A 144179-nucleotide genomic window follows, 5' to 3' on the forward strand; every position below is an offset into this window, starting at 1 on the left:
TCAGGTATGGAGAGGCAGAGCCCTAGGTCTTGAAAGGAAGAGACAAGAAAATCAGCCATCTTCCAGAACTAACTGAATGACAGGTTCAAGGCTGAACCTCAGCCTTGACCATGAATGAGACAAGCATGACATGGGCATCACCTGGCCTGGAGGGTCCGCAGGGTGCAGGTTAAGAGCAGGAGCTCCAAGGCCAGCCCATGAGGGTCAAACCCCGTAACTAGCTGGGGGATGCTGGGCAAACTTCCTTCCTTGTTAAGTTTCAGTTCCCTCTTCTGTAAGATAAGGTTTCATCATGCTTCTTCACAAGACTGTCTGGAAGATTAAATGAAACAATCCATGTAAACACAATGCCTGCCACAGGGTGGGACCCTTGATATTGGCTTTAAATAAATGCCTGTGACGGAAGAAAATAGGATTGTAAATTGAGATAACCAGAGAGGAAAGGCATAGGCTGACTGATCCTTCAGTGTTCAAGTGCCCCGTCTGGATCCTTTCGCTGCTGAAAACACCCTTGTTTCACAGCCCTTCACCACTCAGCCACACTAGACTGCGGGTTTGAGGGCGCGAGAGCAACGCCATCAGGGCCGCGGGCAGTCAAACATGTCCTGAACAGGCCACGCGGAGGCGGCATGGCTGTTTCACACGGGCTCGGGTGGAAGGTGAGGGTTACGGTGGCCCGGGCTGGAGCACTACGATGCCAACAAAGACCCCGACAAAGACCTTGACCCGCAGTCTCTGAACAGCTCAAAGACAAATGGATACGTCGCTACTCCTGTTAGTTCATTCTACACAAACACCCTGGGGCATGGCCGCGCTCGCCCACGGTTTTCCTCCTGTGGTTTGCCCTTCCCCCACCAAACACAGGCCCTCAGAAATGGCCACCCGGGGCAGCACGAACAGCCAGCCATTCCCCCGGCGCCTGAGGAGGCAGGATTTGCCTGAAGGATGCTGACAGGACCACACTTCACTGGGGTCTTCCAGGGCCCACACCGGCATAATGTCAGGCCTGGGGCCGCGTTCTGCCAGACGCTTGTTCTCAGAGACTCTGTACCTGAAAAGCTTTCCTCTCATCTGCAAACTCATGGCCACACAGGGGCACCAGACGAAGGGCAACAGAGAACAAAAGTTCCAGGAAGACGGGGCATTTGACCACTCACCATTGTGGCTCCCTGCTCACCATTGTATCCCCAGGGAAGAACAACGTTCGGCAAATGATATAGGTGCTTAACAAATGTTTGTTGAGTGAATAAAGAAAAGGACACGCACCTCTTGGGCCGTGCAACGTACGGCTCAGCGTCCCCCGAGGAGGTGTCCCTGCCTCGTCCTCCCCATCCTGGCTGCAGGCTCCTCCTGGCCAGCACGGGAGCTCATCTGAGCACCACGGCCCACACCTGAGGCACGAGGAAAGGGTGTCAAAGCCAGAGGAGTCCGCCCTGACCGGCTGCTCTGACAGTGCTGTCAGCTGTGGCTTGTCAAGCCCCCGTTTCAATCTCACAATGTCTGCCCTTGTTCCGCAGACAGACCTGCCATTAGGAGCGTTCCAGACCAAACCTCTGCTGCTCCAAAGAGCAATAATTAAATCAACAGACCGTGATGTCTGCTTTCGGTTCCCTTCACACCTGTCTGCCAGCAGGATTACTGGGTAAAAGAAGATCTTGGCTGGGCCCAGACTGGTAAGCACCCTGCAAAAATATCCTGGGGCTGGCGGGGAGGGAGGTGGTGGTCAGCCACGTGCTTCTCAGACCCACGCTGCAGCTCACTGACATTTCTGGGGGGGCTGCCCTGTGGCCCGGGGGAGCTGCAGGTGGGGCTGGAATGAAAGAAGCTCACATAGAGAGTTGGCAATAGGCTATGGATACGGGCCGGGAATAATCGCTCCCTTCGCGAGCATCTACTGGGTGCCTCTGGCCTTCAGAGCTGTACCGGTTTCTCTGTCTCTTGGTTCCCTCCTTCAGTGGCCCTGAGTTGAGCAGTTTCCCCAGGCTGAGGAAAGCACTGCGTGCCCACAAGAGATGTTCTGGAAATACTTGCCGACTGGGCAGGGGCAGAGGTGGGTGACACCCCAGATTAGAGGCTCTGCGGCCAAGTTCCCCTCCCTTCCTTGCACATCTCAGTGACGCCCCTACCCCCGGATGGTGTCCTGGGTTTGGGGCCCCAGGCTCTGGGGAGCGGAAAGGAGAAGGCTCTAGGCTCCCAGGGGCTCATGGGAAGGGAGGTCAGCATGTCACTTTCCTCTCTCAGGACCCCATGGCCTTCCGTAAATACACACAGCCTGGAATTCCTGACAATCCCAGCTGATTGTCCAGGAAAAAGAAAAAAACCACAGAGCGCCCACTGAGCCCTGCCCCATTCTAGGTCCCATAAACACGGATGATTAAAAATACTTGGAGCCCTTGAAAGAATGCCTTCCGCACCAGGGCCCGAGGGTGAGGCCACAGGCTCTGGGACAGGCAAGAGCAGCCCCTGGAAGCGAAAGCAGTCACCTCCAGTGGGGCCTGGGGGCCTCTGCTCTGAGGGGCTGCGGCAAAGAAACTTGGGAGCAGAAGTGTCTCTGGAGCCTGGAAGGGCCTAGAAGAAAATGATAGAGGAGGCCGGCTGATTCTTACTTAGAAAGAAACCCAAGTAAGGTCTGTCAAAATTGTAATGAAATAAAAAGTAGAAAAACCTGTTGCTTTCATCCAATGGGTTTTCTAAAGGGTAACTTCTACCTGGGATCACAGAAGGGCCATTGAATGATAAGCTACAGCTGGTGTGTGTGTGTGTGTGTGTGTGTGTGTGTGTGTGTGTGTGTGTGTGTGTGTGTGTGTGTGTGTGTGTGTGTGTGTGTGTGTGTGTGTGTGTGTGTGTGTGTGTGTGTGTGTGTGTGTGTGTGTGTGTGTGTGTGTGTGAGAGAGAGAGAGAGAGAGAGAGAGAGAGAGAGAGAGAGAGAGAGAGAGAGAGAGAGAGAGAGAGAGAGAGAGAGAGTGAGTGATGGGGCTGGAAAGTAAGAAGCAGACTCACCGTCCTGGCAGGGGTGATTGACATGGTCGCAGGAGGAGGTCAGGCTGCTGTTACCCAGTGGCAGCAGGGAGAAGTGGGGGCACCAGGCCATTCCTTTGGGTGCCCTTGCTACTCTTTGCCCCAATCTTGACAGTATATGGAAAATGAAGCAGTCATGGGCTTAGAAAAGCATTGAAGAGACTCAAATGCCTCAGGGATGAGGGTCTATCTGGGTCACAATACCAGGGAAGCTGTTGAGACCAGTAGAAGGGCTGGCTGAGGGTGTGGGCAACAAGGATGAAGATATGAGCATGGATGTGGCCCTGAGACCAGCTGGGGTTTGTCTCATTTCCTCTTGTAAGTGTCTCCCAGGAAAAGAGACCACCAGAATTCTGGACGAGCTGCTTCCAGAACTTCTAAGAAGAAGTGGGTCTGAGTGGCACAAAAGATAGACCATTGAAGATGCTGTGCTGAGCAGCCCAGATGCCGCTTCAGGACTAAAGAACTTACTCCCGCAGCTGCTGGAAGTGCTGCCAGCTGAGAACCCCCTTCAGAGTTGCCTTGGTGGTAGAGTTGCCTCGCCCCAAATGACACCCTCTTCCCAGGGCAACCTGCATCCAATGACTGGTGGATGCGGAGGTGGAAAGCCCTGTACCATCACCACCACTCAATCCGACTCTGAAGGTCCACCCCAGCTTCCGAGCTCCCCACGGTGTTGGCGGAGGCCTTTGTTGCCGCTGCACCAGCCCGCAGCTCTCCCCTCACTTCAGTCCTGCTTCCTCCTTCCCTTCCTTCCACAGATGTCCATCCCAAGGGCACTCTCTAATCACGCTTCCACACCGCACGCGGATCCTGCCTCTGTCTGGCATACTGGCACAGGGCCAAGCACCCACACGTGTGTTTGGCCAAATAAATACATATTCTGAAGTCTGTTCACTATGCATTATCTACTAAAAACTTAATATTATTAGAGCAGACGCAAATGATCCCCTCCCCCGCCCCCATACACACAAACCTCAGGGGGAAGCCCTGGAGTCACCTCCAGGAAGCCCTCAAGCGTTCTGAAAACCAATAGGTTAGGGCATGGCTCCAGGCAGAAGGGAGCCCTGGGCGGGGCGCTGGTTCGGCACCAGAATGTCTGATTCTGACCTGCGCTTCTGCCCCTGCAGCTGGGTGAGCTGAGGCATCAGCGCACTCCTCTCACAGCCGCACCCTCGTCGGTCTGAACTGCCCCGGCTCCTTCCTGGGTTGTGTGGGAGAGCCAATGAGAGCTTCAAATATTATGTTTGGAAGGACATTTTAAACTGCAAAGGGCTGTGCAAAAATAAGAGAGAATCGTTTAGCGAATGGCCCATGAATTGTGTTCATTCACTGTGTTCGTGGCTAATTCTGGACACTCATCCCCCTAGTGTTGGATTAAACAAGATATCAGCAGGACCTGCCCTAAACACATCCACTGTCTTCTTTGTCTGGTTCATTTTAAGACTCAAATAAGATAACAAATGTGAGAGTGCTTCAGATGTCACACTAGTGTGTGCAGGTTTGCTACACAGTGGCGGGTTTGGAGCGGGGGTGGTGGGTGCTGGAGAGAGGTAGGCTGGAACCAAAAGAGAAGACCCAGGTCCCATGCTTTCTCCACCACTTACTAACTTGGTGGCCTTGGGCAAATCACCTAACTCTGCCTCTGTGAAATGGGACTGGTAGTTCAAGCTTTACTTTCCTTACAGAGTTTTACTTTTTTTTTCTTTTTCTTTTCTGAAAGTCAATGAAAATATGTATTTGGAAGCATTTTGGGTAAATTGAGGCCAAGAGACTTACAAAGTCCTTACCTCCTATAAGTGGAAAAGTTACATGGAACCCAGGGCCTTGACTCCCAAGCTCAGCCTCTTTCCATGCTGGGTCAAGTATTAGGACTAAAAATAACAACAGCAATGCCGATTACAACAGTGATCACCACCGCCTTTAAAATACCTCAGGCAGCTTGGCACGTCTGTGTTCGTTAGATGCCCCTCTGGGCTGAGGGAGTGCAGCCCGGTGAAGATACCAAGGTTTCTATTTCAGACCCCACTCACCACTCACCCCCGGTGCCAGGCACCCTTGGGCAGTGTCCAACCTGCCCGACTCCATGTTGGCAACCCCTGTGGTTATCACCTTAAGTTTTGAGTTGTTTTTCTGCAGCAGGGTGGCTGTGTGCTCAACATTTCACTATTTCGAAGGCTGTCCCCTCATAGAGCAGTGAAATCGGTGGGCCAGAGCGTAGACTGGTCAAGAAAGAAGGCACCAACCTGACAGACAGACGGTGGGGGGGGCACCCTTCATCTCCTCCCTTCCTAGGAGAGAACAGGGAAAGGAGTGTGGCCTGGAATCAGAGGAAAGAAAGAGGAGAGGGGGAGCCCAGCATGTGGTCAGGATTTCAATCGGGGAAGTTCTCAGTGTACAGAGGAGAAGAGGGCATTGTCAAACTTCCCGTTAGGGAGGGGACCTAGGGAGAAGGGAGTTCTGAATGCTCCCAGTGTTTCCAAAGGGCCTCTCCATTCCTACCGCGAGCTTTCCCCTGCAGCCAGGAGGTCTGGCCACCCACGAGGCGGCCCGTTATGTCAGTGGGAAGAAGAGCCGAGGCCTCTGGGGTGAGGCGGGAGGTGCTGGTCCTGCATCTCAATTTCCCAGCACACAAGCCCAGTCACCTCCCTTGTCCCTTCTCTCTCCATGTAACACACACCCCTTTATTCTGGGTGTGGACCAATGGCATCTTGCCTTGGTGGAGAATGACCCAAGTCCTGTGATACACGGGGATCCCTCCACCGCTAGCAGCTCATGGAATAACTCAACACCTTGCGAATGTCACGTAGTAGCTGGGAGGTGAAGGCAATCAGTGCGGACACCACTCTGCGTGTTTCTAGGTCAGATGAGTTTCTGGATCAGGGGGATCAAGGTGTTATCTGAGAGTACAGAGTTGCAAGTCAGCTGACCTAAATTCAAGTTCTGACTCAGCTGCTCACCCACCCAACTCGTAAGTTAAGTTAGCTAACCTCTTGAAGCCTATTTCCTTACCTAGAAAATAGGATTAACGCCCACATCATACAGTCACCGTGAATTACAAACAAAAGTATCTGTGAAGTATAATATGAAAGGTTACACTGAGGTGGGATCGCGTGATGGTGAAGATCAGGGTATTTGGAGTTAAAGAGCTCTGCACTGGGTCCCAGTTCCACTCTCCACTCAGGCTGGACCTTGGACAGGCACTGAAATGTTTTAATGTAGATTATTTTTTAGAGCAGTCTTAGGTTCACAGCAAAGCTGAGCAGAAATTACAGAGACTTCCATCTCCCCATCTCCCCAGTCCAGAGCTTCCCCACCATCAACATCCTGCCCCGATGTTACAACTGATGAACCTACATCGTCACCCAAAGGCATTATCACTCGAAGTCTTCAGTTGACATTAAGGTTCACTCTTGGTGGTGTACAATTCTGTGGGTTTTGACAAATGTACAGTGACGTGTATCCACCATTATAGTATCACACAGAATATTTTCACTGACCTCAAAATCCTCTGTGCTCCGTGCGCAGAGCGGCTGGGCCCGTGAGCCATGGCCCCTGAGCCTGCGCGGCCCTGACAACCATTGGTCTTTCTACCGTCTCCATAGTTTTGCCTTTTTCAGAATGTCATATAGTTGGATTCATATCCTACGGAGCCTTCTCAGATAGGCTTCTTCACCGAGTAATGTGCATTTAAGGTTCCTCCATGTCTTTTCATGGCTCGATAGCTCCTTTGTTTTTAGCACTGAATGATTATCCATTGTCCCAAGGTACCATGATTTACTTCTCGGCCCACCTACTGAAGGACATCGTGGTTGCTTCCAAGTTTGGGCCATTATGAATAAGCTGCTATAAACGTCCACGTGCAGGTTTGTGTATGGAGTAAAGTTTCCATCTGAGTAAATACCAAAGAATACAAGTGCTGGATCGTATGGTTCCCGTAACTTCTCTGAGCCTCACTTTCTTCATGATGTTTGATTGAGCTACTGCACATGAAGCACTGTGCACAGCACCCAGCACGTAGATGGGGCTCAACTAACGGGAGCACTGCTCATTAGCCTACTCAAAGGTTAGTGAAAACACTAACGTAAGGGATGTGAATCCAAGCATCGTCTGAGGGGGATGACATACGGGTACGTCATAGTCATGAATCATCTCTCTGCAGCCCAGGAAGGCTCAGGGCAACAAGAAACGCTGGAAGGCTGTCAGGGCACCACTGCCTCCACTGAGGAGGGTCTCCTGAGCAGCCTGTGCTGTGGGAGGGGAGGTGGAGATGAACCCTCTGTCCCATAGTAAAGTCTGTCCCAGGTTGAGCAAATCAGGGTGTTGGGGGGGGTATCGTGAACCCTTAGACGTCTGCTGTCCTCCACCGTCTCCTTCCCAAGTCCGCTCCTCACACAGCTTCCCCCACCCCTTCCTCCACTTGACTCATCCGAAGCTAAGCCCGTAACCAGAAGCTCAGAGGTGATGAAAACAGGCTCTCTTTTCGCTTCACCTACTTCCTGTGAACTCACTTAATTCTTCCCAAAATTACCAGGTCACCAGGAAGCTTCGCTAGTTCAGTTTTTTCCTTTCTTTTTTCTTTTCTTGTTCCTTCTCTGATGACAAGATCTACTTGGGATCTAGACTTCAGTGTAAAGTGTGAGCGGGTAGTGTTTCTTTGGAACCCACTTCTTTGGTATCTTTGGAGAGGCTGAGTGAGGGGATGGGACTGAATGACAAAATGAGGCTCCCCATGTGGTATGTGGTTTCCAGAGGCAATGCATCCTTTCCTGCTGAAAGGACTAAAGACACGTCCTCTGGGCCTCCAGCCCTGGGCCATGTTAGCTGGAAACAATAATGGTGCTTATGGTTTTTTTTGTTTGTTTGTTTTGTTTTGTTTTACATCTTTATTGGAGTATAATTGCTTTACAATGGTGTGTTAGTTTCTGCTTTATAACAAAGTGAATCAGTTATACATATACATATGTTCCCATATCTCTTCCGTCTTGTAGCTCCCTCCCGCCCACCCTCCCTATCCCACCCCTCTATGTTTTGTTTATATCTCGCCCTTCCTTCTCCTTCCAGGCTGCTATGCAATGATTAAGTGATCTGAGTCAGGATCAGGCCTGAGCCTCCCAGGAGCCGGAAAGCTGGAGTTTCTGCCAGTGATGCTTACAAAGCCAGCGAGTGTAGGAGGCTGCCACAGGAGAGCCTGTGTGGGTGCCCCTCTAGTGACATCACCTGGGCATCCTCCAACAGGTCACCTCTAAAATGAGGGTGTTGGACTTAATGACCTCTTTGATTTCTTAGACCCATTTTTAAATACTTTTCCAAATGATCTTAGCACTCGCCAGTAGAAGTTACTGCCATGATGGACATGTTCACTAAAGCTACACCGTCCAGTAACGGCAGCCGGTAGCCAGGTGTGGCCATTGAACACTTGAAATGTGCCTTGTGTGGGCAAGCAACATTTTTTATTTCATTTAATTTTAATTAATTAATTAATTTAAATTAATTAATTTATTTGGCTGCACCGGGTCTTTGTTGCGGCATGTGGGATCTTCGCTGCCGTGTGTGGGATCTTTTAGTTGTGGCATGTGGGCTTTTAGCTGCAGCATGCGGGCTCTAGTTCCCTGACCAGGGATCGAACCTGGGTCCCCTGCATTAGGAGCATGGAGTCTTAACCTCTGGACCACCAGGGAAGTCCCTAATTTTCATTACTTTAAATGTAAGTAGCCTCAAGGGGCTGGTGACTACCATATTAGTCAACACAGGTCTGGGGAGCTGGATTCTGTCTCTTTTAAACTGCATGTTCTGTCGATTCCACCTGAAAATGGTAGCACAAAACTGTCCTCTTCTCTTCATTTCCAGTTTCCGCCCTAGGCTGAACCATCACCATCCCCTCCTCCGTGGTTTCTTTTCTCCTACTTTCACCCTCTATGATCCTTTTGGCATAGCACAGAGTGAGCTTCTTCAAAAGTAAAATTGACCAAGATATTCCTCTTCTGAAAACGCTTCATCAACTTCCCCATCGCAGTAAAACTGAAACCCCCCATGAGGCCTGGACACCTTGCTCCATCTCCCCCTTGCAGCCCAACACTAGGCTCCTGGAAGCCACCAAATCCTTTTCCACCTCAGGTCCTTTGCACAAACTTTCCCTTTGTTCTGGAGCTGGGCTGTCCAATACAATGGCCACTAGCCACACATGGCTTTTTTATATATACACTTAAATTAATTGAAATTAAATAAAATTTAAAATTCAGTTCCTCAGTCACATGAAACACATTTCAAGGGCTCAGGAGTCACACGTGGGGCTCCCCTGTGGCGCAGTGGTTAAGAGTCCACCTGCCGATGCAGGGGACACAGGTTCGTGCCCTGGTCCGAGAAGGTCCCATATGCCGTGGAGCGGCTGGGCCCGTGAGCCATGGCCGCTGAGCCTGCACGTCCGGAGCCTGTGCTCCGCAACGGGAGAGGTCACAACAGTGAGAGGCCCGTGTACCTCAAAAAAAAGTCACATGTGGCTCATTGGTACCATACTGGACAGTACAGATACGGAATATTCCCATCATCACAGAAGTTCTGGGACAGTCTTCCCTACACTCGAGCTTGGCTAACTCCAACCTATCCTTCAAGTCTCAGCTTAAATGTCACATTCCCACAGAGGCCTTTTCTGATCCTCCAGCCTAAAATAAGAGCCCCTGCTTTCTTTTGTACAGAGCCTGCAATTTTCTTTTTTAGTTCTTACAACTGTTTGCAAAGTTATAGTTAACCTGTGTGGTTGTCTAATGTATGCGTCTATTAAAATCTAGGATAATGTCTTTTTTGTTTACCACTCAATCCCTGGACCCTATCTCAGTGCCTTGAGACTTAGTAGCAGCTCATTCATGTTGGGTGGATAAATGAAATAACGAATAAATGGAGAGAGTGGTTGCACGTAATCTACTCATCTTTCAAAGCTCTAGGTAAAGAGCCAGAGCTCAGGAACCATACGGCCCTGGAATGGAATCCTGACTGCCAGCTATGTTTCAGCCCGTTGGTTAACCTTCCGAGCCACCCTCTCTGCACATGTAGGAGGGAATGCTATTGCCAGCTCGGAGCACTGTGGTGAGCTGTGAGTGAGATAGACAGGTAAAGCCCTTGGTCCACAGTCAGTGCTGTGTGGATGTACATTCCTTTTCCTTTATCACTTCCCCTGTGTCCTTCCAGCACTCTCTGTGAGGTCTTCTCCCTCTCACATTGCATCTCCAGCCTTGGCTTCTGAGACTCTCATTCCTTGGTCCCATTCCCTCTAAGAGGATTTTAGTTTTCTCTCAGCTGCCACAACTCAAGGATCAAACCAGAAGATTTCTCCAACATAGAGAGCTCACCTTGCTTGGGCCCTTCCTCACTGCCCTCCCTGTCTCTGGCTGTATAAACCAGCCTGACTCACCTGCCCACCTCCAACTCATAAAGGCAAACTCCAGCCCTGGAAATTCTCTCAGAATAGCAGGTACGCAGGCATCTGGCCTAGAGTGGGCCCACTCTTTTTCTAGGGTGTTTTTGATCAATTTGCGTCTGTGAACCACCTACATCAGTATTCCCTGCTTGTTTAAAATGCAGATTCCTGGGCTCCCACTCCGGACCCATTTAACCAGAATCTCTGTGGGGGGGCCCTGGAAGCTGCATTTTCAGTAACCAGCTCAGGTGATTCTGTTGCTCTAGATTAAGGCTTCTCAGTGTATAATATTTACCCCCTCAAGCACTGGGAAGATCCTTCTGGTAAGTCCCTCACTGATCCTCCCTTTAATTTGTATAAAATTTTATTTCTATATCAAAAGATTATTTACCAAATACCTACCAAGTGAGTTATCAAGTGAATTACTACTATTATTTGGGATCTATAAACTCACATTAAAAATTTAGTCGGGTTTACAGTGGACCCCAACTCACTGTTCTCCCCGGTTGGCATGGCAGCATGTGGCCATTCTGTGGACTTCCACGGGGCACATGTCCACAAAGACACTGAAGTGCCCAGAGATGCTTTTAGGAGGACTCACTGTAGTCAGAGGCCCATCACTGTCTTGAGTTGGTCATGATTTTGAACTGCTGCTCTTCTTGGTCTTTAATGATAACTTACTGTGGGTTTGTCATGGTTGATGTAGTTTATTATGGATTACATGGTGAGCCCTATAGTACGTAGGGGTGCAGAATGACACCAACACAAGTGGGGCCTGAACATTCCCAATAACTAGACTTTAAGACATGTAGCTTGCTGTTAAAACATGAGTAATCTTAAAGCTAAAGCAGACGTGTGTGTACATATATAAACAATCCCTCCAAAATTTGCTTTAGAATGATAGCTTATTGTAATCAGGGTGGTTTTCCATGTGGCAGTATAAAGGGCAGGGTCAGCCGGCTTCGGGTAGTCATTTAACCAGCCCTGCACTGCACACAGCTACCGTCACTCCTTTTTACTGCCTTTGCACCCTGAGCGCCCACTGTCTGCGGCAGCGCTCAACCGCTGCTCCGACACCCCCTCCTCACGCCGCAGCTCCAGGGTCCCAACTGGAGCCCTGGGTGCAGTTGGATCAAGTTAACTGCAAAACAAGACACACATGGGAACAGCCAAGAGGCCCCGCCGGGGACACGGGCAAGAAGGCATTCACCCCAGCAGCTGTGACTGCACCCAGGCTCCCCTCTGCATTCCTGCTGGGAGTCTGAGCACATCCTGTCCGCTGTGTCCATAAAAACAACCTTTGTTATGCTCATCTCAGCATTGTTTATGATGGTAAAACCACTTGGGAACAAGCCAAATGTCAACATCGGGGTTGGGGGGGATTCATTAAATAAACCACGGTGCCATCCATACAATAGGAAACTATGTGTCCATTAAAAATAACATGGAGGAAGAATATTAATAGACATGTCAGCTGGGAGCCTGTCTTTGCTCCTTAGGGGGACACCCGGAGAGGAAGGCTGGCTGTTCTCACTGCTCCTTGCAGCAGGTCTCCTGTCTCCAAAGTTCATTCTTTCCATTTCCTCTGCCTGAAGAGCCCTCTGGCCAGGCTCAGCCTATGTAAATTCTACCCATCAAAGGTAGGCAGGATAATGGCTCTCCAAAGAAGTCCATGCCTTAATCCCTGGATCCTGTAAATACCTTACCTTGCAAGGCAAAAGGAACTTTGCAGATGTAAATTAGGTTACAGACCTGAAAATAGGTTGATTACCCAGGTGGGGCCCAATCTAATCAATTTCCCCAGCTGGGGTCAGAAGAGACAAGAAGAAGAAATCACAGATATTCAAAGCATGAGAGGATTCGCCCTCACTGCTGGGGGCAGGGGTGGGGCATATGGAAAGCATGAGGAGGAACGTGAATGTCCCCTTAGGAGCAAAGACAGGCCCCAGCTGACAGCCAGTAAGGAATCAGGACCTCAGTCCTACCACCACAAGGAAGTGAATCTGGCCAACAACTTGAATGAGCTTGGAAGCAGATTCCTCTGCAGAACCTCCAGAAAGGAATGCAGCCCTGCCAACACCTTGATTTTGACCTTGTGAAACTCTAAGCAAAGGAGCCAGCAGAGCCGCATGGTACCCACATATCTGACCTACAGAACTGTGGGATAATAACTCTCCTGGCAACGTAGCACAGTATTATTAACTATAGTCACCATGCTGTACATTACAAGGTGTAGTTTTAATGCACTAAACTTGTGGTAATTTGTTGTGGCAGCAATAGAAAATTAACACACCATCCTACAGCACCATCATTCAGTACAAATGCCACTGCCATGAAGCCTTCTCCAGTTTATCCATCTATCCGTGTGTCCCCTCTGAAGTCTCAAAGCATTCTGCCCCTGAGCCTCTTCAGCCATTACCATGGTCCACCTGGGTTATATAAGTAGGGTTATTTATGTACCTGTCATATTTATCCTACTAGATGATGTGCTACTCGGGGCAGCAACTGAGGCTTATTCATCTTCATTTTCCTTCCAGGGCACAGCACCTCATGTGTAGTCAGTGCTAAATTTTTCTTGGAAGTATGTTTCACAACCTGTACGGATGGTTATTGTTTTAATAAGATGAATTACTGTGGCAATTAGGAATTGAAAGGTGGACCCTAGAAATATTTGTAAATATAGAAAGGAATAGCTGATTGATGATGGATACTGACAGCATACGGAAAATTAGAATGGGCAACAGAAGGATATATGAATATGGGGATGTTTGGAATTATGCTCCGGCAGTTGGCTCTGAGATGTAAATTCATATGCAAAATAAATAGGATTGAAAGTTTTCTAAAGTGTTTTAGAATATAACCTCTTAAAAGATTCAACTTCTTGGCAACATGAAGATTTAATTAAATGAATGTTCTTCTTCTGCTTCAAATGGATAGAAATGTAGAAGAAAATGTAACATAACACCCAGCTGAGCTCAAAAAAAAAAAGAAAGGGACACCCCCACGTTCCAAAAAGAAGAGGGAGCTTGAAGTCAGCAAGAGCTCCAAAGAGACCTCATAGTCCCAATGATGCAACTACCAGATGATGGAGCCTCTGTTACATTTGGTCCCTGAGGGACCAAGCAGAGTAGATCCCCACCAATATCCTTTGATGTTGACATGGGAATGAAGAAGCAGAGAGAATTCCAAGCATAATAAACAGTTAACACATACCTAGATAATGGAATATCTTAAAATACCTTAACAGAAGAAAAGCAGCCAGTGAGAGATGTATTACCTGCAAAAGAATGAAAATTTGACTGACATCAGAAAAATATATGGCAAGGACTGAGAGAAAAGAGCTGCTTCCTAGAATTCAATACCCAACTAAATCATGATTTGAGGATGAGGACAAAATAAAGACATTTTTACAAAAAAGACCGAGTTTACCATTCACAAACTCTGACTGAAAAACTACTAAAAGATGTGTCTCTTAATGAAGGAAATTGAATCCAGAAGGAAGAGTGGGATATAAAAGCAATGATGAGAAAATAAAGGTAAACATATGAATACAACTAACCTTTTCAAGGATAACACAACAATGACTAAAGAAAGTGTTAGAACAAGGTGAAACTACTCAGTTACAGAGATGGAGGAAGAGAGGGCATGATCAGAGTTCATGCATTTTAAGGTTCTTAACCTGTTTCGTGGCAGCATATATATTTAATTAAACATAGGCTTTTCTAAATACAGTGTGCATGTTAAAAATTGAAAGATTATCTCTAAAAGAGTAGAAATAGATTGTAGAACAAAAAAACTAGTAGAGAGAGCAGGGCAGGAAGGAAAGAAATAGCTTGATTAAGCCAGTGGAAGACAATGGGCAAAAGAGAGTAAACATGGTCAGTAGAGAAACGCCAAACGAAATGACAGAAATAAATCAAAATACATTATTAATCACAATTGCTGTAAATACCTTATTTTGCCAGTTAGAAAGATTCTCAAATTGCATTTAAACACACACACACACCCCCTCATCTTATATACTATTTATAAGAGACTCAACTAAAACATAACATGAACGAGTCAGAAATAAAAGAACAAAGTAGACATACCCAGAAATGACAATTGGGAGTATGGGCCGTGGAGGAAAATTCTCACCCGTTGCAGAAGGAGGTATGTTCGAGGATGTTTCCCACAGTGTTGTTTGTAGCAGTGAAAGATTGGAAACAGCATGAACATCCGCTAGTATGAGGAAGAAAAAATAAAAATTGGCATATACATATAATAAAACACTACATAACAGATAAATGGCTGAACTAGATCAAATGAATACATATTAAAAGCGTAAGGTTGAGTGGAAAAGCAAGTTGCAGAAGGATTTCACCATATGATATCATGGATGTGGGTTTTTTTTCAAAGAAATTTTATTGAAGAGCAATATACATACATAAAAATGTACACATCATAATGAACCATTCAATGAATTGTCACCAAGCGGCACACCCTTGTAACCAACACCCAGGTTAAGAAATAGAACGTTAACAAATATCCCAGAAGATGTCTCCTCCACCTTGCTCTACTCTAGTTACTACCCCTGTCCAAAGGTAACTACTCTTGTAACCTCTAATCCTATAGATTGGTTTTGCCTATTTTTGAAATTTATATACATGGGATCATATACATACAAAGTGTGTACTTGTTTCCTGTCTGGCTTCTTTAATTCCATATTATGTTTGGGGGACGCATCCTTGTTGAAGCATGTAGCTATAGTTTATTCGTCCTCTTTGCTATGCTAGGATTCCATTGTAGGAACGTGCCACGATAATTTATGCTTTTCATTGGTGATCTACATTTGGGATGCTTTTAGTTTGGAGGTATTACAAGCAGTGCTCCTATGATCAGTCTTGGACTTTTTTTTTGGTGCATATGTGCATGCATTTCTCTGAGGTATAAGCTCAGCAATTCCTGGGTCAGGGGGTATGCAGACTTTCAGCTTTAAGTAGAGACTCTCAGTAGTTCTCCCCAAGGGTTTTACCAATTTACTTTCCTAGCTGTGTGTGAGAGTTCCAGTTACGCTGCATCTTATTCACACTTGAATTTTTAGTCTTTTTAATTTTAGTCATTCTGGTGGTTGATGGGTATGACTTTTGAAACACATTCATGCACAACTACTGTACGTTGCCTGTGAATGAATATACATGTAATATAAAAACATGAAGGGGGAGGATATACACCAACCTTAGAATATTGACTACCTTAAGGCAGAGAGGCAAGTCTGAGGGCGGGGGTGGAATGAAATGGAAGGCTTCAGCTGTACTTATTCATTTTTAAGCATGAGAAACAAATATGGGCAAACAAACATTTTTAGAACTGGGTGGGAAGTATATATGTGTCTTTTATTTTTCTCCATATTACTTATATTTGGTATACATTGTAATTGAATTTATTTAAGAAAAAAGTTCTTAAAGGAAAAACAGACCCTCCACAGGGAAACAAACAAATTCAAAGTGTATCTGGTTATAAACACAACACTCAAAACATGAGTAATAGACAAGATGTTCCACTTCTGTGTATAATTGTTTCAGTACATAGAAATGCTTTAAGAAATGACAGTACAAAATAATTATGTGGGTCTGATAAAGGACTAGAAGCAAGTACCAAAGTCGAGTGTTTCCATTTATAATTTTTTTGCAGGAAGGACAACTCCCCATGCTGCGGGGGACACCTCATGCCTGTCCATTTAGAAACAAAATTTTCTTGCAGGGTTGGCATGATTATTCAAGCCGATTTTACAGAGGAAAACACTGAGGCTCAGAGTGACTAAGTGACTTGCCCAAGAGAGAGGAAGAAGAGGAGAAGCAGAGGGGCTTGGCCCGCCCACACTCAGTTCCTAAATAGCCAAGCACTGCCTGAGGCATGCTGGTGCCACTGCCCAGGGCAGGTGTTCACTCCAGCCTTGGTGGGAAGCAAGGAAAGGCAGCCTCCCTCCAGTACATCACATGGACAGGAGGACCCCAGGAAATACACATCTCACGGGAGGAAGAACACAGGGCACATGCATGGGTCAGTTCAACGCTGTTGATGGGTGAGGACAATTGGCTGCACGGAGGAAGGGCCCTGGTCTCCAGCCCCGCTAGGATGTGACGGAGATGGCCAGGCAGGAGGAAAAGGCGGCAAGCCACACGCTGCCCAGACTCTCAGAAACGCGCTCTGTGCTTCTAGGGCTGGTGTTCTGAGTGCATCAGAACAGTGGGAGCAGCCTGGGCTGCTTAAGCCCCCTCCCCCAACATTCAGGGCTCATTCTCGGGAAAGACTTCTGAGTGAGAAATCTCAGGTCTCAGGCTCGGGCCATCACAAAGGCACAGTAGAGCACTCGGAAGGGTGCTCCAGTGGGCCACCCTGGAGCAAGCTAACCGGAGGCTAGTTTGATCCCTAGGCACAAAATGGTCTCTCCCTCTGTTGGGATTACATCACCCCCTCCAGGCAGTCCTCCTGGGTGGCTTCCTCCAGTGTGGCCACACTGGTATCCTTGCCCTGACACTGGAGGATGGGTAACTCGCTCTCACCCACTTCCTCTTGCTGCTCTGCTGCCTCAGGCTGATCCAACCACAGCCGCTCAAGAAGCTCTCAGGATGTGGGTCTCTGAGTGGACCCTTGAAGTTCCCCTTCCCCTGACCTGGTGGGGGAAAACGCTGCCCCATACACAGTCTCTCTCTCTCTCTCTCTCTCTCTCTCTCCATCCCTTCCTCCCTCCCTCTTTTCTCTGTAACAAGGAGGATATACATCTTGCTGTCTTCAAAGACATACTCTCTCTCCAATATCTCAAACTCTGTATTTCATTTCTTTGTTCCCTGAGGTAGGTGATGAGCTAAAGGCAGCAAAGTCCGTTTCCAGCCAAGCCCCTCTGCAAGTCTCACATAGATGACTTAGCCCATCACTTTGGAACAAGGGGATGTTTTGCACTTACTGTTTTGTTCCCACCTGTGGAGCTTCAGAAGGATTCCAATTGCAGCACCCTGTCCTAGAGCACAGGCGACAGTAGGGCACAGTGTTTGTCTTGGGCTCCAAGCTGTCCATATCGTCTTCCCACCCCACGTGACTAGAATTCTATCATTTTCCCCACAATTTGACCCAAAGGTTGCCTAAGAGAAGGCTCGCTTGACTAGTGGATGTATGATTTAGTTTAAAGCATCTGGACCAGGAGTCAGGCAGCCTTGTCATAAGCCTGTCTCTCCCACTAAAGTGCTGTGGGACAGTAGACAAGTTAGTTACCCTCTCTGGGCTTACGATTCTTGGCTGTTAAACAAAAAGCTTGAGTTTGATGGTTCCCAAGTTCTTTCCAGTTCTAGGATGCTGAGTCGGTCTAGAAGATTGGACAAGGTCAGGGCCAGGCCAGTTCAAGGACAGAGGTGATGCCAAAAACCCTTTGGGCGGTTCCTGACATTTCCATTCCCATCGGTGGGTTGCTTTGTTTCAGGTGATGAGATTGTCACAGGATCTGTCTCCTGCCTTGGGGGCATGTACTCCCCCAGTCCAGGATAGAGACAAAACAAAAGGACAGGTCCCTGGGCCTGGGGGGCCCCAGGGCGACATCAAGCCTCAGCAGGTCAAGGAAGCTGCATGTTCCAAACAGCCTTGTCCCAGGATCTAAAATAGGCAGCAAAGGGAATGGTTTCCAGGCTCCCCCTCCGCTAAAGATAAAAATACCATGGGCCCGGGGATGTTCCCAGTCGTAAATCCATCAGCTAGGACTATTTCTGTCCTTATCCCTTGCCCACGGTTCCTCCTACGACCTCCATCCATCCTGTCCTCCCCGTCCTGGCTCCCCAGCCACCTTTTAGCTGCAGTAGGTTGAAGCTCATCACTGCCTTCTGACCACAGTCCACGGCTTGGCCGTGCCCCTGTGAGAGTCCTAACCTGCACACAGGCGAACAGATAGGCCATCAGGGGCCTCGTCCAACCTCTGGGAGCCTGAGTAGCACGGGTCCACTCTGACAGGCAGATGGACTCCCGGTATATGCCAGGTTTCCCTGCCTCCATGGCTCAGTCGCAGCTTGTTTTCCAGGAGTAAACGCCCGTTTACTGCACGGCTGTGGGTAGGGTTTCTTCTTCATGTCATTACAGACATTAAAGTACTACCTCTTAAGGCCACTGGGATGATTAAATGAGACCCCGTATGTAAAACATGAAAATTGGCACCTGGCAAGTTGTAGATGCTGAGAAAGTAAGACCTGCCTCCCCCTGCCAGCCATTCACCGGGAGTTCAGACTCCCACAGCTGACCCACGTCTTCTGAGAGCTCCTTTGAGGAGATTTCTTCAGTCTGAAACGCTAAATCAGCTTCAAATCCGGCTCTTGAAGAGACCTTTGAAGACACCTGGTCTATCCTGAGGCAGTAAAATCAGCTCCCCGGTAACTAACCTGCAGCAGACGCAATGCTGCTGGGCCAGCTGGAGACTATGGTCTCATGTCCAGTCTTCCACTGCCCTCTGCAGGTTGCAGTGAGATACTGCAGTCAGTGCTGGCATCCCCTGTGCAACACCAAGCCCAAGGACCCTCACTTTACAGAGTTGAAGCAGTTTACAGATAAGACAACAAGGCAAGGCCAGGTGTCTGAGGAAGGCAACACCTCGGAATAGCACGGTGACTTACAGCTCACAAAGCACTTGCCTGTTTGATTTTCACGACCACCCTGCCTTGCCTCTGTTCCTAAGCTCAGAGGGAATTCAGTCATTGTTCAGCCCTGATAGACTACTAACAGCTGACAGACACATCTGTTTCAGGCCATGTCCTAGAACATTCCAGAAAATCAATGAAACGGACCTGTGTGGATCTCAGTGCAAATACCGGTTTTATTTCTAAAGCTCTTCAGTTTTAATCATGCTGTAAAAGTCTAGAATGTTCTGAAGAAAGGAATTTTGTAAGAAAGTGTGTGTGTGTGTGTGTGTATACATGTGAGTGTTTGGTGTGTGCATTCTCTAGCAATGAAGGTTGGCTAATATATGGCAGATGTCAGCATCTGGTGTGATTATGATGATGAAGAAGCATTTCTCACATGCCAACCAGCTGACGGTTTCATTTATTGGTGACATCAAGCGCCGGGCTCAGCTGCGTGGTTTACACCATCCTTCTTCTGTGGCCAGAACCGTGGATCCCATCCCGCAGAATGTTGGATATTTTATACAGTGAAGGCACATGACAAGGTCACACTGTCCACCTAGCACCAGGTGGTGATGAAATCACCCGTCAGAACAAGCAGAGGGGATGCTTGCCTTTCTCCTATTCTCTTTTCCAACCTCAGACACTTGGGGGGATTTAAGTCAAGTTCATGAAGCCCAGATAGCACATCACAGTAAGGGAACCAAGTCTCTGAGCGCTGCAGTTCCCTTATGTAACTGGAGTTTTTAGGTCATATATTTATAGACGTTTAGATCCAGAGAAGACCTTAAGAGATTATTCCAGTCCAATCCTTTCATTCTGCAGTAAAATGAAGCACAGAAAAGGGAAGTGACAGCCTAAGGTCACAAAGATAATTAGAGACATGGCTGGGATGAGAACCCAGGCTCCTTGACTGTTTTTTCTCTGGCCTATCTTGATTTGAGCAGCCTCATTTGTAGATGGGAACTACTGGCTTCAGTTGAAGATTTTTAAACCTGATCTTTTTTTAATGCACAAAGAGGAAGAAGCTAATGCATTGTAGGTACTCAATAACCGGGTTTGTTGGCTTTTGGTGTTATAGAATAATCTTACTTTATGCAGCTTAAGAAGATTAAATCCAATTAACCTTGAATTTGTTTCATTCTTTATTCTCTCCCATGAAGTGCTTAGAGGTTTGAATCTCACCCCACTGTCCCATTGCAAATCTGAGTGTGGATATGAGGTTATAATATGACGCTCACTGGTTTGAAGGAAAAGCTTTCTGAGGAAGGCTCACAGATTTAGAGTTACTTTGGTTTACGCTTCTGGAGGTTTGTGGAAATCCTCTTTGAAGAACAGATGCTGTCAACACTTGAGGTTATACAGGCTGTCCAGTGAGTTGGGACATAGCACAAACACTTCCTAAATCTATTTCAAATACGTGATTACAACAGACATGAAATGATGCTAATTGCCTATTAGCCACTTGGGCCTAACATTTCTGAATTTGCTTATCATTGTGTTTATAAATCATATTTTTGATCAAAATCGTCCAATGCATTCAATGTTTTTCCAAACACCGTCCTGATGAATCACACTGTTGTCATCCTGCAAGTTTTATAAATTCATGTTCTGCAGAGCAAGTGTCATCTTCCGTGGAATCCCCAGTGTAGGATAAGAAGACTCCAATGGGGCTTTTCTTCAGACCTTCACAGACCAGGGTTTACAATTTTCTGGTACATCAGTGACACACTAGGAAGGAACAACAGAGAACTTACTGCAGGGTCTGCACATAGCTCAGGACACCAGTGCCAACCACCATTCCAAGACCAGACACCACTCTGCAGTCCCAGATGTTGGGAGTGCCCCCAGGGCAGGACCCCTTCATTTCCTAGTCATTCGTTTATTTTTATTAAGCACGTTCCATGTGGTAAGCACTGTGGCAGGCTCTGGAGACCCAGGGATGACCAACTAGAGAAGGGGCCCTTTGTCATGTGACACAGTCCTTCACAAGCACACTTGCTCCTGGATCAGCTGCTCATGCAAATCCACTGCAGGGATTTAAAATCACCTGGGTGTTGTGGCATCACAAAGGGGCTTAGGTTTGAAACTCTGCTTTAGGTCTAGGGCCTCAGAGGAGGGGCTCATCAAATCACTGAGTTCTGCATCAGATTATATACAAGGAGCTAACTTTGCAATCTGTGTGCGCTTCCTGGGAGCCATGCAGCACCTCTGCCCTCTGAGAATGGGGTTTGGGTAACTGTCACACTGGGGCCACGGTGGGGAGGTTCTGGGCTATGGGAAGGTTGCTGCACAGCTGTGGGCATCTCACTGCCTGGGAGCCCTGCGCGTGGGCTGTGTGGTCCTCACCCTGAAGCTAAATCTACTGGAAAACCTAAAGGGCAGCCTGACTGGGGACCCATCTTCCTTCCTCACCCTCAGTACTGATGGCGGATTTGCCTGCCCCCAGGGCTTCTCCTGTACCCTTCCCATCCCAGGAACTCTGGGTTCATGAGTACCCACTTCATCTTGAAACCCAAAAGGCCTGTCAAATTTCCTATCAAATATCCAAGAGGAAATCCAACTTGGGTATCAGGAAGAATCCAGTTCTGCTAACTCAATAGAGGCTGCAAAGGCAATTGGAGAGTCCTGTGTATGCAGGGCCCACTTCAGCCCAACTCAGAGACTGGGCTGCTTCTGAGGCTCCACCAGTGGATGAAACTGTCCTGGCACAGTCTGCTTTTGCCAGGCATTGTCTCCACAAGTATCACACAGGGGCTTCCCCAAAATGATTCCAGCGACCGTGGGGTTCACTGCTACACACGCCTCCAAGGTAGTGACCGATCACCACGTAGTGCAATCATCTGGTTTCCTAAAAGGCTGCAAATTCTTCAAGGGCACTTATGTGTCCCCAGTATCAGCACGGCACAGGGTAATCACAGAACATATGTGGTCCATCTTATTCATTCATTAATTCTTCTTTTTCTCTCCATTTCCTTAGTACCTCACACAGTGTGTTTAACAAAGAAGGGTCTCAAAAATGCCAGTGACGGACACAAAAGATTAGGCTCTTCTGGAGTTTTATCCATCACCCTCATCGTTATAGAAAATAATGAAATCTGTGGGTGATAAGTGTGCATCAAACAGCCCTCCTTCCTCTCAGGAGGCCTAGCTGCAAGCTGCAGCTTTAAGGGGTTTCTTGTTATTTTCCTGCAGGTTGAAGAAGGTACCTCAACTGCATAGCAGAGGGCGGGCGTGGACCCAAGGCTTCCCAGTTGAGAGAGAGCCTACTGTCTCACCCCTCTCTCTGCAACAGAACCTTCTCCAGCCTATGCCCCGCCTCCCCAGATGGAGGGGGCATCATACCAGGGTGGTGAACTTGTCCACGCAGGCATTACGGATCTTCTCCGCGGTGGCGGGGCTGTCTAGCCGGAAAAGCTCCTTCGTATTATTATCTGTGTGCTGAGCCCGAGCTGCGCGGACGGCATCCTTGATGGCGAAGAAGATGGAGGCGCCCAGAAAGAGGGGCGGCTCCCCAACAGCCTGAGTGGACAGAGCAGAGTGTAGGCGGGGAGTCAGGGGAGGGCCCAGCTTCCACATCTGCAGGGCTGGGGATGTCGGGGAGCCCAGCCAGCACTAGTGGCTACATTGAGCAAGACAGGAGGAACGGTCAAAATTAATCAGAGGCTGAGAACAATCAGTGCAGTATATGACTCAACCTTGTGGGCGTATTTCTTTTAACTCTTACTATGTGATTTTCTCTGGTGACACCGTGCAAATACGATGGACCGTTGAAAGTTATATTAAGTAACTATATTTTACAGACAAAAAGAAATCTGACCCTTTCCTCACAGTAATAAGCCTAGGGGAATGGTCCACCTGCAGCTCTGTCACCAGCTCTCACAGGCATCAAATTATTCTCACAATTTGCTGAAATAGAGGTATTGTGACAAATAGGAATGAAACTATTTTCTAGCAGAGGTTGTTTTATCCCCCAAAGCACAGGTCACAGACTACCTGTATCAGAATCACTAGGGACACTTGCTAAAAACGCAGGTTCCAGGGCTGTTTCAAATCAAAATTTCTAAGGGTGAGCCCAGTGGAGCTGTATTTTTATCATGAGCTCCAACGCCCGGTGATCTGATGTGCAGTGAAGTGTAAGAGCCAATGGCAAGATCACAAAGTATCCCAGGCCCTCCCACAGTAAAGTAAACCGTGAGATGAGCAAAGGGCTGTGTCTCATTGGTTACAAGTAGTTATCTGTCTTCCTTCCTAGACCAACAACTGTATCAATCAGCTTGATTGATTTTCAACCATTTTTTCATACTTATTCAGAGCATGGAGGAAATAAAGGATGGTTATAACCATCCAGGCGTGCTGATCAAGACTTAAGGTCTAGTGGTGGACACTGAAGGAGGTGAAAGTGTGTGCACAGAGGCGCTGCCCCGTGTGCAGTGAACAGGCTGATTCTCATGAGACAACATGGGTGCTGGACCTGTGAGATCATCTCTAAGATCAAGCACTGGGGATGCCCTGAGACGGGGGTGTAGGTCAGGATTCCACCTACAGGACTGAACTAAGGAATCCCTCTGTGTGTACCCACAAGAGCTGGCTTGGACCACACAGAGGTGGTGTCATCCTTGACCCAGTTCCCTGTGTTCCCAGGCAGGATTGCCCACCCCTCCATCGCCCTCACCAAGGCTCGTGTCAGGTTCTCCTCTCTCTTCCACACGAGCCCCCCCACATGGCGGGTGGCTGGAGCCCCTCATCACCACCCGTGGTTTCCCGCAGTGTAGACTGGAAGGTAGCACAGACCCAGGGCAACAGTACCTTGGATGCATAGATGGCCTTCTTGTTGGGACAGTCACGGAGCAGGGACACTTTGAACTCAATGGGGATACTGCCGAATGCAGGGATCTTGTAGGTGCTGGGGCCACGGGTGTGCAGGCTCCCCTCAGGGGAGTAGTGTAGCTCCTCCAGGGTGAAGAGGCCCAGGCCCTGGACAAATGCCCCTTCCACCTGCAGGGCAGACAGAGACCGTGGCTACCCTGCCTTCCCGCCCCCCTCACCCAAAGACAGGTGTTGCTTCCCACGGCGGGCACCAAGCCCCACCTGCAGTGGAGCCTGGAAAGAAGCTGAAAAGAGCCCCCCACTGCTTCCCTGGCTCCCGCCCCAGCCCAGGATAACTGATCTGGGCCTTTGCCAGGCATCTGTGTAGGCAGAGCAAAGGCACTGACGTTGAAATCAGTTTCAGAACTTGTCGGCCATTCCAGGAGGGACACGCAGCTGTAGGCGTAATTTCCCATTAGAACCTGCCGCAGGGCAGATGGAGATGTTCCTTCCATGTTGCCAGGGGAGAAATGGCGACCCCGAGCTGAGAAGCAAGCTCGTGGGCTGATGGTGGCTGAGTGTGCCGCAGGGGCCCACGCCCCTCCTCTGTGCTGAGTGGGACCATGCGCTTTGGGGCAGCCCCACAAGAGAGGAAGACTTTCCTGGACAGTAGGATTGAGGCTTTCTGAACTCCCAGCCCTGCCTGCCCTCTGGGAGAAGAGCGCCTCTGCTGTAGCTTACAGATCTCTTAAAGGGCACTGCCATGCTCTGCTGGCCCACACGTCTGCTCTCCCAGCCTCACTGCTCAGAATCGTGATATGTGGCACCATCGTAGCTAAACAAGTGTGTTTGGGGGAGACCAGGTGCTGAGCATCTGTGTCTGCCGTGCTGAGCCCTGTGCCTGCCTGTAGCAGGGGTTCCTCACCACAATTGTTCAGGGAGTTAATAAACAGATTTATGACTAAGTTTCTCTATACTCAGTAACTGTCCAGTTTTGAGAAACAATGCACATTTTCTGCCGGATGTTCAATACCTCAGTTCTCGATTCCTCCCTCTGTCTTTTTCTGTTCTGCTGCTCTGCTTAATACTCTCATGTTTTCCAAAAGTGATTTTCTTCCAGCCACCCCTTTATTCCTCTTGCTGGAACCCATGTCTTTTGCTCCCAGGACCCTCCACCACCCCGCGCTTGGTAGCATTTACTTCCTAGGGTACAAGAGCTGACCTCGATGGAAGAGGAATGAGGAGGGAGAAGATGCCTCTGACCTGAGACCCCACGACCTGCACACTGATCCCAGACTCAATCTCCATCCCCCCATGCTCCCGCTTAGACTATGCACGTGTGTGCGTGTGTGTGCATGTATGCATGCGCTTGAGTGTGTGCTCACCCAGTGTTCCCACCACCCATCATCTTGTTTTCTGACGTATGAGTTCCCTTTCCAAGTTTAACCACGTGGATTTGTCTTCCGCCCCGAGAGTTGGGTGGGCTCTCATCTACCTAAATCCCACTCAGGGAGACTCACTTGGTACCGTGCTCAGACCTGCTTAAAAATGACAGTGGACAAGATGCCGTGGCTGGGGACCCTAGGAGGTGGTGGGGCACATCAGTGGCCAAGTCTGTCACCACTCTGACGCCCCAGGAGTCTTACCTGTCCAATGTCGATGGCAGGGTTCAGACTGGAGCCAACATCCATGACGATGTCTGTGCGGAGGTTCTAGTGCAGAGAGCAAAATAAAAGCAGTTTGAAAAGAAAGGGATGTGTGGAATGATAGAGGGGTCTTGGTGACCCTTAGGTTATTAAGTGCCAACCTGAGTAGTACTTTCACAAGCAGAGCACTCCGGGCACACTCAGGCAGGAGTCTGAGTAGGAAGGGCAGGTCCCCAGGTTCCTGAGGCTTTGAACCTGTCTGTGTCTGGGTCGATCATGTAAGGAAGGGGTTCACAAATTACATTCCACAGGCTGAACCCAGCCTGTCCCCTGTTTTTCTACGGCCTGTGAGCTAAAAATGGTTTTCACATTTTTAAATGAGTGACAAAAATAAAAAGAATATGTTGTGACACATGAAAACTATACGAAATTCACATTCAGTGTGCATAAATTACATTTTATGGGAACACATCCATGAGCATCTGTTTACACACGTTCATGTCTGTTTCCACTCTACAAGACAGAGTGAAATAATTGAGGCAGAGTCTCTGTGGCCCAGAAAACGTAAAATGTTTACTCTCTGGTCCTTTATAGGAAGTTTGCCAAGGCATGATTTAACACATTATTTTCCCAACCAGAAAGTTCATTCCTATCGGCTCTTTGTATTGCAATTTCAGACGTTTCTCTTTTTCCCTTTAGTACTAAAGTTCTGCAAACTTCTTACCTTATGATCCCCTGTTAAGCAGTCAATTTCCACTTCAGAGCAAGCCACCCCATAGGTGAAGTAGTGGAAAGCATTCCCTGAGTTTGTCTCAAAGCTGTAGCCAAGGTTGGGTGTCCTGGGGGAGAAAAGAGAAAATACTGCACATGTATTAAGAGGAACATGTCCCCCACTCAAACACACACAGATAGCTTGTCCCCTAAAATCTTGAGACGCTAAAGGTTTTATTTTTTATTCAGCTGTTCTTCAAAAAAGTCCATGAGTTTTGAACATTTTGAACCTGTTCATGAAACCCAGGCACTCCGGAGCATTTTGTCCCTTGTCTCTGGCTCTACTTTGCCAATGGCCTTTATATGAATCATTCTGTAGAGCTGAGCAGTGGAGGCTCCCAGCATGCTGGCCTCTACATGGTAGAAATGGAGGTGACAGATCTGCCTGAGCTCATGAAGGACACATAAGCTACACTCCAAATGATCTACTGAATAGGGATTCAAGGTCTCAGAACCAAAGGTTCTTTCTGGGCCGGCTTGTGAGCTTTTCATACAAGTTCACCTGCTCACAGGGCTGCTCACCTTTCTCGAGGTGAAAGGTAATAAGATCAGTACCTCGTGCCAACTTGGGTGCCTCTTAACGCAGCCACCTTGCCTGGTATTACTCCTCATCTACTGATCCCTTCTAAATTTCAACAAATGATTTGAGCAAAGGGTTGCTAATAAAAGCAGATGCTCTTTTATAAATTTTTTTCTTTTTCAATCCTGACTATCTTATAAGATTCCAATTTTGCATGAGTCAACATATACGAGTGTGTGTGTGTGTGTGTGTGTGTGTGTGTGTGTGTGTGTGTTCTCTGCTTATAACACTCTGTATCTGTGCTATTGTATTCACTCCACAGAAATAATGGTGTGAGCTGATGTGATCAGAATCTGCATGAAAACAAAACCGATACAGGGCTGAGAGAAAAGGCTTCTCCCAGGAGATTATCACCTTCTTTGACCTCTGAACTCACCATCTTCATCTGGGTGTTCCCTGATATAACCCCAGTTTTATCAACTCTAAAAATGAAATAGGAACTTATGAGAAAATTTGCATTAGTTTGTGTTTGTGTAGGTCAAATATTACATAACCCAAGGAACACTGGCAAAACATTGCTTTGCCCTAAAAGTATATATGTATACATTTATGTTACATATATCTTATATATATTCATAAATTCACACAAGACCTTTTAAAGCAAACATTGAACTATTTTCCAAATCCACTGATCTGTGAAAGAAAAGGCACTAGTTAAATTTCCCAGAGAAAGCTAAAACATTATGGCTGACAGTAGATACGATCATATCTTTTTACAGCTTCTAAATCAGATGGACAGGGTCTCTGCTACTGAATTTTAAAGTTGCAGAAGATATGTGCTCTTTTCTAAAACTCACTTTAGGTCCACTGAATTCTGCATTTTGTAACAGGACTATGTGCTCTAAATCCTCCTCTCATTCTTTTGAAGGAAAGCCTCCTTAAAGAAATGTGACGCGTAGCACAAAGTAACACACACGGGTAACTCGGAACACCAGACGCCTCTGGTTCTTGCAGGAGAACGCTGAGGGGCGAATGGCTGGTAATTGACCCTCTATGTCAATAAATGAGGAGACAGGTTCAGAGAGAACCAGTGATTCCCCCAGGTGGAATAGTATACTCTAAGACCAGAACTAGAACAGAGGTCTTCCGATATAACAGCTCGTGCTTCCGGCGCATAGCTGGGTGAGCCCACGCAGTTTAGAGCATCTTTGAATTGAAGCTGGTGGGGGTCCATTGGAGAGACAAACATTTTGGTGCAACTGCTCTCTCCTGACCATAGGCTGACAGAGTTCAGGGCTGGAGGGCCCTGCAGAGGTTAAGATGACGACACACTGTAAGACGGGCGAGATCAGCGCCTTACTTACCTGTAAAACCCGGTAGCAGACAAGCTCACTGTACCCCGGTAGGCAGCCATGACCTGAGCAGAGGAAATGGCCGTCAGGAAGGGGGAACCATGGTTTCCAGAAACACTGGCCCAGCACTAAGCTTTCAGAAGCTCGTCTTCCTCATCTGGAAGCTGATCAACTCTTTTTCCTAGTGATTCTCACTTCCATACCTTACCTCCCCTTCTCACCGTACCCCCTGCACCAGGTCCTCGTCATCTGAAGCCTGGAGCGCTGCAGTAGCCTCTTAACTGGTCTTCCTGCCTCAAGTCGCCTCCTCGCCCTGCCGTGTAGCCCAGCCAAGTCAGAGGGGTCATCTTAACACACCACACTAGCCATGTTACTACCCTCCTCTAGAGCTTTCCACGCCTCCCCATTGCCTACAGAGCAATAGACCAAATGCCTGACATTCAGGACCCCAGTCTTCTCTCTGGCTTTATGTAACACACACATCATTGCTACTCCAGCCAAAATCAAGTGTCCACTCTCTCCCAATCCTTCATGTCCCCACACGTCTGCACCTTTGTTTACGTGGGTCCTCTGCTATATCTGTCCCAATCCTTTTCTTCCCTCAGCAACCAGCGCAAGCTTGCCTCTTCATCCACTTCTGTCATTACTCCCTAATCTGGGCAGTACAACAGCAGCTCTGTACACGGCTCATTTGATACTTAACATGTTAGCCTTGTGTTCCTACTTATACTTTCCTGTTAATAAAGCTACTCATCTCTCCATCCATTCTATCTCTTTAACTACATAATAAATTTTCCTTTCCTTCCTTCCTTCCTTCCTTCCCTCCTTCCTTTCCTTCCTTCCTTCCCTCCTTCCTTCGTTCCTTCCTTCTTTCCTTCCTTCCTCTCTCTCTCTCTCTTTCTTTCAATATCCACAGCTCTAAGATTTAACTTGTTACTGATATAGTTTGCATCATGATCATTGTCAATTACCAAGCACTTTACTATATATCAAATGCTATTGAGTCCTTTACAGATACTGTCTTACTTAATATTCAGTGCAATCCTATAAGGTCAGCACTTATGAAGATTATTATCTTCATTTTCCGATGAGAAAACTAAGGTTTAGAGAAAAAATTTCTCTAGGATCCTTACTATATGTGCATGATATCAAATATATACATAGATCATAGGGGTGGCAGTGATGGCTTATTTTTCAGTACAGTACAAACACTAAAGAGCTTTGATGCCTGTCATCTCCTGATCACACCCTTCTGATAATGGCCTTTTGGGGGTTATCTGCTTATAAGGAACACTGGACTACATGGCCGATAGCTGAGGACAAAGCCCAGGTCAACGGATTGGAAAGGCATTATTAAAAACAATTACGGTGCCTTACAAATCCATACTAAAATTCAAACTACCAGAATCAACCCACATGCATGTGGTATCTATGAATGTGGGCAGGGGAGTGCAGGTTGTGTGAGGCATAGTAAGGTGAGTGAGTCAGAGAGAAATAGCTTATTTTCTTTGACTCTGTTGAGGGAGATCTGTACTATCTGCGCTGGTTCACGTGTGGTCACATTTTATGTGTTACTGTTATATCCAGTCCTTTCATTCCAACATTAGGGGAAGGTGAGGCAGGGCCACCATGGCTATTTCTGCTCATGGGAGGAGCTGAGGTCTCTCACCTGAGAGACACTTCCTTGCAGCCTCCCTCTGAGGGTTTCTGACATGCAGGCTTCTGAACCAGAAATCAGAGAACTGGGCTCATTCTTATCATGAGTGCTTGTTGTGTCACTCTTAAAATCACAGAGACGATATAAACTCGCGGGCAGTATCTTTTCCCTGCCCCCTCACAGATAGCGTCTCCGGACCCCAGAGCTGGGCAAGGGGAGAGGCTCCTGGGGCAGCCCTCCAAGAGATGGAGGTTTGGAGAAAACGAGGTTCACCAAGACTGCAGACAAGTGGGGCAGGGAACCAGCCCCAAGGGACCAAGGCTTCTCAGTGAGGCGGAGGTAGCACTCACCCCGTCTTCTGAGGCTCAGGGTAGCCGAACCCCTAGTTCCCACGGGGCTGTCAAGATTCTGGATCAAAAATTCTCCTCAAGTGACTTCCCTCAACTGTGAACATTGTAGAGAGGGGCCCAGTATGGCTGGGCATTTACTTGTCCTGTGAAAGTACACAGAGCTCCTCAACTTCTCTTTGCCTGTGCGACTAGATCCCGACCTCCTATTCCTGCCCAGGGTCGGGGACAAAGCCCTGCTCTTAACTTCGCTTTCATTTGCAAAAGCGACTTGAATCAGCTCAGACTTACCCAGTCTTCCCAGGAGCCACTGGGATTCTTTCTCTTGAAGGGTTCCAGCCTTTGCAGGATGGTCTGGCAGGCTTCCTGAAGAACACATGCCCCACATGGCAGACACATCAGTCCTCTGCATTCCCAGACCCAAACAAAACCCCGAGGACCTGCAAGCGACGCTGTGCCCATAGTGCCTCTCAGACAGCCTTGCCACCCTCTTGGGAATGTCTGAGTCCCAGGGTAGAAGCCGTGGGCTCTTGCTTGGAGAGAACTTCCTGACCCAGTCCTGAGGCTGACAGAGGGGGAGATGTTGAGGGATCCCTAAGGAGGTGCCTTCTCCCGTCAAACGCCTTTGTTTGATGACATCAGACAAAGCACGTGGTCTGACCTGGCTGACCCCACAATCGAATTTCCATTTCGCTCCATTGTCTTGTGTCCTCCCAGAATCCCCTGCTTTCCCTCCAGCTGCCCTTGCCCTCCCACGTTCATCCTTCCTGGCCTTGATGGAAGTGGTTGTGGTTCTTGAGCCCCTCTTTTAGCTTGGTGTCCCCTGGAGAAGAGAGCCAGAGGCATGGCCACAGCCACGAGCCTGCAAGGAGCCATTCCAGCCCCCGGCCCGGGGACTCTCCACGCCCCCCGCCTTGGGCTGGCCCTCAGCACGGTGGCCCCTGAGGCTCCTTACGTAGACGGCCTGTCCGTAGATGTCGGTGCTGACAGAGGCAGCCGTGGGAGAGGTGTTAGGCACAGTGTTAGTACTTGTTTCGCTGATATAGATCTTAGAGGTGGGGATCTTCAGAGCTCTGCTGGCCACCTGCGAACAGAGAGGACGTCACCCCCTAGGGAAGGGCTTGTCTACCTTCTCCCCAAGATGGGATTCAGATTCACTGTTACAGAAAAGAAAATCATTTCGTAAACCATAATTCTACTGAGACTCGGATGTTCTCACATCTGTCTGAATCTGAAGCAGCACTTTATGGAGTGGTTTGGTTGGATTAAAAAAAGTCATAAATGTAATGGTGATGAACAATGCCTTTTTAAACTAACCCTGGCTTTTAAAAAAATCCAGTTTGGCCAGTACCCACAAGCCAGGCAGGCATGCCAACTCTAATTCAGAGCCCCTGGGAGGAGCCCCGTGTGCGCGAGGGCAGCCAGCTACCTTCATACACATAACACACACCTTACACACAGTCACAGAGCCCTAGAGTGCTGGTGATGGAAGTGGCCCAAATCATCACCTGGCCAACCCCTTTGCACAGATGGGGAAACTGAGGCCAAGAGGAGGAGCAGACTTGCCCAGGGTCACACGTAAATGAGCAGCAGGGCTAGGGCCAGAGCCTAGGCCTGGCTCTGCTTCTGGTATGTGGCACTGCTCTCTTTTTCACAGCATCTTCCCTCACGCAGACACCACAGTGCTGGGGCGGATGCCCATGGTCTCCAGACTGCTCACCTGGACCATCTTGGTGTGAAGGCCTTGGCCCATCTCTGTGCCCCCGTGGCTCACCAGCACAGAGCCATCTGTGTACACATGGATCAGGGCTCCTGCCTAAGGGAAGAGAACGATACCAAACAGAAAATCCAGCAAATCCTAACTCAGTTTAAGGCCTGGGACCAAAAGTACTGGAGCCCAGGAAAAAGAAAACCAGCAGTAGAAATTTGGATAGAAACCTCAGACAGAAAAATCAAAGCAGTATAAATCTCATGATCTAATTATATAGTCTTCCAGTAGTTTGCAAAACTACTTAATTTTTTTCATATCTCTCTGTCACCTATCCTAAGAGGGAGGTAGGTCTTTGTCCTGATTCTCCTGACGAAGAAATGGGATCAGAAAGGCAGAACAGACGTCCATAGTCCTATAGGCAGGAAGATAAGAACTAGACATTGACCCCAGATCGAGTAGGTATGTGCAAGTTCAACTTTCATTTAAACAGCAAAGAGTTCCTCTGTTCAGCTCTGTTCCCGTGACAATGGGCTTTCCCTTGCAACACTGCAAGCAGAGGGGGAAATGGGGCCCCAGTGCAGTGGAGATGGACAAAATTATATAAAGCAATTACCTGATTCAGAAAAGGAACTGTGAAGCTTATTCCAAATTTGGTAGGAATTATGCACAATCCTCTCTTTTTCCAACAATTCTCCCTGGAGGGAAGAAAAAAAAAAATTCTCATAGCAACTTCTCCACTATATTCATGTCAGATCGAACATATTTTATGTCAATATCTTTGTAAAATTGGAACAAAGCATCCTTGGAATTGCCCAGTTAGTCTCTGTCATAACTGAGTTGTGCTTCAATTGTGTAGACAAAATGAGAACAGCGGAAATTTGGGTTCTAGATCCTCCAGTGGAACTGAAACAGGGCTCACCCTTGAAAGTCTTGAGTGGGATTCGGATTGGGTCAGAGTGCTCTGGTGATCTTGGACTCTACTCGCCCCAGGGAGGAACTGTGGCTCGCTGATGATAATGATAATACTTTCTTTTGCTGTATATTTGTTTATCCAAGTAACTCTGTCAGAAAGACAGAGCCAGCACAATTATCCCCACTCTACAGATGATGAAACTGAGACCCAAGGAGATGGAGTGACTGCCAAGGTCACATTTATAGATTAGTGTCAGAGGTAGGCACATAACATGGTGTTTTTAGTCCCAGGCTGGTGTTCTCTAGACCATCGTCTGCCCAGAAGGCAGACAAACGTATGAAGATGGACCACACTGATGTGCTATGACGCTGAGTGCTGTGAGCCCCGAGCCCCAGGGCTGAAGACCATTTCAGGATCTTAAAGAGATGGCTGTGAATGAGTTAGCAAACACAGCAGCCTCCTAAGTTACCTATTAAGTTATTATTCTTATTTTGAGTTCAGCAAGAAGGCTATAGAATCTGAAACCCAGAGAAGCCCCAGAACGTCAGGCTCTTCCCCTCCTGGCGCTTACTTGTTGAACTTGTCAACCTCACTCTTCCGGACGTGATACTGAGAGCTCTTCAGGCATTCATCCCAGCACCTGGGCAAGTTGAAACCCTCAAGCCTCTGGCTGAAGTGTGTCAGGTCCCCTTCTCTGTACAGGTTCTTCCTCCGTACCTTCCCAAGGAAAGAGACACTGAGGCCAGGTCGGTGGCAAGAGACCAGGGGGGCATAACTGGAAGTTGAGCTTTCTGCCCCTCACCAGCGCCTGCCCATCCTCTACCCCCACGGGAGATGTCCAAGATACAAAGCAGGCTAACCTCCTCTGACTTGTGCCCCCAGATTCCCCGCTTACTTCCTCTGCAGGCAGCCCACAGGTCACCGCGACGTCACTCATCCAGTGCTCGGCAATGAACAATGCCTGGGGCCCCCCAAAGCCCCGGAAGGCCGTGTTGGAGGGCAGGTTGGTCTTGCACAGCCGCCCAGTGCCCCGGACATTGGGGATTTTATAGCTGTTGTCCATGTGGAGTAGAGCTCGTTCCATTATCTGAAGCAGAAGAAACCAAAATGGGAGAGAACGATGCATGGATTTCATTGGCTCCTCCAAAAAGGAATTTCAAGGGCTGTGAGCATCCCCACCTCTGCCAGCCCCACAGTCAACTGTTCTTCCTCGGGCCCAAATTATTTCTTTCCTGGGGTATTGCAAACCTCCTTAGTGCACTCCTGGCCTTCTGTGTCTCCTCCTTCTAATTTATGTCTCATTCTGAAATATAAGGTCATAGCAGGTCAAGCACTTGCTTCAAAGTCGCACTTACTATCTCCAGAGTAAAGTCTGTATATCTTTAAGCATGGAATTCAAGACACTTACTGACCTTTCCCCAATACACTTTTTTTTTTAATAAATAAATTTATTTATTTATTTTGGCTACATTGGGTCTTCATTGCTGCCCACGGGCTTCCTCTAGTTGCGGCGAGTGGGGGCTACTCTTCATTGCGGTGCGTGGGCTTCTCATTGCGGTGGCTTCTCTTGTTGCAGAGCATGGGCTCTAGGCACGTGGGCTTCAGTAGTTGTGGCACGTGGGCTCAGTAGTTGTGGCTCTCGGGCTCTAGAGTGCAGGCTCAGTAGTTGTGGTGCACGGGTTTAGTTGCTCCCCAGCATGTGGGATTTTCCCAGACCAGGGCTCGAACCCCCATTCCCTGCATTGGCAGGCGGATTCTTAGCCACTGCGCCACCAGGGAAGTCCCCCCAATATACTTTTGATCCTCTTTTCTGACTGCATGTTACTCTCACCCGTAAGGCCCCTCCCCACCATATCCACCTGCTAAAATCCCCATTCAGCTCCCACATGGAGGAGTCCCTCCCAGATCTTCTAGTTGGAATTGATCACTTGCCTCTTTTAAAAAATTGGTGACTTTATTCTCATTAAACTTGTACTGCAAATAGTTTAAAGAATCAAATACTTCCATAAGCCACGTTATACAAACCAGCAGCTGCCTCCGTTTTCTTCCCTCCACTGCCCAGAAGCAACCACTTATTCTCTGTCAGCTACTTACATTGTCCTCTACGTCTCTAAATAATGTTTATATCTGTCAGCTATTTACATTGTCCTCCACGTCTCTAAATAATGTTTATATTGCCACTTCTTCACTTGTTCAGTTTTAGACTTTTTATACTGTTTTCCCATCATGGAAAAGGAGGATTTAGTTCCCGCCCAGCCCCCTTTCTCTACATATACACCAGCTCCCTATCTCGCCTCGTCCTTGTATAGTTATACTTTCTTCTCATCAACTGTCCATTTAATCATTCTATAAACATCACTTACAGCTGAACCATGTAGTTATACTAGGTTTACTTCTCTTTCTTGATAATATTTCCCCCCTTGGAGTTAACAATTATCTTTACTTTTTTCATTTGCTTCATTTTCTATGCACATATTACTACAAATTTGTTTTCAATATGTTCAAACACATTTGATTTTCTATTAATCTCATCTTTTTGAAGAAATTGTTTCTGGAGCCTTCTGGCCAACTTCAATCTAAATTGGCAGCCCCTAGGCTTCTGTTCAGCTGTCGCCCAGGAGTTTTCCCCTCACTTTCATCCCAAGGATTCCCTCTGCCTCTCTCCACATTGAATCTCCTGTTTCTGGATCCCATGTTTTCCCTTTTCTTAGTTTTACACCCTTATATGATTGGAGTACAACCGTCAACATCTTCCCCAAAAGTGTATATCTAAAGGTACATTTTTGAGAACTTGCATGTCTGAAATGTCTTTATTCTACTCTCACCCTTAATTCATGACTTGGCTGTATACAGAATTCTAGGTTGGCACTACGTTTCCCATTTACCCTCAGCATTTTGAGGGCATTTTACTAGTGCATTCTAGCTCCCCAGTATTGAGAAATCCAACCAAGGCCTTTCCAACTCTTGGAATGAGTTCCGGTTTTTTTCCCCCCTGAAAATTGTAAAATCTCCTTTGTCCTCAGGTTTCTAAAATTTCACAATAATGTAAATTAGCATAAGTCTATCTTCCTTCATTGTGCTGGTTACTGGATGGGCTCTCTTAATCTCAAAATATATGCCCAACAGTTTTGGGAAATTTCTTGAATTATTTCTTAATAGTTTTCCTTCTCTCTCTTTTTTCTATTCTTTCTTTCTGAAACGTCTATTATTTGGATCTCCTGGGCTGGTCCTCAGATTTTCTTGTATTTTCTTGCTATTTTTCCCCATTGTTTTCTCTTTTTTTAAGAGAGCACCTCAAGTTTCTTTCAACCCTTCTGCTTTCACAGTTTTAATTCACAAGGCTTCATTTTTATTCTTAGACTGCTTCATTTTTATAGCATCCTGTTCTTTCTTTAAAGTGTGATAACTCATCTCTCTGATGAGCTAAATGGTAGCTTTTGTTTGTTCGTTTCATTTTGGCTTTAATTTACTTCCCCATTTATAGCCTCTTTCCCACAGGTTGCTTTTGGGGTTCTTTGATTTTTTTCAGTCTTAGTCATCCTACATGATTTTTATATGTCTCAATTCCATTTTTGCTTTCCCTTAGCACTTTGTCAATTGTACTTCATTTTATCTTTTATTATCTGTCTCTCCCACCATACTGTGACCTTCTAGAGAGCAGAAACAATGCCATATTCTTCTATATGTCATCACCCTAGGGGCTTGATAAATATTTGCTGGATTGAATTTTAACACTTGTAAAATCTTTGGGGATAAGTCCTATATCTTTTTCAACCTGATTTTCCTACAACACCAAGAAGCAAGTGTTATATTTGGTGAGACTACCAGAAATGTTTTCTTTTTTGAACAGTTTCCTACACTAGATCTGAAGTATAATGTTTCCTAATTGAGCCAATTAGAGAAGCCCTTAGCACATTCAAAGTGGGAAAAATGGGGAACTTCTGCTTCTCCTGAAATGGTTGACTTCTTTTTTAACAAGAATCTATGCATATATAACTAATATGGTTATAAAATTAAGATTTAAAAAACTTAAAAGGTAGTACCCCCAAGGTAACTTGGTTAATTTTCAAAATGACAAAAATATATGTCATATGAGAAGGTTCAAAGCAGCATTATCCATGAAGCTAAAGACTGGAAGCAACCCAAATGTCCTTAAAGTGGTGAATGGAAAACAAAAAATGGTCTATTCATACAACGGAATATTCTTCATCAATAAAAAGGAATGAAGGAATGATCCATGCTAAAACACGGGTGAACCTCAAAAACATTATTCTGAGAGAAAAGAAGCCAGACAAGAAAGACTACATAGTATATGATTCCGTTTATATTAATTGGCCACAAAAGGAAAATCTGTAAAGACAGAAAGTAGATTAGCAGTTGTCTGGGCCTGAGGGGTAGGAACAGGAGTGACTGCAAATGGGCATAAGAGATAATTTTGAGGTGACTGAAGTGTTAAAAAAACTGGATTGCAATAATGCTTGCCTGACTCCTTAAATGTTCTAAAACCGTTAAATTGTAGAACAGCTGACCCTTGAAAAATATGGTTTTAACCGTGTGGGTCCACTTATAAGCATATTTTTTCAATAAAGATATTGGACATTATTTTGGAGATTTGCAACAATTTGAAAAACTTCACAGATGAACTGAAGAGGCTAGAAATACCAAAAAATTAAGGAAAAGGTATGACATGAATGCATAGGATATATGTAGATATTAGTCTATCCTTACATAGGTATAACGTAAGTGATTTTAAATATAAAATAATATGTTAGTTTTCTTACTGTTTTATAACTTTGCTTTCAAAGAATTATATTACTGTTCAGTATGCCCCTCTCTTGTAATTGGAGAAACTGCCTCTCAGCCTATCATCACAGGGAAGTGGGTTTTTAAAAATGTAACGATGTTTTCAGTACTATATTATGTCTATGACTGTAATCATATACTATATGCCATAAAAATTACTGTGTGTCATAAAAATTTTATAACGATTCATTCATTAGTGTATAGGCTAGGCTATCCTGAAGCAATCGTATTGATTACACTGGGCTACCATAAAGCAATCATACTGCTGCTTCTTCGTTATCAATGCATGAATCACTGTATCTGTAAATAAACATGAATTTCTCTTTCACATTATCTTTTCATTGTTGATGTCTAGTGTTAGTAATTCAAATAACATCTACAGTGTTTTGTATCATATAAGATAATATTGATGTAGGTACTTACAGACAGACGGTTCATCCTATAAACAGATCATGTAAATTTACAGTATCGATAAATATAGTACAGTACTGTATTTTCTTCTCCTTATGATTTTCTTAAGAACATTTCCTTTCCTCTAACTTATTTTATTGTAAAAATACATATATAATACATATAACATATAAAATATGTGTAATTGGACTGTTTATGTGATTGGTTATGTTTCCAGTCAACAGTAGGCTATTGGTAGGTAAGTTTTGGGCGAGTCAAAAGTTATACACAGAATTTTTTTTTTTTTGCGGTATGCAGGCCTCTCACTGTTGTGGCCTCTCCCCCTGCGGAGCACAGGCTCCGGACGCGCAGGCTCAGTGGCCATGGCTCACGGGCCTAGCCGCTCTGCGGCATGTGGGATCTTCCCGGACCGGGGCACGAACCCATGTCCCCTGCATCGGCAGGCGGACTCTCAACCACTGTGCCACCAGGGAAGCCCAACACAGATTTTTGACTGTGGGGTTGGGGGTGGTGCCCCTAATGCCTGCGTTGTTCAAAGGTCAACTGTCCTTCAAATGGGTGAACTTTATGTTATGCAAACTATATTTCCATTAAATTATTTTTAAAAAGGTAAATCAAGTCATTATTTAAAATTCAAACATCACAGAAATGCATAATATAGAAAATGACAGTTAGTATCCCCCCTTAATCCCACCCAGTCACTGTTTGGAGTATGGTCTATCAGACTTTTGTCATGCATATCATTAAACACACACACACACACACACACACACACACACACACACAAATTAGTATTACATTCATGCACTCAATGTCACCATACTATACATAAAGTTTTGTAACTAACTTTACTTGCTTGGCAAAATATCCTGCACCAGAAGGTTGAGTTTCTAGTCAGATAAGTAATATGATCACTTCCATGCTTTAGAGAATAACCAAGGATGGAGAACCTGAAGGTGGGGACCAAGTAGGAGGCTATTGCAACAACAGGCAAGGATTGAGGAGGCCTATTCCCGCATGTGCAAACATGCTATGGGGCACACCCGTGACCTCCCAGTCACCCCGGATGCAAGGGCACATCCTACATACACCGAGAGAGAGGTCCTGGCTGTTCCCGGCATTGCTGTAGTGATCCACCTCCACAGCCACAATCTTCCCCGTCTTCATGAAGCCAACCTGAAAAAAAGGAGAGTGAGTTCTCAACTGTCCCCTTCCTTTGTCTGTCTCTAGCCATCTCCTCCCACTTACGCTACCTGGAGAAAACAGAAAGAATAAGACATCCCACCACAAAATAAAGTCGAACTTAAGAGATCACCAGACCTCACAGGTGAAGAAGAGAGGAACCAACATCTCCCCAGTGATGGACCCTGGACGCCCCTTCTCCCTACACTCCTCCTTCTTCCTCCCTACTCCTGGCTTCTGGTTCTACCAACGGAAGTGAGGAGGTAGAAGAAAGAACACGGGTCATGATAGGTCAGGGAGGGGAGGGCTGGGAAGAGAAACTAGGAGAGAAACTGGAGACTCGCTCACAGCTTTTGGCCAGAAGACAGCAAAAGTTACACCTTGCACAAGCATGAAAGTGCTTTCACATCCCCAACCTCGTGTAAACTATCTAAACAAACCCTGACAGGCCATTTCATGAGCAAGGAACCTGAAACCCCACAAGACCAAGTTACTTTCTTGGAGCCCACAAAAATTTGGGAATAAGAGAAATGCAATCCCTTTTGGTGAGTTAAATCATGGAATAAAGTCAGAAGAGGCCAAAGAGGAGATGTTCAAAGCCAACTTGTGGAGACAGAGGGCTCCCAGGTTTATAGCACCAGACTGGGACCTGTAAGGTTCTACTGGTGTGTAGAGAGGAGGATGCATGGTCAGAACAGTAGTTGGTCATCCACAGAAGCCCAGAAAAGGGACAGTCCCACAGGGCACTTGGGTAGTGCCCAGCCATACATGTTCTGGCCAAGCAGGCACCCTAACAGCTTATACCTGACCAGGCCCCTGGAAAGTTGCATTTCTCATTGGAGATTACTAAGTGGTCATTCTGACTTTGACATCAGGCTGTAAACACATTAACATTAGGCCATCCTGTGGGATGGATTCACCCCAGATCTGCTGACAAATCATGTTTCCGAGCCTGAGTGGACAAGGACCAGATTTGGACCCCAGCGAATTCACAGAAGTCACGCACAGCATCCCGTGGCATCTCTTGGGAAGTGGCCTGCCAGCCTCCCCCAGGATCACCCTCCTATGTTGCTGTTGGTTGATTTGAATTTCTCTCCTTGTTATTCCTTCTTTGAATTTCTACAGGCAGTCATGACAAAAGTCAGAGTGTATCCCAGGATCCCTGAATCTCTATCCCCAGTTTCCTAAGCAGAGGGCACTGCCCACCCGACACAGCCCCCGACATCTAGAACCTTGTATCTGGCCAAGAAGGGGTGTCTGCCGCCAGTTATCAGCATGTCCTCATCACGATCCAGCATGCAGCGCACCGGGTAGCCAGTCCTGGGGGAGGTACCAGAGCATGAGAAACCTCTACAACAGCCCAGCCCTGTGAGTCTCAGGGATAAAAACAGCAAGGAAGCCTTCTTTCTCCACCTGGTACACTGGACTGCTTCGCTCTCTAGACACTGTGCTGGACAAGGTGGGGGACATCCAGGTGTGGGGTATGGGGTGTGGAGTGTGTCCTTACCTTTGGGGTCCTCACAGCCAGGTAGGAGAGATAGGACATGGACACATGCATTTGAATACAATGAACCAGGTGATGTTGCCCTCACCCCTATGCCCACGAGTTCTAAACACCGAGGGCTGTGAAAATTTGAAGCAAGGGGAATCTACTTCCCAAAGGGGGGAATCCAGGAAGCCTTCCTGGCAGAGGCAGCCTTATTCCTCTTCCCAGAGCCCACTGGGGGAACTCACTTGTATGCAGCCAGGGCCACAGCCACAGTCATCACGATGCCCCGGGTCTCCTTCCCTCCAAAGCCTCCTCCCATTCTCTTCACTCGGACCAGAATCCGGTTTACTGGAACCCCCAACATTTTTGCAACAAAGGACTGTGGGCAAAAGAACAAAATACTCCCAGTGAATGCATATGCCACCTGGACTTACTTCAGGCCTGACGCAGAGCCTACCCGATACACAGAAGCCTAATTACTGCTATGAACTCTGAAATTCCTTGATTCGAGAATCCCCCTCCTGTCCCAGGGCAGCCCTTGGGTAGTGGTGCCAGGGTCTGGCGCACATCAGTCACTGTGCACTGAATTCAGACACTTGTTTTTTTTTGTTGTTGTTGTTGTTTTGTTTTGTTTTCTTGTTGTTGTTGTTTTTTGCGGTACGCAGGCCTCTCACTGTTGTGGCCTCTCCCGTTGTGGAGCACAGGCTCCGGACGCGCAGGCTCAGCGGCCATGGCTCACGGACCCAGCCGCTCCGCGGCACGTGGGATCTTCCCGGACCGGGGCACGAACCCGTGTCCCCTGCATCGGCAGGCGGACTCCCAACCACTGCGCCACCAGGGAAGCCCCTAGACACTCATTTTTAACCAGAGGGGTGAGCAGCTGTTCACAGCCTACTTTCAGAGCCAAAATTCATTCCATTTGGCCAGGAACTGGTGGGTCACGAGGGTAAGACCAGCTGCCCAAAACACTGGCAACCACCGTCCTATTACATGCAATAGAGAAATGAGGAATATTTGAGCCACTGCAGCTAATGTAGTGGTCCCCATGGCTCTCACTTAGCACAACCCCTTCATTTAATAGATGAGGAAACTGAGGCCAGATATGATCTGACCAAGGCAATACAGCACTGGAATGATAATAGCTAACATTTTCTAGGCTCTATCCAAGTTTTAAAACTCATCTAATCATTACAACGTCCTGGGCAGGCCCCATTTTATAGATGAGAAAGTTATATAACAAGCTCAATGACACCAGCTTGTTGGTGACAGGGCCTGGCTTCGAACCACTACCTTCACATGCCCTCCTGGATCAGCCCATGTCTCCCTCTTCCCCGGCCCCTTGTTGACCCACTGGACACCTACCTGGGTATTCATGGTATTCTGTGTGGACACAAAGAGCTCCATCTCCCCTGCCTCGCCTTTCGGGACAGCAATGGCACAGTGAGTCTCCAGATAGAAATGCTCTTGGCCACCGATGTACAACTCGCCTGGAGAAGCAACAAGACTCCCCACAGTGAGCCCGATGCTGCAGAGGCGGTGAGTTTGCTTAAGGAGAGAATGTACTCATGCAGGGCCCTGTGCAGTTACCAGCTGTTCACAGGTACCCTTTCAGTTCCCCAACTGGGATGGAAAAGGGTCTCAAAGTCTTAGCCATCTGGGAGCTGAACCCCCGCACGCTAACAAAGAGATCAGAACGACACTGAAATGCATCAGGTGGGAAGCTCCCTTCCTGCTGCAGCCAGCGGAAATGAAAGCTTTTTAGACTATCATTGTAAAATTTTGGAAAAAGTAAAAAAGGAATTAACAGATGTGATTCAGAAGCTGAAAATAAACAGCATCTCCCAGACCCCAAGCTGTCAGTCCAGCTGGATAGCTGGCATACTAGTAACTTAGCGATGTACAGAAACCAATGTAGAAAACCATCGCCAAAGGGGGCTGTTAGGCAGCCTTGCTCTGGGGTGAGAGCTCTGGACCTAATTTCCCAGTGCGGGAGGGAAAGGGGGAGGAGAGGAGAGAGCAGTAGCTGGAGATGGGTGAAGACTGCCTTCAGGCAGATGGGGAGGACCAGACTCTGTGTAGCCAGAGGCTGGGCAGACCCAAGACTGGTCAGACATCTGTGACCTTTTTTTTTTTTTTATAGTCTTTATTGGAGTATAATTGCTTTACAATATCGTGTTAGAGACATCTGTGACCCTTATCTTCCCTAGACAGTCTTCCAAATCCAACACATTATAATGTCTCCAGAACCACTTAGGTATGTCCAGTCTAGAGACAGGAGAGTAGAGATTAAGACGCTGAAGTTCTTTCCCAGCCACCTGTCTAGTATTTTGTGACAAACAACAGAGACTCTTCTGTTAGGAAATGTCAGGAAATCACTCCCTTGCTCCAGGGCTCAGGTACAGCTCTTGAATTTAACTCATAAACCAGGGCCACCCCATTCCCACTGCTGCATCACGCGGCCATACCTGAAACAACATTATCTGCTTCCGAAAACCCCTTCTTGAGGTCTCCTTTCTCAATCTTCAGCTCAGATCCATAAAAGGAATTGTTTTTTATAGCATCCTGAGGATTAAAACGAAGCTTCAGTGACTTGGCTTTAAAGGACAGAAGGTGGCTTAAAGGGATTGGGGAAGAGAAGCTCTTGGAATTATTACCTCTCTCTTCCCACATAAGTCACACAGCCATCTCTGTAAGTTTCTTATATAGACTTAAAGCTCAATTGTAGCCCAAGGTATCCTATTTCTCTATTTCGTTAGATATAGACATACAACCCTGGATCTTGAGGAAAGCAAAGAATCCCTCAAGGAACCAGCTGGAGCTGAAACTGGGAAGGAAGAACGCAGCTTGGCCATTTATGGACTGAGTCTAGGATCATGATGGGGAAGGATTCATAGGACCCACAATCGCAGGCTGGAGGAGATTTAAAAACTTATCGGGTCAGATTCCACCTGCTGTTTGAATCTCCTCTAGAGGATCCTAATAAAGGTGTCTCCAGGAACAGGTAGCTCTCCCCTCTCCAGGCAGCCCATTCCCCAGTTACCTCAATCGTGATAATGGCTGGAAGATCCTCATAGGTGACTTTCACTCCATGGGCGGCTCTCTGTGCGTGTTCTGGGGTGTTGGCGACCACAGCACCAATGACGTGCCCAACACAAGTCACCTAGGAGCAGAGCCAGATGGTTAAAGAACATAACATGCTCCTCGTGAAGCAAATTATTTCTGATTGTTCAAAAAAGCAAAGGAAGTCTCACCCCCATAATTTTTTAAGGTACATTTAAGGAATGTCCTGAGGCCTCTTCATGTTCTTATCCTACTATTTGGGGTTATGTGCTTCTTCATAAGTGTTTAGAATCAGTAGAACTGGAATAGGACTTGGAGATAACTAGTATCTGATGGCAGCCTCTTGAGAAGCTGCCCAGGATAAAATGTGGTGATTGATTAGTGATGTCTGCCATGAGCAGCAGAATGGAAAGCAGGGCACCATGAAGTATATCTGTCAACTCAGATCTACCCCAACACCCTTGTTCTTCATATTAAGAGATGGAGACCCAGATGGCAAGATCACAGTTGCCTCACTACTAGACCATGACTAAATCTTAACCCTTGACTTCCAGTTTTATTTTCTTTCTACCACTCTACTCTCTTTTATCTTCTGTTTCTCAGATTTATACCAAAAGTTTCTCAAAGGCAGCAATCATGTCTTATATTTCACCTAGATGCCCCAAAGTGGTCATTCCCCAATACTGGTTCTTAGACGTGATGACCTATAAACCAGTTTTTTTGGTTGTTAGATTTATAGAATAATTAATGATTATTGTTTTCTTTTCATTTAATAAATTCAGTTGCTATAGAAACTTCATGGATCTCCTTCAGGGATAATTTTTTCCTAACATCCTTCCAAAAATAAACAAAAAAATTGTCCAACTCATCACTTGGGAAGATGAGATTTCTGACAATAGGAACCAATACTTAACATGTCTTGTCTCTGATAATTACCTCTTCAGGACCCAGTTAAGCTCTTGACTTAATTGGTTAGCCTAGTGGTTGTTGAACCTGGCTGATTCTCACTAACCATAATGCTAGTTATGGTCTTAGAGGCTCTTGAAGTTTGTAAAGCAATTTGTCTTCTATCAAACGCTCTCCTTTTAGAGTCCTTGTATCTCAGGTTTATAGTTTTTCATTCCCTCCTTCACTTTTAGCTTAATAATAAGTTGAATTTGTCCTTCAGCAACACCTATCAACCTCCAATTTGCAACATTTGAGCTGTACTGGAATTATAAAATGACTGACAACTATCCTATGAGTATACAGGTTTTTGTAGCAGCTCCCTTGAATGTTTGGAATTTTTTTTTTTTGGCAGAACTCCATATATGGTTGAAATCAATAGATAAACTTTCATGTAAGTGAATTATCAATACACATAGTGGTGGTATTGTACTTGTAATTCCTATTCTGTTTGGTTTGTTTAGTGTATTTTTATTTTCTTTTAATAAAGGAGTTTAATATTGTACACTTAAGAACCTGATTGTTTCTTAAAATACAGTCACAGGCCTTTTTTTAATGCCACTTTGGCATGGAGTCATCCTACTATGTCTTATACTATGTACAAGCTGCAGCCATCAATGAGATAAATAAATAAACATTAAGTTAAAAGTAAAAGTGCTACCAGGCATATTCTATCCCTTTACTGATTGTCCTGAATACTGGCTAATTGGATGATGGCCCTGATATGTGCAAATGTATAATCTTTTCAAGATCAGGGATTTGGAGGAAAAAACACAAATTAAAACTTAAATACTCATTCCACTAACTTCATATTTTTTTTAAAAAAAATCCAAGATGTACCTTATCCTTTGCAAAGACTGTCTCATCATTAAAAAGTCCAGTTTCATTACTCCCAGGAATATCATCAGCGGAGAGAAAGCAAACAAAGCCTGGCACCTTCCGAGCTTCTGAAATATCAATGGACCTGCAAGGAGGAGGAGGAATGTGAGGGGCCAGGGAGGAAAACAAGCAGAAGACCTGTCACCTGTCACCTGACTCAGTGATGAACTATGCTCTGCTTCTACCTGTGTATCAATAATTCTTTCCCAGAAGATTGTATAATAGAGAAAATTTCTAAAATATCTTCAGCTATACTTTTTTTTTTTTTTTTTTTTTGCGGTACACGGGCCTCTCACTGTTGTTTCCTCTCCCATTGTGGAGCACAGGCTCCGGATGTGCAGGCTCAGTGGCCATGGCTCACGGGCCCAGCCGCTCCGTGGCATGTGGGATCTTCCCGGACCGGGTCACGAACCCGTGTCCTCTGCATCGGCAGGCGGACTCTCAGCCACTGCACCACCAGGGAAGCCCAGCTATACTTTTATATCTTATAAATCTTGCTCCTTGTAGTTCCTCATCCAATCCCATCCATCCCTTCATAGGGAGAACAGATACTATCATCTAGAACAGGGATCTATACCCTCAAAGGGTCTATTGATAGAATTCAGGGATCCATGAACTTAAACTGGAAAACATTTTCATCTTAAAAAAAAAAAGACCCATTACCCAATTGGATAACTTTGTCTTCTTTTTGACAGTTTTTCCTCCACGCTAACGCTTCCCTTTTCTACCTCCTATCCTATCCTATCCTATCCTATCCTATCCTATTTTGCAAATGCTGATTAAATGCTTACCACGTGGAGGCCACTGTGCTGCGTGCTGTGGTAGATATAAGATGAATAGGACACGTTTGTCCCTATGGACCTTGTACAATGCCCTATTTTGGTCTCCAAGTACAAGAGAACCGAAAAGCATTTACTCTGGAGAGCTCCAACACCCACATCACAGCTAATACCTATCCAGATTCAGCACATTAGGGCCTTTGCTGTACCACTCAGTTTCCTCATCTGGAACATGGGGATAATAATATGACCTGCCTATAGGGTTGTGGCGAGGAAGAGATAGGGCCACATGTGTAAAATGCTTTAAACCAGGCTGCAGCAAATATTGTGTGACATGAGTGTTTTTATTATCATCACCATCATCATCGAGGTAGAAATTCTTGCCATTTGGGCTCTCAAGGTTCAACAAATGGGTACAAGTGATTATTCTCTGCTGGGTCCTTTGTGGACACTATCACTGATCCTCACAAAAGTACCCTATGGAGAAAATGAGAGCTTAAGCACACAAGCCAAGGTCAGGTTGCTAAGCACTGGAATAGGAAGTCAATGCCAGGCACTCTAAGGCCTCCTTCTTCCCTTTGGTGCTGACTCAAGTTCTCCTGAAGATTTGCACTGAAGTTTAGCCCAATATCCACAGTGAAGATCTAAGAAAGGCCTTTCAGCAGCTCCTCATTGCTTTTCTGGCCAAGTGTAGTGTCCCTGTTCAGCACCCCAAGGCTTTCCTGATCTGGCCCCTGCCTATCTCTCCAATGTCATCCCCCCACCCTCCCAGCACCCCTGAGCCCCTCACGTCTCCTGTTTCTCTCCAGACTGGTTTTAAAAAGAGTTCCTGTGTTCCTCTCTGGACCGGGAGGCCCTGGAGGAGGCTTGTCGTCGTGGCATCTCCAGGGCCTGGCAGGTGTGTTCCCTGCACCCCTCTTCCCAAGTGTTTTGACTGCACGCACTTGATCTTGGCGTGGGCCCGGGTGCTGACGACAAGCCGGAGGAAGAGTTCATTCTCGTAGCGAGGGATGTCATCGCAGTACACAGCCTCCCCAGAGGCCTGCAGGGCCGCGGCCAGGTGGGGCAGGGGCCGGCCCACCATGTCCTCCTCAGACTGACCCTTGGGCACCTCCTGGAACAACATGGCCACCAATCAGGCTGAGCTGCAGAGACACTGTTCCCCTAGAGGCCCCAGGGAGCCATGGGGAGCTTCAGGCCAAAGCAAATGTGAGGAGTGAGAATGGAGGAGGCAGACGGGGAACAGGGTGAAAGAAACAGAAGGCAGGTAAGAAGGCATTGAGAAGAGTGGTCACAGTATCACTATACAGTCAGCCACGGGCAGCCGCCCAGGACGCCCCATGGATACCCACATCTGCAGATGCTCAGGTCCCTTATATAAAATGGGGCAGTACAGTTGGCCCTCTGTATCCATGGGCTCCACATCCACAGATGACAGCTGACTATATGCAGGAGCAAACAAAACAAGGAACCTAAATGTCCATTTGTTGAGAGTTGCGTAAATAAACTATGCTATGCTCACAGGATGGAATAACACACAACTGTCAAAAGATAGTTCTGAAGAATTTTAATTAGGAGGAAAGAATGCTCATGCTAAGTGTAAAAGCAGGACATACAACATTGTATGTGTGGGTAATGATTCAAAATTCTGTGGAAAAATGTTATAAATATAGTACAGATATGTCCATATATGCATAGGAAAAAATGGAAAGAAGTATACAAACATATGATAATGATTTTCTCTTGGAGGTGAGATTTGGGGTGATTTTTATTTTCTTATGTTTTTCCATATTTTTCAAAATGTTCTAAAACGTATTCAGTTTATAATAAAACACTGTTTTGTGTGTTTTTTCAAAGTAATAATAATGATGGCTAGTAGTTATTGAGAGTTTACTATATACAAGGAACTACCTAAGCTATTCACTTTTATTAACCCATTGAATCCTCAAAACCATGCTGTGAAACAGGGGCCCTCATTAGCCACATTTGCAACTGGGCATAATTAACTTGCCCAAGAGGCACCGAGAGAAAGTAACTTGTCCAAGGTTACACAGTTATGTGATAGCAGAGTTTGGATTCAAGTGCTGGCAGTCAGGCCCAGAGTTTATGCTTTGGACCATTACAATCTAGAGCAGGGGTCTACAAATCATCGACAATGGGCCAAATCTGGCCCACTCCCTGTTTTTGTTTTGTTTTTTTGTTTTGTTTTGTTTTGTTTTGCGGTACACGGGCCTCTCACTGTTGTGGCCTCTCCCGTTGCGGAGCACAGGCTCCAGACACGCAGGCCCAGAGGCCATGGCTCACGGGCCCAGCCGCTCTGCGGCATGTGGGATCTTCCCGGACCGGGGCACGAACCCGCATCCCCTGCATCGGCAGGCGGACTCTCAACCACTGCGCCACCAGGGAAGCCCCACTCCCTGGTTTTACAAATAAAGTTTTATTGGTGCATAGCCACACGCATTCATTTATGTATTATTGCCTCTTGCTTCTTTTGTGCTGCAGTGATGGAGTTGAGGAATTGCAGCAGAGACTATGAGGCCCACAAAAATCCAAAACATTTACAGTTGACCCTTTAACTAATACCTCTCAAAAAATTACTGTTGATATAAACAGGGTTTTTAAAATTTTGTTTAGTTTACATGCTCAAGAGAACTCCTAGCTTTGCACATTAGCCCTGCAGAGGAACTAGAAAAAACCAAAATGGGGAAAAAATGCTTTTTAAGGAGCAGGTGAAGATGAGAGGAATCCCAAGAGAGAAATTTAGGTGAGCAAGGGGGGAAATGGCTGCATTCACATTAATATAATTCCCATTTCCTTCACTAGACATTTACGTACAACAGTAAGGAGCTTTAAGCACCCACACACATTGTGAGTCGGTCACTCACCAATGGTCAGCATCATCTGAGGTGCCCTGCAAGGGCCACTGATATCAGCTACATACAGTCTGTACTCACTTGGAAGAGCTGGATGTTGGCCGGAGGGTCTTTGTGAAAGAGTAAGGTGGCGCTGGAATAGGTGGGGTCCAGTTTACCACACTTCTGTGGGGACAAGATAACAGAGGGGATCATGACTATTTCTATCATTGGTCCCATCCTTGGTTGTTCCCAAGTGGTAAAAGTAACAACTTTCTCATCTCCTCATTTACACTCCTGGTACTGGCTGGATCTATCTCAACATCCGAACGTGGGCTCTGACAGCTTCTCTTCCCCCACCCCTGCACCCTACTTCCTCTGACACACCAAACCAAAGTTTCCCTCCTTCCTGCATTTATGCATGTTGCTTTCTCTGTTGGGAATATCCCTCTCCCTCAGTCTTCCTGGAAAAGTCATCCTTTTTCTCCTCAATTCTGTGGGAAATATTTAGTGGTAGGGGAAATTCTCATAGTATCATCTCAACAAAATTAAGGGGAACGTGAAGCTCTCTATGCAGTATGACATCAAATCTATTCAGAAAATGATATATCCAGATCAAAAGATAGGAAGATGATAGATATATAGACAGATGGAAGGACAGATAGAAAGAGAGAGAGACATGGAGCAGACAAATAGGATGACAGACAGATGGACAGATAAACATAGGAAAAAAGATGAGAGAAATAAGGAAAAATATTAGCAGTGGCTTTATCTAAGATCTGAGAGTAATTTTAATTTTTTCTTTATACATTTCTGTATTTTCTAAAGTTTTCCACAAATTTATTACTTACATAATCAGAAAAAATTAACTATTACAAATGTTTATAAAAAGGGATCTCACTCTGCTGCACCCACAGCTGTGAAGCCTTCTCTCCTTTGTGCCCCACCCCCCACTCCATCTCCTCAGTTGTCACACCAGGCTGACCTTTATTGATCCCGTTCTCTCCCACACTAGGCTCTCCGCTGCCACCCCTAGTGCACACAGTACAATCTTATGATGTAATAGGTGCAAAATAAATACTTGCTGGCAAACCCATCTCAGGAGTTAGACTCTACATCAACTAGCATCCTCTCCTGGATGCACATCTCCCCTGGCTGTAGTAGCCCCACCTCACGTTCTCATCACATCACATTCCCATTCTAACTACACAACCACAGCTGTATCAGCTACACTGCTGGAAGGATCATCTGGTCTACCCGCCCCCAGATTTTTATAGCTAAGATATAGAAAGAGTGGTGACCTACTCAAGTTCTCACCTAAGGTAATGACACAGCCAGGACAAGAACCCACATCCCCGACTCCCAGCCCAGTGCTCTGCCTCTCAGCCACCCAGTTGGCTCCCATCTCCGTGTGGTTCCTTAGGCTGTGTCCCTGGTCCCTGCTCCTCTGTCCTTAGACATCCAGAGGAGAAGAACGTTTACCACCTGGTCCACGGCACTCTCCTACCCCGGCCAGCTTCCCAGATCCCTAAACACAAGTGCTGCAGGAAGTCTTTGCCTTGCCCAGGCCCCAAACTCACATCTTCTGAGTCCTCTTTGCCCAGCTTCTGCAACACTGTCAGGTAGAACTTGAAGAAGAAGCTGAGAGTGAGGGTGCGCCGGAACTCAATCATGCCACCTGGGGCGTCTGGGGACAAGGGCAACTCCTCCACCAGGCCTGCACACACGTCCTGCAGCAGCTTCTCATTCCAGAACCTGCCAGAGAGCAGGCTGTGTGAGAGCACTCCCACCCAGCTCTCAGAATCCACTGTGTGAGTGGTTTGCACAGGGCCTTAGAGTCATGAACCCCAGCTCAAAATGTGGCTCAGATACTTACAGTTATGTGACTTTAGGCAAGTTACTTAACCTCCTTGAGCCTCAGTTTTCTTTTTTTTTTTTTTTTGCTGTACGCGGGCCTCTCCCGTTGCGGAGCACAGGCTCCGGACGCGCAGGCTCAGCGACCATGGCTCATGCACCCAGCCGCTCTGCGGCATGTGGGATCTTCCCGGACCGGGGCACGAACCTGTGTCCCCTGCATCGGCAGGCGGACTCTCAACCACTGCGCCACCAGGGAAGCCCCTCAGTTTTCTTTTTTAAAGATAGATACAATTTTTTAAAGATCACAAAAATAATAATAGGTAAATAATAGGTAAATCTATTGAGTTCCTATAATGTACTAGGTAATGTCCCAAGTGATTTATATGAAATGTCGTTTTCAATTTAAATTAAAAGGTATAGTCGGGAAAATTTTTATACTCATTTTACCAACGAGAAAACTGAGACATGGAAAAATTAAGTAACTTGACTGATATTACCCATCTGTTAAGTACTGGAGCCAGGAATTGGAACCAAGGAACCAAACTCCAAAGTTAAGCTTTGTCTATCCATATGGTTATTGTGAGGATTACATAGGACAGTGCCAGCAAAGTGCTTGGTACAACTGCTGCCATAGAGTAGCCATAGTAATAGCAGTTGCTATAATAATAGTGTAGCAGCAGTAACAGTAATAGTAGCAATAGCAATAGTAGCAGCAGCAATACCAGTAGTAGTAATACTAACAGTAATACTAACAGTGACAGAAGCAGTAATAGTAGTAGTGAAAGCAATAGTAATAGTAGTAGAAGCAGAAGTAATAACAGAAATAGGAGAAGCACCAATAGTAATAGCAAGAGCACCAGTGGTACTACTGGTAATAGAAGCAGCAGCAGCAGCAGTAGTGATACTATTAGTAGTAATAGTGGCAGCAGCAGTGCTAGTTGCAATAGTAATAGTTGTAGTAGCAGTAACAGTAGTAGTAACAGCAATAATAATAGCATTAATAGTAGCATTTTTAAAAGTAGCAGCAGCAGTAACCCCAGTAGTAGTAATACTAGGAGTAACAGCAATAATAGTATATCAGTAGTAGAAGAGACAGCGGTGGTAGTAGCAGCTATAATAGTGGCAGTAGCCACAATAGTAATATTAGTCATAGTAGTGATAGCAATAGGAATAACAGTAATGGTAGTAGGAGAACAGCAGTGATAACAGTAGCAGAAATAACATGAGTAGCACAGCTGTAGCAATTGGAGTAGTAGACGCAGCAGCAGTAGTAGCAATAGTAACGGTCGTTGTAGCTGCAGCAATAGGTAGTAATAGTACTAGTAATAGCCGCAGTCGTAGCAATGCGAATAGTAGTACAGCAGCAGCAACACGATTAATCGTAATACCACCAGTGGCAGCAGAAATCACAGTAGTAGTCGTAGAAGCAGCTACAGTAGTAACAGTAGTAGCAGCAATGGTAATACTGCTGGTAGCCATAGTAGTAGCAGCAGCAGTGATAATATCAGTAGCACCAGGAGCAGTTTTATTTTGCCGTTAGCTCTTACTTCAATAGCTGTTTCTGCGTGGTCTTGAGGGCTGAGATCGTTCTGTCTGCCATTCCACCATAGCAAAGGGCCAGCTCCTTTACCTGCGCGGCTCCTGGCTGGAACAGGACTCTCATGCCACAGGTCACCTTGGCTATGTCATCTTCTCTGCGGGAGGCCTGCTTGAATGCTGAGAAAAACTCACCCTGAAAATCACAGAAGAAGACCTGTTTCCTCCCTTGTTTTGCAAGGACTGCAAAGTGAGCCTGAAGCAGGGACACAGGTGGGGTGAGGTGGTGAGACCATCACAGAGCAGCCAACAGCTGGTGGTAGAGGTCAACGATCGGGACATGACTGCCACCTTTCAGGAGAAGTTCCAGATAATGTTCCTGGAAGCTGGGAAAGGGCCAGGATTTCTGCCTATCAGTCTGGAAAATGGGAAATCAGGGACACAGGAGAACTGGGTGCTCTCAACCAAAGAGCAGGAGGGGGCAAGGTGCTTAAACGAAGGCTCCTGAGAGACTGCCGCAGTCCCACCACGGCTTCCCCATCCTGGTGCCTGGTATCATGTCCACCCGGCCTCCCCAGAGCTGTTCTGAAGGCTCCACTGGCCTGACCACCTCTCAAGCAGGTACAGTGTGATGCCAAAGGGTGTTTGAGACCCAGCATCAGATGGAGGTGTTTGTGGCTTCTGCAGATGCTCTCCCTGCCTTGTGTCTCCTACCAGTCTACTGGCTGTGGTTAGAAATCTTGTTTCCTGAAAGAAAGACTCACTATGAAACAGTAGCTGCCTTTGTGCTTTGAACATACATTTCCCCCGGATCCAACCAATCTCTGTCATTGGAGATAGGAGGAGAGCGTGAGTTACTTTCCAGGTAAGAACCAGCTGTTTCAGGTTCTGCTCGAGGTGTGAACTCACCCTGGCACCACAAGTTCTGATGAATGTCAAAGGTGGGAGGTTTAAGGAAAGGTTTATTGGAGAAGCAAGGAGGCCCACTGTTGAGGTTCAAAATGGCCCCAGGCTTTTGTTGAAGAAGCCACGGAGACCCCTCCTAATGAGAAAGCTTGTCTAGATTTCTGATGTCTAACATGGCCCTGGGGCAATCAGCCCAGAGCTTGAACTCGGTTCTGGAACAGAGGTTCCAGCCGCTCACTCCCAGGACTGTGCTCGTCCACGGCAACATTTTTCCCGGGGTTCATGCAGCGTCAGCATCAGGTCATCAGCTGTTCTTTCTTGAGAAAGACCTAATTCTGGGTATTAAAACCTCTTTTCATTTATAAAATGTTTTTGTTAATGCCCCTACCTGGCAAAATAAAAACTGGGCAGTGCTATGCCTGTTTCCTCTTCCTTTCCCCACCTCATAATTAAAAAAAAAATAAAAATCTACTGATCTGTGAAATACAAAAACTCTGGGAATCCCTGTTCAAAACGGTCTATAAGGACAGGCTGGAAAATCATTAAGAAACCACTACAGGGATATAACTGCTTTAATTTAATTAGTATTCTCATGAAGGAGGTCAAAATCAGCAAGGGCAAAACACGCCTTGTAACACTCGCTAAAGCACAAGCTCTGGTAAACCCTTAATACTCTCCTTTACAGCTGGTTCCTGGCTCTCACAGATCACTTTTCTAAAAGGCCCACTGTGGAATGTGTAGGACAAAACCACACCAGCTCAAGACACCACAGGCCCCAAGGAACAAGAGCAAGGCGGCCAGAGGAGCCCAGACCTGCCCCAACAAGCCAGAAAACCCTCTCGTGAAGCAGAAATCCATCCAAGACAACACAGGGCAAGGTCAGGGAAAAAGCACCTTGTCAAGCCCAAGGTCAGCATGTGAGGACCTGACTCACAGGTAGCTTCTCTACCCAGCATGCAAACTCCACACTTCATCATACGAAAACTGGGGCAGGGATACTCCACAACTAGTTGTGTTCTTGGAACTATGTCACTAGCACTAGCTGGTGATCTCCACCAGCTCCTGGATATCTTCCAGGAACCTTATGAATTCTTTCTTTTCAGTCTTCGCAATAACCTGCACAGTCAGTAACATGGGTCCATTTTACAGATGAGGAAATTGGGGCTCAGAAAGATGAATGACTCACTCAGGATCACACATCTACCTCTCTGGTTTCATTGATTATGCCCTGTGCCCCCATATTACTCAGAGAGTAATATGGTTGGTTAAAGGCAATGTTCAGAGACAAGAACATCAATGTTAAAGTGAAGAGATGCTAAGTTTGGCTCCCGAGGCAGGCTCTGGTCTCCCTGTCTGGAGCCTGGCAGGAGTAGGGGTGATTCAGGATGTTTCTGACAGCATCTCACCTCCCTGCTGTAGGGGATCTCAATGGAGAGCAGTATCTCCTCTGGACCTAGCAGGGTCTTTCTGTAGCCAGGGAAGAAGGTGTGATCCATCCGAACCGTTCTTCTGGTGCCTGTACAGAGGCAAGACAGAGAGGGACCAATGTGAGGAAAGCATAAGACAGACCACCAGTGGAATTCTCCATCCTGGTCTCTGATGCCCACAGTCAGAGGCAGTGGCTGGCACAACGGGGGCCAAGGTGCTCCATTTGAAATCCTTAAGCACTGGTGTGCTGGTGACTGTTTAACAATCAGTTCTTTGAGAAAAAACCCTGATTCAAAGCATTTGCTAGTTTATGTGGTATAGATACTCCTACCACAGCCAATGTAAAGCTAAAAGAGCAACATCTCTCAGTGTGATGTTGGAAGGAGGGTAGCAAAGAGTTGACACAGCAGACCTGCCCTCCTCTGAAAGTCCTGCTTACAAGGTTGGCCACTAGCTATCCTCTGGGACCTTGGATTTCAGGAGAGTTCCCACCATTCCCTGATAAGAACGGCTCACTGGGCCTGAAATGTTTGTACACATCATATGGTTTATGCTGAACACCTGATTTTCCTCCTGGGAGTCTGGACTTCTGGTACATGCCAGGCAGAGTTCCATGACCAGCCCCCAGTAAAAGCCCTGGGTGCTGAGTCTCTAACGAGTGTCCCTGGTAGACTACCCTTCACATGTGTTGTCACAGCTCAACTTACTACTGGGGAGATTGAGCATGTCCTGTGTGACTCCCCTGCGAGGAGGCCCTGGAAGCTTGTGCCTGGTTTCCTCTGCCCCATGCATCTTTTCCCTTTGCTGATTTTGCTTTCTATCCTCCTGCTGTAATAAGTCATAGCCATGAGTAAGACTCTACGCTGAGTCCTGTGAGGCTTCCTTGACCTCCTAAGAGTCATCAAACCCAGAGGTGGTCTTGGGGACCCTCCAACGAGGAAAGATGGACAGGAATACACCCATATGCAGCATTTCCCTCTACAAATATAATAAATGGAAATAACCTCAAGGGCAGAGACAACTGTAAAATGAAATAAAATAATTGGGAAATGGTGAATGTTGAGTACTTATTACCTTTGTTTTGTTTTTTTACATCCTTATTGGAGTATAACTGCTTGACAATGGCGTGTTAGTTTCTGCTTTATAACAAAGTGAATCATCTATACATATACATATATCCCCATATCTCCTCCCTCTTGCATCTCCCTTCCACCCTCCCTATCCCACCCCTCTAGGTGGTCACAAAGCACCGAGCTGATCTCCCTGTGCTATGCGGCTGCTTCCCACTAGCTACCTATTTTACATTTGGTAGTGTATATAAGTCCATTACCTTTGTTTTTAAATATACTTTATTTCATTGTAAGGTTATATAGTTTAAGTTTTAATAGCTGCCATGTTTAACAAACGTTCAGGTTCTCTGAAAACCCAGCAATCAGCTGTGGTGAGCAGTGTACTCTGGCCCCAGCACACACCACTAAGTAAGGCATCTGGCTGACAGGTCCTGTTGTGAATTCTTAATAAAGTGATGGTCCAGCTCTCCTGGTCCCCAACCTGGGTACATCTCCCTTTGCAGCTGCCAGAGATCCAAACTTTAGGACAGCTGCATCATTGAACTTTGGGCTCTGCTTCTCCAGAAAGTGACCTACCTTGTGAGACTCCACCCCATCCCCAGCCCTCTTTCCTGACCACTGTATGAGGCAGCTCACCTCTGGACACGATGGTCAGCTTGGTCCCACTGGCCATGAACACAGGGTTGAGGTCGGAGATGGGGCTGGCTGTGATGATGTTCCCTCCAATGCACTAGGACAAGCAGAGAGCGCGTGTGAGAGAGCCCACCCCAGGAAAGCCCTGCTCACGCAGCCGGCTCCCGAACACACAGAAGGTGGGGGACACCTGCTGAAGGGAGAGCCCTGAGGTTCTCCACCCCTGTGGAGACACAGGATCAGCACAGTAAGAACTTGGGCATTCGGGCAACATGCAAGAGATTCCAGTGCCTGGGGTTGGCTCTCAGCTCTGAAATTTACCTGTTGGTAAACCGGAATCAGCCCCTTTAAATTGTTTGTTTGATCGATTTCACCCAAACTCTTTCTGAAAGGGTTGATGTGGTTTATCACAGAGGCCATAGCGATTTAGTAAAAGAGAAATAAAAGGTAAAGATCAAGGAAAATGAGGAGGAAGCCTTAAGGAGGAACAGTGTGTTCTAACTGAGCTTCCTTGGCAAAGAATGTAAGGAGAATCAGACACAAGGTTCCTATTATTAGAAAAGAGGAAGAGAACCAGTTGTTCCAGGGGAAAAAAAAAAAATCCTTCCCAGAAGTAGATTGCATCTGAGCTTGGGAACTCAGCAGAGTTTTCTGGGTTTATGTCTCCTTATCTGTAATCAAAGGAGACAGGTGCCTGGCGTAGGGTGATGAGAATGGGAGTAGGTTGTTTTGCTTTGTTTTTTGTTCTAATTTAAAACAACAACAGCAGTGGAATGGGAGGGCCAGCTTTTCTCCCAACTCCATCAACAACTGTGAGACTGAAATGGCGCCAGGTGTGAGAACGCCGTCTGCAAATCCAGAATCTGGGGGCCAGTCTGAAGACTTATTACAAACAGTCAAGAGGTGGGCCTCTCCCTCCTCTCAGGGGGTCTACCTCTGGTTCTCTCCCCAGCTCTGATAGGCAGTCCCCCTTCCTATTTCGGCTTCTCCCTAACTTATCTCTCATTCACCTGCTGGCAGCCTTGGCCAAGTCCAGGAAGAGGGGGGCAGGTGGCTCCAAGCTCAGGGGTAAAGACTGAGTCACAGCGTGGGTGCTTCCAAGGGTGGCCCGCAGGCCACCTTCATCAGAAACACCTGTGGGGCTTGTTAAAACCTGACCCGTGGGCTCCACTCCAGACCTGCCGTCAGACGCTCTGAGGGTGGGGCCCAGGAATCTGCATTTTCAACAAACACCCCAGGCAATTCTAAGCACTTAAGTTTGACACCCATTGGGTCTGCAGCAGAGTCCAGACTAGCGCCCCTCGCCTTGCGATGAAAACGTGCATCCTGGGCCCCTAAATAGGGACTCACCGCCACAGACTTGACCTGCTTCCCGGCAAACCAGCGCAGCTGCTGCAGGACGCCTCTGAACACCTCTGTTTTCTGGGTGGGAAGCTTAGCAACCGCATCGAGCAGTGTCTTTTCCACAGAGTTCAGGGGGCAAGCGGCTCCGAAGGAGATACCTGGGAACACACGCTCGGAATGACAGCGATCCCCGTCACAGCTCGGAAAGCACTTCCGTACACAGCAGCCCCACTAAGGCTAAACCAGGACGCACATCCTTATATGGATGAGGAAATTAAGGCCCAGAGAGGTCAAGTGACCTACCCAATGCCACACAGCTAATAAAAGAGCCAGGACTCAACCCCAGGCCTGCTGACCCTACAACCAGAGTGCTCGTTTCTCTAAACCAGTGGTTCTCAACTCAATAAAATCAGATCTCTGAGGGTGAAGTCTTGGCATTTTTTTTAAAAAGCACCCCAAAACTCCCCCCACCTACCCCCTATTTCCATGAGCGATTCTAACATGCAGCCAGGATAGAGAACAACTATGGAGAATCCCAAGCCCCTTGCCCGCTGGCCCCTACCATGGATGCCCCGAGGAGGAGGGCACTGAGGGTGCCCGCCTTCCCCATGCAGGGAGGCTCCCAAAAATGCAGGCGGCAGCGGGAGCCAAAGAGGAGTCTTTCCTGGCACTCGCCATCCCCCCGCATGACCCACCTCCAGCGTCCCAGCCCCTCTGTGGGCTCAGGCAAACTTCCCCTTACCCTCCAGTCCATGCTCCACTGAATTCAGCTCAGGGATCCAGGTTGGGCAGATGATCACAGGAAACAGCTGATTCTTAAACTTCATCTCAATGCCTGAAGAGAAACAAGAAGCCTCAAGTTATAGGTCTGTTGTTTACCACCAGGGCATTTTCCCCCACCACCGCACACAGGACGGAGGACACATTCACGATCATAACATGCTCCGTGGGTGACTTGGGGGTGATTAGGGGTGCAGTGGACAAGATGTGAGAGTAAGTGCAGTTTCTGCACAATCAGCCTGAAAGCTATGTCTTTCCCTCTCAAAAAAACCCATCGGAATTCAAATAAGATGAACTTGAATTCGTGTGTGTGGTGTGTGTGTGTGCGTGTGCGTGTGCGCATATGTGCGTGCGTGTTTAATCACAATACTAGAAAAAGGGCATGAAAATAAGTCAGGAACGCTTGTAAGCACTTTACATATTTTAACTCAATCCTCACAATAACACTATGAAATACTGTGACTTTCTCTATTTATAGATGAAGAAACTGAGGCACAGGGAGGTTAAGTTTCTTGCCCAAATTACACAGCTAAGAATGGGCATATTTCAGCACCGGAGCAATTATTAGAATTGGGATGTAATAGTAATATGATATGAAAGTCTAACATTCAGACAAAACAGGAAAATTGACTGAGGGAGAAAACTTCAAATTGGCCTCCCGGTCCCCAATATCTGTCTGAGTTCTTAAGGTGCATGGCTTGGTGGGACTGAATGTCTGTGTCTGGTTTCTGTCCTTCCGGTGAATCAAGTAAGAAACCTCTGCGAACAGACCTGCTTCTGTTCCTCAGACCCAGTTAGCACAGCACCTCTCCCAGCCCCACCCACAGGGCTGTAGATGGAAAAGGGTAAGAAGGAAATGTCTGTGCATCACCCCCCGCCGCCGCCCCTTTCCGGTGCTGTTGAGGGTCTCTGAAGGGAGGCGCAGGCTTTGAGGAGTCTGGCCTGTTTGAACATCCGCTCGTAGGTCAAAGAATGCAGATGGAGGCACTAAGTGGCTCATTTTGATAAGGGGTTCTCGATGACCCACTTCCCCCGACATCATGGCAGTAGGTGGTTACACTGTGCGGAGTGTGTGTGAGGGAGGGAGGCAGAGCTGTGGTTCTCCATGACCCACCTCCCCCGACGTCATGGCGGTAGGTGGTTACACTGTGTGGAGTGCGTGTGAGGGAGGAGGTAGAGCTATGGCATGGTCTTAAGCAATTATTTCTAACTTGGAGCTTATAATATCTTTGTGAATGCCTTTCTCTTAGAATCTAACTGAGCCCAGGACATTGTGTGACTCGTGGCGAGGAACATGTCATATACCCAAGGACCCCAAATATTCTTCCAGCCTGTCATTCTCCACCTTAATTCATGGGACCCTGGGCCCTTGGGTCATGGCTACACAGGCGAGCCATTGTGGTCATATCACCTGAGGCACGTCTCACAGGCCACCCTGCCATCCTGATGTGTCACATTACTGCAGCAGGGGACTCTGCACAGCACCTGTGCTCACAAGGGTGGCCCAGCTCAGCACTTCACCAGCACAGACCTGAGCCAGGCCCTCCTCTCTGTGGCTGAAGAACCAACCAGAACCCAGGGCTCGGGGGGGTCCCTCCAGAGCCAGAGCCAGGAGTCCCCCACAAGCTGGACTTGGCTGCTTAAAAGCATGTCAAGTTCCCCCAAACCAGGGTTCCTCTGAGGCAGACCTCGGCTGTGCTACCATCCTCTCCTTGGATCCCCACTGGGCTTGGGTCCAGCCAAGTGGAAACGGGCCAGGCCAGGTTTATAAATGGATGGAGACGAGCAGGGACCTGGGCACCTCTGCTCCTGTGTCTTCAAGGACCAAGCCCGAGAGCTGCACATCTCGTGTCTCCTTGACCTGTTCACGTACTGCGGGCCTCAGGTCCCAGGTGGTGGTACCACACGGCAGGTGGCCACACTCATGGGCAACACAGCACAGTCACACTTGGACATCTCCTCTCCCTAGCCTTACCACATCACCCCCAGAAAAGGGAGGGCAAGAGAGTGACCTTTATGGAACCCCTAGTGTCCATCAGGCACCGGCCCAGACACGTAAGCTACGTTGCTCCCTCCGCCTTTAGACTGGGAGACACTGAAGGGAAGGGGTCTGGTCCAGGTGATCTGGGTACCCCTGGCTCTCCCAGAGTACCCAGCGCAGAGCAGGCTCCCTGTCAGTGCTTACGGAGAACAGTCAGCAAGGAGTTCAGTTAGTACTCAGGACAACCCTTAGAGGAGGTGTTACTACTCCACATATGAAATGGGGAAGTGAGGGCAAAAGAGGACACACAGAGGACACACAGCCACAGGGGCTGAACTGGGCAGACTGGCCCAGGGCCACCCCACGCCCTTACCAATCTCCGTGTTCCCCACCACCAGCTTGGCCTCAGGGTACTGCGCTTTGAGGTCCAGCAGCTCGTTCAGGGCCGAGGCCTGGATCCAGGTCACACGCTCCCCTTCAAAACGCAGCTGCTTCAGCGGAATGTCTTTCAGCCTCTGGAAAATGAAGTTTTCTTACTGTGCTGCCTCTTCCTCCCCACTGCCATTCCCAGGGCCATTGCTTTAAGTTTGCAAAGGGATCAACTCTACTATGGATTTGTTTAATACTGAATTCAGATGGAAAATGCACGTCAGGGGAGAAGGGAGGGAGGACACCACGTATCCAGGCAGGAATTACGTTGCAGCTCTTTTATAGACATTATGTCACTTAGTCTTCAGAAGATCTCAGTGAAGGAGGCACTGTTAGTCTCATCTTTTACAGGTGAAGGAGGAAGCTGAGGATCAAGGTTATGTGACCTGCTGAAGGTCACTGTCTCCAGGAGGTACGGGAGGTGGATCAGAAGGGAAGGCAATGGAAGGTTGGCTCTAGAGCATGAGGGGTGATGCGGGGCTGAGAGAGAAAACCCCCAAATCAAACTGATGGTTTTTCAAGGTTTCACAGAGAAAGATACGCTGTCGGTCTGCTGCAAAGCCGTTCCTTCTGGCCTGCTGAATTCCTAAAGCAGCCTTCGTGAGCTCGCCACCCCCTGAGAAATCCGCACTTGAGAAGCCTTGAGAGTGGCTTGATTATTATTATTATTTTGGTCATGATGTTGGAGTGAAGGAGCAGAATCATCAAGGTGAGAAAGTAGGCGTGAGAGGTGTCCTTAAGACATGGCTGCAGGCCATGGACTGTGTCCTTTGAACACAGCTCTCTTTGTTTGTTTGTTTCGTATATGAATGGACTGCTAACAGAAAGAAGAATGGCTTGCTTGAGGGCTTATACATGAGATTTAGCCAGGAGGTCACCAAATACTTCTGGAGCTCCTGTTACTGTACACAGTGTGCCAAAGGGATCCACTCCCTCAGAGTGACACGTGTGAGAAGGAGAGAAGTGTGGGTCCCTGTGGGAGTATGTGGCACAGGGACTTGACGTTTGGGTGTCAGAGAAAGGAAGGGAAATTCAGGCTGAAACCTACAGGACAAGGAGGACACAAAGGCCCCAGTGGGTACGAGTGGGACCCAACAGGTCTCCAGGGGCTCATGGGGCATCACCTACCAGCAACTCTGGGGGGAAGATGGGTTCCTGGGTGGGATCCAGGGGCATGAATTCCTCTGGGTTGAATAAAGATGGCGAGAGAGTGACCTGCTGGAAAAGGGGACAGATGAGTGATACACTGTCCCCTCCTTTAAAATGCCCCACAGGGCTGGCCTAGCCCTCTGTCCAAGCGAGCTCATCCACAGACCCCAGCAGGCTGGTGGAGGAGCTGGTATCTCCTGGGAAGAAGGGACAAGGAGGTCTTGACAGAGGTTCCAGGGCTAATGTACACATTCACCACCCTCGTGGCTGGGGCGTAACCGTTTCCTCTTCCAGCCACCACTGCCCAGAGTGTGGAGAGAGCCCACTGGCTCCTTTGATCTGAGGTTGGCCCTCAGGCTTCCAGGCTGAAAAGGATCCACTTACCTCATGGTCTTTCTTCTGGTTCATGCAGCAGTTTGGGTTGTTCCCATTTCCTCCACAGCATCCACCATCCTAGAGAGATGACCAACATTCACACAAAGATATTTGCAAAGAGTTTTCACAGAAGCTAAAGAACCTAGATGATTACTATCAAATGAAATCTGGGGGCTTCCCTGGTGGCGCAGTGGTTGAGAGTCCGCCTGTTGATGCGGGGGACACGGGTTCGGGCCTTGGTCCGGGAAGATCCCACATGCCGCGGAGCGGCTGGGCCCGTGAGCCATGGCCGCTGAGCCTGCGCGTCCGGAGCCTGTGCTCCGCAACGGGAGAGGCCACAATAGTGAGAGGCCCATGTACGCAAAAAAAAAAAAAAAAAATGAAATCTGGGTATGATACCTATTCCAGCATCAAAAGGAGCAGCAGATACCCCACCCCATCCCACTTGCCTCTGCAGAGGAAAAGGCCTCTGCTTTAACTACTTTCACTTCGTTAACGTAGATTAAATAACTTGAGAATAAACAAACAGGACCTCTCCTGGAAGCAGCAGGGATATTTAATTATGAGAAAATTTCTCCATAAAAGCTAGTCCTATTTTATCAAATCATCTCTTTGTGCCCACATTCCTCTTCAGTACTGCTTCCTGAGGAGGCCTTCGTTCCCCGACCAGGGATCGAAACTGTGTCCCCTGCAGGGGAAGCACAGAGTCTTAACCACTGGACCACTAGGGAAGCCCCTCATGCCTCTACTTCTAAACCATCAAGTTCTATGGGAATGGGCTGGGCGCCTCCCAGGCTGGAGTCTTTGGGGGGCTGCTGCCAAAGACGTTCAGGACCAGCGGTGTGCCCGGCCAGTGTGCCTGATGGCCTTCCCACGCCTTCTCAAGCACTTCTCGCCAGAAAGCTCACTCTTTATTCCTCACTGCAGGCCTGTTCTGGAGGATATGTACAGGTCTGATGACTCATCACCTATGGGGAAAGGACTTGCTCAGGACCTCTTGGGGTGCCAATGGCGGAGCACAGAATAGAGCCCAGATTGCTACCTCCCAAAACCAATGCACTGAAGATGGGAAAGGGTGTGTTCACCTGACTCATCTAGCCCAAGGAGGCAGGAGTCTCAGCTCAGAGCCCCAGAAGACACTACAGAATCGTGGAGTTGTGCTAAGAGGCAGAAGTGGGGGAACTCCCAGGCATAGACCTAGACACATTTCCAGGGCAGCCATTCCTGGGGGAGCAGGCTGGGAGTAGCCCTTCCTTACGGGAATCATGGAAGACACCATTCACGCCGACATTTCCCAAAGGGTGAGTCACCACCCACCAGTGTCCCTGAGGAAGTTCTCAGAGGGCCAAGGAGGCCGAAGGTGTAGCCTCTGAGAACGTGCGAGCACGGCCAGACTTGCCTCCACCCCCCTGCACGTGCTGCCCTGCGTGCAGACCCCTCTTGCATTCACTGCTTTGCCACTGGATCTCAGAGCGGCTCGGTCTATCTTACACCGCCACACCACCACCTTGCCCTTCCCCTCTGAATCTGGACAGAACGGAGAGGGCCTCTTCGCATCTCTCTTTTTGGAGGAGTGATGTGGAAAATTACCAGGCCCTGCGTACAGTGAGACAACAGCCTCCCTCACCTGGTCCTTGTGGGGAAGGATATATTTCACAAAAGTGGATTATTCAGATAATGAAAGTGTCAGCGCTTTCTTACTTAGATCTTTTTCCTTGATAATTCATTGATGTGTTTATGACATAAATTACTGTAACGTACAATAATGTGTCACTGCCCTCAAGGCCTACTGCGGTTAGATAAGGCTAGGGTTTTTCCCCAGAGAGATTTCCACTTTTCTCAGTAGGCTAAAACTGCTGGGCTTATTTTTACGGTTCCCCCATTTCCTTCCTTGCTGCTAGGTGAATGTTGTCATTTCCTGCTGTGAACAGGCTGCCTCGCTATAGCATGCTCTTCTCACCCTCTTCCAGTGTGTGCTATGGCCATGAAAACTAGATAGATGAGCTTTTTAGAACTGTGTGTAAGGTAACAATTAAAAGGCTCTGAATAAAGGCCTTGGGGGCCTCCAAGGAGTAACATGCATGAGCTTCTGAGCACCTTCTGCGAGCCAGTCATTTTGCCTGCTTGGAGGACCCAGCTCTACTCTGCTCTACACTGCCAGGCAGCTGGAGTGAAGGGGGTGCAGCTCACCTCCTCCCATGGTGTCACAATAGACTCAGGAACTGTGTAAATGATGATAAAACTCTGACCCACAGAAGGAGTATAATTGTCAGCTACACTCAAAAGCGCTTCTCTCTGGAGAAACTAGGAGAGCTGGTCAGATTGTATTTCTTTGAGAAGCCTCCTATGAAATAAGTACATGCACAAGATTAACCATCCCTGGTTCTCAGGGAAGCCTAAGCAATACATGAAGATCAAATATGGGTAATGGAAAAAATGTACCAGCAGCATAATTTATGTTGCCATTTACTGAAAATGTCAGGTGTGCCAGGCATTGTCCTAACAGCTTTACAAGAAGTCCTTTCCACAGGCACTGTAAGGTAGGTATTATTACAATCCCCATTTTAGAAACAAGGAAATTTGCCCAATATCATGCATCAGTTAAGTGATGGAATGGGATTTGAACCCAGGTCTGCAGATTCTGAATGTAAGCTTTCAATCATTTTCATTTAAATCCGTACCTCCTGGTTCCTCATCATCAACAGCATTCACCAGGATGTGGCATTTTCCATCCTTAGAGGCTCCATCTCCATCTCCACCCTTTTGGACTATTTGGACACAATACTCCTTTTTGTACTGTACCAACTCTAACAGTCAGTGAAAGGCACAGGAGTCTGTGACTCTCCCCTTAACCCAGAATCAAATTGAGACGAGACAGTTTGATTGGAGTCAGAATCAACTTGACCCAGCTGGGAAATCAGGTAAAATCTGGGGATATTAAGCCAAGAAAGGAGAAGCCAGCCCCCCGTCCTCCTTGCCAGATGACAGGCGTGTGTCTGCATTTATGTAACCGATGCCCATACACCCCAGCTGTGGTTTCTCACGCAGAGGAATATGAACACTACAGGGGTTCACACACCGTCTGAAGATCTAATTAGCAGTTTCATAAGCCCAGCAGAGTGCCAGCTGCAGAAAGCAGCAGGGACAGGAAAGGAGGAGGGACTCGAGTGCTGAGTCAGGCTGGGTTGTTATTAAATGCCACGTTCAGCACCTGTGCCAGGGGCTGAGCATGCCGGTCACCAAGGAAGGATGCCAAGCCCGAAGGCCCTGGAGGAAATTAGCTCTTAGGCAGCATGCCCCTTCCAGTAACCAGTTCTCCAGGCCTTCCCTGGAAGAAAAGTCTCTGTGCTATTGATGAGAACCACCACCTCCCTCCAACCCCCAGAATAAGAACAGCACAGCCCAACGCCCTTGCCAGGTACCTGCGGCAGAAGGACCCGCCAGCTGGCCACACGATCATTTTTCTCTGTAACCCAGAGGCCCATGGCATCCCTCCCAGCTGTGATTCCTGAGTATTGCTGCTTCAGGAGCAGGGCCACTGCTGTCCCAGGGCCCCAACTTACCTTGGCGAAAGTCCGGAAGCCCTGGAGGATGGCTCTGTAGCCTGTACAACGGCACAGGTTTCCTGTGGGCCGAGGAAAAAGCTGCAGTGTCAGCGCAGGCCCCGGAGCAGCTAAGGGCTTTGTGGCTTTGCTCCCAGCTCAGTTAAATGCTCTCTTTACATATTCTATTTTCTTTGCTTGGAATGACCCTCCTCCTGCTTGTACCCCTGACTTCAAAACATCTACCACTTCTTCCAGGAAGCCTTGCTAGAATGCCTAGACTGAATCAGGTGCTCCTCCTAAGTCCTCCCATGGTGCCTAGTCATAGCTTTATCAGTGAGCTTATCAAACTACATTATAAGCTCTCTTCCCCTTCAGAGTACAACCTCCTTGAGAGGAGGGACTGTGTCTTTCATCCCTGTGTCCCCTGTACCCTGTATTGTGCCTGACATATGATAGGACTTCATATAACTGACTGAATAAATGATGCATTAAAATGGATTGAATGAATCAATTCAGAGGAACAGATACCAGGCCCAACCATCTGGGCCCATTCACAGAAGGCAAAGTGGGAAGCCAGTCCCTGCTCAAGGCTCAGAGTCATGGCGTCCTTCCTCATAGGTGGCCCTTGCCCTGCAGAACCCTGCTCTGAGGAAGCAGCAAGGGAAGACGCCATGTCATTAGCTTCTGTGCGGTTTCCCAGACGATCTCCTCCCACTCCGGCCACTCATGGCTACCCCATCCTAGCACGGGGTGAGAGCAGAAGACACCTCAGGAAGATGAACACTAAGGCAGGAGACCCCAGAAGGTCTCCAAACCACCCAAGTGTTCTTCCAATTAAGAAAGCACCACCCTTCCAGTCAATCGTAACCAACATGGTGGGATGGCCTGAGCCTTTCCCTCAAAAGGCGGTGCCTGGAACTCCTACTCCACGCCTGGCATCCACTCTGGCCCTGCCCTGCCCTCCTCAGAGCCCCACTTGCCACTCCACCTCCCAGGCCCTGCCTCAAGGCCCATACCCTGGAAGGCATCCTCGATCTCCTCAACAGTGGGCTCGGGCTGGTTCCGAAGCAGCGTGTACATGCTCATGACGATGCCGGGGGTGCAGAACCCACACTGGGAGCCGTGGCTTTTGGCGATTCTCTCCTAAAAGGGGCAGATGACGTAGACACCTGTGTTGCAGAACCCCTCCCAGGCTCCCTCGCGACTCAGCTGGAGCCAGCCCATGTCGACAGGCAGCGTAGGGTAGCAGGCCGCGTGAAGTCAAATCGTAGTGCTGCCACTTCCCAGCTGTGACCTTGGCCAGTTACCAAGCCTCACTAAGCCTTGTCTATATGTTTAGGACCATCCTAGCACTTAGAGGATTCAGTGAGATCATTCACATAAAACTCTTAACATCATCCATGGCATAGAGGAAGGAGTCAACCCATGGGAGTTATTAATAGGACAGCCCCCTCAAAGAACAACGACTGTTAAAGCCAGAGGGGCTTCTCACCCTTCATTCCCTTCAACAGAGAGAGGAGGAAGCCGGCTCAGAGATTTAAGACATGTATGCAAGATCACACATGGTGAATGCTAGAGCTGTGTCAGGTTCTTCTAACTACACGACCCCACAATCCAAAATCAACCAAATGAATGCATTTTATTCCAAATTAGAATGCTGCTGTATTCTTATGTGAAGGCAATCCTTGAAGTCCAACGGGTGGGGACTTAAGAATTGGGAAATGTGTGATAGAGAATTCACTAAAAGCACTGAATGTCACAGAATTTTCATTCAAACCTGCAAGATTTTTATTACAAGGAGATTCTCCACATCTACACTATTTTTTAATCTCTGGGAATCTCTCTTGGAACTTACATTAAGTAAAATTGCTAGAATGTTGTATCCCCAGTGCCTAGCATGGCTAGTCATTCATTTGACAGATATTTACTGAGAAACTATTATGTACCAGGAGTGGTAAAGGCACTGGGGACAGAGAGTGAAGAAGAGAGATGAGGTTCCTGGTCTCATGAAGCTCATATCCTAGTAGGGGAAATACTGACAAAAACAAAGAAGAAAATTTGAGGTGGAGGTCAGTGCTCTGTAGAGAATTAGTACAAGAGGACATGACCCAGACTGACTAGTGGCTATTTGGAGTGGTTAGAAAAGCCACTCTGAAAAAGTGACCTTCCAGTTGAACTTAATGACGTAATTTGGAGCAGGGAAGGGTGTATCCCAGGCAGAGGGAACAGCGAGTGCAAAGGCTCTGAGCACAGACAGTGTGAAAGTCTGATGCGCTAGAGCTGCTGAAAGGCCGGGGTGGATGGAATCCTGGGACAAGGGATGTCAGCTGGGGGAACAGGCAGCAGCCAGTCCGTGCAGCTCTTCATAAACCAGGGTTAGGGATCCAGATGGTTATTCTGGGTGTGATGACGAGAGGGCTTTAAGGGGAATTTCAGCAGGGCTTGATATGATCGAATTCGTGTTTTTAAAGAATCACTGTAGCTGCTGGGCAGGGAATAGCTGTAGGGGCAAGAGAAGAAACAGGGGAACAGGACACTAAAGTGGCCTAGGCAAGAGGGGATAGTGACTTGAACCAAACATTAATGGGGGAAACAGAGGAAAAAAATGAAGATTTCATTGTAAAGTTTGGAGGTAGAGTAGTTACTACTTCTGGATGGATTGGGTGTGGTGTATCAGAGAAAGAATCATAGGTGACTCCTAGATTTTTATCTTGAGCAATTGGGTGGATGCTTTTGCCACTGACTCAGACGGAGGAAGACCAGGGAAGAAAGAAGTTGGGGGGAAAATAGCGTTTTGTTAAGTTTGAGAGTAGACATCCATCTAGCAATTTAAGTAGGCAGCTGGAAAGAGGAGTCTGGTCTCTGAGGAGAGGTCGAAACTGAAGATACAAAGATGATGCATTCACGTGTAGATGGCATTAAACTCACCTCAGGAGAGTGTGAAGGCGGAGAAGAGATGGGGCCCAGGCCAGAGCCCAGGGTGCTGCAGCAATTAGGCACTGAGCCGAGGAAGAGCTGTACATGGTGCAAGCATGGAGGTAGGAGGAAAATGAGGGAAGTGTGGTGTCGTAGAAGCCAAGAGAAAAACATAAATGGACAAGAGGAAGTGGAATCTACAGCTTATTTGGAGCCAAAAGAAGTACATCAGGAATAAGGATCTATTCCATCGGAAAGAGAGGGTTTTCGCCTCATTGTACGGATACGATCCCTGTGTTTAAACGGTTCATTCTTTCTTTCATCTATGTTTCAAAGAAAAGTACAAGCCCTCATTAATCTTCTCACATCCGCTGCAGGTTGGACAAGTTCAGTAATCTGCCCTTTTCCTGCCTAGGAAGCAAAGACATGGCAGTGAAGCAATACCACCCCACCGCGCTCTGACCCCACATGACTGGCCCAAGATGCTCCCTCCAGGGAGTATAATTAGTTTGCTAATTATACGTAGTTTGCTAATATGTAATTAGTTTGTATAGTATAATTATAATATATAATAGTATAATTAGTTTGCTAATTATATAACCGGCGATCCTGACTCCAGACTCACATAAGGGGCACAAGGGTGGCAGGATCTGAATGACACAGTCAAGGGAAGATTAAGAAAAGGGCCTGGCTCAGGCACCTTCCATGATGCAATCTCCTAAGGACCTCCTGCCTCAGTTTCCCTAAACGTAAGCACCAGGAACAGTGGCTTTTCCTTCCCACTGTGCTCTGCTCCCACATGGGCTCCATTCCACCTTGTCTACGAGCATCCTTTCTCTCTCCACAAACCCCTCAGACTACTGCCCACTCCTCCCCAAAGTGTTCCCAATTTCGCTTCATCCTCAGGTGCCTGGTACCATCAGGGAGAAAGCACTGGTCAGACACCCACGTGTCTCTGTTCTCTGACTCAGCCCTTGCTAACCTCCACTTTAATGAGCCCATGTCTGTAGGATCCATGGGTGAAAGGTGAGAGGTGCAATGAAATTACCACTGGAGGGAGCAGGGAGTAGGTGGGCTTTTTATCAAGGGGCGCAGAGCATTTGGAATCTTCAGTCTGAGACGGCAAGGGGGCTTCCTAAGCAGGCTCGGGCACAAGGTGAGGAAGTCCCCCTGCCCCTCCTCCTCCAGCTCTGACACAGCTGGACTTACCAGCCGCCAGATCCAGTTGACCTCTTGGTTCCCATGGGGCATGCAATGTCACCATCCACCCAGACACAGGAGGGAGCTCCAGGCTCGGGTGCCTCCACTCCCTGCCTCACAGCCACCCCCTCACCTCCACGAGGATCTGGGGAGGTGGCTGGGCCGGAATGCCACCTTGGCCCGGGAAGTGACACTCGGCCCAACGACCCAGAGCAAGTCTGCAGCCTTGGTCAGAGCCTCTGGTTACCTGCACAGGATGCAGCCTCGTCTTGGTACTTCCGATTCCTTCCACAGTTGTCACGGCAACATGGTGCAAGGAGCAAATGGGGGCCAGGCAGGCATTGGCAGAAAAGTGACTGGAACCCAAATTAAGGTCATTCCATCGACCACTCAGGTCATCAGAGCAGACCTGGGTGCAGGGTCTGGGAGATCTGTGATGCCTGTGTCACTTCTCTTCACTCTATATTATGTTCTTTTCTACAGGTGTCCTCACCTCTCTACCCAAGGCTCTGCGCCCGAGCCCCTCCAGCGTCCTGTGGAGTCACACACCGGTGCGCCCTAGGCCTCTGAGCTGGAGCACGGGACCCAGGGTCACTTTCAGCTGCCTCTTAGCCTGACACTGGAGGCTGAGTCAAGAGGAAGCTTCTGGCAGTTTCCAGGCCCAAAGTGTGCTCCTCTCTCTGCAGGGCCCGTCCTTAGCCACTTCAATTTCAGAACCTCCTGTCACTTTTGCTTCTCTGCTTTCACTCACCTCCATTTCTCCCATTCCTCTGTGGGGAGAGGGAGGGGAAATCCCCAGGTGGCATGGGACACCAACCCCTTAGAAATAGCTTCCCCACATCTATCCCTTTATTCATCGCTCATTCACTCATACAGACAACATCAGTTACTGAAGGCCAACCAAGTGCCAGGCACCCTGCCGAGGGCTGAGGAAATAAAGGTGAATAAGGTGGAATCTCTGTCTTCTAATAGCTTGCCTTCAACTCAGGAAAACAGAAGCCAGTGTGAAGATGAAATTTAAATATTTTACGGTAAGTGTTTCAGGAGGGCTATGCACAGGGCACCATGGCACCAGCAGAGACAAGGGGCACCTAACCCAGTCTTGGGAGGTCAAGGAAGGCTTCCTAGAGGAGGTGATATTTTGCCCAGTCCTAAAGTGCTAGTAAGAGATAGCCAGGTAGAGAAGTCCTTGAGAAAAGGACATTCAAGATGGGAAACAGCTTCTGCAAAGACGAAGAAATGAATGGGCATGGAGCATTGGTAGTTCACAATTGTTTCTGCATGAACAGAGTGCTGGACCCGTGAAGAGAAAGAAAACTGGAGAGGAAAGATGGGGAAAACTGAAGGACCTCACATGTTGAACAAAAAGATTGGACTTTAATTTGGGGGCAATGGAGGCCTACTGAAGGATTTCATGGGATGTGATATAAGTCTGAATTTTAAAAAGATGATTTTTTTCAGCAGTTCAGAATCTTGTCCATATATATTTATAAGCCAGGAAGATACTTCCTAAGACATCATTCTATAATGTCCCTCTTCATGACCAAGGTCTACTTAGAAACACAGGGGCTTACATGTATACGCGCACACGCACACTCACTCAAAAGCTGACCCCTGCTTCACGGTCCTCAAAGGCCATCAGCCAGCAGGGAAAGGATACATGATCTTGTCCTGGAGACGATCATACTTGGAAAGCATCACCGTGCAGGCCCCACAGCCGCCTTCTCCGCAGCCCAGCTTTGTCCCTCTCAGCCCCACTGGATGGTCAAGGGTTAAAGAATATGAACTCAGAGAAAACAAAGTTTTTGTTGGGCTGCTGGGAAATGCCTGCACTGAGCTTCGAGTGAAGAGCCATTCGTCCACACGCAGGCTCAGGCCCCTCAATCTGGGAGGCAGCAGACCCACACGGCCTCCCACTCAGACGGGATCAGGGAATGAGGCCAATTCCATTGTACAGAAAAGGAAAGGCACCAGCACCCATGTGTCAACCCCTGGGACTGGAGTTCCACTGCTCTCTAATCCTGGAGATTTTCTTGGGATCAAGGTCTTCTAGGTGTGGTCTTAACAGTCCCCCAACCCTGTGGTCTCACTGGGCAGGTAAATCAGGCACCTCAAAGACTGAGTATGTGGGCCAGCCCTCACATCACCCCAGCTGGTCATGCAAGGAAGCCATTCAAGCCAGCATGGGACTTGCTGAGTTCAGCTTCCCTCATCCCCCCGCCAAACCTTCTGGATTGATGAAGTCCAGGGGCTGGACCAGGGGCTTCTGAATATCCATCCCATAGGATATGTGAATGGAAATTAAAATGAAGATATTTTTGAGGTCAGAAACCAATATTGGAGCCACCTCTTATATATTGGGGGAGACAAAATCTCCGATACTTTGCGCTTGGAAAGTGCCTAACTAATAGGCTATTCTGGAGAACAGCAGTTATGGTGGCCTCTTTCCCGGGGACACAGGCTCCATCGCTGCTTTTCCCTCAGGCCCACAGGCCTCCAGGCCATCTATCTTCCTACTGAAGATGGAAGGACCTGAGGCTATTATCCCTGGTCACTTCCCTAATTTCAAGATAAAATTAATAACTAACAATGATAAAGCATCTTCTACTTGGAAAGCAGCTATACCCATGGACCCGTTTGATCTTCATAATAATGTGGTTAGCAGGTAGGGCAGGAATTGGTGAAAGAAAGAAAGAGAGAAAGAGAGAGAGAGGAGGGAGGGAGGGAGGAAGGAAGACAGAGAGAGAGAAAGAGAGAGAGAGAGAGAGAGGGAAAGAGAGAAAGAAAGAAGGAAAGGAAGGAAGGAATGAAGGAACGAAGGGAGGAAGACTGAGACCCAAGATGTAATGTGCGCCCTGCAAGGTGACAGCCACTTGTGTCACCTTGAGTGTTAGGGAACACGGCCATCTGACTCCTCCCCCACCATGCTGCTGCTTCTTTTAAAGCACAGCTGGGGAGGGATCTCTAGATCTCGAGTTATTCTCTTCACTAGTCTGGACGTATGAGATCAGCAGTTTAGACCACGCTAGGGGCACGTGAGGACAAATGGAAGCAGCCCAAAGTAGTCTAGAGGTCTTCTGCTAGCCTGGGCACCCTTCTGGAAGCCAGGGTAGAAGTCAAGGCTAGTGTCTTCTCTCTTGCCTGGAACTCGCACAGATCAGCTCTCAACACAGGCAGCAGGAAGCCACCAGGACTTCACATTTACCTGCCAACTTTCAGGTTTGGAGTTCGTTTGAGATTTGGCCTTTAAACCAGCCAACTGCTATGGTCAGGAATTTGTGAGGCTGTCAGGTCTTCAAAACTGTACTAGAAATCTCAAACTGATGTCAACAATCTCTAAGAGTGAGCCTCTCTTTCCAGACCGCCCAGGCAGATGGGCTGGAAATGGAGTCCCACGCAGTCCCCTGATGCCACTGAGTGACTCCAGGTCTACAAAAAACGCCATCAGGTCCATGTGCTGTGAACCTCCAGACCTGCCCCCACCAGGTCAAAAATCCAGGACAAAGTACACTAGAGCCAGCCACTATCTGATAGGAGGTGAAAGAACCAGAGGCAAGGCCATGGATTCCAGGCTGGCTTCTGAGGGTGCTGAAACGATCCTTTGTTGTTCCAAAGTATGTCACTGCAAGGAGCCACCAGACGTCCCTGCCTCTGGGAGCCACAAGGGTTTATAGACAGAGGTCAGGATGAGTATCATTCTACAACAGACCCCTAGAGAGTTTCCAGTGTGGGTGGGAAGTTCAGAGCATGGCTCCCGGCTTCAGTCCAGGTCTGCCAGCATTTGCCCAGAACACACGAGGGGGAGGTGTATCCCTTAACACATCCAGCCTCGCTTCCTCCTCTGTTAAAGGGATCTCTGTGAATCAGTGAGATAGCCTACATAAATCACCTTGAACTCCACCCATAGGTAGTCAGTGCCCATTAATGTTAGCTCCTATTCTAGCTTTACTGCTGGTATTGTTCCAGGGCCTCAGAATACTTTCCTACTAGGAAAGGACAAAAGGGATGGGGGATCTTACAGAAGCACTCCCCACTCTGGGAGCAGAGCAGTACCCCAACCCTGCTCAGGAGTCCCCCACCCCATGCTTCCCAGTGCCTGCCATTCCCACAGTGGATGGTGCCTCTTCATGATTCCTACCTCAGGCAGCATTTTCCCCAAAAAATACCCCTTCCCCTGACTTTCTCTCCACCTTCGCAGAGCCAGAAACCCTGCCCAGGAAGCCCATTTACGTATTAACAAAGGTCTGCTGAGGCAGGCTCTGCTCCTCCTGGGGGTGGGGGGAGGGGAATGGCCACGAAGCTTGCCAGAGCTAAGGAGGGTATTTTGGAGCTGCTTGTTTTACAGGCCCAGGGTAGAACCTTAAATGCAGGAGACTTGAAGAACATCAAGAACCATATTCTTACTCGGCAGCTGAGAATTTCAGACCTACCAGCCTCAAATGACTTCCCAAGGTCACACAGCTGGCAAGTGGCAGAGTTGCAACTAAGACACAGGGGTCCAGAGCCCTAACCCAGTGCTCTTTCCTCTGCACTTCACGGTCTCCAGACCAGTCACTAGCAAATGGGGTAAGGCCCAGAGAACGAGTCCCCAAGTGCCCCCTCTCCCTTGCCCCTGCTCCAAAGTCAGGATACATTTTCTTCTCAGGTAGGCCAAAAGGGTTGTTTCTGGATCTGCATTTTTCTCCACCACCTATAAAAGCAAACACCAAAGAAAACTATATCAGAGGTATACTTAGTCATCGTCTCACCCAAGAATTTGTAGAGTTAATGGAGATGTGCTACATGTATCATGAAAACGAAGGTGTTTTTCTTAATTCTATAAGATGAGCATATCAGCTGCAAGCCAAATCGTGTACCTGCGGACATGCTGCAATTGTAAAATTCTGCATTAGTGCTCAGCTCTGGACCCACCACAGAGCACTTAGGTACAGCGCTGGCCGTGCTGGGCTGACCAAGGCAAAGTTCCCTTCAAATTGAACAAGTCATTTCATTTCCAGCTGCTGGAGCACATTTGTGAATGCCAGGGACAGCTGGGAGCGGTGGCATGCAGACCTCTGGCTTTGCATCCTGGAGGGTGGACACTCAGGCGGTGGATGGCCAGTCTGCTGGCCTGTGCTCATAACAGAGTGTGGTGTGCGTTGGGTCATCACAGTCAACAGCACTAACACAGGTTAGAAATGGAGGAGAAATCTCAAACCAAAGGCCCACAAACAGAATGTTCAATAAGGCAGAAAGTTTGTCCATGAGGTGTGGTGCTAGTTTCAGATGCAGATCATCAAAGGAAATCTATGAAAACCTGTTTCACTTCTCCTCATGCATCATCACGCCTAAAAGGGTCCGGGTGATTGGGATGATCAAGGGGAGAGAATGTGTGATAAGAGTTTCTTTAGAGAGACCTGCACTATGATTCTCACATCTTCCTAAAGGAGGAGGAGGAGGAATCTGCCTCACACCTCCAACCTCATGAGGGGCTTCTACAGCCCTCCATGTAAAGCTCACATGCTGCAGGGCATATGGTGGTCTGGCTTAGCTAAAAGACAGAAAAAGTCTTACCAGACAAGCTGAGGAAGAATTGTAGTGTAAGGATTGATGTGCACTTCCAGAGTTTGGAAGAGCAAAGGATGTGAAATTGTTGTGCCATGGACCCAGCACAGGCCATATGTGAGAGAGAGAACTTCCTTGGAGGTGTTTAAATCATTCCTGGAAGACTGACTACAGGAGGTGATGGGACCTCCATCAGAGTCTGTGTGGAGTGGACCTCCCAAAACTGGAGGCTGAGGGAGAACAGCCAGACTGAGAAAACAGCCCCCTACACCATGTCATGAGACTTGCAGTTGAAGGTTCCCAGCAGCGGGAAGCCATCCTACACCAGCACCTAATAAATAAGAACTTTCTCACTACCCTCTCCTCTCTGTCCTGAAATGAAACTGTGTTTGGCAACTTATAATTGCCCATAGGATTTTTTGTTCACTAAGAGTAATCCAGAAGGTCATGAAACTACCAAAATTTACCCTTGAATAAAGTTGAAAGGAAAGTGGAAGATAAAATTAATTTTCTTTTATGATTACACCCCACAGGTACAGCTTGTTCAAATTTTCCTGGTTATAAATTTCACACAAGGAGTTGTTTCTTTTCTCTTGGAAATTAAATCATAAATGCACAAAATAAAAGTCTTTATTACCTTTCTCAAAGATGGCAATAAGGTCCTCTTAGCTTACCAAGAGGCTCCTGCCTCCCCTTCCTCCTGCCCTGCTGCTCTCCTTCTATCACATCCCATCAGTTCTCTGCTCAGTGCCTTCAGTGACCTCCCACATATTCAAGGTAGCATCCAAGTTCCTTAGGCTGTCTTTCAAGACCCTTTTCAATGTGTCCCCAGTCTTCATTTTCAGCCTGTTCCCCTCCTGCTTCCCTGCCAAGCTGGTCTTCATACTCCAGTGAAAATACAACTTAAACCTTCTAACTCCTGTGCCTTTGGCCATTCCATTCCTCTTTCACCTGCATCTTGACTTATTAGAAGACCCCAAGCACTTCCCTATCACCCCGGCCACAAGTGGTCCAACCCTCCTTGAACTCCTTGTAAATTTAAAATACCTTTAAAGTACAAAGTCTGAAAAATACGTTTCTTTAGTAGAGGGTTTCTCAGGGTTTTAATATTCATCCTTTCATTCTGTCCACATTCATTGGGCACCTACTATGTGCCAACACTATACAAAGTGGTCTAGGGATATCTAAGAAGAGTATCTGGTGGGGATACTTTTCTTTGAAATACATTTTGGAATATGGTACCTTACCTAATCACAGTCCACTTTGCCAACTAGTTCGTAAACTCCTGAATGGTAACTGCCTGGTCTTAGGGATTGTATTCCTCCAGTACCTATGTGTCCCATAGGCTCAGGCCTCAGAGGAGCTTGTAAATGTTGACGACATGGGTAGGTGGGTGGGTGAGTGAGTGACTGTTGCCTCCTCACTGACTGCTGCTTCTCGTGGGGGTCACTCCTGGACACCTTCAACTGCACCCTACACGCCGAATCTTCCCAGACTCCTCTAGGGGCCACCATCTCCACTAACCAGAGAGTGACTGTTCAGAAAAACAAGAATCCTGTCCTTCAAGAGGATGGTCACTACGGTGATACCAAAATCCTGGGCAGCTCTTTCCCTTCGACTCTGACTCTAGATCAGATGTGGAAACCATCGTCACCAAGACCTGTCACCACCACAGAAGGCCCTCGAGGTATTTGATCATTGACATCTTACACCCTCTCCAGGACCACAGTGAGTGAAGACAGAATCCTGGACAGTGGTCTGAAACAGGGAGAGTAGGAAGCTCATATTTAAGAGTGAGTCACTAAGTACCAACAGCTTCTTTGGTAACCTCCTTGCACAATATCTGGTAACAAAAGATCTAGAATACCTTGGGAATAGAATTAGGAAGAAACTTACAGCTGTCTTTATTTGACTGGGAATTCCCTCACTTGGTCTAGTTTTTATAGCGCTGCTTTCGCCTCATCCCTCCTTGCATTGCCTCACCACCTTTCCAGCAGATTCTCAAAAGTCTGCGTGTTTATAAAATTAAAAGCACTGATATTCATCACAGAAACCTGTAGTAGTAGAAGCTTCAAGAGATAGTAGGGTTTGGGCTTCCCTGGTGGCACAGTGGTTGGGAGTCCACCTGCCGATGCATGGGACACGGGTTTGTGCCCCGGTCCAGGAAGATCCCATGTGCCGCGGAGCGGCTGGGCCCGTGAGCCATGGCCACTGAGCCTGCGCGTCCGGAGGCTGTGCTCCGCAACGGGAGAGGCCGCCACAGTGAGAGGCCCGCGTACCGCAAAAAAAAAACAAAAAAGAGATAGTAGGGTTTGATGTAATGATACTATCTACAAATTTTAAATTGCTTTCCTAAGGTGAAAATAAAATACATGGGGAAACAATTTTCACCAAACCAGATTCACCTTGAAATGCTCGCTTCTAGATCCGGTGCATCATAGCAAACCGTCCCCAAAGAAGAACAGAAGCTTGTACTGTCACACGTGAACTGATGGCTTAATAAATAATCAAACCTTAGAGTGAGACTGTGCCTTGGAAGTCACTGAATCCGTTTGCTCACCCAATATAAAAATTGCTTAGAAAAATGCCATGAAGATGCCACTGTGTAAGTAATGGATCGAGAAAGCCAATTCAACGACTGTTTCTTAAATCTCTACAATGCAATTGCTGAATGTGACAAAGTCGTTGGAATTCTTGGCCACAAGTCTAACAGCCACCAACAAGGAAGATTTGCCCTGCCTCTTAGTTTGCTACCAGAGACCAGTCCTGAAAAGAAGTTGGCACAGAGAGACAGCTCTGCACCTGGAAGAGCACAGCTGACCCCAGTTCCCAGGGCCACCCAGTGATACCACTCAAACTGAATCCAACAGTCCTGGGAGCACTGACATTGTGGCGGCTCACGGAATTCCCCTGCTACTCACCCAAATATATCCTGACAATTTAAGCACTAGATGCATTTTAGTTCTTGAAAATTGCCTCCAAAGTCACCCAGTTTCTCAACTCAAAATTGCCAATGCTGCAAAACAAATAAAATTGCTCTGACGATGGGGTATAATCATCACTCATGCTGTGCACACGGCCATTCACAATGCAGCCAATGCTACCCTTTCACTGTCGCTTTCCTTTCCAACAAGGGAGCTGAAGCAGATGCAAGCACCTCAACACCCGCGTAGGGAGAGCAAGCGGACAGTGGAGACAAGGTGATGTACTTGCCCCCTCTTCTCCCTGCACCTGCATTAAGATCCGCAAAGATGCTCACCCTTCCGGTGCTGCAAGGACTGGTACCCTTATCATAAGACCGCCCTCTGCCCTACCATCCCCACCTCCCCTAGGTCCCTGTGCAGCAGTGAAGTTAATCCAAGTGAGCAATTTTTATCAAAGTAAGAGGTTTGCAGCATGTATATGTATAACTAAGTGTGTGTGTGTGGGGGGGGGGGGAAGCGTGCCCTTTAAGAAATAAAAATTGTGGCTTGCCACAAGATGTCAGTATACGTCCTCACACAACTTAGCTGTTAACATTTACACAGATGAAATATCAGAATCAAAGCTGTGTACATCTGAGGGCTTCCCTGGTGGCGCAGTGGTTGGGAGTCCCCCTGCTGATGCAGGGGACGCGGGTTCGTGCCCCGGTCCAGGAGGATCCCACATGCCGCGGAGGTGAGAGGCCCGCGTACCGCAAAAAAAAAAAAAAAAAGCTGTGTACATCTTATACCCTGAGATTAGCAAGAAAACACATTCCTGCTCCTTTTCTCAGTAAAGAAAGCAACAAAAGCCTTAGGATACATTTGATTAAACACAGAAATGGAGGTGACCTCCAATCTCACCTAGAACCCTGCCCACCTTTCTCAGCTTCCTGCCAGTGTCTCTATTACCGCGAAGAGGTGGCAAGGAGCATGGGTGAGCTCACAGACGCCTTTCTTCTCGCTTCCCTCCCCATCACTGCTTTACCCTGTGAGTATCTTGACTGTGTTCTAACCCTGAGAAGGTCTTCTTTCCCCAGTGTTACCCCAAATGCAGCGACAGCTTTGAAGGAAGAGAGAAAGAGAGAAGGCGAACAAATAAGGGAGAACACAAAAGAGAGAGAACAAGAACAGGTCTTTTCCGGAGGACACACATCCCTCCCGGGGATCAGGGAAACCAGAGAAAGGGTCAGCTTCTGCTTACCTTTTTGCCATTCACAAAGAAAACCAACTCATCTGCTGTCATTGTCACGGGTTGGGGGTCCCTGAACTCCAGGTACCTTATGCCCAAGAGGCACTGCCAGTTATTACTGCTCTGCAACTTGAAAAATACGCCTCCCAAAAAAATGAAATGAAGTCAGCCGATGGGAGGGACCAAGCTCAGAGCTTCGGGGCATGGCGAGTTCTTGGCAAAAGACACCCGTTTACATAATCAAGGAAAATGCAATCACACACAGCAAATCACACCCCCAACACCTGTGTCGAAGAGCACTGAGGAAGACACAGGCAGATATCAGCAAGGAGGATGCTGGTGCCAGACGACTGTGGGTCTTAGGAACCACCCTCACAGAACCTGCTTCATCCTCCCACTTGCTGAAGACGGAGAAGGCGGAAGGGCCACGGTCATAGTGACAGTCACGGCAATAGAGGTGATTCACACCCTCCGCGTCTACACTTGTCATTTTACCATTTAGGTTTACAGCAACCCAGACTCAGCACTTACATGCAGGACTCATTCTCCCAGAGCTTGGAGGGGTCTGGAGTCATAAGAGGCAGAGTCCAGTTATTCAGACGCAAAATCTTGCATTTGACCTCAGCAGGTCTCTTATCGCTTTCAGAACGCACTTATTTTCATCCTGTAAATGGGCAAATGAATGACATCAAGAGCAAAAGGCTGAGTGACAAATGATGTATTCTTGGAAGTGCTTCGTAAATAAGCAAACAACCAAAATTTCTATTACTATTGCAAATGTATTCTCAAAAGCACAGCAAAAATAATCCTGATAACAAACCACTTTTGAGGTTTTCCTTTTGTTTCTCTCAGGGAAATACCCTTGATTAAATTGTCAGAATAACTCATAAAAATATTTCAAAATACTGTACCAAATAAAATGTGCATATCTCATAGGCATAGGCCAAATTAATACAGAGCTGAAAACCTTCCCCCATCCAGTCTCCATTAACTCCTGGTCTAAACACCCATGCATATCACCCACCCAGGCAGCACCAATGAGCTCTAAAGTCCAGCGGCCAACTGCCCCTCCCAACTCTCTCACTCACTCTCTCTCTCTCTCTCTCTCTCTCTCTCTCTCTCTCTCTCTCTCTCTCTCTCGCTCGCACACACACACACACACACACACACACACACACACACACACACACACACACACACACACACACACACCCCAGCATTCTCTCTGGTCTTCTACGAGGCTAGCCTCTGTGAAGTAGGTCACTTCCCCTACACCCCCTGAAAGATATGAGTGGGGAAGAAAGCAGTATTGGGCAGATGTGCTTGGTACAGAAATAATCTAGAGAAACTGAAGACTGCCAGGACAGCCACCATGTTATCAACACGATGCCGCTCTCCACACAGACTTCATTTAAGCAGGAGATGAAATTCCACTCGTAGGGTGGCTAATCATCCCAATTTGTCCCCAACTGTCTTGGTTTTAATACTAAATCCCTGGCAAATCCTTCAGTCCAAGGCAAACTAAGATGATTGGTCAGCATAAAACAGTGGTTCTTAACTGGGGAAGGGGGATCTTCATCCCAGAAGCCTTTCTGGCAATGTCTGGGGATATGTCTTGTTGACAGAAATCATCAATAATCAATTAATAATAATAATAATAGAAGAGAGTTTTATTTGAGCCAAACTGAGGACTACACTCCAGGAGACAGTGTCTCCGATAGTTCCAGAGAAACATGGTTTTCAGAACAGTTTTATATCTTGTCAGAAAAAAGAGCATCTAACATGACAAGAGTACATCCCTTCATGGTTTCAGAAAAGACAGATCAGCACATACACAGCACATTTACTGACAGATCAGTAAAGCCCTGGCACCTGGGAAAGGAGACTTATCATGAAAGGAGCACCAGCACCGGTGTCCCAGGAAGGGAGGCATTTACTACTTATCTTTAAAATGGACAGTTTTACTTCTGGTCAATGCAGCCTTTTCTTTATCAGTTAAAGCAGGTGTACAACGTATATTTAATAGGTCACAAAACAGGCTGTTCTAGTTAGCATAAAGTGAAATCATGTATATGCCAGAATGACTTCCCCATACCCCAATATGTGAAAATTTCTTCCATCATTTCTTTTGATTGAATAAAATCTTTCAAAAGAAAGCAGTGATGACCAAAGCATTTGTCCCTTGATGCCAGAGTGGTTGCTCCCTGTCCAACATATCCCTCGGTGCTAGGACTTCCTCTCTCTTTCTTTTTTCTAGGAAAAGAGTTGCCTAATTATTCTCATTGGGGAGTAATTAATTAATCAACCAAAGTAAACACAGAGGTATATGATGATGGATAAACACAGGGTATATTATCAATTATATCAAATTGTTGCACAAACTTTATACTTGTGTTTGGGGCAGTCAACTTAGAGCAAACAGGGATACATGTCATGAGTACCTTGAGAGCTAGGAAAAGAATAATAATACGCACTACAACAGTGACAATCATCTATAAAGCAAATCAGGGGAAAAAACGCCTATTACTGAGGGAAGCTACCCAAAGAGATTATTTAAAGGGTTAGTTTCCCATACATCTTTTAGCCTTTTTGCCTTTTGGGAATTTTTTTTCTAAGTGTATGCCTACTTTTCCACAGGTGTTGATATAAGTGCAACAAGTAATGTGAGCAATAGCACAGCAACTCTTGTTAAGCCAGCAGAAAATCTAAGGCAACCTTGTTATCAAATACTACTTGGGCTGAGGAGTTTAGGGATGTCTGTTGTGCTGCAGTGCTTTTTGCAGTGTCCTCAGCTATTTGACCAATGGTGACTGATAGATTTCTGATCATCTCTCTGCTTACATATACTCCTGCACTACGAATCGAGATTCCCAAAAGACTTCCCCACCAGGTATCTTGGTATCCTGCTAAAATGGATCTCTTGACTCTGTAGTGAACAGAGAAAGGAGGTTCATCTATTGCCTTATATAGAAACAATGGGGTAGCATAATGTACCAGTAAACATAATGATTCTATTTGCCAGCTCTTAAGACATTTATGTGCCCATCTTTGGGAAAGTGGGTCAATTCTAATACCACAAGCAAAGATAAAGCCTGGGGGAGCACAAGCAGTCTCAATGATAGCCTTGTTTTAATTGGAAGTTTTCTTAACATAATATTAAACCACGGATCATTTTTCTTGCAGCTTTTCCAAAAGCTATCTGTATGGCATTTGACATTTAAGAGTAGCTGGCATAATTTACTCGTGTTTTTCTCTTTAAGGCATCTGTTAATTAAGTAAGGAACAAAGTGAAGCAGTCCTAGGGTATGTTGTATCTGGTCTCTAAAGACTGAGGACAGTATCAGACAAGGGATGGACACATTAATATGTTGAAGAACTTGAACCTGAAATGTTAGGCCAGAGAGAGGTCATTCTAGATGAGTGGTAATGTTTGGAACATCAGAAAAGTCGGTGCCAGGTATTAAGAGGGGCCTAAATCAGTCTTGTATTCACTGAGGAATTTGATGACAGATCCAACAATGTGTTAAATTGCCCTCAGTAACTATACGCTGTGACAACTTTACTACACAATGTTCTTTTCATCCTGAACATTGGTGCAAAAGCATAGCTAGAAATAAAACAATAATTTTCAATTTGATAGAGAGAGAAACATTTGGTAAACAGTTCAATTGAACTGATAGAGTGAGTCTTACAGGCTTGGTCCAGATTCTTGGGTCCGTTGTCTACCACTGATGTCTTCTTCTCATCTTGGCTTGATGGTACTTCCCTCAGTCAGTGAAAGCCAGGTCAGGAATAGGTGTTAAAGTTCACTTGGGTGGAGGGGACTTTTTTAAATGAGAGATGTGAATCCATGAGTCTATGCCCTTTAATTTGAGAGCACATGGATTAGTAGATAATACCTGATAAGGTATTATCAGGTATCATTATTTTACAACATGGCTTCAAAGAATCTTTTGTTTGATTTCTTTTCCAATGTGCATAATCTCCTGCAGAGATTGTACACATTGCAGGTTATGGGGCATCTGATCTTTATCCAAAGATAGATTACTGAGGTAAGCTTCAGAACCAAGCTTAGAATGTCTTCTAAATAATTCAGTGAAACTTCACAATAATGTAACATAGAAACAAGGAGCCATCTAGGAAATGAGTCTTAAGCAATAAATATCAAACCTCAATGATAATTAACATCATGAGAACTTAATATACATGAAGGTATATTAATGAAACAATTTTTTCCCTCTAAAATTATCCATATCTCTACAAAATATAGCCAAATTAAGACTAATCTGTTTACAAAATAAGTCTGGTTTCAATAAACTTGGCCTGACTATTAACATAAGTGTAATTGATCATATGGACTCTTTGAAGTTTGACTTCGTTGGACCTTTTCATAAGGAATCCAAATGGAACTTTCAACAGGCTTCTTAAGGCCAGGAAAGTCATGCCAAGGACTTGCCATCAGATTCTGCCTGTAATACCTACAGGTTTGGTAGGCTTTCTCTCTTCTCAAGATCCAAAATATCTTGAGGTTCCTGCAAGTGCCAGGAAGTGGCCCTCCTTGATCACCTGGTAAGGTTGCTGGGAACCCGGTAAGTAAGGTACCAGCTTGTTTTTTCAAGGGGCTATATGGTTCCATAAAGTGTACCTTAGTTCTTTAAAACTATCTAGCCATACTTTATTTTATGTATATTCCCAAATGTGACATTTCGGTCAAAGCCATAGTAATATTGCCAGTGTTTCCAACTGCGTCTTGTTATAAGGAGAACAAATTCTTACTGAACTCATGCAAATAATTGCATTGCCATGAAAATAAGAATACTCACTAATTAAGAGTTTCCAAATTCTGGTGGGATCAGGAAGGGAGAAAAGGTAAAAGTTTTAACTCTGATTACAAAGGTATAATTTACCAAATTGGTGTAAGTCATAATTAGCTTAGGGGAAATGTTTCCTTATATCTGGAAAATAAAGATGAAAGGCCAGTAATAGTTCAGACAAAAAAAATCACTAAAATTACCATTATATTTATCAGTTCATTCAATCCCATATAACTAACTCTTATTCTTCTTGAGTCCAATATTTCCTTTAGTTCTGTTGATCTTGCTTGATGATTGAAGGCAATAGTGTCAGCGATAATTTCAAGAAGTTTGCAAGGTTTTTGTTAAGGCTCCTACAATTTACACAGGAAAGTGGGTGCATTGATCACTGGAGACTGTGGAAGGTATACCCCAAGTAGAAAACATTTTCTAACAGTTTCATTGTCATTGTGAGGGCACCAGCCTTGCAGTAAGGGAAGGCTTTAACCCATCAAATGAAAAATGGAGTTTGCCATGGATCCAGGAAGAGCCAAGCAGTCATCTTGGGTTTCCCAAGGCCCAACTATTTAATTTACAGCTATTCCTTACACATCTCAATTCCTCTGATTTAGGAGCAGACTGTTGCCATGTTACAAGGACATCAGGATGGCAAAAGTCTGACAATGAGGGGTTAATTTTTTGCAGAAGTAGAATGGACTTTATACATGCCATAATCTTTACAGATTCTGTTGTTGTTGCCTTTGCATGAAAGTCTGCTGGGCATTTCCCTTATACTTGAGTTCAGTCCCTTTAGTGTGAGTCCCAATTTTGATGATAGATAACATTTTATGTCAGGACATATAAGACTTCCAGGAATTTCACATAATTTCTGGAACACTTACAATGCATATAAGTGTCTGGAACACTTATAATGCATATGTAGTATCCATATGTATGGACACTACTTAAAGAAAGCTGAATATTACTTTTTATTGTTACATAAAGAAAGCTGAATATTTTATTTACTGACAGTGCTTCCCATGACAACATGCCTAATTAATTTAATATCTCTCTTTTTATAAGGAAAGAAAAATATCTCAAAGTTAGTTCTAAACCAAAAGACTTCATTTAGAATTTGAGTTTGGGAAAGTTTGTCAAAGATATCAAAAAGGTTTTTAAAACAGTCAAATAAGTCACTGTGAAAAAAGTGTTTAGTCATTCACTTAGCCAAAGTGACAATAAAATATTTCAAAGGCAATTACAGAAAGACAACAGATTGCTTAAAATGTAAAGAAAGTTTTACAATCCGTTATCAAAACAGATCAATATTCCAAGAAAACTTTGTCCTCCTAACAGGGAGAGAACCAAATGCTAGTTTTGCAGCAGCTTACCTTTAAATTCAATCTCAGCCAGTCCTGACCACCACTTTTCTCAGGGTGCCTTTTCCACAAACCTCCCACAACTTTCTATATCCAAATTTGTCTCTTATTTTCTTTCCCATTTAGAAATAACCAGATTCAGGACAAAATCACTTTTTTTTTTTTTTTTTTTTTTTTTGCGGTACACGGGCCTCTCACTGTTGTGGCCTCTCCCTTTGCGGAGCACAGGCTCCGGACGCGCAGGCTCAGCGGCCATGGCTCACGGGCCCAGCCGCTCCGCGGCATGTGGCATCTTCCCGGACCGGGGCACGAACCCGTGTCCCCTGCATCAGCAGGCGGACTCTCAACCACTGCGCCACCAGGGAAGCCCGATCACTTTCTTTTTACCTTAACAAAATGCAATTCCATTCCTCATATTTTCTTTTACTAGAATCACACATCCTACTTTCCTTGCATATTGAAATGTTTCTCTTATTTTTCTAGTATGTTTAATTACATATGTGTTACAATTTTTAACCCTTAAGAACCTGAATCGCTAGCAAAAAAAACCAAGAAGCAACTTGTGAACTGTGTGTATACCAGCATTTCCTGACTGGCAAACTTATGTACATATTCCATAACCTCTAGAAACATACATATTCTCACAGCATAATTTCTTTCCTTAATGTGGTACAAGATGTGTGTCCAATAAACCAAACATCTTTAGTTTTTCTCTAATAAAAGACAAAAGTAGGTAAACATTGACTTGCTTAGCATTAATGTTTCAGTATTTTATCTTATTAAAAATGATCTAGATATTAAATGAATTCCCATCATCAAACTTAACTTAGCAAAACTCTAAAGTTTCAAGTAAACAAAAATCTGGAGAAACTATTTTTAAGTAAACATACCATAAAACATAAGTATTCTTAAAGAATCTTCCTAAAAACCATTTATTTTATTACTTATGAAAGTATCATCATACCAAGTTAATTTTCTTATTGACAAATTTTCCAACAGAGATAACAGGAGTCTACTGACTTCCCATAAACCCAGGTACAATTACAGTATTATTCTAATGTTGATGACTCTAAAACCATGTCTGTATTAATTATACCAACAACTTAAACTAACTTTAATACTGAATATTAATTTAATATTCAATATTTCCCATATCTCATGAACACAAAACTCCTTTGAGTAAATTTCTATTATATTTCTGAAAATTTATATAAGCACATATTTGTTTAAGCTATTTAAATAGAGATCTTTTACAAACTAATTTTGATAATACCACCTGAAGGTAGAGACATATCATGTCTATGACATATACATAGACATACATACATCCAGATATACACAGAGATCTCACAGTTTTCCTACTTGAGTTTGAAAAGGTCTCTTCTCCCTTTTTCTTTTTTGTTGTTTGTTTGTTTGTTTGTTTCACGTTTTAGGTTCTGCTGATTAAGCCAAGGCCATAGTCTCAGGAGATGTAGGCTATGTTTACATTTCAAGGACATGTAAAAGTTATAACTTCAAGCTTTCTCCTAGAAATACTTTCGTTCCCTATGGGTCAGAATTTTGAAAAGATATTTTATCAAGCCAGCTTTATTTTCTAGCTGCATATGTAGAAACCAGTTTCAAAATGTCAAAAGAGCCCCATCCTGGTCATTTTAGGGCCAGATAAGTATTTGATAGTACTGTATTGGTTCAGTACCAATGGTACATGAACTCAGCTGGAGTTCTAGTGGGTGGCTGCCCATCTGAGAGATGGTAGGCTTTGGAAGTACAGTTTATCTTTTACTTTCATTTTATTTATAAGGTCTTAACAATTTTGAAGGACAGTAGAGGGAATCAGAAGTGTGCTACTTTTTTAAGTTTTTTAAGGAACCTCCATACTGTTCTCCATACTGGCTGTATCACTTTACATTCCCACCAACAGTGCAAGAGGGTTGCCTTTTCTCCCACCTTCCCCAGCATTACTGTTTGTAAATTTTTTTTTTTTTTTTTTCTGGTACACAGGCCTCTCACTGTTGTGGCCTCTCCCGTTGCGGAGCACAGGCTCCAGACTCGCAAGCTCAACAGCCATGGCTCACAGGCCCAGCCGCTCCGCGGCATGTGGGATCTTCCCGGACCGGGGCACGAACCCACCTCCCCTGCATCGGCAGGCAGACTCCCAACCACTGCTTGTGTTTGTATTTTTTACAGTTTTTTTTTCCTGTAATTGATACCTAGTCTCATAGCATTGTGGTCAGAAAAGATACTTGATATGATTTCAATTTTCTTACATTTACCAAGGCTTGATTTGTGACCCAAGATATGATCTATCCTGCAGAATGTTCCATGAGCACTTGAGAAGCATATTCCGTTGTTTTTGGATGGATTGTCCTACAAATATCAATTAAGTTCAAATTGTTTAATGTGTCATTTAAAGCTTGTGTTTCCTCACCATATAACCCAGCAATCCCACTACTGGGCATATACCCTGAGAAAACCATAATTCAAAAACAGTCATGTACCACAATGTTCATTGCAGCATTATTTACAATAGCCAGGACATGGAAGCAGCCTAGGTGCCCATCCACAGATGAATGGATAAAGAAGATGTGGCACATATATACAATGAAATATTACTCAGCCAGAAAAAGAAACGAAATTGAGTTATTTGTAGTGAGGTGGATGGACCTAGAGTCTGTCATACAGAGTGAAGTAAGTCAGAAAGAAAAACAAATACCATATGGTAACACGTATATATGGAATCTAAAAAAAAATTGGTTCTGATGAACCTAGGGGCAGGACAGGAATAAAGACACAGATGTAGAGAATGGACTTGAGGACATGAGTATGGGGACAGGTAAGCTGGGACGAAGTGATAGAGTAGCATTGACATATATACACTACCAAATGTAAAATAAATAGCTAGTGGGAAGCAGCTGCATATCACAGGGAGGTCAGCTCGGTGCTTTGTGACCACCTAGAGGGGTGGGATAGGGAGGGTGGGAGGGAGGTGCAAGGGGCAGGGGATATGGGGATATATGTATACATATAGCTGATTCACTTTGTTATACAGCAGAAGCTAACACAGCATTGTAAAACAATTATACTCCAATAAAGATGTTTAAAAAAAAAAAAGAATGCTATGACAGTACATTAGGTCATACTGACTGCTACCTTGCCTTGTAATATTCATCTGCCATACTCTGGTCATTTTTCCTTGAATGTCTTAGCAACTAGGTTATTGTCACTTTTTCCAATGCTATCCCAGTTGTAATTCTTGGTGATTTTTATAACTCATTTAGATGATTTCTCCAACATACTGGCATCTAAATTTCTAGACTTTGTGTACTCCAATGGTCTCAATTTCCCCCCTATTTCAGTAACTCACAATTATGGTTTTATGATAGACTCTACTGTTATCAATAAAGGTGACTAATTTCAGTTTTCTATTATACAACTCACAAGAAAGAAAGAAAGAAAGAAAGAAAGGGAGGGAGGGAGGGAGGAAGGAAGGAAGGAAGGAAGGAAGGAAGGAAGGAAGAAAGAAAGAAAGGAAGAAGGATTAACTGGATGGAAATTTGAAATATTAGAAAATATGTCATGAAAAAATACACAATACAAGCAATAATTAATTTTATTTAACAATAATAACAAAAACACCAACACTGATATCTAATTGTGGGTTTAAGCAAAACAACATAAATATAAATAATAAATTAGTAATGCAAATTTTTTAAAGTGATTGCAACTACAAAGCTCTAAATCTTTGTATTATTAGGGGTGTTGATAAACTCTATATTTCAAGTTAGAATGCTTGTTAAAATATTAAAACTGCATAAAAAAATAAAAAGAATAATATGTATAATTTGCAAAATAAAATCTAAAAAATATTCAAGTAAAAAATGCAGAGGAAGGCAAGGAAGAATAAAAGTTTTTTATAAATCAGAATGAAACAGCAGAAATGAATAAAAAGAAGAAAATATGACTCTAGAGAGAAAAGATAAATGAAAGTCTACAGTGAATAGGTTAGTTGTCAAAACAAAATGACTTGCATGACAGAATAAAATTTGTTAAAGGCTTTATTCAGCTGGTGAGCATCGAGGCTACTGGAAGACCAGATGATTCCGGCATTGAAGTAGGATCAGGCTTTTTATAGGACAAGGGAAAGTATAGTAAGGGAGGTTTTGGCTTGGCAGAAATTTTTAACTTTAACTGAAACTTAAAAAAAAAAAAAGAAGTGTGCTACTTGCGAGCTTAGCTCATCAAGGTGTTGCCCTCAAGTCAGTTCAGCTCTTTTGTGTCTCGGTTTCTCCAGCCAGCTATCTAAAACCACTGTGCGGGTTCAGAGCACTGGATGACAAATTCTTACGTGCATCCCCAGGACAGCTATAAACTACATAAAGTGTCACGATGGGGTTCCCTGTGGGACCACTACTCGTTATGACGATCATTTCTCAGACACTTCCTCTAGGTTGTCAGTTGCCTGAGAATGCCTCTGGTCTGGAAGGAACTGGTGTCCCTTCTTTTGAGAGCTGAATGGACTCAGTCTCTCATTTTGCTCTCAAACAGCTTTTTCATAATATATACATACAAATCTTTCCAATTTAAGCCAAATTTGAAAAAGAGGTCAGCCAAAACTTTTAACTCTAAATTTCCTTCTAGGTTTTTCCTGCCTAGGAATTCCCTCTAGGTTCCTGGGTAAGATATCACCTCTAGGTCCCTGCCTAGGAAAACACTCCAAAGTTTCTTCTGGGCTTTTCTTGCTTAGGAATTCTCCCTAGGTCCTTTTCACCTAGGAAATATAACAAAAATTTCTTCTAGGCTTTTCCTGCCTAGGGATTCCTCCTAGGTCCTTTCTACCTAGGAATTGTACCGGTTCCACAATAAAACTTCAAGGCTTAAGATGACAACTTGAACAAAAGTCACAGGAATGTCAAACTTAACATAAAGAGGTCCATATATCAGGAAGAACTCACCAAAGCAGCAGCAGAATTCTGTTAAGCCAGGGCAGTGGGGACTCAAGGGGTCTGTGCTAGGCACTGAGTCCAGAGTAGACTCCAGGCGACCTCAGGTGGGTTTTTCTGATAACTTGTTGACTACACAAAGTAACGTCAAAGAAATCATCAATAATCAATCTACCATACAAATAGAAGAGAGCTTTATTGGAGTTAAACTGAGGACTACAGCCTCAGACTCTCAGATTGCTTTGAGGAACTGATCCTGAGAAGCATGGTTTTCAGCACAGTTTTATGTCCTGTCCGAACAAAGAACATCAAACATGACAAGAGTACATTATTTCAAGATTTCAAAGATGACAGATCAGCATGTACACCAAAAGTCAGTACAGCCTTGGCGCCTGGGAAAGGATCCTTGTCATTGAAGTGTACTAGCACTGGTGTCTCAGGAATGGAGGCATTTAATCTTTATCTTTAAAATAGACATTTTTACTTCTGGTCAGTGCACTCTTTTCTTCAATGGTTAAAGCATATGTATAATGTAGTTTAACAGGTCACAAAACAGGCTGTTCTAGTTAGCATAAAGTTTAAGTTAAATCATATATAAGCCAGAATTACTTCCCCATACCTCAATATGTGAACATTTCTTCCATCGGTTTTATTGACATGACTGGGGAAAGTTCCTACTGGTATTTAATTGATAGAGGCCAAGGATGCTACTAAACACCTTACAATGCATAGAACAGCCTCCTATAAACAAAAATTATCTGGTCCAAAATGTCAATGGAGAAATCCTGCCTTAAAAGGAATAAGAAGGAAGGAGTTTGGGAGAGGTAGAGGAGTGAAGCTTGGGTAGGTGTTTTATAATGGGTCAATTCTCCCAACAGTGCCCACACCTCTGTGATGGAGAGGAGTTTCCCCTATTCACTGATCTACCCAGCTTTACAAGACCTCCACTTCCTCCTAGCCAGTCTCTAACCAAAACACCAGGACACTCTCAAGGTAAAGGGGGAAGGCTGAGTAAAGAGCTCAGGTTTGGGGTTAGGTAGACAACTTGAATATTAGCTCCACCAGTTCTGTGTGACCTTTGGCAAAAATCACTCTCTTGGCTTCAATATCCTTATCTACGAAATGGGGCTAACTATACCAGCTGTGTAGGAATCCACACTAGTGAGAATTAAATGAGGCAGAGGTTAGACGTTTTGCCCATAGTAAATACTCAACATGTACTTTTGTCCCAAAGTATCCGTGGTGGATTGGTTCCAGATACCAAAATCCACAGATTCTCAAGTCTCTTATGTAAAATGGCTAGAGTACAATGAATACAGTGGGCTCTTCATATCCCTAATCACAGTTTAGCATATGCGGATTCAACCAATCGTGGATCAAATGTCCTGCCCTTGGTTGGTTGAATCTGTGGAGTTGAAACCAACGGATACAGAGAACTGATTGTAAGGACTGATTTACTTCCCACTCAGCCAATCATTAGCCTCCTTCTCTTATCTGGAGAAGAAATTCCACTGTTATTATGGAACATTTCAATAAGGGCTTATGTTGTCATTCAGATTTTATGTCTGTAATAACTAGTTTCTATAAAACTGAGATCTAACAAAACTCTGACATATTGATACTTTAACTTAGTATGATTACTTCTAATTCAGAAGAATATTTGTGACCATGTCTTTCTCTGCAGTTTTTCAAGGTGCTGTAAATTAGGTCTTCCCCAAGCTGAAGACCTTCTGCATATGCTTTCAACATTGGGATGCAGTCTCAGATTTGGGCTGAATAATGGGATTTCGTGGTCTTCAAATAGGCCAACTATAACTTACATGACATTAATTTCCTTCATTTCCCTAAGGACTGCTTGGTTTATAACATGCACTGCATTGGCATGTGAGGTCCCAAAGTCCACAGAAAGGTCAGATAAACCCTGAGGCCTCCTGGACACAGACCTCTTCCTCTTGGAACAACACTGTTAGGAAATCATAAAAGATAGGAAGAGAGAAAATGCTGCCAAGAGCCAAGTCATTATTTCTGGAAGAGTGAGCCCCCTTGGGGCCAAGTACTCCCTGCAAAAGAGGAAGAGCTATTCAGGAAAGCTTTGGCGTGTTCTCTGAAGGCTTAGGCTGGGCTGGGTCGACAGCTGTAGAGCCTTTGCTGCTTCTGAGTTGATTCTCTGGTAGCTTGTGCCCTGGCAGATCCCCAGCTCCCTTCAGAAGTCTCACTGCCAGCCCTAAACCTGCCTGTGCAGCAGTGCCTCTGGTCTGCTCACTCCCTCTCTTTGAATCCAGATGTGCATCGTTTCTGTGTCTGACAGGCATCCCCTGTTCACTTCCTTCACTTACGACAAACTTTACTTGAAAAAAAATCACTTTTCTTTCAAAATATTCCATTGTTTAGATTATTTTTTACTAAGTTGTTGGGGTTTTTGTTTTTTTAGCTAAGACTGGTTTCCCTCCTACATACGCCCATTCTAGATGAAAGATGTCACTATATTCTCAGAGCATCACTGCCCAGCACCTAAGTCCTCCCTTGTTCTCCCAGATGTCTAGTTTATTAACCAGTCCTAATAATAGTTCTTAACAACTGAATAGCATTTCTTTCACACAATGTGATTTGTTTTCATCCTTATAAAAGCCCTGCAAGATGAGCAGGGAAGTTATTATCTTCCCTCTCCAGACAAAGAAAATGGTGGTCCGATAAGTTGAGTTGCCAACTGTCTCACAGTAAGCAAGTACCGGTTTCTACACCTGTCACCCACTACCCAGCAGAGAAAGCATCTCTTTGATACTTCTTCACTAACTAGGAAGCATAAAACCCAAGATTTTTAGCATAGCACTCATGGGTCCTCTCAGTCCAGCTGAAATTCAGCCTTCTGGCTGTTGAAGTCTTTCTCTCAGGCCTGGACGGTGAGCCCCCGAGATCAGGAGCAGAACCGTTTACTACTATATTGTTGGTGCCCAGCATAGGGCCAGGTATATAAAAAGGATCAATAAATGCCCATTGAATTAAGCCCACAATGCAAGGAATGAACTGAGTTTTCAGAAATGTCTAAGCCTCTGCCTTTTGCCAAATATGGAACTCTCTCCCATCACTCCATACATTCTTAGAACCATTTAAAGTCCCTCACCAGCTTCTTTCCAACTAAACTTCTGTCATTGATATTAGGTAACCAGCTGGTATTCCTCAGCACAAAGGCCACATTACTCTATTACTACTGAGAAAATCAACCCTTGATTTTCTATGTACATCTGCGAAGTAGATCCTTTTAGAATCAACAAGGTGGTATTATCCAAAAGTGGATACAGAGTCAAAACTAAAAGCACCTGAACTTCTGCCTGGGTCAATACTGCTGACAAAAAGCTCAAAACGTAGAAAAGGCCCAGAAGCAAATTTAAACCCACTTTATCTGTCTGCACATATTATGTTTTCCAATAATACCTTTCAATAAACTCTATAATCTCATCATCATTGTGATGATGACAATGTGGGCTTGTCTGGATACCAAGTAAAGTCTCTCTTTCCAATCTGAGCTGCTCCAGCACAACTCGGGAAGGAGAGTCCTTACTGCTTTGCTCATTCAAAGGATCAACTCACATACAACCTGTAGGCAATATGGCTGAATGTGTACCATTAGGGAAAACTATTTTCACAACTGTTTGCAGCCCTATTCCTCTCCCCTGATTTATTTTTCTTATTATCATCTGAAATACTATATAATGTACTCACTTAAATGTGTATTGTCTATCTACCTGAACCTAATAGAAGGTAAGTGTGGCAGATGTGTCTACCTGCCAACCAAATATTCATGCCCTACTTTTCTAATAGAGAGTTTCTGCTGGGAAACAATTACCAGCCAGGTGCGACATTTCCCAGCCCCCTTACATGTGGATAAAGCTATATTATTGCGTTCTGGTTAATGAAATATGGGTGAAAGTGATGTTAACAATCTCCAGATTGCCATTTTCTCTCCCACTCTCTGATCGCTAATGTCTACGTCCAGCGTAATCTTGGAAGCCTCACACTAAGTATAACAGAGCTTCAAGTCAGCCAAAGTCCTTAAATAAATATTACAATGATCTGAGCATTCTCCTCCCTTACCTTATTGCTTATTTGACTTTTTAGGAGCAAGAAATCAACTTGTATTGTATTTACCCACTGAGATTTCTGGGTTTGTCTGTTACAACATCTAGGATTACATTCACTAATACAATAAGTTCCCCAAAGACAGACGTGTTAATGTGTGTTTTCGTCAGTGCAAAACACTGCCTGGGCATGGTGAACACAATATTAATTCAAGAAGTATTTTGAAATTTCTTCTTTGTAGTCTTTTGTTAGTCCCAAGAGTAATCAAATTCTCTATAAATAAGCTCACATCTGTCTCTTTCATGTAAATGGAGCAAATGATTAAAAAGAAAGAAATAAATATTTCTTGAATACTGAATGAACAAACGAATGAATTAGAGCAATGAGGGGACCTGGTTTTAGTTAAAGGCAAGGGAGCATGGCTCAGATGTCTGGCTTGACCCATGTGCAAAGCTGCATGAGTAAATGATGGCCACCAAGGATTGTGGGCCCCTGAGAAGAAGACTATTTTGGTCTCCTTCCCAGATCCTTGGCCTTTAGTGTCCCCATCCTCACATTCTGTTTTAAGGATGGGCTCAGAGCAACCTCTACACAAGGCAATATTCACACACCCATTCATTTATCAACTTTAATAGGACTCTGCCCTGTCTCAGGCACTATGACAGGCTTTGGTAGGGTCAAAGAGGCTTAAAGAACACCCTCATTTTACCTTATAGGTAACCCATGATTTCTGAGCCAACATTTCAGAAACTGAACATTTCAGAACATTACCTTCCCTCCTAAATATCACCACTCCCCAAAGCAAAGATGCAGATTTCAGGCTTATATAGTGATTTTTAATAAATATATTTATTTATTTATTTTTGGTTGCGTTGGGTCTTTGTTACTGTGCACAGGCTTTCTCTAGTTGCGGCGAGCGGGGGCTACTCTTCGTTGCGGTGCGCGGGCTTCTCATTGCGGTGGCTTCTCTTGTTGCAGAGCATGGGCTCTAGGCATGCGGGCTTCAGTAGTTGTGGCATGCAGGCTCAGTAGTTGTGGCTCACAGGCTCTAGAGTGCAGGCTCAGTAGTTGTGGTGCACGGGCTTAGCTGCTGCGTGACATGTGGGATCTTCCCGGACCAGGGCTCAAACCCGTGTCCCCTGCATTGGCAGGTGGATTCTTAACCACTGCACCACCAGGGGGAGTCTTGTATATATATTGATATTTTTTAAATAGTTATGATATGAAAACTTGAGAGCTTCCTTCAGACCTCCCAGGGCTGCCTCCCTAGTTTTAATACAGTAGCCTCTGGGAAGTCAAGTCAGGGTGCAAGGGTATAGGAGGATCACCTGCTGCTCCCACTCTAAATCTGTCCTTGAACCAGAACTCTCCACAGGAACATAGTGTTGCTAATGATGCTATTTGCTTTGTGTTTCTTTTAAAAAAGAAGGAACACCATCTCTCCTGCTTTAAAAAAAAATCCATTAAACTACTGTTTACATCCCAAGGCATAAAGCCCAAAAAGGGAGCACAGTCCCCAGAGCAATCAGGGACAGAGAGCAAGCCGGCCACCTCAGACCTGTTCTCTAGACTAAGTTCAGTTTTCCCAGTGCTCAAGGAGAGGAAAAGGAAACTGGAGCAACCTTCTGCATAGAGTCTTCCCTTCTGCACGAGTCCTTCCTGGTGGTCTTATCCATGCCTGGCCAATGCTGTCCACTGCTGATGGGACCTTCCCTTCCATCCTTTCTCGCACTTTTGGAAGAAGTCTACCCTTCTCTCCAGAGTCTTGAAAGCTAGTTGATCCTTGGCATTTGTGGATTAATATTTGAGATTTTAGCCATTTGTGGGTAATCCCAAAGTTTCATGGCATAATATTTGCCACTTTTCTGAAGCGTGAATTGTAATCTTATGAGCTATAATGCTGCATCCACGTCACAGCACGCTGAGCAATTCTCATCGAGTGATTTAAGGAGATTTCTTATACTGTTAGCTTTATTTTAGTACATTTTGTGACAACTGGAGAAATTAAGACAACCACATCTCCTCACTGATCTAGCAAGTAACCTTAAGGTCTTTTAGGAGAGTATATAGTCCTTGCTATAAATGCTGCAATGGAAGGCCTCCAGTCCTAAGGCTAGTCTACTGGTCAAAGTTAAATCACTTCCCTAGTAGGAGACATTTTGAAGAGGACAAAGATTTACAAAGCCACTAATATATGCCAAGTCCTAAATTAGGCATTCTATATGGATCTCATTTACTTTCTACAATATCCCTACAAGATAGATATCATTTCTTCTTTTCTATATGAAAAAGCTGTCTGGACTCAAAGAGGTTATGTAATTCACATGGCCGGTAAGGGGGAAACCAGGATTTGAACCCAAGTTCCTCTGATTCTAGAATCTTCTGAAAGCAAAAGAGAGCAGAGACTAGGCTTTCCTAGCTCAACACCACCTATTATAGGGGCTGGAGGCAGGGGAGAAACTGCTTCATTGATAAAGGTCTCACTTAATACTGAAGAGGTATCAGCAGTGAGAAACTTTGACCTTGAGAGAATCAGAGGAGTAGAGTAGGGGCTGAAACAACAAGGAGAATGGCGTGCAGTATGGCAGAAGCAGGCTTAGGGCCGTTCAGGTCTGTCTTCCGAAAATACACGGAGATAGTTTACATCTCTGTCTTTACTCTTACAGTCCCCATAAAGTGCTTCAAAGACAGAGATCACCCAGTGAACACAAATTGTCAGACTACAAGATGTCAGACTACACGAATCTTAAGGGATTCTATAATCCCAAAGTAAATGTAAAGTGTAAAAAAGTTCTAGGGAGAGAGAAGAAACAGACAGGAAGAAACAGCAGGAAGTCAGTGCAATCTTAGCTGTCACCCATCTGACAATTGACTCCCTGGGGACCAAGAAAAAGGTCCCAGGTCCCAGCCTCACTCTACCAGGAGAGAAGCAGATGAAACAGGACATGTGACTACTGTCACCACTCCTCCAGAAGCCCAGGCCCAGGATGTGCAGAGAAGGGCAAAGCCAGGAGCATTCTTGCAGGGTCTACCCGACACTTGGACTTGGCCATTTTTCTCTAGGAGAACAAGGAAGCTTCTGGAAAACAGTACCCTTTGGTGGTTTGGTAGCTTCCTGGAGCATGAAGGGAACATGAATCTGGATGGGAAAGGTTTTAACCTCCCATAGATTATACTTGCGGGCCTGATAGATTTAGGACATAATGAGACAAGAAGGAAGACAGAACACCCAAAGGGAGAAAAAATAGAGTGTCCCAAGGATGATGAAGTTACCTCAGGGACCACTCCATGGCCTCTTAATCTAATTTCCTACCTCTGTGATTCTCGGATGAACCAGGTGAGTAGCCAGACCAGAATAGTTAACAGTCCTTAGTGACCTGGCAACTATAATTTTTCAGTCTTGATCGCTATCAGTGATATTAAATGTCCCCTATTCGTCACCTGTATCTAATTATCACCATTATTCTGAGAAGCTCACATGGAAGTAGGAACTACGGTGACAAGGATCTTGTGACTGAATCACACAGCCCCAGTAGCCATGTCTGGGTGCCAGGGAAGTAGCAGCTCCCAGGAAATGCATGAAGCCCCTTGCCTGGAGGCTGAATCAGAGTGCCTCAATGGTGGGTCTGTGAGCAGAGTTCGTGAACTTGTTCCAAATGAGAAAAAGAATATCTTCTTCCAAGGCAAAATCTTCTAGCTTCCCATTCCTTTGTTATGAAACAGAGCCCTCATTCAACTGATCTAGAAAATTCTGGCAACCAAACATTGTATTGAGATGAAGCCATGGAAAGAGTCTCAGTCTAAGAGACAAGAGACTCAGGTGCAGCCGAGGATCTGTTCCTCCTTGACACTTCCGGCAAGACCCTTTCCCGTCTATGAACTCCACGTATTCTCGCAGCTCTGTCATACTAGGGTATTATGGTGTGGGATAATACTTGGACTTTTGTTTTGCATCCTTCTTTCCAATGGCATGGCCTGCTCAAGTGTGCAACGGTGCTCTATATTCATGTCCTCTGAGCCTCACTCATCTCTGAGCAAGTTGTGCATTGCTATCAGGACACTCTCAACTCTTGTGCAACATCAGTGCAGCCAGAGTGTTAAGGAAAAGAAAATAATATCAGATGATAGAAGTGCTTTAGTTTATGCTTATCATTTTCATATAACTGCTTGGACCAGCATTTCCTAATATAGAGTATCCTTGAGTAATCCTCTCTTTAGTAAGCCTCTGAAATAGTCATAACATTGTATGGCATTATGAAATATGTTGTCAGACTCTTGTCCACCGATGCATAGAGTTGACTCCCTTAAAAGATCTATTGGGGGATGGAGGTGACAAGAAGTCTTCCTGCCGGCAAGGTTGGGCACGCCTACAAAGTCAGCCCAGTAACCCTGAAAGTAGGACTCACCAAGGATAGGAGCTGCTCATCACAGCCCCACCCTGAGGCCCAAGCACGATGTGGCCCTGCCCTGGGACTGCCTTTTAAAGGACGCTTCTCCATTTTTCCTGTGGTTATTCCCCTCCCCATGGGTTGAGAGGTCCTTTAGGCCTAAGAAAGTAACCACTCATAGCCTATATCACTCCCCCTTTTACAGCATACCGCAGAATGGCCCCAGCTCACTTCAAGGCCCAATCTGGCCATTTTCCTTGGTCTATTCCCGCAGAGGAGAGCTGTGCTCTTAGTATGACCACCCTTGGCTCCTGATATGTACAACCTGAGGTCCCCAGAGGGTGACTCCTGGGGACAGTGGGCATAGCTTGGATTTGTGATGGGATGGAAGGGAATGGAAGTGGAAGGGATGGAAGTGGTCCTTATCCACTCATCTGCCTGAGAGAAGACCATCACAGGGTGGGATAGAGCTGAGGATGGGAAGTCAAGGTGGAAAGGGGAGATGCACTATGATGCTGGGGAGAGCAGTTCGCTGGAGAGTCCGTAAACTATAAATTAAAACTTAGTCTTCAAGGTGATTATGAAGGTGCATTTCTCAAGCGAGGAGCATACAACCTCTTGATTTAACATTTGTTAAGTTGGTTTACAACTTTTAAATATGTAAACATATAGCAAATGGGCTTCCATTTGTACCCTCTCCCTGCAAATACTGGGAGTGAGTCTGGAAAGTGGTGCACTTCCAACAGCTTGTATAAATATTAAAGAGGAGGGAAAGTAGGTGAGCAGTGGCAAAGACTCACAGCTTTAAGTGAAAACCTCTCCTAAAACTCAAACCAATGCAAACAGAAAGATTCCAAGCGCAGTGAGAAGGACCAAGAGTCCACAGCACAGACCCCTTTGCCTTAGCATACAGGGTTGTGCCATTAGGACCCATCTGGACCCAGCCCACAGAACCCATCTTTTGGCCAATAGGCTATTCCCCAATCCCTAAACTCACCACCAAACCTCAATGCCTTTTCCCAGTTTACTCCCTCAGCTTAGAACCCCTTTTCCCCATTTCTCCCCATAATGAAACCCTTGAAAGCTCAGCTTAAATGCAATCAGCTCCCCAAAGGCCATAGCCTCAGACTTCCACACACAACCACACCTAGGAAAATTCATTGCTCTCTCATCTATTTCCAGTGTATTTTATGTCTACCTCTAGTACGGCATAAAACAGAGACTAGATGTTACTTTTTTTGTATCCCTAGCAGTGGTCAATCAGTATTTGTTCAATGACCTCTGCTCAGCTATAAAGGGCTGAGGGAAAGGCACTGAGTCTTCTCACATGTTTTACCTAAGTCTGCTTCCCTCCCATCCAGAGAGAAAAATCATCTTAATCTCACACTTATTCTTATCGTGATACTTCTCTGCACTCATCTTCATGCCCTACAGTTTGTACAGCACTACAGCTCTTTCATGTACATCAATTCATGGTATCCTCATAAGTATTACATAATGTTATAAGCCCCATCTTCATCTGAAGAAATAGATCTGAGAGTGAGTGAACAGCAGAGTTTGAACTTGAACCCCAGGTTTTAATTCCAGTTTCAGTGCTCCTTCCTCTCTACTGGATCCCCAAGATTACGACTTGAGCACCCCCCTTGTTCTTATGACTGACAAGCTCATGTAGACCCTGGTAACTGACCAGTGCAGAGATCTAATCAACATTGGATTTGGACAAATAAGGAGTCAGGGAGGAAACCCTCAACATTTATAAAACAAAATAGCAAAAACCAACAATGAAAATCCAGGGATTGGGAAGTGAGTTTGGCTTAAGTAAACCCCAGTTACCAGAAATGCTAGCTTAAGTGAAATAGGACTTTCCAGAAAACAGCAGGTCAGATGGGAGTTACTCATGGTCTGGGAATCTGTCATGGGCAATGCTGGGTGCTCTCTTATAAGAAACATTTTGAAAGGGGTTTGGAAACAGTGTTTGCTAAAGGGATGGAAGTGGTCCAGAAATGGACAAGTAAAGATTATAAGGAAAGTGAGAAAGGAAAAGTGGGGAAACTGGTTTGGGCAGAGGACGAGGAAGGAAACCAGGAAGTAGCTCAAAGAAAGCCAACCCCAGGAAGAGAGAGGATGAGCCAGGAACATCTGCCCACTCCCATGGCCTCATGGTTTCCAGTGATATGATATAAACCTAATTGCACCCAACTGAGTCAGCTCTGACTGGAAGGGGTAGACCACAGGCTTGACTGCTCCTACCCTACAAAAATCCCTGGAAAGCTAAAACAATCTCTTCTTACTTCACTTCTGGAAAGGAACAACTGCCCTGCTGGGCTGTCAGAGCAGAGCCTCTCCTTTCCTCCAGAAGGTCTCCCCAGGTTCCCTCTGTGCCCTCTCACATTCAGTCCCTTTCTGTTTGGACATGGGGTGGGGAAGATGTTATTCAGTTTTATATTGTGTAGGAAGCAGCATAGTGCTGTACTGGACTTTGTAGATGAGATGAGGAATAAGTTAAAGCCCAGCACCCGTCAGTAAAGGCCAGTTTTCCAGAGTGTAAGACTAGGGTATGTGATATCACTTATATGTGGAGTCTAAAATATGACACAAATGAACCTGTCTATGAAACAGAAACAGACTCAGGGACACAGAGAATAGACTGGTGGTTGCCAAGGGGGAGGAGGGTGGGAGAGGGTTGGATTGGGAGCTTTGGGATTAGCAGATGAAAACTGGTATATATAGAATGGATAAACAACAAGGTTTTACTCTATAGCACAGGGAACTGTATTCAATATCCTGTGATAAACCATAATGGCAAAGAATATAAAAAAGAATGTATATATATGTACAACTGAGTCACTCTGCTGTACAGCAGTCGTTAACACAACATGGTAATTCAATTATACTTCAATAAAAAATAAATTTAAAAAATAAATGAATAAAAAAATAAATTTTGCTTCAAATAAAAGAAAAAAGAATAGGCTATGTAAGCAGATATAAACTCCAAGAAGTGGTAATTGACACTACCTAAATTAAAGAGCCCAACTTTGCATCCACTTTCATACACCTAGTACCTGCCTTCTCCTTCAGTAAGGGCCTGGAGATCCAGCCCTCTCCTACCAGCACCCACTGAAAGGAAGGGAAATGTCAGGGAAGAGGGTGGGAAGACACTGTTCTGTACAAAGATTAACATAACACAGACATGACATTCAAATTCCCACCAGGAATTCTCTGAAGGCCCAAGTGACCACTGGCCTGAAATGCCCAGCAGAGCCACCACATAGTAATTAGTCACCTTCAAGAGCTGGTAGAGCACCTTGAGGACAGGTATGGCAGCAGCAGGTGGGAGGGGTGGGAGGCACTGTCTGAGCTGGGGGTGCCTGTGGCTACCCCAGCAGGTCCCCTTAATTACGGCATGCCCTCCAATTTGGGAAGCCCACAATTAGTTCTGAGAAGTGTTCTGGGGTGACGGACCCCACAGCTGGTCTTTTCTTCTGGATTATGTTACTGTATTCAGTTGGACAACAGTGACGGCTCAGGTGTATGAAGTAACCCAGAGAGGACTGTCTCGGGCCAGTGGCTCCAGCTGGGAGCTCTATGAATCCCTACATCAGCCCAGCACAGCTTGTGCTGGAGTAACCAACAGGAATCAGGGAAGAAGGTGTTACTATTTTGATTCCCAAGGCTTGCCCCTCTGGGCTCTTCCATCAGACTTCTATGAACTAATTTTTGTCACAAAGCAATAATTTCCAGGAGACTGAAAAATGTGCTTTAACACCAGGCCAGTAGGAAGAGCTTTCAAGAAAAAGATTCCAGGGATGAGATTTAGAGAAGGGAATGTTAAGAGCCTAGCTGTACAATTAGTTGTATGTACAACATCACTAACATACAGAGAGAGGCAGAGACAGAGAGAGACAGAGAAAGAGAAATTCAAATGTTTGTGTTCAAATCCTTTGTTCTTCACTCACTAGCTCTGCACCCGTGGATAAGATCCGTATGGTCTCTGAACCAACATCCCCGTCTGTCTAATGGAGATACTTTCCTTATCTGGTGGTTGCAAGGAGAAGTGTTTGTTAATTTCCAGGACTAGAGCAGGTGTTCAGGAAATGTTTCCTGAAGCAGAAGTTGGAGCTTGGCAGTATTTTATACTGTATTTTAGCCACTCTCCCAAGAACCTACCAGCCAGATGCATCTGTCAATAAACTGGTGATATCAACTAGGCACTTCCTAGGGGAGAGTTCCTGAATCTCACACTGGGACACACCAGCAACCACCAGGAGGCATGAGGAGAATGAACCCCTCCTGAGAGCCTGCCTTAGGCCACACGGCTGCAGTAAGTACACAACGTCCCTTCACTTCGCGTGTGGGGAGCCAAGCAGAGATGGGACTAAGTCTCTGACATCCAGGACTTCAGGACGCTTAGCTCTGTTTCTATCCAAGAAAATGCTGGGTGGCCCAAAGGCAGAAGTAAGGATTTGGATGAGAGAGTCAAGGCTCACTTATATTAGATGTACAAGATCTTCCAGGCAATCTCATTCTCTCTTTACCAAGTCATAAATACCTAACCTCTGCATTTTGTTCCTGATTCCTTACTGCCCCACTGCATTTGGACCCAGAAGTATGACTTCTGAAGCCTGGGGAGATGTGACCAAGTGATACACATAATACATGTGACTTCTGCCCACATTTTCTTGGCAGAACTAGTAACACTGGTTACATCTAACTTCAAGGAAGTGAGTCCATCAGTCAGTGCAGTTCGGGTTAAATGGTGGCAATGAGCAGCCCTCCAAATCTCAATAATTTATAGGAACAGTGATTTATTTCTCATTCACGTGACATTAGTAGCATTGTAAATGCAAATACAGAGGGCTTTAAAACAGAACTTTGTAGGAAGAAATGGTACATCCTGCCTGTACTAGAGATTAAGGGAGTAGGGACAGTTAAACAGAAAAACAGACAATTGATCCTGACCTAGAGTTGGAGAACTTATCATTATGTATATTATATTCAACAATAAATTCACTCAACAAATATTTATTGAGTATCTACTATGGACCAGGAACTGAACCCACTGATGTACAGTGGCAAACAAAAGTGGCCTGGTCTCTACCCTCCCAGAGATTAAATATATTTAGAAAAGAACTGAAATTAAACCAATAAACACACAAATAAATATATACTTACAAATTGGGCTGTTACAATGGAAAACACTGGGCTGTCAGGGACAGAAAAGCAGACAGAAGGCCATACTGAGGAAGTGATGAGAAAACTGAGTGTTGACTGAGTTAGCCAGGCAAAGAGTGGTGGAAAGAATGTTCTAGGCAGAGCACACAGGTTGTAAAAACTCCCTGAGATGGAAAAAGGGATTGGTTACTTGAAGTACGGATGGGAGGAGGGAAATCAGTGTAGTGAGTGTGGAAAAGCAGTTCAAGGGGAGAAGATAGATCATGGAGGGCCTTGAGACCATGGTAAGGGTTTTATTGTGTTTTAACTGAAATAAGCCATTGACAGTTTTCCATCATGGAGGGTGGGTGTAATTTATGTGTAAGTGTGAGACATTATCCTACACCCATTTATAAATCATTTTTACTGCTACAGGGAGAGTGGATTGAAGTGGGGCAAGAGTTGAAACAGTAAAACCAGGTTGGAGGTTAGGCAGGAATCAAACAAAAGATGGTGGTGGCCTGAGGTAGCCCTCTGGAGATGGATATGGACATATCCGTAATGATTCCAAGACTGTTGATTTAGATGTAGAATCAATAGCAGTTTGTGATGAATTAGAATGTGTGTTGGGAGAAGAGGAGCAGTGAATGAGGAAAGGTAGCAGGAAAGATAGAGCTGGTTTTGTCTGAATGAAATTTACCCGGATGAAGAATGATGAAGGGCCAGGAATAGGGGAATGAAAAGTTTCTTTGGTACGTGTTAATTTTGAGATTCCTGTGAGCCATTTCATTTGATATTAGAAATATCAAATAAGTCATTAAATATAAGAGTCTGAGGCCCAGAAGAAAAGTCTGGGATACAGATACTCATTTAAGGGTCATAGTATACAAAGTAATGTCAAAAGTCATGGGAATGGATGGGATGAGGATTTAAAGGGAGAAGAGAAGAGGTCCATGGACTGCTCCCTGAAGAGCTCAAAGTATTAGAGTTCAGATGAGGGGAGGAAGAACAGGGGTGCTGGCAAAGAAGTCTGAGAAGACCAGGGAGTTAGGAGAAAACCAGGGTAGTATTGTGCCATGGAAGCCAAGAGAGGAAGCATATATTTCAAGAAAGAAGAAGTGGCCAACAGCTTAGAATGCCACGAAAAGGTCCAGTAAAACAAGGACAGAGAAATCACCGTTGGCTTTGGCACCATGTAATGACCTAGGAAAATGGGTTTCTATAGAGTGGAGGATGCAGAAGCTGAAAATGAATACACTGAAGGATTAGTAAGAGGTGAGGACATGACGCAGGCAGCTCTGGAATGAAGTGTAGTTAAGTAAGGAAGCAGAAAATTGGGGCGATGCTTGGAGGAGATGAGGATAACAAGGATAGTAGTGTACGAATGTTGAATATTTATTGGGTGGATCCAATGGAGAGTGAAGGGTTAAAGAGAGGTGGAGGCAGAATCCCTAATAAAGGAACGAAGAGCCTCATAAGGCAAAAAAAAAGGGGTGGGATCCAGAGCACAAATGGGGAACCTAGCTTTGCAGAGGAAGGGAAGGGACACTTCTTCCCAGACACAGAACAGGAAGAAAACTGGGTGGTAATGCCACCAGGTGTTTGGGTTTAGTAGTAGGGAGAAACAGGTAGAGCTTCTGTATTATCCTCTACTTTGGGGTTCTTAAAAAGTTAATACATGGGAGAGAGTGGCCAAGATGGCAGAGTAGGAAGATCCTGAGCTCATCTCCTAACAAAGTCACACCAAAATCACAACTATTTACAGAACAACTATGAATATAAATGACCTGAAGACTAGCACAAAAGATCTTCTATAACTTAAGATATAAAGCAGGAACCACAACAAAAAATGGGTAGGAGTTGCGGGGAGATGCAGTATTGTCAAGACCCACACCCCCTGGTGTGTGACCCACAAATGGGAGGATAATCACAGTTTCAGAGATTCTCCCCAAGGAGTGAGGAGTCAGAGCCCCACATTGGACTCCCCAGCCCAGGGCTCCTGCCCTGGGAATATAAGCCCCCCAAATATTTGGCTTTAAAGGCCAGAGGGGCTTGCTTTGCAGAAAACCAGAGGGCTATAGGAAACAGAGACTCTACTCTTAAAGGATGCACACAAAATCTCACACACGCTGAGACCCAGAGCAGAAGTAGTAATTTGAAAGGAGCCTGGGTCAGACCCACTTGCTGATCTCGAAGAGCCTCCCAGAGAGGAGAGGCAGGAGGCAACTGGGACTCACCCTGGGTACATAGACTCTGGAGGCAGCCATTTTGGGGAGTTCATCTTACCAGGAGGACACTATTGCTGGTAAGCACCATTTTGGAACCTTCTCTCTAGTTTATTAGCCTTGGGACCCAGACCCACCAGCCAGTCAGCACCAGTCCTGGGACACCCCAGGATGAGCTACTGGCTGCCAGGGGACACAGCCCTACCCACCAGGAGCCTGGCCACCATGGACCCCCATTAGCTACCCAACCACCCCAGGACATGGCCCCACCCATCAGAGGGACCAGAACCCAGCTCCACCCACCACTGGGCCAGCACTAGCCCTGGGACCCTCAGGGCTGAGCTATCCACTGTTGGGACACAGACCCACCCAAGAGCAGGCCAAAACCAGCTCTAGGACCTCCAGGACCCTGCAGCCAGAAACCCCAGGACCCAGCTCTACCCACAAGTGGGCCAGTGATAGTTCCTGGACCCCCTGGGCCCTGACCCCACCAACCCATCAGCAGGCAGACACCAACTCCAGAACATTCTAGGCCTTTCAGCCAGCCGCCTGAGGATCATGCCTCAACCACCAGTGGGCCAGCCCTAGCCCCAGGACTTGGCTCTGCCACCCAGTGGGTGGGCATGAGCCCTGGAAACCCCAGTATTGCAAGCAGCTACCTAAACACCTGGATCCTCCTGCTAGTGGGCCAGCACCAAGATGGGACTCCTCAGGCCTTGTAACCAGCTATGCCAGGAACTGGTCCTGGCTACCAGTAGCTGGCAGCCTCTGAATTAGGCAGGGCCTAGCAACCAACTGGGCTGGGGGCCAACCATGCCTTCCAGTGTATCCACAGCAGTCAACCCGTTATAATAAAAGGCCCACACAACCCACACAGAGCACAGCCCTAGAGCATATAACTTTGATGACCACAGAGGAGTGTGTTGCAGGTCCCCATAGGGCATCTCCTACATAAGGCCACTTCTCTAAGATCAGGAAACATAAGTGACCCACCTAATATATAGAAATAAAAACACATAGTTAGACAAAATGAGGCAACAGAGGAATATGTTCCAAATGAAGGAACAAGATAAAGCCCCAGAAGGAGAACCAAGTGAAGTGGAAATAAGCAATCTACCAATAAAGTAATGATTATAAAGATAATGATTATAAAGGTAATGATTATAAAGATTCTCAACTCGGGAGTTGAATGGATGAGCACAGTAAGAAGTTAGAAGTTTCTAACAGAATTAGAAAATATAAAGAGTAACCAAACAGAGCTGAAGAATACCATAACTAAAATTAAAAATACATTAAAGAAGTCAAGAGTAGATTAGATGATACAAAGGAGCAGATCAGTAAATTGGAAGTCAGAGTAGTGGAAATTACTCAAGCTGAACAGCAAAAAAAAAAAATTTTTAAATGAGGACAGTTTACGGTACCTCTGGTACACTATCAAGCATACTAACATTTGCATCATAGGAGTCCCAGAAAGAGAAGAGAGAGAGAAAGGGACAGTGAACATATTTGAAGACATAATAGCTGAAAACTTCTGTAACCTGAGAAAAGAAAAAGGCAACAGGTCTAGGAGGCACAGAGAGTCCAAAACAAGATCAAACCAAACAGGATCACCCCAAGACACACTGTAGTTAAAATGGCAGAGACAAAAGATAAAGAGAGAATACTAAAAGCAGAAAGGGAAAAGTAACTAATTACATACAAGGGAACTCCCATAAGACTATCGGCTTAAGTTTCATCAGAAACTCTACAGGCCAGAAAAGAGTGGCACAATATATTTAAAGTGAAGAAAGGAAAAAACCTACAACCAAGAATACTCTACCCAGCAAGGCCATCATTCAGATTTGAAGAAGAGACCAAGAGTTTTACAGACAAGCAAAAGCTAAAAGAGTTCAGCAACAAGAAACCAGCTTTACAAGACATGTTAAAGGGACTTCTCTAAGCAGAAAAGAAACGCCACACTAGAAATACAAAAATTACAAAAGGAAAGTCTCACTGGTAAGGCAAACATAGAGTAAAGGTAGTAGATCAACCATTTATAAAGCTGGTAGGAAGGATAAAAGACAAAAGTAGCACAATCATCTATATCTACAATAAGTAGTTAAGGGATACACAAAACAAAAAGATGTAAAATATGATGTCAAAAACATTAAACGTTGGGGGGTGGTAAAAATTCAAGGCTGTTAAAATGCATTTGAACTTGAAGTCATCAACTTAAAATAATCATATATACATATATATATAAGTATATATATATAAATGGGAAGAGAGAGAGACTGCTATATATAAACCTTATAGTAACCACAAGCCAAAAATCTACAATAGATACACACACACACACACACACACACAAAGAAAGGAATCCAAACATAATACTAAAGATAGTCATTAAATCACAAGGGAAGAGAGAAAAAGAAGAAAAAACGAACAAGAAAGAACTACAAAACAACCTCAAAACAATTACAAGATGGCAATATTTCATACCTATCAATAATTACTTTAAATATAGGTGGACTAAATGTTCCAATCGAAGATGTAGAGTGGCCAAAAGGATACAAAAACAAGACCCATGTACATGCTGCCTATAAGAGACTCACTTCAGATCTGGACACACAGAGACTGAAAGTGAGGAGATGGGAAAAGGTATTTCATGCAAATGGAAATGAAATGAAAGCTGAGGTAGCAATATTTGTATCAGATGAACTAGACTTTAAAACAAAGACTGTGACAAAATACAAAGAAGCTTTTAGTTGTCTGAGAATAAAGAGTTTTAATTATTCATCTCCATTATTTATGTTATTTCTCTTTTTAAATTTTTGCCTATTACACTGGTTATTATCTCCAGACCAGTGTTGTGTAGAAGTGGTGAGAGTAGACATCCTTGCCTTTTTCCTGATCTTAGGGAGAGTAATTTTTTTTAATCTGTCTTATTTCTCCCACTAAACAGTGAGACCCTCCAGAGTAGGAATCATGACTTATTCATGATTGTGCTCTCTGCTATGCCTGACATAGAAAAGTGTCTGTCATCTAAGAAGAATTTAGTAAATATTTATTAATGTATTTAAAAAACGACAGATAGCAGAAGTGCACTGGGACCTGTTCTGCTGTGAATCCTTGCCACATTTGGTGCTAATCTCTTAAAATGAAATGGCACCTCATATAAGTAGGAAACCACTGACGAAAGAATTTTTTTAAAGAGTTAATGGTTTCAGATTCTGAGTTTTATGCAAATATCATGTTAGACGGTCTAGGCATGGCCATGAGACATTGACCATTCTGACCAGGATGCTAAGAAAGACACACTGCATTACACTGACTCTAAAATTCTAAGCACACTAAGAACTGCCAAAAGTAAACACAGCATTCAGGTTTGCCTACTGTGGGCCTCAAATATGCAGAACTATAAAGTTAGATAAAAAGAATAAAAAACTGGAAAACTAGGATTTGTGGGAAAATAGATTCATCCATCTGATATTCATCCACAAAGTACCACTGCTTTCAAACAGTGTTATTAAAACTTTATCATCAGGTTCAGCAGCAACTGCTGCTTCAGAGCGTTTTGAAAAATAATGAGTTATAGTAAATGCTATCAATTACTGAGAACTTATGCCAAGCATCGTGCTAAGACTTTCAAATACCTTATGTCATGTTACCCACCTACACTTGGAGGGGCGCACTGCATCCCATTTTATATATAGATTGAGATTAAACTACTGTCCCAATACGTGCGGTCCCTAAGTGCTACAGACGAGACCCAAAGAAGACCTAAGTCCCAAGTATGTGAACTATACCTCCAAATTTCATACCGTGGAGAGGGGGTGTCCTGGCCACCTTCTCCGCACTCCCCCAGGTCCTGGACTCTGACTCAAGATCAGGGACCACATCTGTGTGTCATGCCTCTAACCCAAAATCTAGAATAGTGCCCTCACACTAAACAGGCGCTCAGGCAAAAGTTTATATGTGAAATGATACACCTTATCAGTTAACCCTCACCACAACCCTAACATTTGTCTGTTTCACCTCCCAATAATTGCACATGTTTTATTGAAATAGTTCACTCTGATGCTGAATTCTCCTATTCTTCTTGGTAATTCTAGGTAATTTTATCAATTTTTACTTTGTTTTTGAAACTATGTTGAAGCATCTTTCTAGTGTTAAAGGTTTCAAAATATTATGTAGAAACTACATTGCTCCTAAAGATGTTTTCTGTCTTAAAGTCCATTTTATCTGAAATTAATCTCTTTTCACCAGCTTTCTTTTGTTTAGGATTTATGTGTTTCATCTTTTTCTATTCTTTTTACTTTTAACCTTCCCATGTCTGTAAGGTTTCGGTACCTCTTTTGTAAAAGCACATGGCTGAATTCTGTATTACTGTTCTCAAAATCCTTCTAAGCCTATTTCAACTAACATAGTTAAGTCATTTACATTTTGTTGATTAAATGTTTGGGCTTCTTCCTACCATTTTACTTTGTGTTATCTTTTGTAGAATTTTTTTCTCTTTTCTTTTTTAAAAATATTGAATTTGTGGCATATTTATTTTCTTTCTTTTTATTTATTTATTTTTGGCTGTGTTGGCTCTTCATTGCTGTGCGCGGGCTTTCTCTAATTGTGGCGAGAGGGGGCTATTCTTAGTTGTGGTACGCTGGCTTCTCATTGTGGTGGCTTCTCTTGTTGCGGAGCATGGGCTCTAGACATGTGGGCTTCAGTAGTTGCATCACACGAGCTCAATAGTTGTGGCTCACAGGCTCTAGAGCAAAGGCTTAGTAGTTGTGGTGCATGGGCTTAGTTGCTCTGTGGCATGTGGGATCTTCCCAGACCAGGGCTCGAACCCGTGTCCCCTGCATTGGCAGGCGGATTCTTAACCACTATGCCACCAGGGAAGCCCTGTGACATATTTATTTTCTTATTCAATTTCTTTCTCTTTTTTGGTTTGGAAGATTTACACTCCATTTCAGTTCTTATAATGGCTGTCCTTGAACGTTGCCATTTATAGGTGTTATTTATTTATTTATTTATTTTTCTTATCTTCTCTTAGTGCTGATGCATGGGTTTGGGTTTTTGACTTTTTGTACTCTGCCCTTTTACTTAGTAGGCAAATCTTTTATTTTTTTTTAGTATTTATTTATTTGGCTGCATTGGGTCTTAATTGCAGCACACAGGATCTTCGTCGTGGCATGTGGAATCTTTAGTTGCGGCATGTGGGATCTAGTTTCCTGCCCAGGTAATGAACCTGGGCCCCCTGCACAGGGATTGCAGAGTCTTACCCACTGGACCACCATGCAAATCTTTTAAAGGTTTCAAATTTATGTAGTGGTATCAGTTTCAGTTGCTCAAGGGCCCAGCCCAATGTTTTGGTGTTAAAAGAAAATTCTCCAAGCAAGGCTTCCAGGACCACTAATCTCCCTGGAAAGGTGCTCATCAGCTTCCAAAGTTCACTGCTTTTTTCCAGTTACCCCTTCATTTCAAGCATCTGAGGATTTCCCATTTCTCCTGTGACCACAGTCACGTGATATTTTTTTAATTTTTAAATTTTATTTTATTTATATTTTTATACAGCAGGTTCTTATTAGTAATCAATTTTATACACATCAGTGTATACATGTCAACCTGAATTGCTCAATTCATCACACCACCATCCCCACCGCCCCGCAGCTTTATCCCCTTGGTGTCCATACGTTTGCTCTCTACATCTGTGTCTCAACTTCTGCCCTGCAAACTGGTTCATCTGTACCATTATTCTATATTCCACATACATGTGTTAATATACGATATTTGTTTTTCTCTTTCTGACTTACTTCACTCTGTATGAAAGTCTCTAGATCCATCCACGTCTCAACAAATGGCCCAGTTTCATTCCTTTTTATGGCTGAGTAATATTCCATTGTATATATGTACCACATCTTCTTTATCCATTTCTCTGTCGATGGGCATTTAGGTTGCTTCCATGACCTGGCTATTGTAATGAGTGCTGCAATGAATATTGGGGTGCATGTGTCTTTTTTTTTTTTTTGCGGTACGCAGGCCTCTCACTGTTGTGGCCTCTCCTGTTGTGGAGCACAGGCTCCAGACATGCAGGCCCAGCGGCCATGGCTCACGGGCCTAGCCGCTCCGCAGCATGTGGGATCTTCCCGGACCAGAGCACGAACCCGTGTCCCCTGCATCGGCAGGCGGACTCCCAACCACTGCGCCAACAGGGAAGCCCACATGTGTCTTTTTGAATTATTGTTTTCTCTGGGTATATGCCCACTAGTGGGATTGCTGGGTCATATGGTAATTCTATTTTTAGTTTTTTAAGGAAACTCCATACTGTTCTCCATAGTGGCTGTATCAATTTACATTCCCACGAACAGTGCAAGAGGGTCCCCTTTTCTCCACACCATCTCCAGCATTTGTTGTTTGTAGATTTTCTGATCATGCCCTTCTAACTGGTGTGAGGTGATATCTCATAGTTTTGATTTGCATTTCTCTCATAATTAGTGATGGTGAAAAGCTTTTCATGTGCTTCTTCGCCTTCTGTATGTTTTCTTTGGAGAAATATCTATTAGGTCTTCTGCCCATTTTTGAATTGGGCTGTTTGTTTCTTTAATATTGAGCTGCGTGAGCTGCTTATATATTTTGGAGAATAATCTTTTGTCCGTTGATTCGTTTGCAAATATTTTCTCCCATTCTGAGGGTTGTCTTTTGGTCTTGTTTATGGTTTCCTTTGCTGTGCAAAAGCTTTTGAGTTTCATTAGGTCCCATCTGTTTATTTATATTTTTATTTCCATTACTCTAGGAGGTGGATCAAAAAAGATCTTGCTGTGATTTATGTCAAAGAGTGCTCTTCCTATGTTCTCCTCTAAGAATTTTATAGTGTCCAGTCTTACATTTAGGTCTCTAATCCATTTTGAGTTTATTTTTGTGTATGATGTTAGGGAGTGTTCTAATTTCATTCTTTTACATGTAGCTGTCCAGTTTTCCCTGCACCACTTATTGAAGAGACTGTCTTTTGTCCATTGTATATCCTTGCCTCCTTTGTCATAGATTAGTTGACCATAGGTGCGTGGGTTTATCTCTGGGCTTTCCATCTTGTTCCATTGATCTATGTTTCTGTTTTTGTGTGAGTACCATATTGCCTTGATTACTGTAGCTTCGTAGTGTAGTCTGAAGTCAGGGAGTCTGATTACTCCAGCTCCGTTTTTTTCCCTCAAGACTGCTTTGGCTATTCGGGGTCTTTTGTGTCTCCATACAAATTTTAAGATTTTTTGTTCTATTTCCATAGAAAATGCCATTGGCAATTTGATAGGGATTGCACTGAATCTGTAGATTCCTTTGGATAGTATAGTCATTTTCACAATATTGATTCTTCCAATCCAAGAACATGGTATATCTCTCCATCTGTTGGTATTATCTTTAATTGCTTTCATCACTGTCTTAAAGTTTTCTGCATACAGGTCTTTTGTCTCCCTAGGTAGGTTTATTCCTAGGTATTTTATGCTTTTTGTTGCAGTAGTAAATGGGAGTGTTTCCTTAATTTCTCTTTCAGATATTTCATCATTAGTGTATAGGAATGGAAGAGATTTCTGTGCATTAATTTTGTATCCTGCAACTTTACCAAATTCATTGATTAGCTCTAGTAGTTTTCTGGTGGCATTCTTAGGTTTCTCTATGTATACTATCATGTCACCTGCAAACAATGACAGTTTTACTTCTTCTTTTCAAATTCGTATTCCTTTTCTTTTTCTTCTCTGACTGCCATGGCTAGGACTTCCAAAACTATGTTGAATAATAGTGGTGAGAGTGGACATCCTTGTCTTTTTCCTGATCTTAGTGGAAATGCTTTCAGTTTTTCACCACTTAGAATGATGTTTGCTGTGGGTTTGTCATATATGGCCTTTATTATGTTGAGGTATGTTCCCTCTATGCCCACTTTCTGGAGAGTTTTTATCATAATTCGGTGTTGAATATTGTTAAAAGCTTTTTCTACATCTATTGAGATAATCATATGCTTTTATTCTTCAATTTCTCAATATGGTGTATCACATTGATTAATTTGTGTATATTGAAGAATGCTTGCATGCTTGGGATAAATCCCACTTGATCATGATGTATGATCCTTTTTAATGTGTTGTTGGATTCTGTTTGCTAGTATTTTTTTGAGGATTTTTGCATCTATATTCATCAGTGATATTGGTCTGTAATTTTCTTTTTTCGTAGTATCCTTGTCTGGTTTTGGTATCAGGGTGATGGTGGCCTCACAGAATGAGTCTGGGAGTGTTCCTTCCTCTGCAGTTTTTTGGAAGAGTTTGAGAAGGATGGGTGTTAGCTCTTCTGTACATGTTTGATAGAATTCACCTGTGAAGCCATATAATCCTGGATTTTCATTTGTTGGAAGATTTTTAATCACAGTTTCAATTTCATTACTTGTGATTGGTCTGTTCATATTTTCTATTTCTTCCTGGTTCAGTCTTGGAAGGTTAAACCATTCTAAGAATTTGTCCATTTCTTCCAGGTTGTCCATTTTATTGGCATGCAGTTGCTTGTAGTAGTTTCTTAGGATGCTTTGTATTTCTGTGGTGTCTGTTGTAACTTCTCCTTTTTCATTTCTAATTTTATTGATTTGAGTCCTCTCCTTCTTTTTCCTAATGAGTCTGGCTAATGGTTTATCAATTTTGTTTATCTTCTCAAAGAACCACCTTTTAGTTCTATTGATCTTTGCTATTCTTTTCTTTGTTCCTATTTCATTTATTTCTGCTCTGATCTTTATGAGTTCTTTCCTTCTGCTAACTTTGGATGTTGTTTGTTCTTCTTTCTCTAGTTCCTTTGGTGTAAGGTTAGATCGTTTATTTGAGATTTTTCTTGTTTCCTGAGGTAGGCTTGTATAGCTATAAACTTCCCTCTTAGAACTGCTTTTGCTGCATCCCATAGGTTTTGGATTGTCGTGTATTCATTGTCATTTGTCTCTAGGTATTTTTTGATTTCCTCTTTGATTTCTGTAGTGATCTCTTGGTTATTTAGTAACGTATTGTTTAGCCTCCATGTGTTTGTGTTTTTTACGTTTTTTCCCCTGTAATTCATTTCTAAACTCATAGCATTGTGGTCAGAGAAGATACTTGATATGATTTCACTTTTCTTAAATTTACTGAGGCTTGATTTGTGAAACAAGTTGTGATCTATCCTGGAGAATGTTCCATGCGCACTTGAGAAGAAAGTGTAATCTGCTGTTTGGGGATGGAATGTCCTATAAATATCAATTAAATCTATCTGGTCTATTGTGTCATTTAAAGCTTCTGTTTCCTTATTTATTTTCATTTTGGATCATCTGTCCATTGGTGTAAGTGCAGTGTTACAGTCCCCCATTATTATTGTGTTACCGTCGATTTCCTCTTTTACAGCTGTTAGCAGTTGCCTTATGTATTGAGGTGCTCCTATGTTGGGTGCATCTATATTTATAATTGTTATATCTTCTCCTTGGATTGATCCCTTGATCATTATGTAGTGTACTTCCTTGCCTCATGTAACATTCTTTCTTTTAAAGTATATTTTATCTGATATGAGTATTGCTACTCCAGCTTTCTTTTGATTTGCATTTGCGTGGAATATCTTTTTCCATTCCCTCACTTTCAGTCTGTATGTGTCCCTAGGTCTGAAGTGGGTCTCTTGTAGACAGCATATATATGGGTTTTGTTTTTGTATCCATTCAGCAAGCCTGTGTCTTTTGGTTGGAGCATTATTCCACTCACCTTTAAGGTAATTATCAATATGTATGTTCCTATGACCATTTTCTTAATTGATTTGGGTTTGGTTTTGTAGGTCCTTTTCTTCCCTTGTGTTTCCCACTTAGAGAAGTTCCTTTAGCATTTGTTGTAGAGCTGGTTTGGTGGTGCTGAATTCTCTTCACTTTTGCTTTTCTGTAAAGTTTTGATTTCTCCATCGAATCTGAATGAGATCTTTCCGGGTAGTGTAGTCGTGTTTTTAGGTCCTTCCCTTTCATCACTTTACGTATATCATGCCACTGCCTTCTAGCTTGTAGAGTTTCTGCTGAGAAATCAGTTGTTAACCTTATGGGAGTTCCCTTGTATGTTATTTGTCATTTTTCCCTTGCTCCTTTCAATAATTTTTCTTTGTCTTTAATTTTTGCCAATTTGATTATTATGTGTCTCAGCGTGTTTCTCTTGGGTTTATCCTGTATGTTACTCGCTGTGCTTCCTGTACTTGGGTGGCTATTTCCTCTCCCATGTTAGGGAAGTTTTCGACTATAATCTCTTCAAATATTTTCTCGGGTCCTTTCTCTATTCTCCTCTGGGACCCCTATAAATGTGAATGTTTTTGCGTTTAATGTTGTCCCAGAGGTCTCTTAGGCTGTCTTTATTTCTTTTCATTCATTTCATTCTTTTCATTCTTTTTTCTTTATTCTGTTCCGCAGGAGTGAAGTCCACCATTCTGTCTTCCAGGTCTCTTACCCGTTCTTCTGCCTCAGTTATTCTGCTATTGATTCCTTCTAGTGTAGTTTTCATTTCAGTTATTGTATTGTTCATCTCTGTTTGTTTGTTCTTTAATTCTTCTAGGTCTTTGTTAAACATTTCTTGCATCTTCTCGATCTTTGCCTCCATTCTTTTTCCGAGGTCCTGGATCATCTTCACTATCATTATTCTGCATTCTTTTTCTGGAAGGTTGCCTATCCTCATTTCATTTAGTTGTTTTTCTGGGATTTTATCTTGTTCCTTCATCTGGTACATAGCCCTCTGTCTTTTCATCTTGTCTATCTTTCTGTGAATGTCTGTAGGTGTTTCTAAAACTTTGCTTTGTTTCACTTTAAATGTTCTATTCTTTTCTAAAATAGCTGTAGTTTCATACCTTCCAACTTTTGTAAGAACAATTGGTCAAAAACATGGCAATAAATGTGTCAGAACAACAGAACTGTTAAGAAAAGCGTTTGGTAGGTATGAAATATAAAATATATTGTATGCAAATTGCAAATGCTTATAAAACAGGATGTATCTAGACCTCAAATCTTCATGAGGTAAAGACAGAAATGTTGACTTGCAAGGAAAGGGAAAATGACTCCCTTTTATCTGGAAAAAAAGGCATTTTTTTAAACAGGAAGGAACTTTTGCAATCTAATCCAAGCTCTTTATTTTAAAGATGGGTAATATGAAATCCAGAATGTGGAAATAATCTGCCCAAAATGTTGATTTGTGGGCATGAGATACACTGTGAAATAATGTTCCTGGATGGAGATGTAGGTCAAAATCCAAGCATAAAATAGTAACTGCAAAAGCAAGATCATGTCTTTCATTAGGTTCTCCATCCATACAGGCTTAATGACCACTTACATCAATCAGGGCAAAGGGAAACCCTTGGTATATTAAAAAAAAAAAAATGTTGGTTGTGGGACAGTTACGGTCAACTGACTGATTTTTATTATATTTGCAAATCACATGCCTGCAATCCAGGTAGCTACCATCAGAGCGACAGAGGTTGCCTCCATTATTGGCAAAATCCAAAAATCCTACCAGTTTTCCAGTAGGTGGGTCAGAGGACATATCCACTGAGAGCTTTTTATTTATGGTCTCTTTACTGAACTAACAAAACATAACAAATTAATCTCTAACTGCTAATCACAAAGTCCACCAGATGTATTTATAAAGAACTCAGTTTCCAAAGAAAACAATCCATTACTTTCCAGACACATCCCCTCTACAGGTTGGAGGAAGATTTAAATTGTGCTTTCCAAAACTCAACTTATTTTGGGATTGGTTCAAGATGGAAGAGTAGAAGGACGTGCTCTCACTCCCTCTTGTCAGAGCACCAGAATCACAACTAACTGCTAATCATCGACAGGAAGAATCCTGTCGATGATTAGCAGGAAGAATCACAACTAACTAATCATCGACAGGAAGACACTGGAACTCAAAAAAAAAGACACCCCACATCCAAAGACAAAGAAGCCCCAATGAGAGGGTAGGAGGGGTGCAAACAAAATAAAATCAGGGGCTTCCCTGGTGGCGTAGTGGTTGAAAGTCCACCTGCCGATGCAGGGGACACAGGTTCGTGCCCCGGTCCAGGAAGATCCCACATGCCACAGAGCAGCTGGGCCTGTGGGCCATGGCCGCTGAGCCTGTGCGTCTGGAGCCTGTGCTCCGCAACAGGACAGGCCACAACAGTGAGAGGCCCGCGTAATGCAAAATACATAAGTAAATAAATAAAAATAAAATAAAATAAAATCCCATAATGGCTGGGTGGGTGACTCACAAACTGGAGAACACTTATACCACAGAAGTCCACTCACTAGAGTGAAGGTACTGAGCCCCACGTCTGGCTTCCCAACCTGGGGGTCCAGCAACAGGAGGAGGAAATCCTAGAGAATCAGACTTTGAAGGCTAGAGTGGTTTGATTGCAGGACTTCAACAGGACTGGGGGAAACAGAGACTCCATTCCTGGAGGGCACACACAAAGTAGTGTGTGCATCGGGACCCAGGAAAGGAGCAGTGATCCCATAGGAGACTGAACCAGACCTACATGCTAGTGTTGGAGGGTCTCCTGCAGAGATCTGGGGTGGCTGTGGCTCACAGTGAGGACAAGGACACTGGCAACAGAAGTTCTGGGAAGTACTCCTTGGTGTGAGCCCTCCCAGACTTGCCATTAGCCCCAACAAAGAGCCCAGGTAGGCTCCAGAGTTGGGTCGCTCAGGCCAAACAACCAGCAGGGAGGGAACCCAGCCCCAACCATGAGCAGACAAGCAGATTAAAGTGTTACTGACCTCTGCTCACCAGAGCAACACCCAGCTCTACCCACCACCAGTCCCTCCCATCAGGAAGCATACACAAGCCTCTTTCATAGCCTCATCCACCAGAGGGTAGAGAACAGAAGCAAGAAGAACTACAGTCCTGCAGCCTGTGGAACAAAAACAACATTCACAGAAATATAGACAAGATGAAAAGGCAGAGCGCTATGTACCAGATGAAGGAACAAGATAAAACCACAGGAAAACAACTAAATGAAGTGGGGATAGGCAATGTTCCAGAAAAAGAATTCAGAATAATGATAGTGAAGATGATCCAGGACCTCAGAGAAAGAATGGAAGCAAAGATCGAGAAGATGCAAGAAATGTTTAACAAAGACCTAGAAGAATTAAAGAACAAACAATCAGAGATGAACAATACAATAACTGAAATGAAAACTACACTAGAAGGAATCAATAGCAGAATAACTGAGGCAAAAGAACGGGTAAGAGACCTGGAAGACAGAATGGTGGAATTCACTGCTGCGGAACAGAATAAAGAAAAAAGAATGAAAAGAAATGAAGACAGCCTAAGAAACCTCTGGGACAACATTCAATGCAACCATATTAGCATTATAGGAGATCCAGAAGAAGAAGAGAGAGTGAAAGGACCTGAGAAAATATTTGAAGAGATTATAGTGGAAAACTTCCCTAACATGGGAAAGGAAATAGCCACCCAAGCCCAGGAAGCGCAGAGAGTCCCATACTGGATAAACACAAGGAGAAACACTCAGAGATACATACTACACAATACATACACAATTTGAGACATGTACTTCTCAAATTGGCAAAAATTAAAGACAAAGAAAAATTATTGAAAGCAGCAAGGGAAAAATGACAAATAACATACAAGAAAACTCCCATAAGGTTAACAGCTGATTTCTCAGCAGAAACTCTACAAGCCAGATGGGAGTGGCATGATATATTTAAAGTGATGAAAGGTAAGAACCTACAGCCAAGATTACTTTAGCCGGCAAGAATCTCATTCAGATTTGATGGTGAAATCAAAAGCTTTATAGACAAGCAAAAGCAAAGAGGATTCAGCACCACCAAACCAGCTCTACAACAAATACTAAAGGAACTTCTCTAAGTGGGAAACACAAGAGAAGAAAAGGATGTACAAAAACAAACCCAAAGCAATTAAGAAAATGGTAATAGGAACATACATATCGATATTACCTTAAACGTGAATGGATTAAATGCTACGACCAAAAAGCACAGGCTCACTGAATGGATACAAAAACAAGACCCATATATATGCTGTCAACAAGAGACCCACTTCAGACCTAGGGACACATACAGACTGAAAGTGAGGGGATGGAAAAAGATATTACATGCAAATGCAAATCAAAAGAAAGCTAGAATAGCAATACTCATTTCAGATAAAATAGACTTTAAAATAAAAAATGTTACAAGAGACAAGGAAGGACACTACATAATGATCAAGGGATCAATCCAAGGAGAAGATATAACAATCATAAATACATATGAACCCAACATAGGAGCACCTCAATACATAAGGCAACTGCTAACAGTTATAAAAGAGGAAATCAACAGTAACACAATAATAGTGGAGGACATTAACAATTCACTACACCAATGGACAGATGATCCAAACAAAAAATTAATAAGGAAACACAAGCTTTAAATGACAAAATAGACCAGACAGATTTAATTGATATTTATAGGACATTACATCCCAAAACAGCAGATTACACTTTCTTCTCAAGTGCGTATGGAACATTCTCCAGGACAGATCACATCTTGGGTCACAAATCAAGCCTCAGTAAATTTAAGAAAAGTGAAATTATATCAAGTATCGTTTCTGACCACAATGCTATGAGATTAGAAATGAATTACAGGGGGAAAAATGTAAAAAACACAAACACATGGAGGCTAAACAATACGTTCTAAATAACCAAGAGATCACTGAAGAAGTCATAGAGGAAATAAAAACATACCTAGAGACAAATGACAATGAAAACATGATGATCCAAACCTATGGGATGCACCAAAAGCACTTCTAAGAGGGAAGTTTATAGCAATGCAAGCCTACCTCAAGCAACAAAAAAATCTCAAATAAACAATCTAACCTTACACTTAAAGGAACTAGAGAATGAAGAACAAATGAAATCCAAAGTTAGCAGAAGGAAAGAAACCATAAGATCAGAGCAGAAATAAATGAAATAGAAACAATGAAAACAATAGAAAGATAAATAAAACTAAAAGCTGGTTCTTTGACAAGATAAACAAAATTGATAAACCATTAGCCAGACTCATCAAAAAAAAGAGAGGACTCAAATCAATAAAATTAGAAATCAAAAAGGAGAAGTTATGACACCGCAGAAATACAAAGCATCCTAAGTGACTACTACAAGCAACTCTATGCCAATAAAATGGACAACCTGGAAGATATGGAATATTCTTAGAAATGTGTAACCTTCCAACACTGAACCAGAAAGAAATAGAAAATATGAACAGACCAATCACAAGTAATGAAATTGGAACTGTGATTAAAAATCTTCCAACAGGGCTTCCCTGGTGGTGCAGTGGTTGAGAGCCCGCCTGCCAATTCAGGGGACATGCGTTCGTGCCCTGGTCTGGGAGGATCCCACATGCCACGGAGCGGCTGGGCATGTGAGCCATGGCTGCTGAGCCTGCGCATCCGGAGCCTGTGCTCCGCAACGGGAGAGGCCACAACAGTGAGAGGCCCACGTACCAAAAAAAAAAAAAAAAAAAAAATCTTCCAACAAACAAAAGTCCAGGATCAGATGGCTTCACAGGTGAATTCTATTGAACATTTAGAGAAGAGTTAACACCCATCCTTCTCAAACTCTTCCAAAAGATTGCAGAGGAAGGAACACTACCAAACTCATTCTATGACATCTCCATCACCCTGATACCAAAACCAGACAAAGATGTCACAAAATAAGAAAACTACAGACCAATACCACTGATAAACATAGATGTAAAAATCCTCAACAAAATACTAACAAACAGAATCCAACAGCACATTAAAAGGATCATACACCATGATCAAGTGAGGTTTATCCCAGGAATGTAAGGATTCTTCATTACACACAAATCAATCAGTGTGATACACCATATTAACAACCTGATACACCATATTAACAACCTGAAACCGTATGATAATCTCAATAGATGCAGAAAAAGCTTTTCACAAAATGTAACACCCATTTATGATAAAACTCTCCAGAAAGTGGGTATAGAGGGAACCTACCTCAACATAATAAAGACCATATATGACAAACCCACAGGCAACATTTTTCTCAATGGTGAAAAACTGAATGCATTTCCTCCAAGTTCAGGAATAAGACAACGATGCCCACTCTCACCATTATTATTCAACATAGTTTTGGAAGTTTTAGCCACAGCAATCAGAGAAGAAAAAGAAATGAAAGGAATCCAATTTGGAAAAAAAATAAGTAAAGTTGTCACTGTTTGAATAAGACATGATATTATACATAGAGAATCCTAAAGATGCTACCAGAAAAATACTAGAGCTAATCAATGAATTTGGTAGAGTAGCAGGATACAGAATTAATGTACAGAAATCTCTTGCATTCCTATACACTAATGATGAAAAATCTGAAAGTGAAATTAAGGAAACACTCCCATTTACCATTACAACAAAAGGAATAAAATACCTGTGAATAAACCTACCTAGGGAGATAAAAGACCTATATGCAGAAAAGTATAAGACACTGATGAAAGACATTAAAGATGATATAAACAGATGGAGAGATATACCATGTTTTTGGATTGGAAGAATCAATATTTTGAAAATAACTAAACTACCCAAAGCAATCTACAGATTCAATGCAATCCCTATTAAATTGCCAATGGCATTTTTTCAGAACTAGAACAAAAATTCTTAAAATTTGCATGGAAACACAAAAGACTCTGAATTTCCAAAGCAGTCTTGAGGGCAAAAAACGGAGCTGGAGGAATCAGGCTCCCTGACTTCAGACTATACTACTAAGCTACAGTAATCAAGACAGTATGGTACTAGCACAAAAACAGAAATAAAGATCAGTGGAACAGGATAAAAGCCCAGAGATAAACCCACACACCTATGGTCAACTAACCTCTGGCAAAGGAGGCAAGGATATACAATGGACAAAAGACAGTCTCTTCAACAAGTGGTGCTGGGAAAACCAGACAGCTACATGTAAAAGAATGAAATTAAAACACTCCCTAACACCATACACAAAAATAAACTCAAAATGGATTAGAGACCTAAATGTAAGACTGGACACTATAAAACTCTTAGAGGAAAACATAGGAAGAACACCTTTTGACATAAATCACAGCAAGATCCTTTTTGTTCCACCTCCTAGAGTAATGGAAAAAAAATAGGGACCTAAGGAAACTTAAAATCTTTTGCAAAGCAAAGGAAACTACAAACAAGATGAAAAGACAACCCTCAGAATGGGAGAAAATATTTGCAAATGAATCCACGGACAAAGGATTAATCTCCAAATACATAAACTGCTCATGCAGCTCAATATTAAAAAAACAAACAAGCCAATCCAAAAATGGGCAGAAGACCTAAATAGATGTTTCTCCAAGGAAGACATACAGAAGGCCAAGAAGCACATGAAAAGCTTTTCACCATCACTAATTATTAGAGAAATGCAAATCAAAACTACAATGAGGTATCACCTCTCACCAGTTAGAATTGGCATCATCAGAAAATTTACAAACAACAAATGCTAGAGAGGGTGTGGAGAAAAGGGAACCCTCTTGCACTGTCGGTGGGCATGTAAACTGATATAGCCACTAATGGAGAACAGTATGGAGGTTCCTTAAAACACTAAAAATAGCATTACCATATGACCCCACAATCCTACTACTGGGCATATACCCAGAGAAAACCATAATTAAAGAAGACACCTGCACACCAATATTCACTGCAGCACCATTTACAATAGCCAGGTCATGGAAACAACCTAAATGCACATCGACAGACAAATGGATAAAGAAGATGTGGTACATATATACAATGGAATATTACTCAGCCATAAAAAGGAACGAAATTGGCTCATTTGTAGAGATGTGGATGAATCTAGAGACTGTCATACAGAGTGAAGTAAGTCAGATAGAGAAAAACAAATATCATACATTAACACATATATGTGAAACCCAGAAAAATGGTACAGATGGACTGGTTTGCAGGGCAGAAATTGAGACACAGATGTAGAGGACAAACGTATGGACACCAAAGGGGGAAAGCGGTGGGGAGATGGGGGGTGGTGTGATCAATTGGGAGATTGGGATTGACATGTATACAATAATATGTATAAAATGGATAACTAATAATAACCTGCTGTATGAAAGAAATAAATAATATTTAAAAAATAAATAAATTGTGCTTTCCAAGCTGATGTTTTATGGAATACCAGTTCTAACAGGTATTTAAGGGATCTCTGAGAAAAAGGTGTTCTGGGGTCAAATACATATGTGAAAAGCTGGCTTAAACAAAGCTTTAAAAATTTCAATGCTGGTCTTGTCAGCGACTTTTCTGTACTTAATGTGCTTTGTGTATGGAGAGTTCCCTAGCTGATTCAAACAACAGAATCTTTTTCTCATGAGTGCTTTCATGGAACACACGTGGAAAAATATGATTTAAAGAAATGCAAAATTTTGCAAACAGCACAATATCTTTCTCACTAAACTTTTTTTTATTGTGGTAGAATATACGTAACATAAATTTTATCATTTTTACCATTGTAACCATTTTTAAATATGCAGTTCAGTGGCATTAAGTATACTCACATAGTTGTGCAACCATCACCAACCTCCATCTCCAGATCTATTTTCATCTTTTCATACTGAAACTCTGCACCCATTAAATAATAGCTTCTCATTCTCCCCTCCCCCGAGATGCTGGCAACCACCACTCTACTTTCTGTATCTGTGAATGTGACTACTCTAGGTGCCTCATACATGTGGAATCATGCAGCATGTTTGTGACTGGCTATTTCACTTAGCATAATGTCTTCAAGTTTCATCCATGTTGTAGCCTGTATCAGAGTCTCCTTCCTTTTTAAGGCCAAACAATACTACATTTGTTTATCCATGCATCTGTCGATGGGCACTTAGGCCACTTCTGCCTTTCGGCTATTGTGAACAACACTGCTATAACTCATTAAGTTTTATTTACCTCAGATTTCACTCTGGTTCTATTTATGAAGTTGAAAAAACTTAGGCCAGAACATTCCTTTCACACACAAGATCCTTACTCATGAGTAAGGGTTTCTGGCCCTGACTAAGGCTCTTAAAAGCTTTGGGTAATCTGGTGTCAAAATGTCTCACAGACACTCTGTTCCACTCTTTCAGTGGAAGCATTTGGCAGCAGCATAGAACCTTCCAGAGAGCTCATGTTCCTACTCCTCCGCTCAGCTTTGTCCCCTTCCATAACGACAAGTCCCTTATACAAAGTGACTTCAAACCCAAACGCGAGTCCTGAGAAGCCTCACGTGGGCGCCAGGCAGTGAGCTGTGTGACTTATCCTTGAGGATCAGTTGTTTCTAATTGGAAGAAGATATTTTCTTCTCAAGGGAAAGGGCCTTTCATCAAGTAGTTAAAACCCTGCAGTTAACATATTTAGTGGGACAGAATTTTACTGATCTCCATCAAAGGTCTTTTAAGACTTAGAGAACAAAGAGGAAGTACTATTTGGTGCTATGGGCTTTTTAAAGCCTGAGAAGCATGAGTCAGTATGATCTCCTGTTGTGTATTAACACAATGGGAAGAAAGTACAGGGATTATTTTAGGAATTAGCAGAAAACCGTGTTGGCCAGTCAGACAACATAGTGCGGGAGGAAACAAGTCTAGGAAGTACTAGAAGAAAAGCTTCCCTCTCTGGCTTCTGGAAAGTTAAGTTATTAACATCTTCCAAGAGGTCAAGGGGAACTGTAAGAAGTTGAACTATCTGTTCCAAAGGCAGGACACAAGGGTCTACTTATGCTGTCTTGTACTTGACACCCTCCTCTTCTTTAAGCCAAACCTTGTAGCTCCTGACTGCACTGACTCTGGGTGCCCTGTGCTCTCGATCCCACCCAGATTGCCAGTCCTTTGAGATTTAAATAAAAATGGGTTGAACTTGATCTTGCATAGTATGAACACACAGCACTCTCCTTCCACCATGATCACTGGAAATTCTTAGTTATATATTCCAGTCATTGTGATACTGAGCAGGACCCTGTGGGGCTCCTGGGTGCAAAAGCCTTTCTGTCTCTCCCATTTCTTGATTACAGGAAATAGGCTTCATTCAGCTTCCATGACCTTCCCTGAGTTCCAAGGGGCAGGTTCAAACAGTTGCTAATTAAGGAAGGGAGGGGATGTGGAGACAAGGGAGGAACAGTCAAAAGAAACAATAGTGCAGCCTTGGGGCAGGGTGCTGTTTCCCCCTCAAGGGACACACATAACAATATCTTTGAGATGTTTTGCAGATACTGAAACCCCCACCAGGTGGGAGAAATTAATGGTATGCTGCCCAGACCGGTTGGAACCTGAAGGTTAATGATGTTGACTCTCATTTACCTCACCACCAACCAATCAGAAGAACGTCCATGAGCTGATCACACCCTCTTTGAACCATTACTATAAAACTCCTCACTACCCCCTCCAGGTTGAGACACACAGTTTTGAGGGCATCTGCCCACTGTGTCCAGCCTTGGCCTGGCAAAGCAACAAAGCTATTCTTTTCTACTTTACCCAAAGCTCTGTCTCCGAGATTTAATTCGGTGTTGGGGTACAGAGGCCAGATTTGGCTTCAACTGCTTAATCCACCTCCTCCTTTCACAGAATTCTCATACTCTCTGCCATCTTCCCTCGTGGAGTGCTTTTTCTTCTCCATCTTGCAGCAACCCAAACCTAGAGCTCAGTCCCTTTCCCTTGTTTTTCCAAAGCAACACCACATAAGCAGTTATGAAGAGAAAGGTTTTATTAAGGATCTTGGGACACAGACATGGAGGTCGCAGCCCCTACCAATTCCCCAAGGTTGGATACAGAACCTCTGCATGCCTCTCCTCAGCGGTGTGCATCTTGCTAAGTCCTCTCCCCAATACCCCCTCTCCCCTTCCCTTTGATTATTCCTTGTGCCTTTGGTGGAAGGAGGAAAATAAAGGGGACGGGACTGTCCTCACCTTTTTCCTTCTTAGGTTGCCCCTGGACACCCAAAATTCTGCTTTCATGATTTTTGCAGAAATGGTTTTGTCTTCTTTGATTGATGCCAGCCAGTCCAGAAAATTCTTTGAGGGCTACTCTTTCATGTCAAAACATAGCTTATCAAGATGTTTGGCTAAATATAATCCTTTCTCTGAGAGTCTGAGTTTACTCTTCATTAATCAATATTAAGCCTACTCTTCCTGATGATAACTGACCTTTGCTCAGATCTTACATATTTTTCTAAAGATACTGGGAGTTAGAAATTAGGGCAAAGTCCTGGTTGAGTCTTTTGCTGGCAGATTGCCTAGAGAGGTACAATCTATGTTTACATTGCAATCTCCCCCTTGCCTGCCTGCACCTCCAAGTCCAATTGTAAGGGAGCAGGACCCTATGGGGCCTTCCCAGGACAGGCTCTTCCCCCATATCCTCTGCCTTAGCTCCTCTCTGAAGTACCTAGATAACAGTATTTGATGCACATTTCCTGAGTTGTTTTACAGATGTGAACCCTCCTCCCAAGTGGAAGATGTTAACTACATAACGACCCTGAGCACATAGCCCCCACACGTCCTGGAGCCTAAGGACTAATAATGTTAACCCCTGTGACATTACCCTGTTCCCTCACCATCAGCCAATCAGAGACTTGTGCACGAGCTGATCACGTACCCTGTGACCCCCATCCCTCACCTGGCTTTTAAAAATGCTTTGCCAAAATCGTTTGGGGAGCTCAAGGATTTTTAGGGCATGAGCCACCTGTCTCCTTGCGTGGCCCTGCAATAAAACTTTCTCTGCTCCAAAGTCCAACGTTTCGGTTTGTTTGGCCTCACTGTGCTTCAGGCACACGGACTTGCGCTAACATTGTCTCTGTGTCAACACTTCCTAGCCCCCTCTTGGAAGCCCAGTTACATTTTCTCATTGAGCATGGACTTCTAAGGGCTGCTGATTGAAGGCCTTCACCTCTGCACCCAAGGCAAAGTTAAGGTGCCAGAAGAAGTGCTAATATTCATGTCTTCAAAATACATAAGGGTGACTTGAAGAAGAAGAGGTGCAGTTCCGAAAACCAAGTCTGGAAATTACAAAGAGACATTCTATTCTTTTGGTGGAGGCTGTAGGATTAAAATCCCACAGGGTAATTTCCAAAAGACTTTTCTTACTGACTCATCTGGGCTCCTCTCCCTGCTTTCTGCAGTTCTTTCATATTTATGATAAATTCCACCTGATTGGCAGGCAGTATGCAGCAGCAGGGAGAAAACAGCCTCTGCTCCAATAGGACTTCAGCTATACTTGTTAGCACTGACCTCCTGATTTCAGGATGCTTTTGGACTGACTTATGACACCTGCATGTACTTTTTGGTTGGCCTCCCTGTATTCATCCTGTCTAGAGCTCTCAAACTTACTGCTTCTTCTCCACCTAGAATTTCTCTCATCTGCCTAGAACCCATAGGCAATGCTTAGATGCTCACTCAGAGCTTTGACAGTTCTTATTTGATAAGCAATTCTGACAAGGCTTAGTACCTGATGTGTAACCTACAGGTAGGTCATGGTTGATAAAGACAGGCAAATTGGCAGTACCTAGAAGTAACAAAGTACCAATTATCTCTAAAGGAGGAGACTATAAATCCTAAGTAGGAGACATGGAACAAGAAAAACAAAGGAAGGGAGAGCCATCTGACTTCGAAACAAGTTAATCTATATCCAAATGAACCCCAGAGAGTATCATTACATTAAAAGTAATGGCTGTTTATATTGATAACCAAAAGTCAATAAGAAAAAGCCAAGTTAAGTTTGGTATCCTTTCTTTAGGAAGGCAGATAAGTAAACAATGTACTCTCCAAAGATTTATATTAAGATGTTTAATATTATTAAAGTTATGCTCAAATCTGGGAGAGGAAAAAAGGATCATAAAAAGAAAATTAATTTTATTAAATATGCAGCTATATGCCAGATATTACGGTAGGTATTTTGAATACATACACTGATTTTACTTAATTTAATCCTCACAACAACCTTGACAAGTATGTGCTTTGGGTAGTTTTTCTCTAAGACCTTGGAAATTGGAGAAGTAAGTTTATCTTATGAGATGTAAAACTGAGAATCCACTAATTATGAAACAGAATACAGATATTCTTAGGCATTACCTAAGGAGCAGAATGCCTCCTAGGTCTTAGGATTTGTGATGTTTAGAATCGGAAGGAATTCTGGTCTGCCTTAAAAGCATGGAAAGGAGGACCTCAGGGACACCATTTTGGAGAGTCCCCTCCACACACCGTCCAGGTGCCCGAGACCCATGGTTGGTCTGGCACAGGAGGCAACTCCATCTCCGTGTGGCTCTTTCTTTGTTTCTATAGCTTGTTCACTGAGCAGCCTTTGATAATTTAAATTCCCATGTGGCTTGACCACAATTGACAGAGTTTCTAGTCAGGCTAAAACTTGCATCTGGTCTTCTTGGCAGTGCCTTTCTCATTATAAATGACTAAATCAGCATTCTGATTTCATAAATTCTCATCTTGAGAGATTTGTTAGCATGAGTCAGTGTCCAAGCCCCATCAATCCTAATACATCAGGTCCTAAGACGGTAAGCCAAAGGCCAGATCTGCACCTCAAGTGTACTCTGCAAGGTAAATACCATAGTATATTGTGAGTCTTCTTCATGCTGAACTGGTCTTTCCCAGGCAACACCCCTCATGCCTTTCTAAGGGTCCCTTTCTCCAATTCAGGAAATAGAAACTACTTTGAGAATTTTAAGCAAGAAAGGATTTGGTTCCTAAGATTAGGCCTTTTTCAAAATCATCAGAAGGGCTTAAGGATCAGGTTCCAGACTGGTCCTCTTGGAATAATCCCCAGAAATGGAGAACTGATCCACATGGGAGCTATTCCTCTGAGACTGTCACTGTAGCTATAGAAGCAAAAAGCCACTGCCCTGCCAACTACTTCTCATGCTCAGAGAACTGGAGAATGGACAGCCCAATCTGTGATCAGGATTAGAAGTCATACCAAGAAGCTGTGGACACTACCACTCTTTCTCTATCCCCAGGAAACTGGAGACTTGACCCTGGAACCATCTGTAGGGATGTCATGTGTTTCTACAATTTTTTTTCCCCAGATAATGGCCTCCTTTTACCTCTAACTTTCTAAAAATCATACAAGTGTATCAAATCGGTAAAATCAAATTCATATTTTGAACTGAGAAATGTAGTTTTTAGTCTTCCAGCCTCTCCGGTGAGAAGAATGCTAAAATGGAGACTGGGCGACCCAATCCACAGCATCCAGCACAGATGCTTTTATGCCCGTTTTACAGATGAATTTTCCAAAGAGGGAAAGTAACTTAAACAAGTCTAGTAAGTGGAAGAACTGGAACTTAAAAGCAGGTGTCTAATTCATATTCTTTTTACTCCACCGCTGTGATACTCACATATCTGGATAATTCACTTTTGCAAAGGCTTTATTCCCTGAACACAAGGTGACTGCTGCAGTTCAGTTACCATCCTCTAATGGCGTCTTGCCCCTTGGTGGTACTACACTTGTGCAGGACCCAGGAATGCAGAGGAGGAATGAACAGACTGACCTCAGTAGCTGTAACAATGCTGTGCCTCTTCATGGACTCACCCACCTAATGCTAAACCCCGTACGTGTGTCTCTGACTTCGCCCTCTGATGTCTACTCTGCCCACCTCTTTCTGAGTCCCAACCCCTGGAAGTGTTCCCAGCCATCTCACTCCCTGCCTGTTCCCTCGCTCCTCCGTGAAATGTACATACTGATTTCAGCTTTGTGTGTGTGTTGTTTACATACCTCTCCTTAGAATGGCTGACCTCCCATGCTCATGAGAATCTGATTGGCCCCTGTTTTTCTCTGTCTGAGGGTCACCTACTAGCCTGGATAATATCAGTAGTATCTGATAAATGAGGTCAGAGATTAGATTTACCTACTCTGTGGGCCATGGTAAGAAGTTACATTTTATTCTAAAATAAATTCTGTGTGTGTGTTTAGGGAAATACAAAAATTAAAACATGGAGACCAGTAAAAAAGCTATTGCACTGATCCTGGTAAGAAATAATTGTGTATATAGTGGTTTGAATGGCATCCTCCCACCCCCGCAAAAGATATGTCTACATTCTAACCCTTGGAACCTGTGAATGTGAACTTATTTGGAAAAAAAAAAGATATTTGCACACATAATTAAGTGAAGAATCTCGAGATGAGATCATCCTGGATTATTCATATGGGCCTTAAATCTAATGACAAATGTTCTTATAAGAGACCGAAGAAAAGACATAGAGACAGAGAATACTGTCATGTGAAGATGGAGGCAGAGGTTGGAATGATGTAGCTACAAGCCCCCTCCTTGAAACAGCCATGACTGAAGGAAAGGGAAAAGCTGCAAACACACAGGGACCACCTGAGACTAGGACTTTTCAAGACCCAGAGGGGGCTGATGAGAACTTAGGCTTGACTACTTCTCTAGGGAAATGTGGCATGTCTTATGGCAAAGGTATGTATATATGCAGGGTGTGTGCAAGTGTCGTGTAAAAGGGATTAAGGGAAAGGGCAGCAAGAAATGGGAAGAGGAGAGTTAAGAACCCCCCTCACATGGAACTCCACCACCCAATATATCATAGACCTGGCAAGGAAACTAACCTCTTGCTCAGGATAAAACAGGGAAGCATGAGAGCAGAACCCATGACACAGTGCCTGGTTTCCTGCCACCACCACCAGCAGCCCCACCCTGTAAAACTTTACAGCACAGCCCTAAGCTTTTCTACAAAGATCTGCTCACTGCAGTATCAGGATCTACTGAAGAAAGATAGATGAGAAAGACAGTGAAGTAGATTTTCTAAGTTTTCTGACCCCAGAGGGCTTGTGGAGGCTTGTTCTCTGTCAGAAAAATGAAGCCATTTACCCCATGAGTTACTCTGTTATTGCTTAATTATCTCTTCCCTCCCAGACTGTCAGCTCCAGGAGAGTAGAGCTGCACCCGGTCAGCTCATCACTGCCTCTCCGGCGCCTTACGAGTGAATTGCAGAAAGGCAGCAGCCTCAGTCAGCCAGAGGCCTTTAACCTCACAGCAACGCTATGAGACAGGGACTGTAATTAACTCCCATTTTACAGATGAGTGAACTGAGGCACAGAGAGGTTAATTTTTCAATATTGGTTCAACTTCTTGAATGTTCCAGGAAAAAAAAAATTAAAAGAGTGGTAAAGACCTATTTATAGGGGTGCACGTTTTTCCTTTGGGCCCAGGCACTGATGTGGCTCAGCATGGTGCTGGCTTTGGTTAAGGAGGAAGAATGTGACTCAGCTTTGGCCCCCAGGACCCCTGGAGCAGAGACAGAGGGAGACACTCAAGAGGTCCCCAAAGTCACAGTTACCCCTTCATACAGCACTGAGTAGAAGCAGAAGAGGAGAGGGAGAAAGAGATGAAAATTACAGAGTAACTGAATGGACTGGACACCAGAGGTGGAGAGGGTGTTTTTCAGGAGGCTGAGAGTCCAGTGTTGGAAATGAGAGCAAGAGCCAGCAATGCCAGGTTTCACAGCGATGGGAGAATCAATTTTCCACATAGGACAGCAAGTAGGACAGGTCCACAACCACCTAGCCAGGGTCTGGTTTCCTGCCAAATGTAGGTGGTGTGTTACCCTCAAAACAGATCATCTTCCTCTCAAGTGTCCTGTTCTGCAGGTGGAAAAGGAACAGGATGGTTTAGCCTCAGCAGCTTTTCCTCCCAACCCTTTCTTTGTCACTTTTTCTGCCTACAAATGTCCACCACCCCCAGATTCCTTCTCTTCTTTCATCATAACTCTTCTCCAGCGTCCACATCTACATCTTTTATTCTAACCGTGGGGAAAATGGCAATAGAGTGGGGGCCAGTGTATGCTCCCATTACTTAACCTTAATAAAACTGCCCTCAAACTGGATCCTTAAAATTAATTTCCTCCCCCATTCACCTCCCTGCGGCTGCCCCATTGGCCGAAAAATTTCTCCAGCTGCGGAATTCCGGACTTGGCAACTACCAGCACAGAGTGTGCTTACCATTCAGGAGCCAGCCTGCCTGATAGCTCGAAGCCTAGCACCTGGTAGGATCTCATTATTTGGTAGCTCTTACAGGACTTAGCGTAGTTGCTTGCACACAGTGGATGCACATTCGAGGAGACAGTATGGCATAAGAGCAGCCTCTATGCAGACAGGGCAACTGACATGTCAGAAACTGAAGGAAGAAAGTACTTGGCAGAGGGCGGAGACAAGATGGCTGACTAGGAGGATGCAGAATTCCTGTCTCTGCACAACTAGGGCACCTACCAGGCACCAGGGGGGACCAGGGACCGTGGACACCAAAAGGGACAGGAGGAACCCCAAGCCACCAACTTGTGGGATCTTGGTTCCCAGGCTGGAGGTCAGGCCCGAGTTCCTGTGGTGGGAGCTCTGAGTCCAAACCACTGGACTAACAGAGAATCTCAGACCCCAGGGAATATTAATTGGAGTGAGGCCTCCTGGAGGTCCTAACCTCAGCACCAACACCAGGCTCTATCCAACTGGCTTCAAACTACAGTGCTGCACGCCTCAGGCCAAACAACCAGTAAGACAGGAATACAGCCCCACCCAGCAAAAAAAAAAAAAAAAAAAAGAAACAACAAAAAAATATGTTACAGATGAAGGAGCAAGGTAAAAACCTACAAGACCAAATAAATGAAGATGAAATAGGCAACCTACCTCAAAAAGAATTCAGAGTAATGATAGTAAAGATGATCCAAAATCTTGGAAACAGAAAGGAGAAAATAAAAGAAACATTTAATAAGGATCTAGAAGGACTAAAGAGCAAACAAACAGTGATGAACAACACAATAACTGAAATTAAAAGTACTCTAGAAGGAATCAACAGCACAATTACTGAGGCAGAAGAACGGATAAGTGAGCTGGGAGATAAAATGGTGGAAATAACTGCCGGGGAGCAGAATAAAGAAAAAACAATGAAAAGAACTGAGGACAGTCTCAGAGACCTCTGGGACAACACTAAATGCACCAACATTCGAATTACAGGGCTTCCAGAAGAAGAGGAGAAAAAGAAAGGGTCTGATAAAATATTTAAAGAGATTATAGTTGAAAACTTACCTAACATGGGAAAGGGAACAGTCAATCAAGTCCAGAAGTGCAGAGGCTCCCATATAGGATAGACCCAAAGAAAAACATGCCAAGACACATATTAATCAAACTATCAAAAATTAAATACAAAGAAAAAAATATTAAAAGCAGCAAGGGTAAAGCAACAACTAATATACAAGGGAATTCCCATAAGGTTAACAGCTGATCTTTCAGCAGAAACTCTGCAAGCCAGAAGGGAGTGGCAGGACATATTTAAAGTGATGAAAGGGAAAAACCTACAACCAAGATTACTCTATCGGGCTTCCCTGGTGGCACAGTGGTTGACAGTCCGCCTGCTGATGCAGGGGACACAGGTTCGTGCCATGGTCCAGGAGAATCCCACATGCCGCGGAGCAGCTGGGCCCGTGAGCCATGGCTGCTGAGCCTGTGCGTCCGTAGCCTGTGCTCCACAATGGGAGAGGCCACAGCAGTGAGAGGCCCGCGTACCGCAAAAAAAAAAAAAAAAAGATTACTCTACTCAGCAAGGATCTCATTCAGATATGACGGAGAAATTAAAATCTTTACAGACAATTAAAAGTTAAGAGAATACAGCACCACAAAACCAGCTTTACAACAAATGCTAAACGAACTCCTCTGGGCAGGAAACACAAGAGAAGGAAAAGACCTACAATAACAAACCCAAAACAATTAGAAAATGGTAACAGGAAAATACATATCGATAATTACTTAAATGTAAATGGAATAAATGCTACAAACAAAAGACATAGACTAGCTGAATGGATACAAAACCAAAACCCATATATATGCTGTCTACAAGAGACCCACTTCAGACCTAGGGACACATACAAACTGAAAGTGAGGGGATATAAAAAGATATTCCATGCAAATTAAAGTCAAAAGCAAGCTGGGGTAGCAATTCTCATATCAGACAAAATAGACTTTAAAATGAAGACTATTACAAGAGACGAAGAGGACATGACATAATCATCAAGAGATCAAACCAAGAAGAAGATATAACAATTGTAAATATTTATGCACCCAACATAGAGCACCTTGATACATAAGGCAAATGCTAACAGCCATAAAAGCGGAAATCGACAGTAACACAATCATAGTAGGGGGCTTTAATACCACACTTTCACCAATGGACAGATCATCCACAAAGAAAATAAAATAAAGAAACACAAGCTTTAAATGACATATTAAACAAGGTGGAATTGATTGATATTTATGTGACATTCCATCCAAAAGCACCAGAAGACACTTTCTTCTCAAGTGCTCATGGAACATTCTCCAGGATAGATCATATCTTGGGTCACAAACTGCGTCTTGGTAAATTTAACAAAATTGAAATCATATCAAGGATCTTTTCTGACCACAATGCTATGACACTAGATATCAATTACAGGAAAAAAACTATAAAAAAATACAAACACATGGAAGCTAAAATATACGCTAATAAATAACCAAGAGATCACTGAAGAAATCAGAGGAAATCAAACAATACCCAGAAACAAATGGCAATGAAAACACAACAACCCAAAACCTATGGGATGCAGCAGAAGCAGTCCTAAGAGGGACGTTCACAGCAATACAAGCCTACCTCAAAAAACAAGAAAAATCTCAAATAAACTAGCTAACCTTACACCTAAAGCAACTGGAAAAAGAAGAACAAAAAAACCCCAAAGTTAGCAGAAGGAAAGAAATCATAAAGATCAGATCAGAAATAAGTGAAAAAGAAATGAAAGAAACAGTAACAAAGATCAATAAAACTAAAAGCTGGTTCTTTGAGAAGATAAACAAAATTAATAAACCATTAGCCAGACTCAACAAGAAAAGAAAATAGAAGATTCAAATCAACAGAATTAGAAATGAAAAAGGAGAAGTAACAACTGAGTCTGGAAATACAAAGGAGCATGAGAGATTACTACAAGCAGCTATATACCAATAAAATGGACAAGCTGGAAGAAATGGACAAATTCTTAGAAAAGCGCCACCTTCCAGGACTGAACTAGAAAGAAAAACAAAATATAAACAGACCAAACACAAGCACTGAAATTGAAATTGTGATTAAAAATCTTCCAACAAACAAAAGTCCAGGACCAGATGGCTTCACAGGTGAATTCAATCAAACGTTTAGAGAAGAGCTTTTACCTATCCTTCTCAAACTCTTCCAAAATATAGCAGAGGGAGGAACACTCCCAAACTCATTCTATGAGGCCACCATCACCCTGATACCAAAACCAGACAAAGATGTCACAAAGAAAGAAAACTACAGGCCAATATCACTGATGAGCATAGATGCAAAATCCTCAACAAAATACTAGCAAACAGAATCCAACAGCACATTAAAAGTATCATATACCATCATCAAGTCGGGTTTATCTCAGGAATGCAAGACTCTTCATTATACGCAAATCAATCAATGTGATACACCATATCAACAAACTGAAGGATAAAAAACATATGATAAACTTGATAGATGCAGAAAAAGCTTTTGAAAAAATTCTGGGCTTCCCTGGTGGCGCAGTGGTTGAGAGTCCGCCTGCCGATGCAGGGGACACGGGTTCGTGCCCCGGTCTGGGAAGATCCCACATGACGCAGAGCGGCTGAGCCAGTGAGCCATGGCCGCTGAGCCTGCGCATACAGAGCCTGTGCTCTGCAACGGGAGAGGCCACAGCAGTGAGAGGCTCATGTACCGAAAAAAAAAAATTCAACACTGATTTACGATAAAAAACTCTCTAGAAAGTAGGCACAGAGGGAACCTACTTCAACATAATAAAGGCCATATATGACAAACCCACAGCAAACATTGTTCTCAATGGTGAAAAATTGAAAGCATTTCCTCTAAGATCAAGAACAAGACAAGGTTGCCCACTCTCACCATTATTATTCAACATAGTTTTGGAAGTTTTAGCCACAGCAATCAGAGAAGAAAAAGAAATAAAAGGAATCCAAATGAGAAAAGAAGAATTAAAACTGTCACTGTTTGCAGATGACATGATTCTGTACATAGAGAATCCTAAAGATGCTACCAGAAAAATACTAGAGCTAATCAATGAATTTGGTAGAGTAGCAGGATACAAAATTAATGCACAGAAATCTCTTCCATTCCTATACACTAATGATGAAAAATCTGAAAGAGAAATTAGGGAAACACTCCCATTTATCATTGCAACAAAAAGAATAAAATACCTAGGAATAATCCTACCTAAGGAGACAAAAGACCTGCATGCAGAAAACTATAAGACACTGATGAAAGAAATTAAAGATGATACAAACAGATGGAGAGATATACCAAGTACTTAGATTGGAAGAATCAACATTGTGAAAATGACTATACTACCCAAAGCAATCTACAGATTCAGTGCAATCCCTATCAAACTACCACTGGCATTTTTCACAGAACTAGAAAAACATTTCACAATTTGTACGGAAACATAAAAGACCCCAAATAGACAAAACAATATTGAGAAAGAAAAACGGAGCTGGAGGAATCAGACTCACTGACTTCAGACTATACTACAAAGCTACAGTAATCAAGACAGTATGGTACAGCCAAGAGCAAGAGAAGCCTCTGCAATTAGTCCGATTAATGAAAGCTGCTTGGCCACTTGGGCCTGGTAACCCAGAAGATCCTGCAATGATCACAGTGTCTGCAGCAGGTAAGGATACTGAATGGAATTTCTGTCCAGCCCCAGTAGAGGTACAGAACCCTAAGGTTTTGAAGCAAAGCCATGTCCTCCTCTTCAAATGTCTATTCGCCTTTGAGAAACAGCTTCTGGCTTACTACTGAGCCCTAGTTGAGACTGAATGCCTGACCATGGAGCTCAAGGTACAATTCCATCATGGCTATTCATAATGAGCTGGGTATTTTTATTTTTTTTAACATCTTTATTGGAGTATAATTGCTTTACAATAGTGTGTTTGTTTCTGCTGTATAACAAAGTGAATCAGCTATACATATACATACATCCCCATAGCTCCTCCCTCTTTCCTCTCCCTCCCACCCTCCCTATCCAACCCCTCTAGGTGGACACAAAGCAACAAGCTGATCGCCCTGTGCTATGTGGCTGCTTCCCACTACCTATTTTACATTTAGTAGTGTATATATGTCCATGCCACGCTCTCACTACGTCCCAGCTTACCCTTCCCCCTCCCTGTGTCCTCAAGTCCATTTTCTATGTCTGCATCTTTATTCCTGTCCTGCCCCTAGGTTCTTCAAACCATTTTTTTTTTAGATTCCATATGTGTGTGTGTGTGTGTGTGTGTGTGTGTGTGTGTGTGTGTGTGTGTGTGTTAGTATACAGTATTGGTTTTTCTCTTTCTGACATACTTCACTCTGTATGACGGTCTCTAGGTCCATCCACCTCACTACAAATAACTCAATTTTGTTTCTTTTTATGGCGAGTAATATTCAATTGTATATATGTGCCACATCTTCTTTATCCATCCGTTAATGAACACTTAGGTTGCTTCCATGTCCTGGCTATTGTAAATAGAGCAGCAATGAACACTGTGGTGCCTGATTCTTGTTGAATTATGGTTTTCCCAGGGTATATGCCCAGAAGTGGGATTGCTGGGTCATATGGTAGTTCTAGTTTTACTGTTTTTAGGAACCTCCATACTGTTCTCCATAGTACCTGTATCAGTTTACATTCCCACCACCAGTGCAAGAGGGTTCCCTTTTCTCCACACCCTCTCCAGCATTTGTTGTTTGTAGATTTTCTGATGAAGCCAATTCTGACTGGTGTGAGGTGATATCTCATTGTAGTTTTCATTTGCATTTCTCTACTGATTAGTGATGTTGAGCAGCTTTTCACGCACTTCTTGGCAATCTGTATGTCTTCTTTGGAGAAATGTCTATTTAGGTCTTCTGCCCATTTTTGGATTGGGTTGTTTGTTTTTTTAATATTGAGCTGCATGAGCTGTTTATATATTTTGGAGATTAATACTTTGTCCGTTGATTCGTTTGCAAATATTTTCTCCCATTCTGCCAGTTGTCTTTTCATCTTCTTTATGGCTTCCTTTGCTGTGCAAAAGCGTTGAAGTTTCATTAGGTCGCATTTGTTTATTTTTGTTTTTATTTCCATTACCCGAGGAGGTGGATCAAAAAAGATCTTGCTGTGATTTATGTCAAAGAGTGCTCTTCCTATGTTCTCCTCTAAGAGTTTTATAGTGTCCAGTCTTACATTTAGGTCTCTAATCCATTTTGAGTTTATTTTTGTGTATGGTGTTAGGGAGTGTTCTAATTTCACTCTTTTACACATAGCTGTCCAGTTTTCCCAGCACCACTTATTGAAGAGACTGTTTTTTCTCCATTGTAAATTCTTGCCTCCTTTGTCATAGATTAGTTGACCATAGGTGCGTGGGTTTATCTCTGGGCTTTCTATCTTGTTCCATTGATCTATGTTTCTGTTTTTCTGCCAGTACCATATTGTCTTGATTACTGTAGCTTCGTAGTATAGTCTGAAGTCAGGGAGTCTGATTCCTCCAGCTTCGTTTTTTTCCCTCAAGACTGTCTTGGCTATTCGGGGTCTTTTGTGTCTCCACACAAATTTTAAGATTTTTTGTTCTAGTTCTGTAAAAAATGCCATTGGTATTTTGATAGGGATTGCATTGAATCTGTAGATTGCTTTGGGTAGTATAGTCATCTTCACAATATTGATTCTTCCAATCCAAGAACATGGTATATCTCTCCATCTGTTGGTATTATATTTAATTACTTTCATCAGTATTTTATGGTTTTCTGCATACAGGTCTTTTGTATCTCTAGGTAGGTTTATTCCTAGGTATTCTATTCTTTTTGTTGCAATGGTAAATGGGAGTGTTTCCTTAATTTCTCTTTCAGATATTTCATCATTAGTGTAAAGGAATGCAAGAGATTTCTGTGCATTAATTTTGTATCCTGCAACTTTACCAAATTCATTGATTAGCTCTAGTAGTTTTCTGGTGGCATCTTTAGGATTCTCTAAGCATAGTATTATGTCATCTGCAAACAATGACAGTTTTACTTCTTCTTTTCCAATTTGTATTCCTTTTATATCTTTTTCTTCTCTTATTGCCGTGGCTACGACTTCCAAGACTATGTTGAATAATAGCGGTGAGAGTGGACATCCTTGTCTTGTTCCTGATCTTAGAGGAAATGCTTTCAGTTTTTCACCATTGAGAATGATGTTGCCTGTGGGTTTGTCGTATATGGTCTTTATTACGTTGAGGTAGGTTCCTCTCTGCCCACTTTCTGGAGAGTTTTTATCATAAATGGGTGTTGAATTTTGTCAAAAGCTTCTTCTGCATCGATTGAGATGATCATATGGGTTTTCTCCTTCAATTCGTTAATATGGTGTATCACATTGATTGAGCTGCGTATATTGAAGAATCCTTGCATCCCTGGGATAAATCCCACTTGATCATAGTGTATGATCTTTTTAATGTGTTGTTGGATTCTGTTTGCTAGTATTTTGTTGAGGATTTTTGCATCCATATTCATCAGTGATATTGGTCTGTAATTTTCTTTTTTTATAGTATCTTTGTCTGGTTTTGGTGTCAGGGTGATGATGGCCTCATAGAATGAGTTTGGGAGTATTCCTTCCTCCCCAATTTTTTGTAAAAGTTTGAGAAGGATGGGTGTTAGCTCTTCTCTAAATGTATGATAGAATTTACCTGGGAAGCCATCTGGCCCTGGACTTTTGTTTGTTGGAAGATTTTTAATCACAGTTTCAATTTCATTACTTGTGATTGGTCTGTTCATATTTTCCTATTTCTTCTTGATTCAGTCTTGGAAGGTTATACCTTTCTAAGAATTTCTCCTTTGTTTTTTTTTGTTTGTTTTTTTTTTTTGCGGTACGCGGGCCTCTCACTGTTGTGGCCTCTCATGTTGCGGAGCACAGACTCCAGATGTACAGGCTCAGCGGCCATGGCTCACAGGCCCACCTACTCTGTGGCATGTGGGATCTTCCCGACCGGGGCACAAACCCATGTCCCCTGCATCAGCAGGTGGACTCTCAACAACTGCGCCACCAGGGAGGCCCAGAATTTCTCCATTCCTCTCAAGTTTTCCATTTTATTGGCATAGAATTGCTTGTAGTAGTCTCTTAGGATGCTTTATATTTCTGTGGTGTCTGCTGTAACTTCTTTTTCATTTCTAATTTTATTGATTTGAGTCCTCTCCCTCTTTTTCTTGATAAGCCTGGCAAATTGTTTATCAATTTTGTTTATCTTCTCAAAGAACCAGCTTTTAGTTTTATTGATCTTTGCTATTCTTTTCTTTGTTTCTATATCATTTATTTCTGCTCTGATCTTCATGATTTCTTTCCTTCTGCAAACTTTGGTTTTTGTTTGTTCTTCTTTCTCTAGTTCCTTTAGGTGTAAGGTTAGATTATTTATTTGAGATGTTTCTTGTTTCTTGAGATAGGCTTGTACAGCTATAAACTTCCCTTTAGAAGTGCTTTTGCTGCATCCCATAGGTTTTGGATTGTCATGCTTTCATTGTCATTTGTCTCTAGGTACTTTTTGATTTCCTCTTTGATTTCTGTAGTGATCTCTTGATTATTTAGTAACGTATTGTTTAGCCTCCATGTGTTTGTGTTTTTTACGTTTTTTCCCCTGTAATTCATTTCTAATCTCATAGCATTGTGGTCAGAAAAGATGCTTGATGAGATTTCATTTTTCTTAAATTTACTGAGGCTATTTTGTGACCGAAGATGTGATCAATCCTAGAGAATGTTCTGTGCGCAGTTAGAAGAAAGTGTAATCTGCTGTTTTTGGCTAGAATGTCCTATAAATATCAATTAAATCTATCTGGTCTATTGTGTCATTTAAAGCTTGTGTTTCCTTATTTATTTTCATTTTGGATGCTCTGTCCATTGGTGTAAGTGAGGTGTTAAAGTCCCCCACTATTATTGTGTTACTGTCGATTTCCTCTTTTACAGCTGTTAGCAGTTGCCTTATGCATTGAGGTGCTCCTATGTTGGGTGCATCTATATTTAAAATTGTTATATCTTCCCCCTGGATTGATCCCTTGATCATTATGTAGTGTCCTTCCTTGTCTCTTGTAACATTCTTTATTTTAAAGTCTATTTTACCTGATATGAGTATTGCTACTCCAGCTTTCTTTTGATTTCCATTTGCATGGAATATCTTTTTCCATCCCCTCACTTTCAGTCTATATGTGTTCCTAGGTCTGAAGTGGGTCTTTTGTAGACAGATTATATATGGGTCTTGTTTTTGTATCCATTCAGCAAGCCTGTGTCTTTTGGTTGGAGCACTATTCCATTCACGTTTAAGGTAATTATCAATATGTATGTTCCTATGACCATTTTCTTAATTGTTTTGGGTTTGTTTTTGTAGGTCCATTTCTTCTCTTGTGTTTCCCACTTAGAGAAGTTCCTTTAGCATTTTTTGTAGAGCAGGTTTGGTGGTGGTGAATTCTCTTAGTTTTTGCTTGCCTGTAAAGCTTTTGATTTCTCCATCGAATCTGAATGAGATGCTTGCCCGGTAGAGTAATCTTGGTTGTAGGTTCTTCTCTTTCATCACTTTAAGTGTATCATGCCACTCCCTCTGGCTTGTAGAGTTTCTGCTGAGAAATCAGCTTTTAACCTTATGGGAGTTCCCTTCTATGTTGTTTGTCGTTTTTCCCTTGCTACTTTCAATAATTTTTCTTTGTCTTTAATTTTTGCCAATTTGATTACTATGTGTCTCAGAGTGTTTCTCCTCGGGTTTATCCTGTATGTTACTCGCTGTGCTTCCTGTACTTGGGTGCCTATTTCCCTTCCCATGTTAGGGAAGTTTTCAACTATAATCTCTTCAAATATTTTCTCAGGTCCTTTCACTCTCTCTTCTCCTGTGGCTCCCCTATAATGCTAATGTTGTTGCATTTAATGTTGTCCCAGAATTCTCTTAGGCTGTCTTCATTTCTTTTCATTCTTTTTTCTTTATTCTGTTCTGCAGCAGTGAATTCCACCATTCTGTCTTCCAGGTCACTTATCCATTCTTCTACCTCAGTTATTCTGCTATTAATTCCTTCTAGTGTAGTTTTCATTTCAGGTATTTTATTGTTCATCTCTGTTTGTTTGTTTTTTAATTCTTCTAGGTCTTTGTTAAACATTTCTTGCATCTTCTCCATCTTTGCTTCTATTGT

General features: G+C 44.3%; 1 protein-coding gene across 1 annotated transcript; it reads right to left on the bottom strand.

Annotated features, from left to right (window-relative positions):
* Window positions 1-19281: 19281 nt before the first annotated feature.
* Window positions 19282-80093, bottom strand: XDH (xanthine dehydrogenase; the record flags this gene model as incomplete). Its single annotated transcript, XM_082672681.1, has 36 exons — window positions 19282-20799; window positions 22414-22590; window positions 23878-24066; window positions 25524-25589; window positions 26248-26362; window positions 28179-28231; window positions 30462-30536; window positions 31126-31254; window positions 31891-31986; window positions 32495-32576; window positions 33366-33511; window positions 33690-33881; window positions 39098-39184; window positions 40423-40510; window positions 40925-41058; window positions 42042-42166; window positions 43145-43241; window positions 43720-43839; window positions 45525-45648; window positions 47287-47456; window positions 49297-49380; window positions 50775-50949; window positions 52599-52783; window positions 54900-55009; window positions 56628-56721; window positions 57975-58126; window positions 58711-58803; window positions 61103-61244; window positions 62287-62373; window positions 62692-62760; window positions 66246-66307; window positions 67244-67370; window positions 70591-70699; window positions 72004-72100; window positions 74976-75033; window positions 80052-80093. 36 exons carry the CDS (start codon window positions 80091-80093, stop codon window positions 20749-20751), a joined length of 4002 nt encoding a protein of 1333 aa, XP_082528807.1. The 3' UTR covers window positions 19282-20748.
* Between the last annotated feature and the right edge of the window lie 64086 nt (window positions 80094-144179).

This window comes from Grampus griseus (genome assembly GCF_964374135.1).
Source record: "Grampus griseus genome assembly, chromosome: 15".
Lineage (NCBI taxonomy): Eukaryota > Metazoa > Chordata > Mammalia > Artiodactyla > Delphinidae > Grampus > Grampus griseus.